Source organism: Thunnus maccoyii, chromosome 20 (genome assembly GCF_910596095.1).
Source record: "Thunnus maccoyii chromosome 20, fThuMac1.1, whole genome shotgun sequence".
Taxonomy (NCBI): domain Eukaryota; kingdom Metazoa; phylum Chordata; class Actinopteri; order Scombriformes; family Scombridae; genus Thunnus; species Thunnus maccoyii.
Window position 1 is genome coordinate 20,610,989 of NC_056552.1, and position 122,053 is coordinate 20,733,041.

Here is a 122,053-nt window from a genome sequence, read left to right on the forward strand (position 1 = left end):
TGTCTGCTCCTGTAATAGCCAAGCAAACACAGACAGAGTCAGACTGATAGTTTCTGCATTTATCTTTAATGATAGGCACACACACACAGTGAGATGCATAAAGTGTGCTGAACTTAATAGATAACAAACTGAAGACACTGGCAACTTCACGGGCAGTAACAGATTCTCCTGTACTGGTAGGAGTTGTAGCTACTGTAGAAGTCAAGCCAGTGTTTTTACAACGTGGCTGCAGGACTACAGCCAGGGTGCTAAATTAACTAATTAATTAATTTTTTTTGTCCACCAGCCAAATATCTAGTGATGTTCAAAACTTTTACCAGCCACTCGTATTACCGTTGTTTTTTTGGCTGGTGAGTGAAGCAAATCTGCCAGCCACTTGCATATTTAACCAGCATTTGGCTGGTGGCTGGTGCTAATTTTGTGCTCTGACTGCAGCTGTGGTCTGCACCCTCCAAAGAAAGAACTGTTTGGAAATATCTAGTTTTATTTCTGTCCAGTTGGAGTAAATCTGTTCAAGAATTGTTCTGGACATGACTGCAGAGCCAACAAATACATTTTTTGTCAGGGTAAAGCAGCCTGCAATCATATGAGTCTCTAAACCCATTCAGAGGGTATGTACAGTGTTTCATAAACTTCTACTTGGTTCTGACCTCCAGGCTGATAACCACCGTTTGAGCTGCGGGACACGTTGGAGAATGACAGGCTGTGATAATGACACCAACAGAAGCTCTGCACTGCCATCTTCTGGCTCGGCTTGAACTATGATAAATGACATTAAGACAAATCTGTATTTACAGGAAACATTTGACTCATGTTTGTATCCACATCTGAATTAGCTTTCCTGGATCATAGCATTAAAATCAACAACTATTCAGAACTGGGAAAAGAAATGAACTAATAACAGGATATAGAACATTTAACTTGCAAATGTCCCTGTATATTTTTACTGGGCAAAATCAGTAGGTTCATTCCAGCCTAATGAAAATCTCTCCTGCTTGATCAAAGCACTGCAACAAATCCAAGTGTACAAAAGTAATAGCTTGTCATACAAAACATAAGCTAAAGAGTAGATGTAAGAGTTTGTATTTAACTAACCACTGTCACCATTGCTACAGTTTCCCAAATGAGTCTAGGATTCAAACCAGCAACCATCACATTAGCTTTTTTTTTTCCTCAAAACTCCAGGAAAATCGTGTCCTCTGGCAGCCTCTAGATACACATTTCCACCAACATACAGTATATTACAGGCATACCACTTCACTGATCTTTCAGCAGGATTTTTTATAGAGCAGATTTCATACTCCTTCTTCCAGATTCCCTTCCAAGGTTGAATTTATAAGGTCAAGACACAAAAATGATTCACAACATGCTGAAAAGATCCTTTCTAGCTTTAAATTTGCCAAAAGGAAAAGCAACAGGAATGCCTATGGAAACAAAATAACAGGTGGAGACAATTTGACCCGTTGGTCAAGATGCATTATGCACACACAGTCTTCTTCTATGCTCGCATGCGTGCATCCATCCCTGATTCGCGCTCCAGTCCACCTTGTAACAATCTGTGCATGCTGTGCATCAAATCATCCATTCCAAGCTGTGATTGAAACAAGATGGACACTGCACTGGGAGGATGATTTGTAAAATACATGGCAACAAATTATTTACAGGGATCCTTGCAACTAAAAAAAAAAAAAAACATTTACAGGGAAAGAAGCTTGAGTTTTTACTGGGAAGAATAAGACTTTTATGAGATGTGATGGACAGATACAGAGCAGAGATTTATGGCTCTGGTTTTACCTGCTCGTCCTCAGGGATGCATTAAGGAAAAGATGGGAGGGAGAGATAGATGAAGAGGAAGAGTAAAGGGTGAAGGGGAGTGTAAAATAGAAATAAACTGGAGGAAACAGAAGGGAGACAAAAGACAGAGAGAATTGTTGTGGGGATACTTAAATTCCTTTCATTCACTGCCATTATCTTCACGTCAAATAAAACAGCAGTGAGGGCATGGTACATTCCTTCTGCAGACTCACTCAGTTTTGTGTCTCAAATGAGACCAGAAATACTATCAACATCTTTGATTTGGCCTTGAACACTTGATACGCTATTAGAACTTGCATTGAAACATATCCCACATATTAGATTTCCACATTCTACAGTTGGGTATTATTGGACCCTTGTTCTTACTCTCTATTACACATCACTGCAGGTTTGAATCACACAAATGCTCACAAGGAATGTGGATGTCCATCCGTTTTAAGAGGAAGTTGGAAGCATTTTGGACTTTTACAGTTTGCAAACATATGTTTTGAGCAAAGCTGCTCTAGTGGCAGAAATGATCTTACTGACTCTGTTAAACCTCAGTGGGCGAACAATTCATGGCTGAAACCATTAAACTGCAGTGCAAGTTAGTCAGCATTTTACTGCTGACTGACAGATGTCCATTATTCTATTATACATTATCAGTGCCACTTCCATTAATGAATAAAACAGGAAGGAGAGAGTGATCTCAACCTCCCTGAACTAATCTTGAGGAGATTTCAAAAGAACAGTTTACACAGAGGTGGTATAGTTAACGCCAAGGTATACTATGAGATACATCCTGTTTATATCCTGTTTAATAAGTAGAGAATAATAAGTAAGAGGATCAAGTATTTTTATTGCATGAAAAGAGAGGGACTAATTATAACTTTAGAGCTATCAACATCAGAGTCACAAAAATAACTGAAAGATATAGAAGAATGGATCAGAAAATGACAATAATGACTGGGAGGCAAGTAGCCTACCATAGACTAATCAAATTTGAGAATGTAAAATAGAAAAAAAGTACCTCCCAAAGTATTGTTTAAACATTCATCTACGTTAAAGCAACATTAATTGATTTTTTGGTTGCTTGGTGGCAGAAAAATAAGCTGTAAACACAACGCTGATATATTAGCGCCTTGTAAAGTTGATATAGCAAACATGTTAGCAAACAGCTCTCTATTAACTCATCCAGCAGGCACAGAGCAATATTAGCATGTTGTTTGTATTGCATACCATCTTAACCATCTTAACATGGTTTTGTGTTATTAAATCTGAATTTGAAGAAAGAGCGACAGTTTTTGTACTCAAGGAGACTCATGCCCTTGACACAGTGTTGTATGTTACTAAATGACTGTGAAAGGACAAATGTGTAGGATTTAGTGACATCTAGTGTTGAGGTTGCAGATTGCAACCAAGTGAATACCCCTCCCCCTCCCCTTCCAAGTGTGTAGGAGAACCTACAGTGGCCGCGAAACTCGCGAAAAACACAAAAGGCCCTCTCTAGAGCCAGTGTTTGTCCATTCTGGGCTACTGTAGAAATATGATGGTGCAACATGGCGGCCTCCGTGGAAGAGGACCCGACCCCTATGTAGAGATAAAGGGCTCATTCTAAGTTAACAAAAACACAAAAAACAACAATTCTTATTTTCAGGTGATTATACACTAATTAAAACATACTTATGGATATTATATTCCATCTCTGCAAAGTCCGTTCTACTACATTATACACACTGCACCTTTAAGGGCGTGTGCTTTAGAAAGAAGCTCTTGTTCTTTAATCATAAAGGCAACTATTATTATGAGTGACAACAAAACCTGATATTTACATTTTGATCTTTAAGATTAAGTACTACATCCTGCTCAAAACCCCTTAAACTGAATGTCATTTCAAGCCAACTGTGTTTTTGACAGAACAAGAGAAGAAAGCATAGACCAAACAGCTAAATAGAGCCAGAAATATAGAGCTTTTTAGCAGCTTAAATATAAATCAGAGGAAGATGACTCTAATTTATGATGTGGTCACCACAAGACCAGAGTTCCTTTCTTGGTTAAGATTTCAAGTTTGCTAACTTAACTGATCTTTGGCTTCCATCCATTGAGATGATTTCTGCCTCTGGGGCAGCTCTGCTGAAGAGAACATTTTCTTTAAGTAAAACTCCAACCTGTGAGAGCTAATGGGACCTATGGGAGTGGTTTGGGAGGGGGAACGGGGCCTTTGGGGGAAAAGGGGCCGGCTGATCGAGGGCAGGACATAGAACAGAGGGCTTGTAAAACTTGTCTGGGGCTGATGCGGTCTCGCTGCATTTCATGGAGGCTGATGTTAACTGCTACAGCAAGGTGGAGGGTCCAAATTCGGTCTGTTTATCCTGGACAGGAAGGTAGCCGGGTGCATAGAGAGAGAAAGAGACGACTCTGGATAATCCAGGCTCTGACTGCAGATGGGTGGGCTTTACAGTACATGTGAGAATTCTACCGCATGGGTTTGACCACATGCGTTTGTGTGGTGGATGCTCCTTCCACCCAAATGACAAGAATGATTATTGCCTTCACAATATACTCACATCTCCATAAGGGACTTCCACATAGGATGTAACTCCACTCCTGGACTATAAAACCCATCATTTACAATGGCTTTTGCATTGTACAAAAAAAAAACATTTTCTTCATCCAGCTCAGCTGCATGCTGAGGTCTGTCTGCAGCTTTTTAAACAGTCTGAACATGTGTACATGGACCCTGGTAGACATTTTCTGTACAGTATGATCTGCCTCCTTTGTATGGATTCTAAACTGTGCAGGATAGGTTCAACAACAAGCAACTTCTCATTTATTTCTCTCGCTCATTTTCTCATGCAAATCTGGGTGGTGTGCTCCATCAGGATTCACACCGTAAAGTTGCAATGGAGCGTGTTTCATTAAACAGCACAGTACATTTGGTCCATTAACACATCCGGTTCCATGTCCTGACAAAGGATCGGCCCACGTTGAGATTCCTGAACTCCTGCAGAGAATCAACTCATAATCTCACGTTTAACTAAAATATTTTACTAAGGGCCATGCTAGATGTTAGAGGCTGAGATGTGTGTGTTTCTGCCTGTGTAGATATCCAGGGAAAAGTTGACTGTAGATTTGTCTTACATCTGCATATACGACTCATATCTTGTGTGGCCATAAGGTATTGAAAAAGATTTTTTTTGGCTTAAAAAAATCAGGTATTGTATTGGCAGTAGTATTGGGGGGGAAAAAGTCAACCAACATCCACCCATAGATGGTTTAAAGCAGCATTTACTGATTTTTTAACCACTTAATGTCAGCGGAACAAGCTGTAAACACAACATTGGAAATTATTCCCCTATAAAGTTGTTGTGGTAAGTGTGTTGGCAAACAATTGCATCCACTATGTTCACCAGCTACTCACTAACTTTTCATTTGGTGATGTTGATCAGCTTTTTTGTTGAAAACAGCTGCCTGCTGCAACTAGAAATAAAAGCTGTGAGAATGAACCAAAACAGTAAAGTTCCCAGCAGTAAAACCAAAACAATAAGCTGAAAGATGCTCCATAGGGCTGAGGGGAACTGTAGGTTCAGGTAATAATTTTCTGTGGGATTGTCACTACGAGTGACACCTTTCACATTACACATAGTCGTGTGATTCATTGTTATTTGTAAAGATATTGATTAGTGCAGCTTCAAGCGAATTGGAGGTTTGTATTAAAATGAGGAGTCATCTCAAGGCATTTACTTCTCAAAAATTCAAAAAAACTACCAAATAAATAGTGTTTTGGAATGAAACCATTCAAATGTTGGTAACATTAAGCTCCTTCCCCTTATGTAAGCCTCATTAAGATTTTTGGAAGAAGGACTTAATTTGTTGCACAATACCTCATCTTTCTGGTCTTATCATCACTGTAAAAGGATTCCTGGAAATTAAAGTCCCATCACTCCTCTGTCCACGTCTGTTACAAGTGCCGTTCCTCCCACGTTGTTAAGTCCATAACCAAAATTCTTGGCCTTGAACTATACAGAACATCAGGCCCTGGTCTAACCTCTGCTGCAGGGTGACTGAGTCTCTTTCCTTTTGGTTGTTTGATCCTTTGCACAGATGGTTTTCTTCAGGAAAAGGTGCTGAGTGAGAGCTGAAAAACCAGGTTTAAGGTATCAAAAGAACTCAAGAATACTGACCATTTGTGCTGTCCTGCCAAGAGCGACTCAAGCTTACAGTGGAATGAGCAAACCAAAAGGGTCTGAGCGAGCGAAGGTAAGGATGATGATTGTCTTTATTGAAAGACCTGAACCATATATGTGTATAAAATGCTTTTTTCTATAAGTCACAAGATGAATCAACAAATATTGAGCTAATTCTTTACATCTTTGTTTTAAAAACATATAGCTAAACTTTACCCATAAGGTTATTGGTTTATCAGTGATTGGGGTCAAATAGCATAGTTTCTTGGACCAAAAATTAGCTTAATGCTTTTCCTTTAGACATTTACCATACTGGCTGGTCAACAAGCAAGCTAACCAGCTTACAACACATTATTTATTGAAATCTTCACATAACTTTACATAATTCTAATGTCCTAACCACTCTCCACTTTTCTTTTCCTCCCTCTGGATCACATCTGGACTGCCGGCATGCCTGGCAGATATTGCCTCTTGACAGAAAGAATGACCATTTGAAGCTCAATTGAGCCAAGAACTGCTCTTTATCCCATTATTCAAAAGACTGTACCCTTTTTCTAAGCTCTCCATCTCAGTGGAGGATGTTATGGTTTCATCCTCCAGGATTTCAAGAAACATTGGTGTGGTCACTGAGGATCCCCTGATAATCTCAGATCAGACTGGCCTTGTTATGCAGGCAGGCCCCCCTCCAACTCATCAAGAAATCAGCAGCCTATGTGGTCTTCAACCCACCCAAACACTCGCCCGCACACTGGCTTCCTGCAGGCAGAATCTTGCATAAGATGCTGATGTTGGCCTATCAGACGTACCTCCAGTCTGTGCTGTAATAAAATAGCTTGAATTTAATCAACTGCTCACTCGGAGCCTCATTATCAAAGATCCACACAAATATGTGTCAAGAATTCTTGAACCCCAGCAGTGGAATAAGTTCCAAGTGGCTGTTTTTTTTCCTTTTGGAATATAGCAAACTTGCTCCCAAACATGTCAATTAGCTCACTAACTAAACAACCATAGCCCATTAGCAACAGAAATCGAGGGAAATAGGCTACCGCAGTGTGGCGAACACATTCAGCTTTTAATGTTTGCAATCAAGATGAGAATTTTGCAGTCTGCCAGAGAGAAGCCTGCCGTGCAACCACGACATGTACTCAATCTTTAGCTTTTATTTGGAGGTTACTCAGCAGCCAGCAACAGAAGAGTATTGCTGTAGTATGTGGCTCCCAGATGTGAATGGGTGTAAGTGTTAAGGGTGTTGCTGAGAAAGAGTATATGCATGAGACGCATTAAAGTCACCTTTCCCTGGATAGGTGGGTCCTGTCAATGTGTCTTAAAATTCCAACGAGTGGAGAGTTGGGGGTTTTTTTTCAAAGAGAGTAGGAAAGCCGTAAATCTCATCTAATGAAGTAATCGCTGAACCTTTGGCATGAATAAGTAACCTTATCCCTCTCCAGCAGACACATTATGGTGATTTTGTGCCATGGAGAAGTAAACACATGCCAAACTAAGCATTTAATAATGTTTAAATACTGATCTCTTTTTCTTTAGTTTTGACACATAAGTATCAGATTCCTGTCGTCAAAATGAGTAAATCTTTCACACTCCTTTCCGCCTCATGGACTGAGACAACCACAGCTCCATGGTCCTCTCGTCAGGTTGTTTTGCTTCCCTAAAGCAGTGGAGATGTATGATGAGGATTTCCGCTGAAAGAGCAGTTGAATTTCTCCCTTGTGTGTTAGGCAAAGTCCCCCTGGGGCGACCTCCCACACTGAACAATGTTGACACATTATGAGCTTGCTGTATAACTCTACTATTTCCTTTGATTCTCTCATTTAAAGTGTATGTGTGTGTGCACATATGAACACACACTCACTTACTCTCTCATCCTCTATTCATCTATTCGACGTATTGAACTTTTATTCTCTTTTAACTGCTTCCTTTTCATTGACGTCTCCTCAATTAACTTTTCAATCTCGGCTGCCTTTTTGACTCTTTCAGAAATGTGGAATTCTTTGGCCGACTGCTCCCTCAAAATGCGCAATTACCATTGTTTTCATTTTTAAATATCGACCCATTTTGGCCAGGATATAATTATAATTAGGATATCCTTTTCCACTCGCCAGTAATAAGTCACATTTGATGATTTCCCCTTCGTGTTTCACACAGAGCTGGAGGCCCTTTTCCAAGCCCAGAGTTGTGTCGCTGGATGCTTGGGGTTGCAGCCATGGTAATGGATTTGAGGCCCTTCTCAAGAACAACACGGCTTACCCTTAATCGTCGCAGTCCACTTTACACATTAGCACAATCAATTTAAGTGGGGGAAATAGCTGAGCGAGAGGTGGCATCAAACGCATGCAATCACCCAGCATCCATTGCTGCCTCTGGACAGGACTGTGCGTCACAGTGGCTACAGTGGAAAATGTGAATCTTTGTGAATGCCTTGTAATGCAGAGAGAGATCTCTGAAGCCTGCCAAACTGCATAACTGTGCCCATTTGTCTGGGTGGTGTTTTTATGTTACTTTGGGGGTCACAGAGCTCCAGCATTTGACTCTGCAACAGAGGTATTTATCCATATCCATATCCATGTTTTGGAGACAGTCTGAAAATATCTGCAACCTTTATGGTTTTAGGAGCCAGATTCTCATATGTCACATTCTCCTTGCTTATATCAAGGTAGAGACAAAGCCAGACCAGGCTGGTTTGAGTTCAAATGACTATATAAATGCTGTTCTTTGTAAATGTGTACAATACACACAACCATGTAACGGTCTGTGGGTTGGAAATTGTTGCACTTTGCATTTTTCAAAAAGCAAAGCTCATCTAGAGTAAGAAATAATTGGTTAGGTTTATCCATAAAGCAGTTTTAAGTATAGATTTTTTGGCCACTTTGGGGCAGCAGAACAAGCTGTAAGCACAACATCACCTTCTAAAGTTGATATGGCCAACATGTTAGCAAACAGCTTCCTATTTAAACATGCAGTAGGAACGGAGCAACATAAGCATTTATTTGGAGTTGTGTTTCTGGCCACGCAATAAATTTCATATTCACTCTCCTTGTAGCTTTTTTTGGTTTCCATCAAGGAAATATCTGTATCTTTAGCTGCTAAACGCTCAGCTACAGTTATGTCCACCAGCTAAGGTACTCGCTAACTTTGTCTGTCTGTTGTTTGCCGCATTGATTTGCATTTCTATTACCAGTTTAAATGTGCCGAATCATGCCGAGTTGCGCCTGAGATGGACCGTCTCCGAAGTCGAGTCAAAGCCTCCAAGCGGGATGCGGTGACGTCAGATGGGCTTCTTCGTCATTCAGGGACGAGATGGCTTACTTCTGGTTTAGCCCTCTGCTAACTTGGATAGGATAAAATAATTCAGTGGTGTGGGGCTTCCAGACTTTCCAAATGTTATCAGACCAAATGGACCAAATTCTGATAGTGAGACAAGTCATTTGCAACAACTCACAATAAAGCTGAAACAATGATCTGAAAGATGCTAAAATGCTTTGCAAAAAACTGATAAGATTACTTTAGAAATCTTTAAGTAGCCATTTGATTGGCTAGCAACACTTGTCTCCAGATACAGTAACTCTTCTAATTACAACGGCCAACGAGCAAGCGGATGAGGAATGATAGCTGGACGTCACTGCTATCCCTTTATTCTTTTCTCCACCTCAGTTGCTTGTTTTTTAAAATCATGCTTTTTGTTGCTCTCCATTGCAGGCTCACACAACACTTGGCACAGTCATCAGTGGCTTGATTCCAGCATATTCATCTATGGTAAAGTACCAGAGAAAAAGTCCACTATAATTCTATTCGCAGTTCATGAAATGTTCCCTGGTGTGTACAGTCACGTTGCAACAACACCATGCAAATGCAAATAATCACATTTGCAGTTGGTATGCTAAATCTACTGTGAGCAAGGTCGTTCACGCCCTTATATTCAAACAATCTACATATATTAAACATGATGCTTGGCTTACAATATGTAAATTGCATTGATCCAAGTATGATGAAGTATTAGCAGATACTATCAGCTCTCACTGCAAACTCCCTATATGGTTGTATAATTTTACATTTTTTTAATTTTTTGCACATTTCACAACTCATCTTGCAACCTCAGCTGCCCTTAAAATCTCATCTGCCACCCTCCCAGGCTGGAAATCACTTGAGAACAGCAGGGACAAAGCGGCGTCAGCAGGGAAGACGGGTGGAGAAAATCCATCTCCACCCCATCTTTCACTCATCAGTCATCACCACGTGCAGTGACCTAAGCAGAGGCTGCAGAGGTCAAGACCACGCTGTCCATCTCTGTTACTCTGTTCGTGAATAAACAGAGGCCAGTGTATGGGTGTGCATGTCCGTCAGGGCGATTACATGCACACGAAAACACACACACACACATGCACTCACACAGCCTCGTGCCGACTCCACTGGCATAATTAGAAACATTTGGGATCATTTGCAAAGGGAACACAAGCTCTGATGGGATCCAGATGCACTACTGGGTTTCACCGAAATACAGGAACCCTTATTTATGAGGGGCCATTACTGGCTCCTCACCCAGGGAGGTGTGTGTGTGTGTGAGTGAGTGTATGTGTACTGTCCAGTTTTTCCAGATACTAAATGAGTGTTTGGGGGTGGATCATCCATATTCAGGTCAGACTCAGTTTAATGACATTTGTTTTGGTGAGATAATGAGGGTTAGTATTCATTGTATTTCTGAACACAATGTAAGCTTAAATGAACTCGTAGAGACTCAGAAACAGAACACTGTTGTTGAAGTTGTAGACACATAGAAAAGTTTTATGCAGGTTAAATTCCTCTTTAATAATGTAGAAATTCACATTTTGTTTTGTCATTTCTAGATACAATAAAAGTTTTGTTTGTTGGCATTCTGAATATCTGTAGTGTTTTGAGTCCTTGCCAAACTTTATAGCAAAAAAAAGAAAAAAATCTTTAACAATTTAGTTCAGTTTTCTTCTTCTGTTGGTATCAACAACATGCTGATTTCCTGTGAAGGAGAGAAAAAATATCACACTATTAGTTTCCTTGTTGTTTCCATATGAAATACTCTTATCTGAGGAGTAAGAATCAGCATTGATGATTACTGTTTGCAGCACAGAGGAAGTTTTATTACTTGTAGTAAACTGCTGCCACCCTGTGGCTAACAGATGAACAGCTAATGCAGTAAAAGTTGTTCAGGGTTCCCTTCCGACCAGTAGGTTATGTGAAATCACGGATCCCATGAGGGTTATGGGCAGAATCTCTGTTGTTGGCCTACCGACCTAGAATGTTATAAGCTTTGAGATGCTCATGTGGAAAAACAATCTGTGTCTGCCCATAAATACAGTAAGACTGTATGATTCATTACCATGAATCAACAAGACATGTCGTTTTTTTTTTTTAAACAAACAGAAAAGCCAATTGCATTGATTTGCATAATTATATCTACAAAAGAATGAAATACTTAGTAAAATCAGCTGCAGTTTTGTTTACTGATAGTAAAATATCTTTATCGAGAACTTTTCAAAACTCAAGTTACAAATCATCTTCATTGCACACAAGGCAGCAAAGTAAAATCAAGAAATTATAAAATCATTAAACTTCATAATAAATCAGATAAAACCAATTTCAGTAAAGTAAGATAAAAGAAAAAAAGAAGAAGGAGTAAATAAGAGAAAAATTCCTGCTGAGTATGAACTCTAAATTCTGTATGTTTAATATTCTTTCATTATCCAGTCATTCACCTTTGCATCCGGTTATTTTCTTCTCAAATCCTGAGGGTTTCACACACTGAAGCCCACATTCAGCCTCCGACCCGTCTGCTGTTACATCTCTTTCTTCAGTATGATACTGTAAGAAAACAGACAAAACATGCTCATAGTAAAAACCTCATATAACATGACTGATATTTTATCTCAAGTCTACAGAATGTAATCATACATATTTCACACTTAATACCTTGCTTAGTATAAAAGATATATTTTTACATTTGGATTTCATGTTAGTTTAACACCATAATCATCCTTCTGCACAATTAATTTTCTCCTAAAATCAATTAAGATATAGAACAACACAGATGGATCAAGTTATCACTCAGTGCAGTGACTAACATTAGTGACAAACATACTGTTTGAGAAAACAGAGCACTTTTTCTATCCCATAATTGTGCTCAAGAGTATATTCAAGATGCTTCTGTGTGTGTGTGTGTCCCTGTTAGCAAAACCACAACTAACATGAGAGAGGATCTGATTCCTTTGGTAATATTTGTTATGTTTCATGCCATGTTGTGTTACATCTTACATTGTTATGTCACACTGAGCTACATTATGTCAAGTCACAGCATGTTGTGTAATATCATATTACAATATGCTACATGATATGAAAGGGTGGTATGTTGTGTCATGATTTGTTATGTAGCATGACTGACTCACCGCAGTGCTTGATGTGATTGCAAAGATCATTTTATCCCTCTGGACTGTTCAACACTATTAAACAGACTCCCTGGTGTCTGTTCCAATGACAAAAGGTGAAAATACAATCAGATATGACAACACACAATGAATATAACTCCCACTGGTTGGTTATCAAGACATGTTGTGTCAAGTCAAGTCACATCATGTCACACTGACAAACATCACTGACCTTTCTGTAGTGTTGGAGTCGGTTGATAAGATCAGCTTAATGCTCCTGTTTGCTGATCGGAGTGCTCATATCGCCCATGCCTCCCTCCATCACCAGCTCCTGATTGATCAGGAAGCACAGTGTTGAGTCTGAATGTCCACTGAATGTCCACTGTTGTTGGCGCTGTATAACTCACTCATGTGCCAGTAAACTGATCAATGGAAGGAAGGATCCCTACAGAAAACACAAACAGGTGAGGAAATGAAATGGGTGCAAATGTGTATATGTGAGCGTATGCAAAAAAAGTATGTGTATACCTGGGGCAGGCCGACAGAGAGTCAGTCGGACCTCAGGGGGCGAAGTCTTAAACAGCTTTAGCACCTTCTACAGAAAGATAAGACAACTATGAACAAGTGTTAACATTATTTTCCTGTCAGGGTGTAAAAATCTATCAAACTAAAGAAAAACAATCCCAAATGTTAAAATGGGAGTACAAATACATATTCATGTGAAATGGTGGTCAGAATATTGAACCAGAACTGATCAGTCCTGCAATACTTACACATACAACTACATCATCTCTATCTATGTGAATAGAGTGAAAAATATTTTGATAACCATTTTGAGACATTTTTTTTTAAAATGCAAAAATTGTCTGGTTCCAGCTCCTTAAATGTGAATATTTTCTGGTTTCTTTAGTCTCCTATGACAGTAAACTGAATATTTTTGGGTTGTGGACTGTTGGCCCAGATAAAACTAGACATTTTAGATTGCATCTTGGCCTTTGGGAAACAGTGATTGACATTTTTCACCATTTTCTGACATTTTATAGACCAAACAAGTAATGGATTAATCAAGAAAATAATCAACAGATGAGTCAATAATGAAAATAATTGTTAGTTGCAACCCTAATCAGATATGACTGAGTGTATAAGTTCAACTCACAGTCACGTACCAAACTAATACATCATGAAATGAAAAGAACAAATTTCCCAGGGTGAATTAAATTCACATGCCCACTAAATTGATTGTGGGACAAATCAAGGATTACCAAGAGATGAATACATATGGATGAGTTAAAAGGTAAACTTTTAAATTTAAAATGTGCACATACTGGATAAGACAGCTCCTTGAGCGACTGGCCATTGATGGCCAAAAGTACGTCTCCCTCCTGGATCCTGCCGCTCTGCTGGGCCGGTTGGCCAGGGAAAAGCTGCTTAATCCGGATGAGACTGCCAAAGTCCCGGGTAGGTGGATCCAGCTCACACATGAGGAAGCTGAAGCCCAGGCCATTGGCACTCTTGGTCAAAGTCACTTCCTGGGTGTTGTCTGAATGTTTTGGAAGTGGGAGGATGGAGGATGGAGTCCGTAACGGGACAATGAAGCAGATGTAGGGAGGTCAGAATTTGAATGGAATGGAGAAGATAAGGTGGATGGGGACAAATGGAGGGAAGAGGAAGTTTGAGATTTGTGAGGAGGCAGAGAGATGGCACACAAGGGTAGAGCACAATATAAAAATAAGGGAAGAGAGGGAAAAAATGAAGGTGAATTAATAAGAAAATTCATTATACAATGTTTATTATAATAAGATTTATTTTTCTAAGCTTCAAACATATGAGACTGAAAAAGTAAAACCTAAAATACATAACTAAAAGTGACAGTCTACAGCTCAGTCAGCCAAATCACATGTAATGTATTACTATGTGAATGCAGACTTTATGCAGATCAAGACCTGATCTTGTCACTCCCCAAAAGGACACAACAAAGTCAACACAGCTGGGATTGGGGAGTGACCACAATAACTATCCCTGACAAAATGAGACTCATAGCCTACAGGTGGATGCTAGGGTGGGGGTGGGGCTTATGAAATGCTATATAAATTGCAGCGGAAGTGCCATCAAGTGAGTGCAAAGGTTACAGGACAGTTTTCAGGTGTGCAATGTGTGCAATGAGGCAACTGGCAAAGCAGTGCCTGTGAGTAGACCATTAATGGGTTTACACGGCCATATAGAAAAGGGTGCGGAGTATGTTACAAAGGAGTAGCAGCAGGCTTGAGTTGTCTGCTGAACTACAGCAGCTTGCTGACTTTGCTTCTTTTAGGTGTACAAGGCCTTTTTGTCACTTTAGTTAAAGCAATATTAAACATGTTGGGGAATATGCTTATTTGCTTTCTTGCGAGAGTAAGATGAAAACTCACTAATTAACACTAATTACACAATGTATCATCAATTCACCACATATCCCCATAAAATCTCACCTTGCCATTTTTTAACTTCATTTGTGTACAGATTATAACATGTTTATTAGTGAGCGTTAGGGATGCTCGTAGATGGATTTTGTTACCTTTGGATGGAGCCAGGCTTGCCGTTTCCCTGTTTCTGGTCTTTATGCTAAATTAAGCTAACCAGCTGTTAGCTCTAGTTTACCATATTTGGTATAATCTTCTAAGCTAACTCATAGCAAGAAAGCAAATTTCACGAAATGTCAAAATATTCCTTATAAGCAGGAAACAGTTGGCCTCATTTTACAGTGTTTTGACTAGAGCACAGTCAGTGTTGACTACTGGTAAGGGATGATTTTAAAAGGGTAAGTAGGCCTACGTAGTTTTTTTGATTACAACATTTGCCAGTTGAAAATATGAGCAAACCAGATTCTTTTGTTCACAAAATCTACATTTTGTCATCACTGGAAAATGTTTTTTTCATGTGAAGATAAAAAATACTCATTTTAAATTCAAAATAAAGAAATCATTACTTGCATGTCCTCCTCAGCCTGTTGTAGACATAATTAAAGGTAAGAGCAAAAATCAATTATTACACCACTTTGAGAAAAACTAACCACTTCTCATGATGTTAACTTCTAATGGATGGATAAAATGGATGAAACTGTCTCTGTATTATGTTAAAATGAGTGATCTACCTGTTTGATCTTCAGAGAGAGGAGAGAGGGAAGATGACAGATATAGAAGGACAGGCCAGAGGATAAGAGAGGCCAGGGGGATAAGAAGAGGAAGGTCAGGGTCAGCAAAGGAAGATCAGGATGAAGAAGAGGAAGTGTGTGAAAGTTCACCTTCATGCAGTCAGACTAGCCTGGCCGCCTGGTCGGCTATTAAAGCACAAAACAGCTTAGACGGCAGGTTCTCTCACGCAGGTTTTTCCTCAGCAGTGTGAGGTTTTGTGACATTATCTTCTGTCTCTCTGAGGGAACTGCAGATCAATCTATTGGCAAAATTTTCATTCATTATGGGAAGATTGCATGAGCACGAATGCTGTCATACTCACACAGCCGCAAATACTTCTGAGAAGTTTCCAAAAGGAGAATCTGAGCTTTGTTTTGTTTTGTTTTTTTTGTTGAGACTATTACATGCATTGTGTGTGCTTGATTCAGTAGGTCTGAACCTGAGCTGAGGTCTCCTACCGTTAGTAGAAAAGCTGTAGTCCGTGGGCCGGTCAGGGGCCGTTTGTGGAGGAGTATTAGTGGACGAGGACTTGTTGAGCCTCACTTGGCTGGTAGGTGGACTGATGCTGCCAGTGTCTGCACTTAGAGAAACTCTGGGCAGGTGTATCAACTCCCTCTCCACCACCATGGTTACCACCTGGAGGAGAGGAAAATGGGGGAGAATGGTAAGAAATTGTAAGAAAGCACAGAGAAGATGTGAGTGATGGTGAGGGAATAACAGGAGAGGACAAGAAAGGAATGAAGAAAAAAACAGAAGAAGAAAAAATAAAAGGGGTAATGGAGGGGTGTGGTTGGCAAGTTAGGAGTTGCAAAGAAGGTCACCACTAGGAGAAATAGGTCATCTTTTGTGTCTAATCATCAGTCAAATGTTGTTCTTTACCTCCCCAGTTTTAGTCAGACACTCCACAGCCTGCTGGTAGGTGAAACCTTGAAAACTAATCCCATCCACCTCCAACAGTCTGTCATCTGTAACAGGACAAACAGACAGATAAATGATATTTTACACTCATATTTTCTCCCTCTACTTTAAGTGTTTTGTCTCATTTCTACTGTTGGCTTTGTGCTTTGGAAGTGTCAGCTAAATTCCAAAATGTCGACAAAATTTCCAGTCTTAATAAGTGTGGAATTGTAGTGATTAAGTGTTAAATGAAGCGTTGTTTGTTGACACTATTGGAACAGTTATGGCTCTGGGGAAGCTGTTGAAAACAATGATATGAATTATTGTTTTGTTTCTGCCAATGCATCCTGACACGCATGAAATGTGTTTATGCTCTTTGGATGGATGCGATAATTAAATTTTTCAACTGTTGTTCTGTGTGTGTACGTGAACTTTAGACCTAGATGATGTGCCTATTAACCAACATAAGGTGTACCCTACATTGTTTTTCTGCTTTTTTAATGTTTTTTTTTCATCTGAATGTAAGGTGTAATATTGTAGTCATGATTCATACTGAAGCTTGTTAGTTAATTTTGTTTCCCTTGGTCCCCTGGGGGAATAACTGAGGCTTTATGTACACTTATAGGGTTTCTTCTTGGCATTATTGGATGTGATATTTCATTGTGATACCTGTATGTAGTCGCCCATCTCTCTCAGCAGCCCCTCCTGGAACGAGGCTCTTGATGTAGATTCCTCCATTTGGAAGGTTTGTGTCGACACCTCCCTGAACAATTCATGACAAAGTCTTTTTAGTTCAACTTTCATTCAGAACGTATCTGTGAAATACTGCCGTTGAGGTGGGAAAAAAGGGCTTTAATATATTTAGATTAAGACAGTCATGTTTAATGCAATAATTGTTCCAGTCAGTGGTGGAAATTTTTGAGTGTTTAGTGTTTCAATTTCCTTCTACTTTACTACTCTGCTACATTTATCTGGCATCTAAAATGACTAGTTACTTTGCAGATTACAAAACATATAATAATCTCATAAAATGTGATGCATTGTTATAGATTAAACTACCCAACAGTATACAAAGTGGTTTAAATTGGTTCTACCACAACTAGCTTCAACATTAAAATGCTTGGAACCATTTTCCAATGAAGCATACCTGATAAAGGGTTTAAAAGTTGTAAGTAATGGATTTATTGATATTAAATAATGTATTAAGGCATTATAGATGAATCATAACCTTTGGGTTTTCAGGTAGTAAAAATTCATTTTGCTGGTGTATTCTTCTTTGTAAGAGGTCATTCTGCATAATTAGTACTTTAACTTTTGACACTAAAGTGCATTTAGCAGATAATATTTATTTACTTTTACTTAGGACAATTTTGAATGTATTTTTACTTTTACTTAAGTAAATGAATACTGATACTGAAACTGAAAAGCAGCTCATGATGCAGTAGTGAGCAGTGTGAGTAAGATAAACTGGACCAACATTTCTCTCAGTCTCTAATCTTGTCAGACCACAGATCAGATCGGGTGAAAGAGACTTTGTGACCTACTGCTGGAGATGACTTGCTGCACTAATTACCCTCCCTGACTGTTCAGTGTAAATGTTTTCAATCAAATTCTTACATGTAGTTGAGGACACATTAGTTAGACGGATACAGGGTTTTGCAGGCTGATGCCAAAACCACTGCTTTTGGATTAAAAGAATATGCTGTGTAATCACCATGTTCAACATTTGTAAAATTGATTATTTTTATGCCAAAAACAGATACATGATTCATCTTTTCCCCAAAAAATGTTATTCTTGTGATGGTGGAAAGCATCTGAAACTGTGTAGACCATCAAAGAACACAGTAGTTTTTAACTCCAACTGAAGATTTTACATGGAAGTCAGATTTATTAGATTGATTTGTGTGGGTTACTCACTGAGATGCTGATGCCCAGACTTCCTGATATCTTCCTGAGCGCCACAGTGATCTCGTCCGGCCTCACATTGTTCATAGAAGGAGACTGTGGGCAATCATCCTGAAACCAACATGGACAGTAACAACATTCAGTTCAACGCTGTCTCTGTCTGTCTGACTGCGTACACACCTACACACTAATCCATCCATGTATCCAGACTATTGGCAGTATTGAAGAGACAACAGATTAGATATTTACTGTCCCGAAGTACAAAATTACCACCGTAGTGACGAGAATTGTAACAGAAAAAGAAAAAGACTTATGTAGGAGGTACAGTACAATATAACTGATATTCATGTGGCCACCTATATGGGGTCTTAAACATCATTAAAATAATTACAAAAACACCTGAGCTGTTAGGATTCTACCTGCGCACTGACGCGTACTTCTGGGGGGACATGTAGCCTGTTGCTGGTCTTCGGTGTCATCATGACCGAGACGATCTCGTCCAGGTTGTTGTCTCCTGATCTGCCGTCTGTCGGTGAGGTATGTGACTCGTGATTCCTCAACACAGGAGACCGCACACTGTTGGGACTGAGGTGGACTGGGGATAAAAATGACAGATTTGAGTCTGTGATTTAGTAAGTGTTATATTACTTCTTTTTTTTTTTTTACATTTTACTGATTTGTAACATGTGCATTAGTTGAGTAGCAGATGTGTAGAGGAGTTCTAGGGTCACAACCACATTATTCTCACACAAATTCAGTAACAACACACACACAGAGCACCTTTTGGCTGTGAGATAATGAGCTGCACCTCCTCAGGGCTGCTCTGCATGACCTCTGCTGCCTCACTGAAGGTGACGCCCTCCAGGCTGATGTGGTTCAGAGAGATCAGACGACCACCTGAAGGCAAAGGTCACAGTGAAATGGTGCTGGTGTCCAGTGACGGTGTAGCGGTGGAGACCTACACCCCCAACTCTTAACCTCACATGTGACCCTAATCTACTAATCTTCAGATAATTAAACATACATGAGGAGTTTGCTTCAAATTTCCAAAAGAAAGTAATAAAAATGACAGATTAACAAAATGAGTTCTAGTATTGATACTGAATCACATACCTCAAATTTACAAGCGTTTCTAAATGCTGAAAAACTGAAAAAATAACCTAAATATGAACCCCCACCCCCACTCAAAGTCATGTCTCTCTCATGTTAACTATAGCTAACTATATTTACTTGATTATTGGCTGATGAGGACAAAGTTTGATTTCTATTTGGCAAAGGAACAAACAAACTTCAGTCATACTACATACTGGATTTTTGAGTCCGATACTGATATTTGAAAGTTTAAAAAATCCAATAAAGATATATCAGCTGATGGTAATTTTTAAAAACATAAATAATCATCATACAGATACTAAACAGGACATTGTATAGTTGAAAAATCAACCTGTCTGTGCTCTCTGGTGGACAAACTATATAATGGAGACACTTTTTCTAAATTGGCCACAATCCTATTTGGGCATTTCTGTACCATAATTTCTTACTTGTCAGCCAACATATACACAGATACCATTATATCTGTAAGTTAATAACAGCCAATAATAAAGTAAAACTGTCAATGTGATTCTTTACCTGTCCGTATTCGTCCATCCTTGTCAGCAGGTCCACCAGGCACAATGGAGGCAACAAAAATCCCCAAGTCATAACGCCCCACTGTATCCTCTCCCACTATCACTATACCTGGATGGACACAAACCACAGAGAAGTAAAAATACTTTTCAAATGGAGAGAGAACCTTCCTTAATGCCTTGGTTTTTCTTTCATATCCCTTCCTGTTTGTTAATCCTGTTTGTCTTTTTGCTCAGAAAGGAAGCCATTAACAATCATTTCCATTCTGTTAAGCTAAAAAAATCCATCTAAAGCATTGATTTTTCCTTAAACATGTCATTAAGTTTTTCCACCAGGAAACACCACTTAAATGCAAACAGTTGTATGAATGTGCACAAAACTGCACTAGCTCATCAAACATAATATCTGCATTAAAACAGCCCTGTCTTAGTGTTTGTAATTAAGTGGCATTAGCTTACCCAGGCCAAGCTTCGGGTCTTTCTTTAAAGAAATGCATATGACTTCTCTCTCAGACGATGATCCCTGTTTAGTTGGGGTTTCTGTGAGACAAAGAGGTACAATATCGCATAAACATTAACTGATATGAAATGTAGTCTTGCCTTTTTTCTTAAACGATGCAGGCACAATGTACTAATAATGAAATCTGATGACCACAAAAATGTTCAGCTGTCACCAGGGTTACAGTCAAGTAGTAGAGCAAAGAACTAAAATGCTTTTGGGAGGCCATTTGTTGACTAGTGGACCTGTAGTTTTACATGCATATGCAGGCCTTCAGTCAGAGAAGGTGAGCAGAATAGTTGGTCGTACCTCTGGCTGCTGGGGAGCTGGAGTGGGCTTCAGATCCGCTCTTCTGAGAGCAGGCTGGGGAACGCATACCAGTGCTGCTGCGCTGACTGCTGGAGCAGGTGCTGCAGAAGATACACATGAACAAAGTCAATAAAAAAACACAATTCTATCTGCTGTCACTTAATGAAAGCATCAACATGTTCTCTTCTAACCAGTGCTTTTGATAGCATGAGCTAGCCTCAGAGGCTTGGCTTTAACTCATGTAAAGTCTGGAATGAGAGTCAGTTGGAGCCAGGGATTTTTTGGAGCCTGCATCTAGTAGCCATCAGTGGCATTACACTTTAATGTACTTCTGAAATGCAAGACTAGATGCTCCTTCACCTTTACTGTAGTTTAATCGTGCCAAAAACGACAGATTTCATGTGAAATGTGGGGAATATGGGGATATATGAGAACTGATGACTAATGTACCTGTGCTCATTGAGGCTCTGGCGCTGCTGTTTGATGCGGGCCTCAATCCTGGCTGTGACATCGTCACACAGCTTGTTCAAGGACTCGTCCTGAGGTGTGGTCAGACCACTGTCATCTTGCGGTGTCTCAGAACATGAGTAAGACTTGAGCTGGCTGCTCTGAGCACGGCAGACCGCTGCATACTGCACAATGTTCTCCTCTGAAGGGAAAAGAAAGTTCTCTTGAGTGATTAAAATTGTTAGCAAAAAACCACCAAACTGTAGGGTAGGTTTTTATTTTGTCTTTTCTTCTCAGAGGCAGAAAGAGACAAGAAGTCCACAGAAAACTGCAACAATTCTTGTGGAGTTGTACATCTCAAAAATAGGTTTTGGCAATTGTAATTGGTGCAATAACTGACCTGAGACCAGGCTGTGGCTGAGCTGGCGAGAGTTCATTTCATTGTTAAACTTGTGCTGGGATGAACAGAGGTTACACAGGTATTTGGCTATCTTCGACCTCTCTGTGATGAAGGTGTGCTTCTTCTTGCTGCCCCGGCTCTCTATTACAAATTTGCGCCTCTGTAGGAACATCAAGGAAAGAGTTTTAGGGGATAAAAAGGAACACAGAGAAATATCCAATGTCATTACAAACCAGTAGTTTCAGATTTTAGTTTTGGCATCAATTTGATTTGAATTTCTTGGTATGTATTTCGTCCAGCACTACCTGTGAACCGACAAAGCCCGTCCCATTATTCCACTTACATTTGAGGAAATGGTCGCTGTCTCCCTCCAGTAGAAAGCCTGACTGGTGGATCGGCAGCCACCTTTAACCTCGTAGACAATGACTCCTTTGGCACAAACCCCGAGGATAATCTCTCCTTCTAAAGGCTTTTTGTCACGCGTCACTTGGTAGAACAACACTCCGTATTCAGGCAACTGCTGACACACCTACAGGGAGAGAAATATCAAGCCTACGGCACATCACTAGATATTGATTTTTATGATCAAAATTGACTATTTTGCTACCTTGAGGAACTCCAGCTCCGATTCATCGGTGAGCATCTGAGCATTGTTGGTGTGAAGCCGTAGCAGCTCCCCTTGAACATAAGGCAAGGCACGTCTCTCCATCACACTCTTGGAGACATACTGGTCAGGGCGGTAGTAGTTCCTACCGTACACCTAAAAACATTAAGTAGATTTAAGTATTTTATTAATAGAATCAAATCAATGTATTCATATAGAATACATCAGCATGTTTTTAAAGGTGTAACCTGTAACATTTTAATGGAGAATCTCAATTCTGCTTTAAGAGAGAAAACAAATGCACATAAGGAGATAGAGAGAAGTGGTAACATCTTTTTTGTGGCAAAAAGCAACAGGATTTATGGGAAATGTAGTCTTAAAGATACAGTAGCATTTCATCATCAGCATCAAATACCAATAATATGAAATCGAGGCTGCCACTAAGTCTCCAACATGGACACATTTGTTTACAGTAATTATACAATTACATTCTACTCAAACAATAGTTGTTTGTGTTGTTGCCTTTAAAGGGGAACTATAATAATAATAATATCTTTTATGGTGGTCATATCTGAGAAAATAATCCTGATGATGTCACAGTGATGTTATCAGGGTTAAGGAAGGTTTGTAGATTAAACATTTATAACAGACAGACTGACTAAAAAACTGTGGGCGTGAAGTTTGAAAGATGTCAGGCAGGGAGGTTCCAGTGAATGATGCTAGTGGGATGCATTATGGGAAATGTAGGATTCAGTGTTTGTAAAAAAAGTCAGGATTTCTCTGCTCCTGCTACATCGATTTTGACCATCCTTTTTGAAAATCTTTCTCTCGTGAGTCACCCAACATTATGGAAGTGCAATGCTAAATTACTTTTTCAACCCATATGGTGACTATTCCTTAAAACTATACATTTAGATAAAATAGCTTCAGGTGCACAACCTCAGGCATGCAGTCTCCATACTCCGCCTGCAGGGCCAGAGCTCCCAGGTACAGAGCAGTCTCCTCATGGCAGGACAGCCTGTCCTCCAAAAGGTCTTTCCTGAGCTGGAGGTAGTACTGGTGGCGGGTCTGTTTGTGCCTGATAGAGAGAGGAACAAACATTTGAAGGATTCTGGATGATTTCCGCACTTATTTTGTAACCGAGGACTAGTTCTTTTGGTAATGAAAGAGGAAAGAAAGATACTTACAAAAGAAGAGAAATGTCATTGACAAAGAATTTGACCCTGAAGAAAAGGACAAAGGTGGATGTAGGCACTTTCTTCCAGCTATCTGGAGCAACTTTGGAAATCTTGGTGTCGTTATCCACAAAGAAAAACTCATTATCTGACCAGAGAAGAGAGAAGATGTGAGTTGACACATACCATGGGATAATATTGTATGAATTATTAACTACACCGCATCCACTGACTCGCTCACTGACACATCATTTTGAAACCTCTCTGCTTCTTTACCATCAATGTAAGCCAGGCCGAAGTAGAAATGTTCCATTAGGTTGGAGTGAGCCACTATCATGTCAAAGACATCTCCTCCTCGGGATTTCACCTCACATTTCACCAGGATGGTTTGACCGTTTGGCATCACCACACTCAGCTCTCTCTGTGTGGTTTGAGATTTGCCTTTCTTTGACTGCAACAGAGAGAACAAACAATGGGAGACAGAGTGACAATACTGTTGTAAATTCATTTTAAAAAATGGGAGGGAAATGTGGGGATTAATAAGCATAATACGGTTGGGAACCTGGTGAGGTGTACTTGCAAAGTACAATTTTTATTCAACACAGTTTTGTGTTTGATTGTGGTGTGGCAAAACTCAACAGATGTTTGTTTAGGACAGGTGTTACTTCAAGTAAGTTGTACTACAGTGCTATCATTCTCTGAAACATCAAGATTAGCAGCGATGATGGATGTGGGCAGAGGGATGTCGCAGTGAACTGACACACCTTTACATCAGTGCAGCAAGGTGAACATTAAACCACTAGAGATGAGCAGATTTTATCGAGGTGTTCAGTTACTGTTTAATTAAGTTTGTGTAATTGGAAAAACTTGGCCACTGTTCTTAAAAAGTTGTCAGATTTCTCCTTAATTATCCATGGAAATTGGTTTGTAAAAACATTTGTTGTCATTGTGTGGACCCTTGAGGTCTAACAAGCATGTTGAATGTAGAGCTGCAATGATTAGTTGATCAACAGAAAATTAATCTGCAACTATAATCGACTAATAGTGTCAGTCATTATTCAAGCAAAAATGCCAAATATGCTCTGATTTCAGCCTCTAAAACGTGATGATTTGCTGGTTTTTTCTTTGCCATATGAATTTAAACTCTTTAGCCTTTGGACAAAACAAGCAAATTGACGACATAACTGTGGGCTCTGAGTAATTTTGAATGCTATTTTTTTCCCATATTTTAAAGACCACAATTAATCAAGAAAATAATCTGCAGATAAATAATTGATGATGAAAATAATTGTTAATTGAATTTCTAGTTTAATGGATTCACTTTTTTTTAACTAACTTTTGTAGCTAACTTTTTTTTTAATGTTTCTTGGTGCAATACTGCTGCCAACTGTCATGTTACGTGTCCGTCCTCGTGCATGTGCATGATACAAACAAATCTGGGAACCATTCATAAATACATTGCTCCATAGCACTACTAGTGGTCAGAAACTCCACAGTGTAACTTTAAGCATCTAAGACAAGACCAGACTGCCCCTTTTAACTACTGTAAAAGTCATAATCACAGGATTTTATTTCTTTTTTCAACAACTCACCAAGATGGATCCAGGCAGCTCCAAGACAACCAGTGGCTCATCTAACATTCTGATAAACTCAGGACCCATGTCCTGCAACAGAAGACAAGGCAAATGAAAAGTGCCTCCATCATAAATTTTTGATGAAAACTGTGATGAGGAATTTGCTTTGTAACTTGCTTTAAAATACATCAATTTGCCACAAGTACAGCATGTTCAAAGAGGAACTGTACAAATGGAAACAATGGCTACCACTGGAGAGTAAAAATCAAATTTCATAAAATTTTGTAAATACCACCAACATGTAATATAAGCCCACATACCACAACAACATACCATGTTTTATAACATAGTAATCTGACTCACCTTGATTTTCTTCTCATTCAGACTCATAGTGGACTCAAACTGTGTGAGGGATCTGGAGTTGGTTTGTCGACTGCCGTCCATGTACGGACTACAGGGGTTGCGGTTCAGCTGCTGCCAGCTGCCATAACTCTCCCTGTGTCGACCTCCCGGGGGAATGCTGGAGAAAAAAATGAGTTTTCGGTTCTCAGTCTGATGGGAAGCGAGATCTGTCACTCATGAGATGTTAGCTTGCCAATCAGACATGAAGCGTTTGATGGCAGTAGTCTGGGATTGCCTCCTGTGGTTTGTCTTCCCTGCACAATTTCTGTCTCTTTTCTTGTTCTGTTTTCTTTCCCCCATTGTTTTAATCATTTAACCAACAATACGTATGATTTGAATTTCATTCATTCTGAAGTAAACACATATAATTTCATACCCGATGGGCTCAGATGGATAGGATGCTCCTGAGAACGTCCTGGAGATCTTCTTCTTCAGTGCCCACGTTGAGTTGCTAAAAGATCCTCCTGAAAAACATATTGTAATACTTTCATATTTGCCTTGATAAAACATCTAAAAACTTTTTCTCTGTCTGTGTTTTGAATCTGACCAAAAGGGATCTTACTGTGTAATCTGTCTCTGATCATCTGACTGCGATCTGTCAGCTGCGATCCATTTTCCGCCATGGACACATGATCAACCTGCAAAAAGATCACTGTCCAGCTCAAGGAAACAAGCAGGAAGTCATCAGTTAAAGCAAAACCAAAAATCATCAAACCTAACCAGCTGAAATCAACCCTCCACACACATCCCATCCAGTGCCCACTCACTGAGTTTCGGTAGACATCCTCCACCAGCTGCCTGACGAGCCGCTCCGCCGGAGGCAGCATCAAGGTCTTGTGGTGCAGTTCACAGGTCTCTAGTACTGTCAGCAGGTCAGTCCGCCTCACCACAACATCCTCGCACATGCTCAGCAGCAAACCCTCCAGCTCTGCGCTCAGCTGGACCGGCTGGGAAGAACAGGAAGACGGCAAAACGGATGAAGAGCAAGCACTGAGAATGCGTTTGAGAGATTCGAATGTGAGGTAGGAGACAGAGAGGGTGCAAAATACCTGGTTTTGAGGTAGCTGATAATCAATGCACCAATAAAGAGTCATCCCCAGGGAGTACACAAGCATCTGATGGACAGTAGAGACAGAAAATGAGTCAGATATTAGCATTCTAGCTAAAGTTCTATTGTCTTTGGGAATGTGATATAAATGTTAAATCACACACAATCACGGGAATAATTACAAATCAGGGCACATATACATATAATCTCCATATTCTACTGAAGATCTACAAATGATTTTTTGTTTTTACAACCTTTTCAGCTGCAGTCCTGGTGGAGGCAGCGTGGCCCTGCTGGACCTCGGGAGCTGTGAAGGAGGCCACATCTTCATATCGGGCACAGCTCTTAAAAGCCAGACTCCCATTGGCTGACAGTAGCACCGAGCCCGGGCTGAGCACACTGCACATGTTACCTGAACCTTAACAGAGAGCAGAACAGAAACCGGTGACATTTACCAACTCGAAGGATTTGATAAGTTTGCCATTTAGGGAGAGCATATTTTGGTGAAAGACATTAGGGTTATCAAGTAGGCAGCATGTTTTCTTGAATTAAGTTCTCTTAAGTGCAATGGGGGGAGGGTCCAGTGGAACAAGAGGTTAAATGCTGCCGAAGAAAAGAGCCATGTAGCCAAATAACAGGTGGAACTGTGAGGAAACGGGTGTCGCTGTGTGGTCGGTTACCTTTTTTAGAAATGTCCAGTAAGGCCTCAGTGGTGGCGAGCAGCAGACACCACACCTCATCCTCATCCAGCGGTGAACCCCGGGCCTCCAGCACCTCTGCCAGGGTCACAAACGTACCCATCCTGCTGGGAAACACACACACGACAGAGACATACATGCAGAGCTGCAGACCTTTCCAGTAAAGGAACACCAGTAACAGGATAAATGTAAGCTAATGCTCTATAATCTGTCCTGTCAGATGTCTGTGTTGATTTGAGTTTTAGATATAATTATAAACTACAAAGGAAAGAAGTTGAAGAAGTTGGCTGCTCCAGAAAAAAGACCTGATTCTTTGATTTTCATAGATTGACTTGACAGGAACTTGTTCAGGGAAATAATATGAGGTCTGGTGGCAACTGAACAGATGCCTTACAGTGTCATTTCTCAACAAAGAGGCTGAATCCCCTCATGGACAAGAACACTAGAAGTAAGACACAGAGAGCGTTTAAAGGTCAGAGGTCGGAGTTTCAGACAGACAAGCTTAGAGTATAGTGGAATTAGATCTAATTGGAAACAAATCCAACACTTCGGTTAATTGCTTCTCATACAAAGTAACTGTTGCACGTATAAACCTGTTGAATGGAGAGCTTCTATGTGATGTAAGGACTTATTAGATTTTCTTTTTCAATTGATTAATCCAGATGAATGACTGAAAGATGCCAACATGACACAGTTTTAGTTTTCAAAGACTGCAAAAAGAGAAACAATGATACACTTGTATATTAAGTCTTTTGTTTGATGAACAGTTTTTTTAAGGTTTCATACAGAATCTCGCACCAGTTTAGAGTCTGGTGGTTAGGCCTGGTGTTGAGCAGTATTAAAGCACTTATGTGCTTACGTTGAGGGATTTCTCAAATGGTAAGTTACCTTGAGAGGCTTCCAGTAATTGAAAATATCCGGTATACTGGTGACAAAACATCATTAGTTCAGGTGAAACCAAGGACTGTAATTCATGTGTGTTGGACATTTTATGTCATCACTATGTATTATCTCACAATTCTACAAATATATTATTAGTATTAGATACTCTTAAATTAGTTAGGGACATTCTTAATAAGTCCTTATTTTTGTCTGCTTTTAAATGGAAAAAGTTGTAAAGAGCATTACAGATATTGCTCAAGTAAGGCTTGTTAAATGAAGAGAATACATAAGGATGTATTACTCAGCTATTTCTTTCAGAACTGAGAAAACTTGTGGGTGAGTTGGGTGGGACTTCCTAGCTTCTGTATGAAACAAAATATATGTTTTAAGTATGGCATGGGTGCACACTTTCTACACTTGTTCTTCAGTCAGTTGCCTCAACCATTACTGTTTCTCACTGATCCTTTTTCTCTGTAATTATCTGACACAGGATAAAAATAGTTGGCATTATAAGCTGTTATGAGGTTAAGAGATGCATGTATGCCAGTAGTCTCAGTAAGCTGCACTGACACCACTACTAGCAAGCATTTAGTGTATTTTTGAATGGTTCATGAAAGAATTAGCATAAATCAGCATACACAAATACCATCACTGAGAAGAAACTGTCAGAGTCCACCTGCATGTACACACACCTACATGTCATCAAACTACATTTTGCAACTGGGTCAAATTTGAAACTGTAGGATTACCTTATGTTACAAAGCAGGAGGAAGGTGCTGATCTTCCAAGAGGGCAAATTGAGGTAAAGCTTTCATAATCTTGGACAAATGATCACTTCCATGTCGTAGAGGAGAAAATCTGACTGAGGATATTTTTGCAACATGAGGCCACTGAGGTTTGCTGCAGCTAGCGACACTGATGGCATTGGCATTAGATGAAAGCTGCTGAGAATAACCAGATTACCATGAGGTGTTTACATTGGTTTTAGTAATCTGAGTTTTCATTATTTGTTTGATGATGAGATTAACGTGCGGATGCTGGTGCTGTAGCCTCCAGGAAGCATCTTATTATAACTGTCTTATCACTTCTCTGAGGATAAGAGAAGGAAAATGGAAGAATGTTGTTGGTGTTTATTGTCCTTTTTTGCACTGATGGTTTTATGTCTTTAATTTACTTTAATAGAATTAACAATTCTCTCTACAACTTTCCGTTCTGATGTTTAGACTCAGTATAGAAATGCTGCTTTGCATCCAGTTAATTCTGACACATGAACACAGTGAAACCCTGACAAGGAGAATCCAGACATGATGCAGTAATTCGATAGATTGCCAAGTAACCCAGCTCTGTTAATCAGGTTATGTGTACTTTGATTTAATTCAAGCGAGATGACCATAGCTGACCTGTTGACATAGTAGCTGCTATAGTCACAAATAATCACATTAGCGAACATATAAATACAAATGATTATACCAAATTGTAACGGCTGATTTGAAATGACTGTGAAATGATAACTGATGTTTAAAGTTCTTGCTTAAACACATTAAATCATAGTAGAAAAATGACCAAAACTGATGAAGAAACATGATTTTTGGTCGGCTTATAAAGTCCTGGTAGAAAAAAAGAAAAAAATCCTTCAACTAAATCATAACATAACTCATTCCACACACAAAGTATCTATGTTTGTATCACGCTCCACTGCCACTCCCTTCACACAAAACATCTGACAATGATTTCAGTTGGGAATTGAGCAACCAAACACATGTTGACTTGATAAATACTTTCATTTATCAAGAGAACGAGAGAAAGAAAGAGTACACACAGCTCTTTTTCATTTGCCTTCTTACTCAGTGTGTGTGCGTGTGTGTGTGTGAGAGAGAGAGAGAGATGGCTTCGAAGCCTTGCACAATGGCACCCTCTAAGTTATCTCAGATCAATCCTTATATTGTTGATCCCAGTCCCCAGTTGATATATATATATATAAATAATAAAGAAGAAAAAGCCATTCTTCTCAATGGTAATAAATATAGTTCTAATAGCTCATTCTGTACCTGAGTGGAGTCGTACAACAGCCAGCACTGTGTCTGTAAGCATCTATCTCAAGGCCTACAGGTGGTTTGATGAGTAATATTCACACCACAAACATTACAACTTGTTTTTTATTTTTACATGTAATGTGACCTACCTTATTTCATCCGGTATCTGAAGAGATTCCTCTTAAGTTCCTTCAGACATCCGCCTCTTTGAATCTAATCCTTCCTCTTATGCATTCCCTGCTGCCATTCTACCCCCCTCTCCCTCGTCCGGGTGTTTCTGTCTGTCATGGCAGCCCGTCACATACTGTCATTTCCTCATGACGGATCAATTGTCTCCACAGAAAAGACACATCAGCTCCATAACATAGTTTCCTCCGGGCCCGCAACTAATGACGTGTTCTTTCTGTGTTTTCCGTCATTTTCAACTATTTTTAGCCTGGAGACATAAGAACATAATTGGATTTGCAGGGCAAGCTAACGGCAGATGGGGCAGCAAAGGACCAATCCATTGCAGGCGGCACTGTGTTAATCTGATGTTTCAACCACAAGTGACACATTAATTGTCCCACTTTCTATTAGTCCCTTACATAGATTACCACACAGGTGATCGACTAATACATGCCGCTCTGAGATTAAATAGATATTATAGAACATGCTACAGGCTTATGCCCCTCTGTCATGAAGATTTTCACTTGTGTAAAAGTAAATAAAAGTGCCATATTGAATGTCAAATGTAATTAAGAATGAATCTGTGGATGGATCATCTGAAGAATTGATATTGATGTGATGTAACATTGATGCATTAACATGTAAACAGTACGTTTTAGGTAAACTAGGCCTTTTATATCCTTTCATGAGCTCCCTTGGTGTTTGTTTCCATTAAAAAACATGCAAAGTAAAAAAAGTACAATGGTGAAGGGAAGTAAAAAGTGACATTTGACCTCTGAAATGTGGTATAAAGAACATAAAATCTCCAAAGTCACAGTATCTTGGATGTTGTTTCTGCTTTCTTTCTGTTATGTGCATAAAAAGGTTAAAAAATTGTGTTCCAATTATCTGCAATTTAATAGGTTTTCTTGTCCGCATTCTCACCTGGCAGGGTCAGCCACATCATCTAGATATGTCCTGTAGCTTAATTAACTTAATTTAGTCCAGATTTACGCCTCTGTCCCGTTCAGCCCAATATTAAGGATCCGACCTGTAGAACATTTAAAGGCCTGCTTGTCACCTTCTTCTCAAATGGGCTCAAACTTTCTTCATTGTCAAATTTGACACCTATCATCATGCATAAACACATTCAACTCTAGTATGCTTATCTGAATCCTCACAAACTGGTGCACAGATATCATCTGTATGAGTGACGTGACCCTAAATGAAACATTAGTGGTGGAAGAAATACTCAGTTTCTTTACTTAACTAAAAGTACAAATAAAATCATATAGAAATTCTATATTAGAAGTAAGATTCCCTCATTTAAAATCCTAAGTAAAAGTACAGAAGTATTACCAGCAAAATGTGCTATCAAAAGTAAAAGTGCTTGTTCAGGTAAAAATTTGGCCCCTGTGACTGATATATTATATTATATTGTTTTTATAGAGTTATAAAATGTTCTCAACCTAAGGGTCATGACCCCTCTAAAGGGTCATAAGATAAATCTGGTGGTTCATGAGACAATTAATGGAGTAGGAAACACACATAAAAACAAAGTTCTGGTTCAGCTGCAGTCATTTACACTCATTTTTGAGAATTTTCTTTAATCCTAATAATGCTTTTTTGGGGGGTGAAATAACATCATTGTACCTATTTGAGCCTTGAACAGATGTTTAAATCAAACCATCTGAGAAGTTTAGGGGGGGAAATGTTTTGATTAAAAAAAAAGTATAAAGGCAAGTAAAAAACTCTTTTTTTGTAAGGGGTCACAAGCCAAAAACATTGGGAACCACTGGTTTAATCTTTAACAATGAGTAGTATTTTACAAGTTTATGGTATGTTTCTGTTTAAAATATTAATCAGTAACTAGTCCAGCTGCCAAATGCAGTGCCTGTGCTGATCATTGTATTTGGAATATGGTAACTCAGCTTTATAAATGTGGCTGACACTGCAGTGAGACAATATATCAAACCAGCCTATGTGGGCATTCAAAATCTGATATACTACATTAATTTGAATGATTTACTGGCTACATGCGTTTCAAAAACGTTCATATAACGTTTGTATCCATTCATGTATACGCTGTGAATGTATTTTAAAACATTTGTGAAAACACACTTGCAATAAACATAAAATATGCCGTATCCTCCCCTTATAAACAGCGTCATTGCAAAACGTTGCGAAACCGTCGCTTCCGCTTTCCCGGAGCGACTTCCGGGAACGCGCAGGCGGTCTTGAACGCCCCCCTGGTCCTCATTGTGCAGCCGAGGAAACATCGCAAGGTTGGTTTCGACGACGTCGGTATGAAATGGCAGAAACTGCGTGTGTCACGGAAGCACAAAGATTAGGTTACGAAGGAGCTACACATGTATTTTGCGGTGATCCCGGCCTGCTAGTGTGAGGGGAACGGGAGTGTATCCGGAGGAAAAAAAGGGATTAAAGTGCTGTTTTTCTCCAAAAAAAATCCCCCCAACGTCCAGGTTGTGTTGTGTGTCCGGGCAGCGAGCGGCGACTGCGGGTCGACACTGCTGGAATTAACCGGAGAGGGGTGAGCTCCACATACGGATTTTCTTTCCTCTCTTTAAGACGTGTTATTGTCAGCCGTTGGGGGATGGTAACAGCCAAATATGTGTCACACACGTTACTGTAAATAGGTGTTACTATAATGTACATGGTGGCAGGACAGGTCTGGCCTAACTGGTAGAAGGCAACCAGACTGAGTGACTACACTACTGTAACCTACACAGTCAGTGCTACACACACATTAGCGCTGCTTACACTGTAAACTGTGAACCGGTTGGTGTTGCCGGTTTTAAAACTAGTGAATGGTTCAACAAAAATACCGTGACCTCCAGCGTGTGGTCACCCAAGAACAATAACATCCTCCGTGTGAACAGAAATCACATATTGATGCCTTTGAATACACCCTGTTTCCATGCGGCTCACATCAGCTCGCTGATATTTACTGCCGTGAAATGATCTCATTAATATTTCATTTTTTAAAGGTGTTCCTATGGCTTTACCCTGATATATCCAGTTAGTATACTGTAGCAACATAATCTCTGGATTCAGTAACAATATTTGGCTGTAGGCAAGGCTGCACTTTCTCTGTTTCTGTCTTTTTATGTGATTATTCTGATGTTATTGGCCTCACTGACCTGCAAATTGAAAGGTGAACGTGAATATCCAGTCTTTGACAATTGCATAATGTTGCAGTTCGGTTTATCTTCGTTGCAGCAATTAAATGGTGTACAACGCTTATAATAATCTAAGATAGCTTATCAAACCAGGGGATCAAATGTTAAGTTTCATAATCCATCAAATGATCTATGATATTATTAACTTAAATGAGAATCGTCTGATCAAAGGTGGGTTTTCACAGGTTGCAGCTAATGTGTGTGTGCATATTTTATCTATAGTCATATTTGGGTGATGCAGCTCCCACACTGCACTGCACATTGATGGCGAGGTTTTTGAAACAACCTGCCAAGAGAACAGTGACGGTCAGCCAAAAAGCACCAAGAAATCTGATTCCTGCACCAAAAGCCAAAGGTAGCCTGCAGAGATGGGATTATGAGTCCTGGCTAACAGATGATGAGCCCACTGTCATACCTGGGGGTCCTATTGGTTGATGCTGATAGGTTTTTAGGCCTTTTGACTTGTGAATATTAGATCATTTTCATTTTTCTAAATGGCTGAAACACAGTGCCAACAGTGTCACCACTGTCTGTCTTTCTCAGTCCTAAAATGCTAATATTGATTGGACTGTGTGACTCACAGGTATATACAAAAATTTGCCTTTTATAGGTGAAGTCAATACTAGCTATAAAAACAGGTGACACAGTGACGTGCTGCTCTAACCTGGCAGCCAAGAACATCCCTGACACAAATAAAGCAAACCAAACAGCATGCCACAGTTCAAACAGTCATGGGTGAAGGTGAAGACAGTTTCTTTGAGAAAGAAACACCACTCTCTCGTGTCTGTCCACACCTCTGGGACAAGCTCAAATTCCTTCCAGTAAGATGTGATGTTGCTTTTGTTGCAAACCTGTTTGTGCTTACACCTTGTGTAGCTGTTCAAATGAGGGTTGTTGTACAAATTTACAAGCACAATGGAATATTTGTGGTCATTATCAATGTTGTGTAGGGCTGGACAATACGGCAAAACATTTTACTAGAATTTTTTTCATATCAGTAGATATCTCTAAATCTTAAATTCAGTCACTATTAAATTGAAGTTTTTTTTGAGCTTGTAATTGCCTAATTGTAAATTCAGAACCTGAAAAATGACAAAGTTGGCTGAGGGACACAAAAAAATTCAGTCTCTTCAGGAAATTACGATTTTGTAATTGCAATTATTGACATAAAATTCAAGAAATCTCTGCAATATTTGCGAGGTTTTGTAGTTTTGCTAATTTCTGCAATTTTTCTGCATGAAATGGACAAATCAACAGACCGCTTGTGATTTGGACCAATTGTCGCATTTCGAGTTGTCATAACGAACCTCATCGCGGTGTGCAACTGATTTTACTTGCTAATGTTGAGGTGAAAGTTTATTTAATAAAGGTTTATAAATGGAACTCATCAAAATATTTTCTTTTTTATATAACTTTGAGTCCATGGTTCTCAGCAATGAAATACAGTTGTTTCAGTGATATGCAGTATGCTTTTTTTAATTGAAGAAAGTGATTACATTGGTAGTAGTTTCTTTTAAAATCACAGTATTTTCCTTCGCTTGCAATTTTTCCCAATTCCCACAATTTTACTTCAAACAGATCACATGAAACATCGCAAATTATATCCATTTTTTTAGAAAAGCTGCTGCAAAATCAAGTATTTTTGTCTGCAATAATCACAAAAAAAACTCCTGGAGGGACTGTTAATTATTGAATTACACGGAAATAAACAAAAAACTTCTTATCAGTATAAATCTGTGTATATGTGTGAACACATATCACATAGTAATGCTACGGTTTGTTACTGCAGCGTTTCTCTGAGAGCCTTACTGCATGATCCAAGGGATACGTCCATTTGCTGGTATTTCAGATTGTGCGACTGCACTCTGCGTACCAACGACGCCCTACAACGCCCTTTTTTACGTTAAAGATTGTTACGACTGTTGAGGTGTCACTTCCTGAAAAAGTTTCTCATTGGGAGTGCTTGGTTCTACCATGATTAGCACAACTAGCACACTTGCTAAGGTTGCGTTCAGATTACACACTGTTTGGGCCAAAATACCGCAGATTTGTTCCTCCATACAATCAGGCGAGAAATCAGGTTTGAGGCCTCAGCTGGTACCAACATTTGGCACAGAATGCACCTCATATTGGCTCTTATCAGCAGCCGAATGTGAGTGGTTCTCTGATAAAAATCTAACCCCTCACAAATTGCTGGCTGGCTCAATCAAGGGCGCTCAGATAATACAAACCTGTTTGATATTTGCAAGAATGTGTCTGGTGAATTCACTGCGTTCTGAGTGGACTGGACCAGACTTGTAGCCGGTGAAAGACGGATCAGCTCCGGGGTGAAATGGCGTGATGGACAGCTGTCAGAGAGAGGCTAGTGTAGATATGGACAGGACCGCCAGGGCTAATGTACACCCACCTGTGCAAAAGCCATATTTGACGCTTTTTTGACACAGTTATCTGTTCTTTTCTGTCTGCTTGTCAGAGGAATTATTTGCTCACAGGCGCTTTCTCTGTGGATTTTTAGTGACGCTGGCAGCTGTGTTTGCTGAAAAAGCTGATGCAGCTGCAACTTTGATGCCTTAATATTCAGATGTAGGTGCTCTTCTGAAGAATTATCAATAGATGTGACCGGCCTTTGTGGTCAGATAAATGTTAGATGTAAGCTTTTGTCTTTCTCACACCCACGAACACACAGACCGCACGATCAGTGAGCCTACAGCTCTCATTCACTAATTCGCTTTATTGCGTGCAACCCTGGCTGTATGATACGTGATGTAGGGCCACACAAACAGTTGAATCGGGTCGACAGCCCGACACACTCTGTCATATCACTCAGTTCCATTTTCACATGCAGCCACAGATCCTCCAGTCTCACAGTAACCCTGATATGTGCTGCTCTGTCTTCAAACGGGGGAGAGAATCATGTCACACTGCACGCTGAAGCCTAACATCAGCTCAGACATATTCTGCAGTGTTTGCTTAAGCTTACTTAGTGAATAGTAAATACTCTCTAATGACGTTTCCTTAAAAACATCTTACAATTGGATTATATGATGTTCATGTGAGCTAGATAGCGCTGATAGTATGGAGTGTTTCTCTTTGCTGTTTTCTTCTGCCTAAAAAAAAAGTCCTCTAGAGCTGCAGAAATTAGTCGATCAATCGACTAGTCAGTCAGCAGAAAATTAACCGCCAACTAACTTGATGATCGATTAATCATTTTGAGTCAATTTTTAAATGAAAAATGCCAAAATTCTCTGTTTCCTTTTTCTTAAATGTGAGTATTTTCTGGTTTCTTCAGTCTTTGGGTAGAGAAGAAAACAAGATATCTTAGGTTGCATAATGGAAATGGAAAACATTGATTATCTTCTTTCTTTATTTTTAACATTTTATAGACCAAACAATTAATTGATCAATTGAGAAAATAATCAGCAGATTAATCGATAATTAAAATATTCGTTGGTTGCATTAAAGTCCTTATGCGTCAGTCAGTTTAGAGCTGAAACACTTGATTAAACGAGGAGTCGATTGACAGAAAATTAATCAATAGCAATTTTGATAATCTATTAATTGCTTAAGTAATGTTTGAAGCAAAGATGCAAATTTGTTGATGATGATGAGCACCTAAAATTTTATGATGTGTTGTTTTTCTTTCTCTTTTCTAATTGTACACTTAGTACTTTCAGGTTTTGGACTGTTGGTTGGCCAAAACAAAACCTTGGAAGGCAACACCCTGGGTTTTTGTGATGGGCGTTCTTCACTCATTTCTGACATGTTATTGACCAATTGATAACAACAATTATTAACACATTAATTGCTAAAAGCAGCATATTCTCACATTTGAGAAGCTAGAACCAGCACATGTTCAGCCTCGTTGCTTGACAGGTGACTGTTGACTGTCAGAAGTGGTGATTAATTTTTTGTGATTGACAAATTTTTCCTTCTGATGTTTCAGAAGATCTACTCAGGACATCACTAATGAGAGTCACCTTGGATTTATCTTGAACTTAATAGAGACTAAAGAGGAAAACAAATTCTGAATAGTTTTAGTGAGATTCTTTACAAATATCACATATTTTGTACATATGATAGACTGGAATATATGTCCTAAAGTAACATTTTCAAATGACTTATTTTGTCTTCCCAACAATCCAATATACATCCATCAGCCACAACATAAAAACCACTGACAGGTGAAGTGAATAACAATGATTAACTTGTTACAATGGCAGCTGTCAAGAGGTGGGATAGATTAGGCAGCAGATGAATAGTCCGTTCTTGAAGTCGATGTGTTGGAAGCAGGATAAATGAACAAGGTTAAGGATCTGAGCGACTTTGACAAGGGCCAAATTGTGATGGCTAGACAACAGGGTCAGAGCATCTCCAAAACAGCAGGTCTCGTGGGGTCTTCCTAGTAAGCAGTCAGTACCTACCAAAGGTGCTCCAAGGAACAGCAACCGATGAACCAGTGACAGGGTCATGGGCACCCGAAGCTCATGTTTTGCAATGTTAGAAGGATCTAATTTGAATTTTTATTGAAAAACATATGAAAATGATTATGGTGTGATTTTTGCAGGGATCTGTACCAAACAAAGATGTCTTAAGTCATCTCTGCAGCACAATATTTGATTTAAAATGGTATTTTGACTCACATTTCACCTTATATTGCTCCTCCTGTGATCTGAAAATTGCAAAATAAAATCTCTATTAATTGCTCAGCCCTACTGTCCACTGCTGAAAGCGCCGGCAGTGGACACGTGAGCATCACAACTGGACCATGGAGCAATTGAAGAAGGTGGCCTGGTCTGATGAATCACGTTTGCTTTTACATCATGGATGGGTGCATGTGCGTCGTTTACCTGGGGGAGAGATGGCACCAGGATGCATTATGGGAAGAAGGCAAGTCAGCGGAGGCAGTGTGATGCTCTGGGCAATGTTCTGCTGGGAAACCTTGGGTCCTGACATTCATGTGGATGTTACTTTGACATGTACTACCTACCTTAACATTGTGTCAGACCAAGTACACCCCTTCATGGCAACAGCACTTCCTGATGGCAGTGGCCTCTTTCAGCAGGATAATACGCCCTGCCACACTGCAAAAATTGTTCAGATGGTTTTAGGAACATGACAAACAGTTCAAGGTGTTGTCTTGGCCTCTAAATTCCCCAGACATTGTTCGTGCCAAACATTTTGTCAGCACACATCCTTCTCAGATAAAAAGAGTTCAGGCTCCTTTTGTGCACCGTTCATTCATCCTTGTACCTCTGCACCGTGTGGCTCAGCTGCAGACTGTTGACAAGGTTCTCCAGCAGGAGAGAGAGGATGATGATGTTCTGATCAGAGTCAAAGAGAAGAAAGCAGGAGAGAGGAGAGGAGACAAAGATGAGAAGAAGCAGGAAGGATGAAACACGAGTATAAGAGCTAAGGTTTGAAGAACGGCTGCACCCAAGAATAAAAATGCAGTGGGAAGGAGAGCAAGGAGAAGAAAAGGCTTGAAGGCTAAATGATACTGAAAGGAAGGGGGGGGTGGACTCAGCAGTAGTCAGAGAAATCCAGAGGTCAGGTCATGGTCCGCGGAACGTACAGCTATCATCGCAACGCCGACCTCCTCAGCGCAATGTTCCAAATTCCACTAATGATTCGTTGTCTTCAGACCGGGCATGAAACCCAGCTTCCTGCTTCCTCTCTGCCTCTCTCTGCCTGGCTCATCGCTCCATCACCCCGACCTTTGAGGTTTATATGTATTGTATGCACAGCTCCTCTGGGTTATACGATGTATTTCAGGGGCTTAGTAATCATTGCCTGGCCAGTTTGAGTTTCTGACACCCTTGAATCAAGGTTTTAATTGGGTTAAAGGGGCAGATTTATACTGTATCCCTGCAGTGTAGGACAGAGTAATCGCCATCAGTGATTTGACAATTATTTTTAAGGAAAGAACCACAAAAACAAACAAAATACAACTTGTTTCATTGGATGTGGATCCACACACTTGCATTTATGCAGGTTTATATACGTTAATCAACCACTACTGTAGTTTTAAGACGTTTGTTCCAAAATTCTATTATGATCATTCAGAAAAAGTCATTTATTTAGTACATGATAACAAAACAAAGACATTATCCTACATTGACAAAAAGTTGTAGTTCACCTAAAATTGACAAAGTTGCATCGCTGTTTTGACGTGTGTGAAAATTTCTATACGTTATTTCTATATGATTGTTTTGGTCCCTGGAAGTATAGAATTAAAGATGAAATCTCTCTTTCTCTTGACTCTCTGCAGGTCTTGAGAGGAAAGCTCCACTTGGATGCCCAGTCACAGTGTTTGTCCAAGGCTTCACCATGAACCGAAACAAGAGGGAAAAAGAGTACTACAGTATAGATGTGGGCGATTCAACTTTTATGGTTTTAAAGCGCTACCAGAACCTCAGACCCATCGGATCCGGAGCACAGGGAATTGTCTGGTGAGTCAAAGGGAAAAAATCTGAAAGGCCAAATTGTTGGGAATGGTAGTTCAACAAAATAATCTTAACTCAAGGTCCATCTTCTAGCTTTTTATCTGGAGCTTTCAACTGCATATCATGGTTTCCATCAGCAGATGGATTGGCTCAGTTGTCTCAAAGTGACATAAGTAAGTGACCTAAGCCATCTCCATGACAACTATGCAAACTCCATCCGCTAATAGGACGATTTGGTTGAAATCTCTGCAACAGGCCAGTAAGTGGACCTTGAGTTAAAATGATTTTTTTTAAACTATTTTGATATTATTTCTTTTTGCTATTCTTTTCTATTCATTTAGAAAACTTGTGAATAGAACAAACTTTAACATACTGGTTTTATGATAGACCAAAGTCCTAATATTTAGCAGATGTTATAATATCATAAATACAACTCAAAAATGTTCATCTTAAATCAATTTGTTGCCCCTTGCACAGCTAGTATAACAGTAACATTTTTCAGTACCAACTCATTCTATTGATTGTGAAAGCTAGAAACTTGTCAGCTGTTGGCTCTGAAAGTTGATGAGATCAGATATTGGGAAAAAAAAAACCCAGCATACAGAACAGAAACTGATGCATAATGCAGTATTTGTTGACAGTGCAGTGTGCTAATGTGTGTTTTCCCTGTGGAGTTTTGTAGATGTGAGGGGATTTGGGGAAGGGCGGGTGTTGAAATGATTTTGAATCTGAAATCCAGGATCACTTTGGTCCATGTCAGGGTGGTTCCTGTGTATGATGATATTCTATCATATCAACAGTTGTACCGCCGTTGCACTGTTTGCATAATCGTCATTTCAGTGGTAGATGGATTGGACATAACATTTTTATTTAATGGCCAAAGGGGGCAGTCAGAGGTGATCCAGTTCCTGACTTTGTAACATAAGCTAAGCGTGATGAACTCATCAGAGTTCTCTGCTGTCATTAATCTTCTCTGGTCTTCATACCAGGTAGGAACATGAGGTAAACGGATGCACATGAGCATCAGTCAAGACTTCATGCTGTTATGTGAGGAAAAGCTGGCTATTAAATGTCAACATCTGCTATGATTCTCTTACTCTGGCTTTCATGCAGGATACCCAATATAATTGTTGTAAAATCTTTCTTCTCCAATAATTGTGTGCTTGTCTTTTGTAACAGTGTTTTAAACAGGGACATACAACAACCCTACAATGAATGCTTCAGCTCTTTATAAGGCATCATTCTACACAATTTTTAAGTTTGAATTGCGTTATATAGTAAGTGATATTACAATATTTTTTTCCTCCTTGCAGGACTGAATGATATGGGTGAAATTTTATCATTCTATGTGTATTTTCTTTTTTAATAAATGTTCTGAAAACTCAATTTATAGATATAATAACCTGGCAAGAATGTCTTTTTTTTTTTGGCTTATCCAGTAAATTGAATATTATTGATGCAGAAGTCCTGTAAAGGTCAGTTTATAGTCAATTCGAACTGGTTTGTATCATGTGTTGTCTGACCACATCAAAAATCAAAAGTTGTTCCGACTGAAATGAACTTCCGTAATAATTGTTCTTGACGGATACACTAGAAGACTGAGTGAAAAGCCGACCGTTTTTAGAAAGTTACAGTAATGACTCTACACGGCCCCTCCTAATCAGACGTTTGAAAGGTGTGGGGCGGGGTTCCAAAGCTATTTGACCATCCAACAAGTACGTCTAATGGAGTATACTGGCCCCCTAAATCCAATATTGCCATAAAGTCGTCCTGCTTATTGATTTGCCCACGCTGGTCTAATATGACCAAACATATTAAACGGACAGATGCCTTCGTATCTGAAACGTCTATGGACTTATTATATTTATTGTCATATCGCTGAGTGCTAGTTCCTCTATACAGGCATATGAGGTGGACAAAGTATTAAAAACACCCTTAATTACAGTGCAGTCCAATACACTAACACCATGAAGTACAGCCTCAAAGTATCCCATAGAAATGAGTCAACACACAAGCATCTTTAAGCTATAATCAATCAATATTTCGGATACAATGGATCAAACACTTACCTGTATGTGAAAGTTGTCGTGACGAACCCACAGATGGTTAACACCAGCTCTACGGAACTTTTAAGTGTCTTTTAAACTCTTTGTTTTGGTTTTCCAGCTGCAACATTACTGCTTGATTCACTCTTTCCACTCTCATCACTGTCATGTCGAGATGCATCTGGCAGTGAAATGGCAGACACACAAATGTATTTGTTTCAATAATAAAAACTCACTTTCACATGATTTTGACCACAACAAGAGGCGACAAATTGCGATTTCAGTTGGATGTTATGTGGTATCTTCTATAAATTTCAACATCCTCCTATGCGAAGGAGTTGGAAAAACTCTTGGTGGACAAATTAAAATAGACACTGCGGTGCCACTTGTTCTCTTCTGGTCAAAATAACCAAACCGAGGGAGGGAATTTTGACTAAATATTTCCAAAATATACTTGGAGAGAGTACACCATGTGATTTTATTGTCTTCAACATTGAGAACAACCACTGGAAAAGAGAGCGAACGGTTAAAAGTTCAGCGTTCCAACAGAATGTGTGAAAAATATTTTTGTGGTCCTCAGAGAAGTGCTACAAAAACAATACATTTGTTTTTTGTTTTTACTCAGAAACCTACTGACATGAATTATTGTTGACTGACTCTATGCTTTCCTTCCCACCCCCCCCTTTAGTTCAGCGTATGACCACAACTTGGAGAGGAACGTCGCCATCAAGAAGCTGAGCCGGCCCTTTCAGAATCAAACTCACGCAAAACGGGCCTACAGGGAACTGGTGCTCATGAAATGTGTCAACCACAAGAACGTAAGCTACGAGCTTCCTGTCATCTTCTGTTTGATTTTCATACTTCTGTGTACTTTAGACACTAACATATCGGCTCGTTTCTCCTGGATACAGGCTTACATTTGGCCTTGAAATACACCAGGTTGTTTCAGAGTTTTAATCAGTCAAGAAGTAATGTGATGAACAAGCGTGCAGGAGCAGTGAATTCCCAATAGAAATAACTTGGACGGAGCAAAGCTTGGCCTGAGGGAAGGCTCTGGAAAACATTGGCTGTGTTTAGTCTCTAAATCAAATTGGAGATAATTTTTGTCCCTGTGCGTCCATTTTGATTGTGCTGCATCAGGCTTGCATTGCAAATAGTCAAATACTGAAGTGCGGTCACACCTTATCCAACCAAATATCATGCAATTATCTGTGACATTTCCATAAAAAATGATTTCTCTATCTCAACTCTCTACTGCTGAGTCAGTAGTGATCCAGAAAAGTGCCCATCATGTTTGACTGACAGCTCAACTCTGAGTGCAGTAAGTACTGAGCATCAGAGATGGATAACGGGAATCTTTTAGATAACCGCGACGCTTCTCTGTGCTGCCTCAACGTGTTTTTAACTTAGTGTTCGAATTAGGCAATGTCCTGTTGTTATTCATTATTGATGCTCACGCTGGCGCAGTGTGAGCCTTTCAGTCTGAACAGTCGGGCCTGCTGGTTGAGAGATGTAGATGCGGTGATGTTGACATTCATTACAACTCTTCATCTCCCCTCCGGACCCTCAGAGTAATAACTGCGCTTCTTATTTCGACAGATAATCGGCCTATTAAATGTATTCACACCACAGAAGACACTGGAAGAGTTCCAAGATGTGTGAGTATAACCGAGCAAAATAACATCTGCTGCACTGCATGTTTGTCAAATCAGTACAGGATGTGGCATGCTGGGGGCTCAGATTATCTTCTCTGAATTTTAGGGGCTTGTGCAGCTTAGCAGGATCTTTGGTTAGTGTGTTGTTCTGCCTTACGACAAATACTTTATACAGGGAGATGCATTTCAAGGAATAATTAAAATACCTGTAATCACAGTGAGTGGGCATGTTTAATCTCTGCCATGAACTTTGATTAGAGTCACAATAAAATGAGAATGACCGTATTTTCTACCAAGGTCAGGTAAAAAAAAATAATTGCAAATGTGTCCACATACATATTCATATTTCTGTTTACACCCTGACTTTTATAAATACTACATTTTAGTGGACTCTGCTTTTAATAAGAGCAGCACCGGGGTATATTTAGCAGTGTCCTGGATGTGTTTCGAAGTCGACAAGATGCTCGTGCGAGTGGAAACTGGCTGTGGTATCACAGAGAGGGGAATACTAGTCTGAGATGTGGGGGGGAAGTGATGGTTTGGTACATCGCAGAGTATGACGGGAACAAACATGATTAATGCCATCCTCTGGAAGCTCAGTGTGTGTGTGTGTGTGTGTGTGTATGTGTGTGTGTGTGTGGTACTGTGTCTGCCTGATTGGAGCTAAAAAGGAAACTGGACAAATCATAGCCAGAGGGCTGTGGGGCAAACACACAGCTACAGGATGAAGGAAAACACTCTATTTTTTTGTGCGTGTGTGTGTGTGTGTGTGTGTATGTGTGTATGCACTTGTCTGTCTGTTTGGACACACTCATGCATACTCGTATTAACAATGTGCATGACAGTGCACTATATGTTAACAGAATTTCTAAGAATATAGATTTCATCATGAACTTGCTTAAAAACATGAATTGAAAGTGTAATTTATCCATTTTCAGTCCGTCACATCTTATAATAAAATATAGTGTACACAAATAAGGATGCAGAAGTCCCTCTGTTTCCAGTGTAAAGCTGAAAGCAAGATGTTGCTTTCGTTTAAATACAAATCTGTTACAAGTTCCTTACTCCATGTAGGAGGGGCTGATGATGTAACTGCTGCCAGATAATGTCACGTCATCACTTTGTGAAAGGAAGAATCATTACTGTCAGTTCCTAAATGCCATGAGAAACAAGTGCTGTGTGGTTGAGGAAAAAACAGACCTAAATGTTAACTATATATATAATTTATGCTCTTTTTTTCTTATTATTTATTCTTTAGATTTTTAATCAAAAATACCAAAAAATATGTGGTTCATGTGACTAATAAGTCATCTAATTGTACAGATGACACACCAAGAACCATGAACAGGTTACATGATATCAGTCAGTGTTAGTAATTTTACACTGACTGATAATACACTTAAATATGCTACACCACATATATGACATTATTACTTTTAATGTAATAATTTGATAATTACACTTGATTCTATTTACATTAAACCAGCCAATATTACATGACCAGTTACTCTCTCTGAGCCAAAGTATGAAACCTGTGTTTCATACAAAAGTGTGTGTGTTTGTGTATGTGTGCTCTTCTCCTTCCATGTCCGTATATCTACTTACTTGTGTGTGCCTGTGTGTGTGTGTGTGTGTTTGTTTTAACCTCTGGGTCTTCCTTGCAGGTATCTTGTGATGGAGCTGATGGATGCCAACCTCTGCCAGGTGATTCAGATGGAGCTGGACCACGAGAGGCTGTCCTACCTGCTCTACCAGATGCTGTGTGGAATCAAACACCTGCACGCTGCCGGCATCATACACAGGGTCAGTCACACACACACACACACACACAATAACTAAAGGTTATACTGTAAACACACAGTCTATTCACAACTGCAGAAACTGAGAGGAATCAGGAGGAGACAAGGCTGCCAGCATAGATATGTGAATAAGATTTATCAAAATTTCCTCATTCAAAAACATGAAATAAAGTCAAATGGGAATCTTAGTTTTCATTTCATTTTCATTTACTGACACTTGTAGAAATATATTAAATCACCAGAAAACACAGCTAAACAGGTTGTTATGCATCATGAATAGGTTGAGGTAACACACACACACACAGGTGCTCATGTTCACCTTGAAACAACAGACACAGGATGACACACACACACACCCCCCGAAGCACCAACAGCAATATACAGAAGATCTTTTTTTTTTTTTTTTTAAAGTACACACAAAGTCACTAAAACACACACACTCACACACACATATACGGCACTTGTCAATCACCCGCAGTGGAGGAAGCAGCAGTAGATTAGCAGAGCTCCTCTTGTTCTGCCAGCCAGAACTAATTGAGCCACAGGCGGCGCTAACCAGCCTCGCTCACGTCGACAGGGCTCGCACGCAAAGCTTTCATAAGGTGAACAGATGCAGTATGAGTCATGTATCGCCAAACATTCAGTTCCGTGCACTTTTTGGGACGCATTGTCTCTGTGATGAAAGCTTCCCAGTCCCCTCTAGATTCTAGACCCTCCCTCTAGAACATGTTTCCTACCGATCAAGCCAACAGTCACATTTAGAGTTATTTACCCAAGCGTGTGTCCAGTTTTCCAAGTAATTTTTTCAATACACGTCATATGTGTTCAACTATTTTCTAGCTGTTTTCTTCCTGTAGGTGTCAGGTGATTAACATGAAACAAAGAGGGGCATGATGCATTTTAGGCAACAGTTAAATAAGCTCTCATCTCTGTTGGTATTTATTTGTTTTTCATACTGTATGAGAGTGAATGATTTTCTTTTGGAGGAAAACAAGCTGTGATATTCAATCCCCACTACATCAACAGCAGTGTTTCCCATATATAGAATTTATTTGGACATTTATTCCCACCCAAAAAATGTTTTTGTGCAACGTATTTGTTATTTCTTCCTCTCTAAAGTCTGTGGTGCATTCGGGAGACTTGGAAAAATGAGCTCCCTAATTGAAAGCGAGCTCTTGAATATGATGCCGCTTTCCAGTTTTGGATGTCGGAGATTTTAACACTCAATGCAACACAACACCCCCCCCACAAATACATTTTGAACATGTGACTTTGGAGCCATTTTCCTCCGTGTGAAACGTATTTACTTCCTTCTACCATAACTGCATCATCTCAGTCTAAACCAGGTTGATATTTATCTCAGTGTCGTGTTTTACCCGACAGGACCTGAAGCCCAGTAATATCGTGGTGAAGTCTGACTGCACACTGAAGATCCTGGACTTTGGCCTGGCCAGGACAGCCGCCACCGGCCTCCTCATGACGCCCTACGTAGTTACCCGCTATTACCGTGCCCCTGAGGTCATCCTGGGCATGGGCTACCAGGCCAACGGTGAGTGGAGGAAGCCGCTTCTTAACAGCGACTGGCCAATGTGGAGCTCCTAAGCTGCTGCCTGGCCTGCTGCATGGCCCCCCTCCCCCACCCCGGGATGTTTCGACAGCACCTCCCAAACACACACACGCGCACACTCCCACACACACACTCTCCCTGTTCCTCTAAAGGTCACACTCAGGGGGGAAGTTGGGATGTCGGGCATCGATGCTTTGTGGGAAACTTCCTGTCTGGGGACCCCAGTGCCCAGCAGGGCTTTAGCATGCGTTTGATGTTTTATTAAGAGGTTGCCTGTCCTGAGCCTAATACAGCCCGGTTCAAAAACAAACAAAAAAACACCAGTGTGAATACAGGCACTTCTGCATGCTTCAGCAGTTTCACTTGGCGCAAGATAGTCTCAAAGGAATAGATCTACATTTAGGGAAATACACTTATTTTGAGAGTTTGTTGAGGAGATTGACACCATTGTCATGCCAGTCCACTTAGATATGAAGCTACAGCCAGCAACAGGTTAGCTTAGCTTAGCTTAAAGGCTTGAAATAAGGGGAAACAGCTAGCCTGGCTCTGTCCAAAGGTTAAAAATCTGCCTATCAGACCCTTCAAAGCTGGCAGAGTTTTCTACCTTTAGACACAGTCAAACAAGCGGTTTCCCTCTACCTCTTCTCTTTATGCTAAGCTAAGCTAACAGCCTCCTGGCTCTAGTTTTATATTTAGCATAGACATGTATCAATCTTCCCATATAACTCTCAGTGAGAAAGTGAATAAGCGTATTTCCCGTAATGTTGAACTATTCCTTTGACAGACACGAGTTGAGCTCCATTAACCTAGCGGGTACTTTCAGGTATAAAGTCGGATGCATAATAGCCAGTTGACCTAATCGTTTTGGATTTTAAACTCCCCCTTTAGCACAGGCATCATGAGGTAAACGCATAGAAATGATGCTCCTATTCCAGCAAAACTCTCAAATGCTCTCTCACTCAAAATCATTGACCCGAATTTTTCCTGCTGACTTTTTGCATTTTATTTTTGCTTATTCTCTTCTCCCTCCTTTTATGCTGCGCATATGTAGTGGATATTTGGGCTGTGGGCTGCATTATGGCAGAAATGGTTCGCCACAAAATCCTTTTTCCAGGAAGGGATTGTATCCTTGAGCTGCTTGCAGCAGTCTGGCATTTCTTGTGAAACAAACATAGCACAAAAGAACTTTTTCGTCTCTTCAACCCATTATTTTTCATCAGACGGATCGCACTTCAACCCATTATTTTTCATCAAACGGACTGCACAGAGACCATAAGTTGAGCAACTATAGAAATTCTATTTCTCGGATTTGCCTGACACCTCGACTTGCAACCACCCGCCTCCTACAGATACACAAGCACTCACACTACTCCCTCCTCACTCACCTAAGCAGCAGCACTGTTGCTTCAGGCACCATGACAGTCACATGAAAAACCTGAAATAGAATTTAATAGCTTGCTCTTCCGTAGCTGAGAACTGAATTGCAAAAAATACCCTCATCTATCCTCCAACTGCTCTCCATATGTCTTTGTAGACTCCATAGCAGCAGTCACGGAAAAAGATGAATAGCTAGGGGTTTTCTCCAGAATATACTGAATAAATTGGTGCTCGGTTACAGAAATATTTGCAAGACTTCTAATCTGCAATGTCCCAAATGTGGCTGTGACAAAACAACTCAAAACAGCTAATTTTTGGCCTTATAGACCAGAATATTCCAGTTTTGCACATATAAAAGTGAGGATCCTGAGGGTGTTAAAATGCATTTCTGCTCCTTAAAACATTTCAGAGGACCTTGAAAGTCAGTGTCTCACTTCTCAAAGCTTGAAATTCATTACTCACTGTACCTGAAGCAGAAATAATCTGAAACATCTCTCCTTTGGATAGTAATATTGCGGTTCCTACAGAAGTATGCACTTTATTTGTTTTACGCAAGCCAAAAAGCACAATCATTTTCCCTAGCCCTGTGGGACGCTGACCCAGGTTTGAGAGTGCACTCGACTGCATGCAATTCATTTTTTTGTCATGTATCACACACGTCACCTGGCACGCACATCCTGTTATTTTATGTTACCCTTTTGTTCTTTTGAGTTTCGTTTGTTTTTTCAGTCCTGCATGCTAATTCGGTGGTTGTCATTTCATTTTTCAGTTGATGTCTGGTCTGTTGGCTGCATCATGGCTGAAATGGTCCGGGGTAGTGTGTTGTTTCCAGGCACTGATCGTATCCTTAAGTTGAACCTCCATCCAAACCCCAAAGTGCAGTCTTATCTCATCCTTTGACTGACGCCTTGTTCATATCTTTGCACACAATGGGAGGCCAGAAGTCATTAATTCCAATGGAAGTATAGTGGTTTCGCTGCCACTTTGCTGTCTTTGACTAAAGACATTAAACATTATAATAATTATTAGTGTAGTTTTTCTTATTACTGCTGCTCTATTCTCATAATTTGAGAGAATACTTGCCAAGTTACTGAATGCGTTAAATTACGTTGTCATCTTCAGTGTCTGCAATCATTTCTCTCAGTGGCTGAGCAGAGGATGAACAGACCTTTTTCATAGCAGACTTTTTGAATTCTCATAGCAGGTGTAATTAATAACACCAATGATGGCTCAACAACATTTAAGTATCCCAAAAAGCAGTCAGTGACCCTGCATTCATGGATGTGGTAAACCTGACTGTAGTGCAACCATCTTTAACGCAATTAGTTACATCTGTGGTTTTCCTATGATGACACATGAAAATGTTTGCTGTAGAAAAGGTCTGTCTACCCTTTTTCCCTCTACGCCTTCTTTCTTTCTGTTTTTGTCCCTGAATGAACACACTGTAAGTTGTGTTTTATTATTATCTGGTTAATTTATTCAGCATGTACAGTTGGTTTGCATGTTTTCCTAAAACTAAAGGGTTTATTACCTGTTTTTTGTATTACTTGGTTTTCATTGATGGGCTAATTAGCATAGAGTACATTGCACAGAGGCAACATTTGTGTATCTTAACATGGTCAGTGTGTTGTAACTGTTGGCTTTATAACCTTCTGGTATGTAATGATATTTGCTTAGCACTGTAATATGCTAATGATTGGCTTTGGTTAGCTAAGGTCAATGTAGCATTAGCTTGTTATTTAAAGCTTTTTGTTGATTTTTACACTTTGTTGAAAGTGACAGTGCTATTTCCACACAATTTCATTAAATTTATAATATGACAGACCATAACACCGTCATGTTTTAGATTTTTAGAAAGCTTAATGAAACTTTGTCCGACCAAAGCTAATGAAACCGAGGTTAGCATGTAATGGTGGAACAATTTTACCCGTTCAGCCTTGCAGCCAATTTTTCCCAGTGGCCACTGGTGGTATTGCAGTGAAAAATCCCCCTCGTGGCCCAAAAAGCATTTTTTCCGTAGACCACTATTGTAAAAGAGACGTCTGTAAAACTGTTGACAGGATACCTTGAACTGCAAACAATGTCAATTATGACTTTTTCTATTATGAATTTTTGATCCATGGAGGTTTTATATTTGATTTAACAATCTGTGACATCACCCCAATGTAAAGTCTATGGGCTGAGCGGGAACTTGCGAGCAGGGCCAGTGGGAGAAGCACTGCTGTGCATATTCAGTTTGCCACATAACGTAGAAGCAAACCCAGAAGCTAGAAACTTTTTTGGCGTATGCGCCAGGCAAGCAATTCTTACTGGACTGCATGGGCGCCATTTTCGGCCTGTTATCCAGCTCTTAAAATACGTCCATGGCACTGATCCACTGATTTGGCTAATGGACATTGCTGTAGTCTAAATTGACAATGACAGACGACTGGTAATAATATTTAGCATATTCTTTTTAGAATATAATCAGACTGAATTTCCATTTTGTTTCACTTAACTTTTCATTCTGACATCATGTTCATGTTAGCTGTTCTTTGGGGGTGAAAGGGTTATTTTATCTTAACCAAGATAGTGATTGCTACTTGCTACTAAGACAGTAGCAAGCGATGTATCCATCCCTGTAATTGTAAGTTCACATGGAAACTGCGGTTGCAGCTGCTAGGAGCAGTTCACTTGTTTTCGTGTGGCTATTTTTGCCATATTCTGTTGCTATTTTTCTGTACATGAAAATAATCCCGTTTAGAAAGCTCTAATTAGCGCGGTTGCATTTCCTACACCATACCTATTTGATTTGCTGAGTAAAATCAGAGACATAGCCGATTCTGAGGTCTGAAACCAGACAAGGCTTCTCCTCCTCATTGTTCATTCATTAAGGATGAATAAAGGTGTGAACAAGGCATTTCATGTGTCCTCCAGATAGATCTGTACATGTTACGTCTGTATGTATGTGTTTGTTTTTGTCCTTGAAGAAAAAAAGTTGCATTCATATTTCTAGCATCTGGACAACTGAAGGTGAGCATCACTTGCGTCACCTAACATGCAGTTTATGCGAACTTCCAGATGTTTGAAATAATTTTTGCAACTTACTTCATAGTGTATGTATCCCACCCAGTTTATCCTAACTGACTTCCACAGGTTTGATGTATGAAAGGGATATGGCCATTGTGGCATACGTAAACTGCCAATATTTATCAGCATATCTCTCTCTTGACAACTTTTCACCAAACTTTCTGGAAACTTTCATTCATATGTCTTATTTATAAATCTTACAGTTTGCCCAATAATTGTTTCTTTACCAAAATAGAGGTGGATATATCGTGTTATATCTGAGTCTATAATCCTTAGCCATCACTTTCCACTGCAGATAACATTCTGTTGTGTCTTTTTCTGCACTCCCTTGTCCAGTAACTGCATTTGACATTTTCTTTTTCAGCAAAGTTGCAGTTAAAAAAGTATTTTAGGAACATGTCCAAGCCAGAACAATGCTGTGTAAGACATAACCACTCCGGATGGCTCCCTTTTACTATTCATCAATTTGAAATGACCCACCACAACTCTGGAATGCCCGTTCCTTTTGTCCATATCCAGCCCAGTGCTTTTCTTAATACTATAACCTTAAGATATCGACCAGTGGAATAAGGTGATCGAGCAGTTGGGGACACCGTCTCAGGAGTTCCTGATGAAGCTCAACCAGTCAGTGAGGACCTACGTGGAGAACCGACCACGGTACGCTGGCTACAGCTTCGAGAAGCTTTTCCCCGATGTTCTGTTTCCTGCAGACTCTGAACACAACAAACTAAAAGGTAAATATGCTCTCGTCTGTCTTAATGCCATAAAAGTCTTCTTGTAAAGGCTTATTGTAGTGCAAGAAAATATGCGTGGAGGGGCAAATTTAGAGATAAAAACATCCCCCGTATAGCATACACTTTGGGTTTGCAACCTTACACACATCTGCTGACAGCAAAGCCCCAGTGACAAATCAGTTTTTCAGTGGCTGCCTTAGATTAAGCACTTATTACAGAAGCTGACACTTCAACACTGGGTTGTTTACTGTGAAGAGGAATTTACCTCGAGCGTGTCTTCGTGTGTAAATGGAGAGAAGATGACAGGAACACTCACAGCAAGCGTGGCAGAGCTGTTGTAAGATGTCGCAGGAAAAAAGTAGCTCATCCTTTTCTGTCCTCATTAATTTACAGAGGCAGGAATACGTGACAAGAATGTATCTCCCTGAAATACTCCCGTTAAATGTCTGAGAGCCCATGCTGGCAAGACTTCAGACTGCACGTGATTAAGAAAGTGGATGTCCTTGACAAACCTGAATGCAGACACAAAAACATCTGACTTTACTGCTTAAAGGGCAAGAATTAAAGGTTAGCAGTGATATGGAGCAATGTTTTTTGGAGTCAGTGCCCTTTTTTTATGTATCACGTGCACAAGCTTACGCATTCCTGCTGTCCGTTACTTGCTGTTCCACTGTGAGTTAAAGCTAGTGGTGCTAACGTGCTAACAAACTTAGCAATGCGCCAGCAAAGTCAAGGAAAAAGACTGCAAGCTGGCAATGAATGTAAACATAGAAGGATTAATTGCATGGATGCATTCAACAAGTTTTGCTGGATATATGTAATGATAAAATCAATGAACGTAAACATAACTTTGTTTACAAGAAAATCTCACAAGTAAGTTGGCATTACTTTTTGGAAAAGTGCATTCTTGTTAATGACATCATCTCGCACCAGCACCAATGAAACAACTGCCACTCCTCCCTTGTCCCATCTAATGAAACCGTCTTTTCCTCCCTCACCGATACTACACTCATTTACACTTCTGAATGGTCCCTCCCAGTATCGTGTCCTGCTCCAACATCCTGTTTCAACAGGAAATACATCACATCAAGGAAGCAAGATGCTCTCAGATGGAAGAAATTACAGAATGGAATTCTGGATGGAAGGGTGTAACAGTAATGGGTTGAAGCTAATCATTCACCATTTATTTCTCTTTTTCTTCTGCAATACTTCAGCGAGCCAGGCCAGAGACCTGCTATCCAAGATGCTGGTAATAGATGCGTCAAAACGGATCTCAGTGGACGATGCTCTCCAGCACCCTTATATCAACGTGTGGTACGACCCGACTGAAGTGGAGGCGGTAAGTATTTATTAATAATGCTTAATTCATTTTTTTTCTTTGTTTTTCATTAAAAGCCTCTGAAAACTTAGTTTCAAAGTGTTTCTCTATAACATTAAATATTCATGAATAAACAACAGGTTATTTAATCATGAATATCTAATTGGTAATAGAGCTTTCTAGTGAAATTTGGGTAAATTAGGTTAAAAAAAAGCTCTAATATTGACATGTTGATCACGTATTTTATAATGATTAAACACTTGCACACAAGTAAAATAACTAGAGAGGTAATGTACCCATGTCTCTTCTTGGCATCAGGACCACAAACTGAAATTCTATTGCCTCTTCTCTCTTAAGTGTTTGTGAACTGCATGCACAATGCATCTGTTTGCTCTTGGATGTCCACAGTCCTCAGAAAGTCTGGAAAAGTACAATTTTCTGAAGTTGAGACACTTTGTTTGGTGACAATCCCCTGTGCTCTCCCTGGAAACACAATGACTCAGCCAGTGCAAATTGATTCTGCCTGTGATCAGGAGAATTGAGAGATGAGACGAATCGTTGCTTTTCTTCCCTCTCCTCTCCTTTCTGGCAAGAAAGGACTCCTCGGAACCGACGGTTCAGCCTTGAAAGGGACAGATTTGTACACAGATTTTGCTCTGACACTGCACAAATGCATCAAATCTCCATCTGACACTCAGGCAGACGGATCACTCTATCTCACGGCTGGCTTTGAGGTAGTTTATTCCAGCCCAGTCTCTGCTATAAATTTGAATTTAGTAGTTTGTGGTATTTTCCTGGAAAGGATTGTGCACACCAAAGCAGAAAAATTCAGCAATAAGTGGGCTTACTGCGAGGAAGTTTTCATGCAGCAGATTTCTATCTCGTGCCATCATTAGCTGAGTCTGTAAGTTTTCAATCCAAGCTGCAGCAGCTGAATTTACTTCTTCTCTAGTTTGAGGTACCTCATCACTGAATTCACCTGCTATAATGTTCGATCGGAATAAAAACATGCAGATTTAACTCAAAATGGCAGATGATTGATGACAAAACCTCAGGTATGATAGGTAGAGAGACTGTCAAACTGTCTTTGTAACTTAAAGGTTACAAGTTCTGTAAACTCCGGTATCAGCATTCACGTTTCCCACTGCAAGATATAAAACTGATATCTAGTCAGTGATTGAAAAGAGCATCAGATAACAGCCTGGTGGGTTGACAGTCCAACGCCATTATAACCAGCGTGATGCCGGTGTCGCTGTGATGCGTGCGGACTTGTTGCTCTATGTTTAGAATGACCATCTGTTAAGAAGACAGAAATATAGAAAACATGTGTCTGTCCGTCTTTTTTTTCCAGCCACCACCCGTGATCACAGACAAGCAGCTGGATGAGAGAGAGCACACAGTGGAGGAGTGGAAAGGTAGGAAAGATCCTCTGTTTCTGCTATTCTCTCCTCTCTTTGATAAGCTGTCATAAGGAATTAGCTTCTCGCAGTGTGTTGCATAAGGCTAGTCTATCTTCGTGCTTTTCAGCCTGTGGGGCATTTAATCTTCATTCTCAAACTGAGGGGCATGCTTTTCCTCGCATAGTCTGTCTGAATTCATAAATACACCGACGTCTGATGTATAATCCCTTAATGTTACTCTGGCACTGGAAACAACAGACGTACACGTCGCATACATGTCCAGGTTTTTTATTTTCACCGCCTGAAATGTGACCATTAAGATGATCCGTATCCAAGTTTGTCAGTTTTGCTCTGCTGGACGAGTGTGATTTTTTTTTTTTAAAAAGCTGTCTGAGTTTCACAGCTGCTCACTCGTTTACCAACCTGGTCAGTCTGTGAAGCTTCATACCAAAAGAAAGACAAGGTAGGAAAAGGAGCTGTGAGTCCAGCTTTCTCTGGACAAACTCCTGTTCAGGAGACTTGACATTTGGATATGTCTTTTACTGTGTGACCACACACACACACACACACACACACACACACACACCAGTATTTCCATCCTCTCTCTTGCAGCTGGATGTTGTGATTAAGGCTGAACAGAAGAAGTACGTGTCTGCTTTTTTTCCTCACCATCTTGACTAAACCAAATTATTGTATCTTGTTTGTTGCAGAGTTGATATACAAAGAAGTGTTGGACTGGGAGGAAAGGACAAAGAATGGAGTCATCAGGGGACAGCCGGCATCCATAGGTTAGTGGAGTTTCGTGTGTGTGTGCGTGTGTGCGTGTGTCTGTCATAGGCTACTTTCAGGGAAATTTCAGACTAAAGACCAGTATACTGGGGACAGATTGTCCAAATGGGGACAAAAGCCATGTCCCCAATTGGTAAAACACTGATTTTTGGGTCAGTGGTTAAGGTAATGGTCAAGGTAAGTCTCCAGGAAATGAATGTAGGTCTATGTAATGTCCCCAAAGGTGACAGATGAGCTTTTACCTCTTAGAAAAGGTGAAATGATCAAGACTGTTTTGTCCAGCACACCTGTAACTGTTTACTAACAGCCTGCACTGTTAAAGTGCAACACTGCAGTTGTAATTGTGCCAGTAATTTCTCTGTCGAGGGAAAATGACTGAATTAGCACACTAGCTTATGTAGTTAGACACTCACTGGACACTTCATTAGGCACATGTACTTGTGTAATGCAATCTAATACAACAGCTCTGCCGTGAATTCTACTTTGAAGAAGCTTATATAAATAATCTGTTTTTGTTGACACTGTCAGAAAGGTGATATTTCTACTTTGTTTATTGTTGAGGTCATGGTGGGTGGTGTAGTGGTGTTCTACTTAAGTGTATTATATTGAAGATGTTTATAATAGAACTAATGATTATTTCCAATTGCTTTCTTAATTAATCAATGGTTTATTCTATAAAATATCACATAATAGTGAAAAATACCTGTTATAATAGTTGCCAATTAATTAAATGAATCTGTCTATCGACTAATTGTTGCAGCTCTAGTTTATAATATTTTGTCCACACCATTTACATACATGAGGGTGTATCGCTGAGGCCTCAATAAACATTTGTAAAGTCATTTTATTAAAATAAATGTAAACCTGCATTATTTATATCCATGTTTGCTGGCTGCCTGAATTTTGCTTGGGCATTGGCAGGATTGTTTGCAAGATACAAACAAAGCAGGAACCTGCTCATCAAAACATTGCTCCGTAGAGCTCCTACTGGTTGAAAACTCTTGTACCTTGAAGCTCAGAGTACGAGGTAATAAGTGATCACGTTTGATGGCTGAGCACAGGCCTTCTCCTGTTTCTCATAGCACAGGTGCAACAGTGAGCAGCAACCCCCAGCAGCACCACCCCTCCACGTCCTCCTCCGCCTCCGCCAGCGACGTCTCCTCCATGTCAACTGACCTGACCCTGACTGACACCGACAGCAGCCTGGAGACAGCCAGCGCTGCCGCCGCTGCTGCTGTCGCCGCCGCCGCCGCCGCCGCTGCCGCTGCTACAGCAACCGGCCCCCTGGGCTGCTGCAGATGACTATCATCTACACCTCCTCCTGGTCCTGGTCCTGATCCTGGACTGGGCCTCACCCCCAAGGTCACATCCAAGACCACAAGCCCAACACTGGCTCCTGGCCCCGCCCCCTGCATTTGCCTCCTCCCACCTCCTGTCTGTGCTTGTCTTCAGTAGTGTAGCGTTTGGCCAGCTAGCTGTTTGAGAAATATTTTGATTTCTGAAAGGACAGATCTTTTTTTATTACAGTTCTAGTCTTTTTTTAAAATTAGGATTTCTTTTTTTGTTTGAGTCCTAGCTGTAATTTATTGTGGCATTTCTTAATTTTTCAGAAACCTAAGATGATGATAAGAGAATTTTTATGATTTCACTATGTTCCGGTTTGTATTAACCGACAGTGAGAATTTAAAGAAATATCTGTAAAATGTTTTAATGTGATCTATTTTTCTGTTGAAAGTCATTTGTTTCACTTGTAAGCTACTGCTTTTACAACTTGCCATATAAATGTAGATTGAGTTTGTACAGATTTTATGGTAGATGTAGTTTTATCTTCAATACAAGTTTGCAGTGAGCCATTGAAGCATAATTTAATTGACAAATGTATGGTCTTAGTACTCCCCTATCTATTTTATCTCACATGATATGGATAATGTTTTAAATGCATATGACATATCCATTTATATGAACGGAGATCATCTAGATTTTATTTGTAAAAAGATTTTTTTTTTTGAGTCACTACTACTTCCTGCATTGTAAAATTTCAGTTTAATGAAAGCTTTATAATTTTCTCATTCTTTACTTCCTCTTCAGTCATGATATAATTTCAAAATTCTGAGATTCTCACTCACCAAATGATTCAATTTACCTTCTACATTTAAGCTATGGGATTGATAATGGCAGAGTTAGGTCCCATGAGATAACTTTGAGCATCTTGATGACTGTCTTCTGTATTTTTAAGTGCTTTAAAGTACCTCTTCCTCTTGTCTGCATCAGGCTGTGTGACTTTATGGAACTGGGCTGGTGGAATTGCGTTGGTAAAGCCAGAGGACTTGCGCGTTCTCTGCTGTGACAGTGAGGTATTGTTAACAGTTCAGGATTTAGAAATGTCTTTTTGTCGTGCTTTGGGAGGTTTTTTTTTTGAGACGTAGAGCTGTGTGAGGTTGTAAAATGGGTGACGGTGTAAGTAGAATGTGCTCCAGTCAAGTAGGGAATTGTGATATTGAGAACGCATGTGAACGTGTTGATATTTGGTGTCTTTGAGGAGGGATAGAGGTTCTGAAGCCTGATGGAACAGTGTGCAAAGATGTCTACTTCCTACTACCAGATCCTGTTATTAGTAATGTAACTAATGTACTTCTGTGAATTTGGAAATTTGAAAGTGATTTTCTAAAAGTTGGCCAAACACTTTGCATACCAGACTTGCCTGCAATTGTGAATAAAACTAAAAGAACCTAAAACTTGGCATGTTAAACAGCAGCACAAATGGACAAAAATAGAGTCAAAGAAAACAAATTCTTACTGTATGCAATAATGGTGCCCTTTTTGAGTGTTTTTGATTTTGTTTTAAAAGGAAAAGTGCCTGTTGTTTGCCATTCATTCCTGAGTATGTGGGAGGAAGTGTATTCATTCTGTGTAGGTTTTTATGGCGTCTGGGTAACAACAGTAGTTTCCATATCAAACCGATACTCGATGATGGGGTTGTAGTTCTCACAAATGTATTGTATATTTTTCTACTTGTTTTGATTTTGACCCTTGAGGGAGCCTGTAGTGTCTTGCAGGGTATGAAGGTGATGATGTATACGCTGGGATGCTTCAGCACGTGTTTGAGTCATTTCAGAAGAAAAGGCAGTTTTATCAAGGTCTTTCATCAAAGTAAAAAGAAGTGTTTCTTTGCAGTGACAGCAACCGAAATATAGGTTAATAACAGTTTTTTGGCTTTTCTTTGAGTACTAATTTAATGTGATTATTGTAAGAGAAGAATGAACCTTACAGTTCAACTACTGGATCAAACTAACAAATGAAATCTGCTACTGCATTTTAGTCAGTATTTAGTGGATGGTTTCGGAGAATGTTTACTATGGGAAAAGGCAGATCGATGTTTTAGTTATGAATACATTTCTAAGAGGCAGAGCCAAACAGCCACAGTGTTCCTGGTTAATTAATGTTGAGCTGGTCCAGCAACTGAGGACATGGCTAATATTATGTGACACTTAATATGTATAATGTATAATGATACAACCATAAGTTTTTCCAGTTTGAAATAGCCATGCTAGCTTATAGTTATCTTGGCAAGATGATTGAGATGGTCTGAATTTTGGCACCCAAATCACAAATAACACATGGTCTTACAGAATAAGTCACAGGAGTTGATGCCATTTATATTTTCTGTTGTATTTTTTGTGGTTAGGGAAGATTATTTCTGCCTGCTAGAAATGTTTGCATAACTAAAGCTCCTATCTGCAAAAGCAGAGTCTGGATATATTGTACTCGTCATGGATCATAAGCAGGTATTGTGGATGTTGACAGCAAAGGCATAAACATCACTGTGCTAGGATTGTCTAAATGTATAATACAGCACTGTCTAGAACCTGCCCTGGTCTTTGATGTGGATGTTTTTCTGGGAAGCTCAAAGCAAAGTTGTTAGGAAAGGTTGTCTTCAGACTGTAGCCTACGTTGTAGCTCTTTGCTGTGCTCTGTTTAGCCAATTTGATATTGTCTACCAATAATATGTCAAGGTTCTGGATTGGGTTGCACCAGCTATTTGTACATCCTATACTAAGTTTGTGTGTAAAGTAACTACAGGCTATTTTCAAACAAGTGAAATCAGGTTGCACCATAAAAAACTAAGGGATGTCTAAGCTAGTGCTGTCCAATCAAAAGCTACTGTAGCCAGATAGTCATTGTAGCATTTGTGCAGTCATTTTTGGAGTCCAAATGATATATCAAACTTAACTATATTTACAGAAAAACTTAGTCATTTTGTTTTATTCACCTATGCACATAAATATGAGTTTAAATATGAGTTAGTAGCCATACAGTTTACTATAAGTAAGAAATATCTCATTATGCTAACCTAATCAATGTCATTTGGTTATATCGTCAGGCTAACGTTATTGGCATATATTTTGTAATTTGTAGATTACGCTATTTTTGAGGAATGTAATTTAAAATCTTCTGAGTTTACATCATTATTGCAGCATTTTATCAAGTGTCTAGTCAGAACATCGACCATATCACCTTACCTCTTTTACCTTTCACTCTTAACTGGTAATATATTAACTAGCTCATGTTAGCTTTGTCAATTAGCAACCCAGTTAATATATTAGCAAGCTCATGTTACCTTTGTGAGTTAGCTACGCAGTTAACAGTTGTTATATTAGCAAGCTAACGTTAGCTTCGCAAAACAGTTAACCTGGCAATTAATGAGTGTAAATATTCAGTAACAACTAATCTATTACAACTAGTTTGTGTGGTGCAACCCTTTTTGATTAAGTGATACACAAATCTAAGTTTGAATTCACGAACAGCTGGTGCCACTGGCTCCTGCTGTCTTTTCAGCCGCCAGAATTTAAAAGGAATGGTTTGGTAATTGTTGAGCATCAAGAGTGTGCTTGTAAGGTACAGTGGTAGCAACTACAGAGCCAGTTTAGTACAGCACAAAGCAAAATTAAACCTGCAGCCAGTCATAGTAGATTCCAACAACAAAAAATTAAGATTATCCAGTAGTAAATGTGTATTAGTATTTTGACAAAGGGTAAAAACTAAGACTTCAGCAGTGCCACATCTGTAAGAAGGCAGCAATAGCAGGGAGAAAATCCGTGACATGTATCCATTTGTACTATTAGCCCATTTATCATATTAGCAGAAAAAAAATCAATCAGAAAAAACACTTTGTTGTTTAAAGTGCTCTTAATTTTCTTAGCCTAACAATCGGGGCTTTAATTGGAGTATTTTGTGTTTTTTCTTCTTAGGTTGTTGTTGCTTTTTTTTATTATTACTGCATCTCTCAAAACAATGTCATTCAATGTCATGTCATGATTTAAGTCGGCTTTGATGAACTACCTCACGCTGAATTTCTGCCAGTTCTTGCATATACTTGGTCGCCTGCAGAATTAGCTATCGAAGACGTGTGAATAACAGATTCCATTATTTATTTATTTGAAAGTGTACTATTTGTCGGTTTCAACAGACTTCTAGTTTTGTACATTATGTATACTTCACCTAGAAGTAAGAGAATTGTTATATGTATTTTTGTTCTTTTTTTTTTTTTTTTTTTTTTTTTTTTTTTGGTTTTGTTTTTGTTTTGTTTTTAAACTAAATGTGCAATACCTTCAGCAAACTGTGCTAGTAGTATGTGATGGGCCTAGCCTTTGTTAGCTGTCTCCTGAAGGTAAAGAAAATGTTTGGTACTGTCAATCCATGTTTTCCTTTTTTTATGAATAAGATCAATTTTTATTTCTGTGACTTGTTTATAGTCATAATGTTGCGTAATCAGTCTTACCCACCAAACAAATCTGTCAGCCGGGGTTTGATGCAGGGGCAGGAGGTTCTTTCAGTCACACATGGTTGACAGATTTTGCTTTGGGACGTGGTAAGTACAATAATGTTAAATAAACACAAAAAAGATGAGTAAATACCTACAAGAAATCATTATATGTATGGTGCTGGTTTGTAATGTTTGCTAGTGAATCCAGCCATGCAAGTAGTTTTAAGAATTCCTGGATCTGCGCGTCCCAAAAACCGCAACCAACGAAGAAGTGCACTACTAGAATACATGCACTGGGATCTGAGGATGCCACCTCTTAAAAAATACAAAAACAAAAAAACATGTACTGCAAATAAAAGAAATACACTTTGAGTTATGGTTGTATGCCTTTTCCTTTCCTGAGTTGCCTTTTTTAACAATCATATTTCATTGATATCTACTAAAAAAAATTACTTGAAAGGAAAAGATCAGATTCAGATCAGATACTCCAAGAACTCAGGTTCACTAATGTCTTAGAGATGATCTTTGTCACCTTTATTCCCATACATGTCCATTCATTACAATAGTGTAAATCCATAATAAATAAGCACCATAGATGATCAGCAGAGCAGTAAGAAACATTTAGCCTGTCATGAGACATACACACAAGGAAACTAAATGTCTCTATTGAAGTCAAAGAACCTGCAATAAATTTAGACCATCGTACTGTGGACTGTCTAGAGTGGTAGTCAGAAAGCCTTGAAGGACAATTACCTTGTAAACCTGTGCAATTAAAGAAGGTAATATAACATTGGCTTTATATTTGTTTATAAAATGTAAAAAAGAAAAATACAGTCACATTGAATAACCAAAAGCACATTTTCACTTGTAATTATACTGTTTGTTGGGCCCATTAAGAAATAAGTGTTGCTTAATACACCTCTGGACATTCTTCTGATTGATGACATTTTCAAACAACATGCAACACTCACAGAACAGATATCTGCAAGTCTTCACCTTGGAAACAATTTAAGTGTTAAGATCAATTTTCAGAGTAAAAGACATCTGGTAGGAAGTACTGAACACTATCAGTGATTATATATTTTTTTCCCCTCTGGTAACCGTTAGCATTTTTTTTATAGGTCTGGTTTCGTCAACAACACGTTACATTCACTACAAGGATACATTCTTAATTCAAAACTTCCATTCATATCACTATTCACTTTCACAAGAATTGGCACCTTCTAGGGAGATCAAGTTATTCTTAAGCAGTTTGTTGCCATAATAAAAATGAGAAAACAATGCAGCCACTGTGTGTACTATGGGCGAATATACTGTATGCACTACATCTCTGGACAAGCAAGCAACACTACATTTTTCCTATTTAAAAACACTTCCCTGAAGGCACAACCAGGAAATTCCATTGTTTCTTTGAGGGCAGTGTTCAGCTTCATGTGCCAAAATCAACATGGCTTCCAGGCAGGCCATTCAGATCTTTAGTGAGCGAACAGCTTGAGGCGGTCCAGCTTTGGTATTAACTGTGTACTGTAAATGGCCTTCACCCACTGGGCCACATGTGCCGTGTACTTGGCAGCACGTGCTTAGTTGAAAATGCTTGAATAATTATTGACATAGTCCCTGTTATATTATCTGTACATTAAAGGTACATTGACATCTGTGAGGATCAGAGTGACCCGAAGACTGAGGTTTGCCATCAAATGGACATGGAAACCATGTAGATGGTGACGAGAGAGGCACTGGAAGGGCCTGAGGACAAAGATTCAGAAGCAGCTATGGCAGAAGTCCCACCTCTTACTGCTTCAGTTTTGCTCCATTACCACAAGAAATTGTTTGGAAAATCTGTTCAAATCTTTTTTGTGTTACAATATATACATCTGATTCTACAGCAAAAAACGTCTGCAGTACGAATACACAACAGGAGGATAAATGCAAGTGGAGGAACCTCTGCTAAAGCTACCACTGTAGTTTAAGAGTCAGCTCAGCTTAATTACAAAAACATTATTTTCTCACCTACAACTAGTGGTATGTAGTCATGCAAATAGCTTTGGTTTTAAGGTTATGAGATATCCATCGATGAGATTTCTGCCACCAGCCCCCAAAAACTGGAGGTTATTTGAGTTTAGTTTATCGCGCTCACAGCATTAAAAACTACATTTAATAAAATCCAATTCAGCAATATCTCTTTCCAGAAACAGTAAACCTGTTACTATCTAGATAATTCACGCAATTCTTTCGTAACCTCATAACCTGGCCAAAAAACTTTATATAGGTCTATTGTACAGGTAAGTTAGAAAATTTGTTTTTTGTAATTTTGGTGAAGTGACTCAACAGTTGCAGGAATAGTTCGACATTTTGGGAAACACATCGGTTTGCTTTCCTGCCGAGAGTTAAATGTGACGGTCAATACCATGCTTTCCTGTATACTAAATATCAAGCTAACTAGAGCAAGCAGGAGGTTAACTTATAGCCTAGCCTTGCATTAGGGCAGGAAACAGGGGGAAACAGCTAGCCATGCTCTGCCCAAAGAAAATCCAACTACAAGCACCTCTAAAGCCCACTAAATTGGTGTATTGTATGTCATTAGGGGCTGAGCCCAAAAGTCTACTATACTGTAAAACAGTAGTCCTCGTTTGCTTTTACATTTCAAATTTTATAAGGAGTAAACAAAGAAATAATGTGTGAATTAGCTTTAGAAATACTGTTACACTGTTTAAAACTTTGGACAGAACCAGCTAGCTGTTTCCCCTTGCATCCAGTCTTTTGGCTAAGCTAAGCTAACTATATCCTTGCTCTAGTTTTGTATTTTGCATATGGATATGAGAGTGGCATCCAAAATGTCTAAAATGTCAAACTATTCCTTTATTTTAAGTATAGATAAAGATAAATCAGTCAGCTGTCGTTATTCCACATTGAACTCCAAAGAGTCTTACAGTTTCTGCACGAAATCCATTCACGTAATGTCCTTGTAACATAGTGGTTGTAGAAGTCAGTGCTCTCCAGTAAAGAGAATGTCAAAGAAATTACACTATGTCCCACCATTTACGCACAGGTACCTGAACTGTTAAAATACTGCCTCCACAAGACTCATCACATGGGTGTAAATCAATGTCCATTTCAAGCATGCGTATGAGTATCACTGCACATCAAGGAAAGTCAAAACCACTCGGTGCTCAGTGGAGATGATTTCATATTTACTTCATGTGAATTTCTTCTGTCATCTAGTACAGTTCCTTCGAGTTTGTCCTGAATGAACACAAAAATGGCCTGTTTTTAAATTTTTTTTATTTTGTTCTTTTCTTGAAGGAACATCCTGCTGCACTGAGGAGGACACAAGCCCTTAAGGAACACCAAACCCCGTAAATTTAAACCCTGATGTCAGCCACTGTTTTGGCCCCAGACAGAGGAGTGGCCGTGCTGTATCAAATGTCGCTAGTCCTCGCACCTAAGGCCAGATCTCCAAGAGTGGAAAAGAAATCCTCCATCTCCTTCTCCAGAAGCCGGTTGCGGTTCTCTGCGTCCTCCCGTGCCCGCTCAGAGTTTCGTAGTTTGATCTCCAGCATGCGTTGCTTCTTCCTTTCCTGCTCCATTTCCTGTTCCAAACGCTCCATCTGTGCACACAGGGCAGCACTGGAATCCTCCAATCTGAGAGATGCAGCACATCACAGACAGAAAACAAAGGTCAGTGACATTCGCCTTGACTCTTAGCCTGTGCACATTTTTACATACTTGCACATACATTCTATCAAAGGAACAGTTGCTCACACTAAGGTCTTTGGAGGTAGATCTCTAAAACCCAGGCAAATAGAATCAAAACTATTGGCATGGTAAGATACCACTAGAGGTAACTTGGGTGAACCAACCCTTTACGAAAAGTGGGGAAAAAAAAGAATACTTAAAAAATACAAGTCTACTGGCAGGTATGCTAACTAGCCCTCACTCCATCCAGAGAACACTTGACTTAAGAACTAATAAAGACAAAACTGCTGACTGCTGACTCCTGTCTCTGCTACACCAAACAAAAGATTTACACAATTTCTGTCTAAAGGTTTTTTTTTTTTAAGTTTGTTGGTATTTTCAACTTTATTTGATGTTTAGCCGTTGACAGGCAGATAGACAGGAAACATGGGTAAAGAGAAAGGAGGATGACATGTGACATAGGTCTCCAGTCCAAATCAAACAGGGGACATTGCATTTACATGGTACAGCTCTTAGACCACCACAAGTGCCCAAGTTTTGCAGCTTTAAAATATTTCTTTACTTTTTAAAACCCTCTGTGTAGGATTTTAAAACATTTTGAATGGTGCTTCCTAGCTGCAGCATTACAAAAAGTCACTGGTGATTGGTTTATTTGCCATACAGAGTACTACTTAGTCTGTGAAAACAGTTGTATCATGGCTTGGAGGAGTTTTGTTTTGTAAAGTCTGAGAAAATTACCCCTGATGATGTCATCTGATTTATCTCATCTTTGCCTTAGAGATTTCAATTTCTTGACAGAAAACCTGTGTTAAAAACTGGATGTGTGGAGTTTGAAAGACGTAGACATTTAACAGGCAAGGAGATTCTAACAAAAAGAGTTGCATGATCCAGAGTTGTTGGAGGTTGGCACATCTAGCTACTGAAAGTCAAGATATCTCAGCCCACGCAAGATAGACTTTACTCTTTATTTTTTAATCTGTCTCTCACAAGTCCCCCAATCGTATGGAAGTGCAATACTAACTCACTCAAGTACCCCTTTAAAAGACTATTATCATAGTAGCTAACTTAACCAATACAGCAAAGTTGCTGGTATACAGCAGTGCTGCTAATAACAGTAAATGAGAGCATGACAGCGTTAAGTGAGAAAATTCACTCCATTGTGTATGTTTTCACAATTTTCTGTGTTTGTTAAGATATTTTTTATTATACAACAGTTAGTTCTGATAAAGAAATATGATTGGATAGAAGGCATTCTATGAGTGCTGATATAGAGTATAACAGCACTGAGACTTTTAATTATACATGTATCACTCCACTTTACAGGTGTTCTAATAACCGTTAATTACATTAAAGGTTGTTATCTATCTTAGATTGTAACAAACTTTGCATCTCAAAGATGAACATATTTCCACAAATAATATTTGAGTTAAATTATGAATGGTCGTCAGAAGAGGACGACAGGAAGGAAAGAAGCCCGGGTACTTAAGTGCAAACCTCAAGGTGTGTTCATATGACATCAGCCGACCTAGACAAATGAAGCTAACACTGTAAGACAAACAACATAGGCTTTGAACTGCTTTCAGACTTGGCTATGTCTCAAAAATATAAACAATGACATTCAGTCTGTTAAGAAGACCGAGCTGAATACATTCTTGAGGCAGTTTTATAGATCCTTCCGGACAACTAAAGGGGAGCCCTACAGCATCAGCAGCTACTTTGGGCTTTGGGCTGGTTTAAATTGGTATATCAACAAGCCTCCGGTTAGCCGTTCATGGAATTTAATGCGGGACCCAGAATTCAGATCAGCTAATATTGTTTCCAAACGTGCTGTAAAAGAGATAAGAAAGGCAGGAAATGACAAAACAACACATCATCCCCCGATTTTACCTGAAGACCAGCGCATCTTAAAATATTCTGCAACACTAAGTCAAGACAGAGGAGAATCGAGATCTCAAATCTGACTCATTCACCCTAAAACATGATGAGAATGGCGCAAAGTATTTTACCAAGACACTGAATGAAGAAACAAAAAATCATAAAAACCCACTGGAGAGAGACAGAGAAATCGGAGGGGAGCTACGTTTGAGGGGGGTAGGAAATCCCCTCTGCCTGGTAGCATCTCTCGAGAAACTGCAGCCCAAGAAGGTAACAGCTGCGACAGACAGCTTCTGATATACCGCCGTTCCCCTGGGAGTAAACCAGCTGTCGCAGATGTTACCCAGGATGTGCAAAGAGGCAGGGACACGCACGTCTTACAGCAACCACAGCCTGAGAGCCACTGCCATACAGAAACTGTCTGATTCGGGACTCAAGGCTCACGGCTACCTACGACCGAATCACAGCTGTGCTGATATTCAGTATAACAGCACAAGTCAAAATGTTTAATAAAATGAACCATGTGAACCCAGCTGGTTGCTGTTGTAGAGCAGAGTGGTTCCAAAGTGGGGACCCTTGATGGGGAGCAAATTGAACTCAGTGCCCACAAGATAATCAACACAAATATGACAAATTTTAGGAAACCCTAGACCTTAGACTTACTTTTGGATCCTGGCCTCGTACACAGTCTTCTGTTTCCTCAACTCATCTTTCAGCCCCTCTACCAGATTGCTCAGTGTTATATTTGTCCCATCTCCATCCTCAGACATGATAATGGACGGCACCCCGGCTGCCATGGCCATGTGTCCGTTCTCACTGCATGCTGCACTGCTGCTGCACAGCTCCATGGCCTCACAGCTGTCCTGCTCAGAGCTCGGGTCTGTCGTCATACCTCCATCCCTTCCTCTGTCAATCTCCCTCTGACTCTCCATCCACTCCCCTTTTTCCCCACTTTCACCCCCTGCTCCACAGATCTGGTTAGCTGAAGGCTCGCTGCTGCCAGATTCAGGAACGGAGATCTCGCAGGAGGATGTGGACCAAGGTGTGCTGGCTACACTTGGAACACTCCCCATGCTGGAAGAGGAGGTGACGTTGTCGTAGGTGGACAGTCTCTGCGAGGAGCCGGTGGAGTCGCGGTCCCGGGCAGACCGCTCACCTGAAGAGGTGCGGCGGTGTCCCCTCAAGGAGGACAAACCGTTCATGAGCCAGTTACCTCCACCCCCACCTCCACCTCCACCAGAAGATACACTGGTAGTGTCTGCCACAGAGCCGCCGCTGCTTTGCTTAGCTTGTGGCTGGGAACGAGGCGCTGAGGAGCTTTTGAAGGAGTATTTCCAGGAAGGCATGGTCTTGGCTTGTTTACTCGGGCTGACCACGGTGTCTCCCTTCCCTGATGGAGATCCCAGTTTTGGTCCAGGGTTTGGGTTAGGGGTCTGAGTGGGTGTGATGGCTGCACACAGTTTGGCATCTAGAGATGAGGCACTGCTGTGCAGTTCTTGGTCAGGGTTGGAGACTGGGCAGCTGTGGAGATCTTCCTCGGAGATCCAGGCTCCCAGGCTGCGATGTTGGAGCTGATGTCCCTGGACAGGGAGCTCTGTTTGGGGCACGGTGGATCCTTCCTGGTCCCTCCCTGAGTACAAACGGTTGTGTTCCCTAATGAGGATTGTCATCAGGTGCTGGACCAGAGAGGTACCTAGAAAATATGGACCAATTTGTACTTTGTCAATACTACCAAATGTAATGAGATGTTAATCAAAGTAGCATTGCTATATGGACTTTTAAGAGTGTCATGGTAGTTTGCAGTGGCTGTCGCCATGAACTCAGTGAACATCGTCCGTACCTTCCATGATGGTGACTGGGTCCTCCATCTTGGGTCGAAGGATATTTGGTCCAAATACTGTGGCGAGATTCTGGACACTCATCTTGTTCTCATAACAGTGGGACTGGACCTCATCAAGGAATCTAAGAAAAGATGCAGTGTTAAATACTAGAGCAGAAGCAGCTATCTTTGTTGAAAATATAAAACCGATAACATTTCTGATCACTTTCAACAGTCGAAAGTAATTACCTGTCCACATCAATTAAATATCAGGAGAGGGAAAAGGTCATGTACTCACTTGCATATGTACTTGAGGAGATTGTAGTTAGGTAGAGGTAGAGTGCTAACTTGCTTTCCAAGCTCCTGGACCCCCTGATAAAAGACAGATTGTACCCACTGTTAGACACACATACAGTGCATAACACACATATACACACACCAGGTAAACTGCACACACCTCCTCCTCATCTTTGACCAAAAGCTGTGCACAGGTTAGAAAGTCTTCATATTTGGAGAAAGGAATGACAGGTTCAGGCAGCTCTCGCAGGTACAACTTCAGCAAGGATGCCACTGTGTGGACTTCTGTATTACTGTAGGAGAGTAGAGAAAAAAATGAATTAGGAAAGTTAAGGTCAGCCCCAGTTTTAACGAAACTGGAGTTGACTACTGGATTTCCTGTCATTCGAGCCTTACGGGCCCCTCCTATCTACCTGTCAAACAGAGGTTTGTCACCACAGTCGAAGGCCTCCTGCAGCTCTTTGACCAGGTTGGCCTGTCCTGGCATCCGAAAGAGACCCTCCTCATCCAAGCCTCTCTCCCTGATGAAGTCCACACACTGCTCCACCAGCAGGGGTGCCAGCCGGGGGCCGAACTTCTTCTCATACTGCACCGTGTCCTCCAAACGCTGGCCAAATATCCCTGGGGACAGATGAGGGAAGCAAATAAATCAAATATCTGTATATACATATCCACTGAAGGTAGTAGGTTATACATATCAGTTTTTTGTTGTTCCATAGTAACATGATGCAACAGTAGGCCTTTAATCTTACAACAGATAGAAAAATATTCAGTCAAACTGTCTCAATGAGCCAATCTGTAAAATGTTGTTGAGACATGCAAGTTGCCAAATGTAACTTACAGTGTGTCTGAAAGCGGTTTCATACCTTGTAACTTCAGAGCAGTTGTAAAAAGAGTACAGTACATTGCTGCATGTTACTTCCCAGTTTTTCACAATGGGGGCCCCCAATCACAGCATCACCAGCAAAACTGTTAGACTTTGTCCCACAGACACCTGATGTGTGATGATCTTTGCGAGCAGATGTATGTCTTGGTGTAGAACTTAAAGTATCTCTAGCATTTAATGGTTGAAAAGCAAATAATTCAGTGGGGAAAAGCACACTGAGAACCTGCCAATCAGCATATTGTTTCAAAGTGTCCTCAAGTGGTGGTCCAAAAAACTTTATTTTGCAGAGACCATAAACAGAAAGATATGGAAGTACCAGAATTCCTTTTTAAATCAGTAAAAAGACACAGTTTACTTGGATAATTAATTAGTGGTAATTGTTACCTGTTGACAGGCTGCAGCATTCGCAGCTGGCTGACAGCTCACAGTAATCGTAGTAATTCACAGAACAGGGGCTGCACAGCAGCAGCAAGTGTTTCTCATACATCCCAAACCCACATTTCACCAAATTAATCCATTCCGGTTCAGGCATTGGACTCCACTGGTAGAAACAAACACAAAGTGTTGCACCACAGAAACGAGTGACAGTTGAGGGAACTGACGGAGGAGCAGCTGAGCTGACGGCGCAGATACATGTATGTGAACAGCAGACAGAGGTCAGTGTGCTGTGACTGCAGTGCTGCTGTTAATGACGGGCGACATATCTATTCTGGACCGAGAACTGAGACACAGACACCCCTACTCTGTGAATCTGAGAGGGAAGATTGAAATATGACCAAGCCAGCATGAGGTAACCCAGCAGATACTGTATTACCACGACAGCTTATATGAATGTTGCTGATTGATATGCTTCTCTCCAGCTCTGACAGACTTTTGAAAGATATTACATCTGTGAGCAGTGGTGTAGCGAGCATGTAGAGGCCCCCACCCTACCCCCTCCATCTCTGCCACAGCTGGAACACAAATGATAAAACATTTTTAAGAAAACCCTGTTTAAATAGCAGAATAGTGTGACACTACACAGTGTTTAGAAATTTAGAGCCTCATTAATAATTTTTGGCCACTGCGGGTAAAACTCAAAAAGAAGCTAACAGACACACATCCCTGACAAATGATTGCCCTTTAAAGTTGACATGTGGCTAACCTAGGCTCACCGAGCTAAGCATCCATTTTCCTAAATACCCGACAATCAGAAAAATCCAGAGAATCATCACATACTTTTAGAACAGTATTGTTCTTAAATGACTTGGGTTTTTCAATGATTACTAGGTGTTAAATTTTCAGAAAGATTACACTTAGGGTGACTGTAATGATATGTGATATGCACAAACTGGGGCCATGGCTAACCATACAGTAAATATGCCATAATACCAAAACAGTGAGTTAAAAGAGGCTAAAAAGCTCAGTAGAGCAACAGTGTTGAATGATAATTCTCTGCGGGTTCCCTGGTAGGAGCAACCACTTTTCACTCATTTCACTCATTTGATTCAGTGTTAATACAGAAATGTAGAGTAGGTGTTAAAAAGGAGGACCAGAAATGGCATATTATCCCTTCACTAAAAGGATTGGCTCTTGGAGTTCTGGGTTGTTGACAGTGCTGACACTAGAATCTATCAACTAGTTGACTGTCAATTTTAATGTAATTGCTTAACAATTTAAGTCAAATAAATACCAAATATTCGCAGGTTACAGCTTCTCAAATATGATAATTTGCTGCCTTTTTTTGTTTTGTTTTGTGTTGTAATGGTCAGACAAAATAAGCAATATGAAGATATCACTTCTTCCAAATGAAACAGAATTTATGACATTGACTAAATCAAAAATTTGCTGCTGCTCTAGTAGTACCCCTGTCCTCCCTTTGCCAACAGAGCTTAACCTTGGCTGATTAAAAATGAAGACTAAAATGAGACTAGTGATGACATACACTATATCATTGGTGTGTTATTCTACATTTATCTCCCTATTAATAAACCACTCTTTTGTAATCTAACACTTTGCTGTTCAGCTGCTCCAAATGTCCCAGTTCACACCCAGGCAGGCCTGGTAATATTTCTGGACTCCTGTCAAGTACACTAACAGCCAGACCGGAGCAGACAGGATGAGAATTAACCAGAGGTTCACTGCTGCTTAGAAAAAAGACTTGAAGGAGCAGAAGAAACTCTTCTTGACTGGATCGCTACACTGCATTCACTACATTTATGCTCGTAGTTTACTACTCAATAAGCTCTAGCCAAAGAGCACCTCAACAGGTGTCACCACAGGCAGACACCCCATAGAAGCACTCTGTCCTCTATTTTTGAATTTAAACCAACAGTGTACTGGAATAGATTGACAGCAAACTCTTATCACATGTCTCCAGTCAGGTACCATAGCTGGACACCAGGAATAGAGACAGCAGGGTGAGAATTAACTGCAGGCTAAAGAAATGAGACACAGTAGGGGCAGGTGATACTTTGCATGACAGGGCTCAAGTTGTAACTAATACAGTATAATATAGACACACCAAAGAGGTGGGCTGTAATCTTTTCCAATTTCAGCAGCAATATCTGGTTTCAAGAAGTGTTTGGAGATGTGTGGAGCCTACAGGGCAGAGAGGAAATGGAGACTTCCTGGCTCGCTTGGAAGGAACTGCTTTGGTCCAAGTTAAAAAGTTGCTTACAATAATTAGTGGCAAAGAAACTTGAATAAATATCGTCAGAACTATTGTTTGTTCTTTTTAAACACCCTGAACAAAATCTTAAGTTTCTCTAAACCTTTTTGTAGTTGGCTTTCTTTAATCTGTCTTGAATGTTTTGTTATGTTATTACTTAACAGACTGTGTCGCTTCCTGCAAACTAAATTTCCCATCAGAATATCTTAATTGTTCTCCATTCTCATGTGGTCAAACGTGTTCAGGGATGAGATAGTGGGCCTCATGAAAAACCAGTTGTACAAGTTAGTTCTTAAATGGTATGTATGAGGGATGTTAGAGAACCTGTGGCATTCACCAATTTCGTTGTTGTCCAGGCATGTTATAATAGTCATGCACAGACAGTCTGCCTGATGCCACACTTACAAATCATAATACCATGATCTGAATTTTAAATATGTTACAGAAATTGACAAAAATAAGTAAACTGAAGGCAAATATTTTTTATATTATACATTTTTTTCTGTTCACCATATAATTATCATGTCAACTTACTTTTTTTTTTTTAGGTTTTATGATTTCACTAGCATATTTTGTACAGTCCAGTAGTTGCCAGGGAAATTCTCTCAGTCCGACAGCTGTCTCAGGGTCTTGATGCATGTCTCTGTTCAGGATCATCCTCCGATATACAGTAATGACAGACAGTGTGACATCACCTGCTGTATAGTACTCTTCCGCCCATTTACATGACTGTCGCGTCCCCTCGATCACTTCCCATTTTAACTCATGGACTGCTTTAACTTTAGAAAGGCATTTTTTTAGCAACTAACTTCATATGAAGCCATTCCCAATTTATTTCTGTCACAGTACAGCGCTGCTTTGATGACACATTACTGGCAGCCTTTTTAGGTCCCCCTCACTTTACTAGTAATGACACTGCTGAGTTACGACAGCAGGACTTGAAGCTCAGTAGTGTGAAATTCTTCTTTTTACTCTTGGGTGACATTTTTGTGAATGAAACAAATAGAGCAGAACACGTATAGCAATTTAGAGGCATTGATTATGCAAATGATTAAATCTCATGAGCGCACACCTACTCATGAACAGGAAGCATTGATCAGGTTCAAATGAACTATTTACAACAAGTTTGTGCAGTTCACAGAAGTTGCTGAATCTGACTTGGTAAATGTTGAGGCTCACTGTCTGTGTTTTTGAAAGTGATCATGTTTCTCATATTTGAGCTTGCAGTTAAAGGTTGGATTTTACCTCCTCCAAATGGCGCCCAGATGACTCGCCGTATTGCCTTGACCCAGTCATCCATGTCTGTCTGGGAGTTTGCCATGAGCAGGAAGGATTCATGGCTGATTGGTGCCCGGTCCTTGTCTCCTGTTCCACCTGTAAGAAAAAATGACGAGGAAGAAGGAGATAAAATGTAGGGGTGAGTGCACCAGAGAATTCCTGACAATTCTTGTAGGGACCTCATTGTAAGGGCAGAGTATTTGTGGCCTTTATCAGATTGCTAATGTTGCAGTTAGTTTGGGTTTGTGCGTGCACTGAGTTTGTGCCAGCTGTCTGTGTGAGCCAAAGTTAGTAACCTGTGTTGACTGGGCTGGCACCCACTGACCTTTGGCTAGCAGGCCTCTAGGTATTTTTCATAGAAAGACAGAAGAAAAACAGGTAGAGCACAGTATAAGCAGGCAGTGCTGCAGGGAGAATGAATCAGCACGCATAGCTGGATAGATTTGAGCACATTTAATTTTTCTAGTCCAGCAAGTTTTAAAATATGCTACTAATTAGTCACTCAGTTTGAGAAAGAACACTCATTTTTCATGTTTGGACATGTGAAAAAACCAACTGGATTTTAGTAATACTTTTGTGCAAAGAAAAAAAGACAAAAAGACATAGTTTAAGGTAAGACAGCTCAGTATATATGCTGATGTTTATTGTATGTGTGCTTTACAGTAAGTGTGTAACAGAAAGGTCCAACAATGCTGTTAGAATTAAGTCAAAATATAGCTTTTAATAGATGTATAATAATCCAGAAGAAAAAAAAAATCAAATGCCAGCCAAATTAGTTTCATCTGGTGCTAGAGCCTGCATAGGGTTCCCACCAGGTTAAAACCACTGTGCTATAAAGGTTTCCCACCACTAGATGGCACAATGGTTCTGTTAAGCATTCTCTGTATTTGTACTCTATTTGTAACTTTCCTGTCCTCTAAATATGACACCAGTGAGTCCAAATCACATTTCCAAATGGAATTTAGCTGACGCTGTGATCTAGAACAACTTTTAGTGAGCACAGAGGTAGAATGAGACCAATTTTCTATGTTCCTTAAGCGCAACACTCATAGAATGATAATGAATAATGAGTGATGTTAGGCTGAGATAGAGTGCTAGACATGTTTTTTTCCTTTCACAACAGCAAAACTATATGAAATATGAACTACCTTCAATAATCATATGATAGATTGCTACATAAAGGAACCACATTGACACCGTAGGCAGCAAATGTATCCTATTTATTATCCTGCCCCTATCATCTTTTTGTATATATTGTTGGACATTTAAATGATGTGGAGAATATGTGATGTGTTTCCCATTTGGCTGAGCCATTAGTGTTGGATGATGTTGTTGCCACAGTCACAGTCATTGTTGTCACAGTCATTTAGCTGTGAGAAGGGAATCCAAATATAAACAGCGGTGCCATAAAGCTAAGTGCCATTGTCACCCAGCTTTGCAAACTCACACTGTCATGATGAACAACACACTGTGGTCCGTCTTCACATGTGCACCAGTACCTTGAAATGGAGATATACTGTTTTTGTCTGAAATATAGCTCCTTTCTGGTCATATTTTTAAGAGAAGACACCATCATGAGATTTAAGGTTCAAATCATGCGACAAACAATGTGGTTTTGTAATGTTGGCCTCATTAATGCATACATGCAGAGTGTGTATGGATATGGACAACTGAAACTAAATGGGCCCTTCAATTTGCCCTCAGGAAAGGAGGCAAATTAAAAGGGTGATAGTCAATATAAACTCAGACATTAAGGAGCCGGGACACATCCAATACTTCCTTTTCAAGAAACCAAGCCCTGATAACACACACATACACACACACTCAGATCCATTTAAAATCAATCCTAACATAGCCGACAGACACCAAAAACCATTGGAACATTCAAGCCTGGAGTGGATGGATGCATGAAAAGTACAAAGATCCCCTTTGGAGCCAATTAAGATAACACTGACTGCAGGGTTAACGGAAACACAATTTAAGTGAGCTTTCCTCTCAGTACAAAGTCTGAGTGATGAAGCAGATTTTTGTCCTTTTACACGGAATCAGTCTGAGCTTGACATTTGAGCCTGGGAAGAGGTTGAATGTTTACAGCATGTGTGCGTAAAGCTGCAGTGTGTTGAGTGTCTGTGTTTATTGAAGATATATTCACAATTATAGCTTCAGTTCCTAAATGTCAGACAGCTCACAGGTGGTGCTGACTGGGAAACAAAGAGAGGAAAGGGATGGAGGGAGGAGGACCTGTAGTTTTTATGGTGCAGCAGAAGAGCCTCTTTCTTGCTGATGTCATTGTGTGAAATTATAAACTCGTCCGTATGGGATGAGATACCACAACAAGGCAGTCAGGTGATGGTGATTCACTAAGTATTTATAGTCAAGGCCAGTCTGGGGAATTTTCTTCTCCACTTTTTCCTCTTTCCAGTGAGCTTATTCCACCAGTAACTTATTGATTGGTTGTTGATATTGTTATTTGAACAAATATGAAACAATGACTTTGTTAGATTTCAAAGGCTATGAGGTTTTGCTCTTGTGTCTATGTTTATGGCCAGTGTGGGACAAGTTACTTGAAAAATGTAATTAATTACTCATAATAAATTACTTTACTTTACTAATAACTCAACACCGAAGTAATTAGTTAACATTACTTGTTACATTACTTTTGTTAGCAGCCAGCCTATGTTTTGGAGGTGTTTACTCACCATCAGCATTAGCTATTAACTGCACGTAGCTTTCAAGAAGTCCCACAGTTCACTCACCCTCCAACTTTGAACAAAACCAGGTGATTCCTGAGGTTTACCAGTAGTGTTAGCAAGGTTAGCAAGCCAGCGAAGAACACACAACACGTACAGTAAATTGTTTAGAGTAACCAGGAGGCTCATTTTGAAAGGTTGAGAACGTGGATTGGTATCTCTGGGACTGTCCTGAAGTGGTTTACCTCATACTTTTCTAACAGAAATTTCACTGTGTCTGTTGATGGCTTTACCTCCTTTCAAGCATTGTCTATGTATGGGGTGCCTCAGGGCTCCATTCTAGGACCAGTTTTATTTTCTCTTTATTTACTCCCTTTGGGCCACATTATTAACCCTCCTGTTGTCCTCGGGTCAATTTTGACCCAGGAAGACAACAGGAGTCATTATGTATGTCATTGTAGGTCATTATGTCATCAAAAAATTAAAATGGTTTCAAAACAGTATCCTGACTAAGAAATTATGAATTATTTTAACTATAGTTGAGATCAGAGGAAAATATGTTGATGGATTATGGCAGATTGGTATATGTAAAAGTTTAGTCAGGATACTGTTTTAAAACCATTTAAATTTTTTTGATGACAGCACATAATGATACCTGTTGTCCTCCCGGGTCAAAATTGATCCGAGGACAACAGGAGGGTTAAAAAGCATGATATTTCATTTCATTGCCACGCAGATGATACTCAGTTGTATTTGTCCTGCAAACCATCTGAATCAGCTAAGTTATCTTCCCTGCATAACTATCTAGCTGCGATTAAGGATTGGATGGCAGAAAATTTTCTTCAGCTTAATTCCTCCAAAACGGAAATCCTTATTATAGGCCCTGAGCACACACATGGCCAAGTTCTGCCTGCTCTTGGCTCTCTAGCTCAGCATGTGGTACCCACTGTTAAAAACCTTGGAGTTATTTTAGATCAGAACCTCTCTCTCGAGTCCCATGTTAAAAGGCTAGCTCAGTTGTGTTTTTTCCACATGAGAAATATCTCTAGAATTAGATCTTTTATTTCTTTTAATGATCTTCAAAGAGTGATTCATGCTTTTATCACTTCTCATCTGGTTTATTGTAATGCTGTGTTTGCATGCCTTGGCCAAAACATGATTGCACGGCCTCAGGGTGTCCAAAATGCAGCTGCCAGACTTTTAACCAAATCACGAAAGCATGATCATATCTCCCCTATTTTAGCTTCCTTTCACTGGCTGCCTGTCTGTTTTAGAATTGATTTTAAAATTTTACTCTTGACCTTTAAGGCCCTGAACAGTATGGCACTGAGCTACCTGGCTGAGTTTCTAAATCATTACTCACCAGCACGTAGCTTGAGATCCTCTGATAAGGCCCCGTTAGCTATTCCCCAGTCAAAGATGAAAACCAAGGGTGACAGGGCTTTTGCTGTCAGGGCTTCAACCCTATGGAATAGCTTACCAGAGGAAATTAGACTAGAAAATTCACTGCCTTCTTTTAAATCATCTCTCAAAACTTATTTCTGCCGTATGGCTTTTGCTTAATTATTTTTCTGTAACTTTGTTTATCTGTTAATCTCATGTGTTACTTTTATCCATTACTTTTGTCATTACTTTGAACTGTTTTATGTGTTATTTTGTTTGTTGACTGTGATTGGATGTATTTGGATGTGATTGTTTTCCTGCTTTCTTTTATTTGTTCTTGTTTGTGAAGCACTTTGTAACGGTTGTTTTGAAAAGCACTGTGTAAATAAAGTTTTTTTATTATTATTATTATCATTATTATTACTATTATTATTATTATTATTATTATTGTTGTTGTTGTTGTTGTTATAATTATTTCTTGTTACAGAAAGGCACAGTCCTCCTCTTTGGTAGAAGTTAACAGTCTCCCCATGCTGGTGCCATGCCATTGGTTTAATGGCCTATTATTCTGAAACCCCAATAGCTTGAAAAACTTCCCATTGGTCCGAAAGCCCATTAGTCCGATGGCCTGTTATCCCGAGAACAAAAGCCCAGCGCCGAAGGCCCGTTGCTCTGAAAAAAAACTCTCCCTGGAATTTTTTGCCATTAATATCTTAGTGTATTTTGACATGCAAACGCAAAGATACCGTTTATAAAATGCTTGCTTTTTAGTGCATTTAGTGCATACTATTTCTAATCCTAACCCTAACCCAAAAGACGACACAGGTAGCCTAATCGGAATGCCTAACCATACATTATGGCAGTGCGTCACCTTTCATCTGGCTTTTGGGACATGTTTCGAACTATTTGGGTGTTGAAATAATGAGCCTTCAGACCAATGGGCCGTTCCCCCCTGTGCTAGCCCCTGCGCCAAGCTAACACATCCCAGAGCAGTCTGAACACACAGAGTTGATATCAACCCTCCTTAAAAACAGCAAACACGACCCCGTAAAAATATCAAGTGTTACTAAAATAAGTAACTGCAATTCTAAATTTCAAACTGTAATCTTGTAATCTCTTACTGCAGTTACTGAAAAAAGTCACATAAATGTAACGTGTAATGCATTACTGCCCAACACTGGACAACATAAAAGATGAATAAATAAAATCATCATTGGCTAGGGGCTATACACCAATTTACCCAAAGGCTGCAAAGCAAAATAATAAGAAAATAAGAAAATACAGACAGAGGGCAGAGTTTCTGTAGATACATACACTGCCACACACCTCTAGTGGGTCATAAGTGATGACTGAGAGGGATTACTTTTGTATGAGTCTATACATTGTTTCCTGTATAGTATACATTTAAACAAACATGATATAACATGTTAATTAGTGAGCTTTAGAGGTGCTGGTAGGCATTTTTTTTGGACAGAGCTAGAGTAGCTGTATCCCCGCTGCGTCCAATCTTTATGCTAAAGCTAATTGTCTCTTAACTTTAGCTTCATATTGGGTATTATTTCATCTAACTCTCTGCAAGAAAGCAAATATTAAAGCACAGACAGACAGGCCTTCCACAGATCCACTTTCTAGGCCAGTGTGAGGATCAAACCTGTGACCTCACATTTACTGTGTCTCCAACTACTCGGCTCCTCAGTAGTCTAGCAAACAGTCATGCAGTTAATAAACTGTTTGGTGTCTTGGTGTGCTTTGTCCCTCAGGCCAAGTCCTCTATTAATAATGAGACTGATGATTGGACTCAGTGAATTGGTTGGGGATTAACTTTATATGACCTCTGTGCTGCTGTTTTTTATTGGTATTATGTATGAGAGAGAGAGACAGGAAGAGAAAGACAGACAGAGAGTAAATAACTGAATGAGTAGACAAACATTGAGGACCAATCAGTGCGGACAGTGGAATTATAGCTTACAGTACAGGGTTTACTACCTGATACTTAGCAACTACAGTACGCAGTTACTTAAAACCATATGTTAATGTACTACAGTAGAAATTTTATATTTCAGGATTTCCACTCAGGATATTAAAAACTCCACTTATCTGATGATCAGTTTACAAGAATGAGTTATTTTTTAAAGCTTTTTAACACTTAATAACTTAAGCTCACTGGTCACAATTATATTTTTCTTAACAAAATGTAATTATAGCATTGCCCAGAAGGGATTAGTATTGCAGGACAGTGATGGTAATACAGTGTATTAAAAGCTGTCAATATATATACTATAATATATGCATAATACATAGTAAAAGAACGAATCACAACAAAATAACTTACTGATTGACCTTGTCCCACCTTAAAGATCTAACCTTGTGTTTTTCATCCAGCATGTCTTGCTGTGGACACAACAAGCTCCCACCACAATATTGCTACTGTGAGTGTAATGCACAGTAGACACTGAACCACAGTTATACTGTATCAGTAACTGTATTGCAACTGTACTATATCAGTGTGTAACTGACCTGTCTATCATGCAACCAACTGCAAAGAAAAGTAGCTACTAGCTACTTAAGAAAAAGATTCTGGAAGTCACCAGATAATATTTATTTGCATGACAGGATATTTCCTGATTTGCTAATTAGACACCAAGATCAAAGCAAAAGGGGTAAGGTAGAAGTTTTTAAGAAGCAATACAACTTTTGAAAAAAGAAATAAATAAAACAAACAATAATAATCCTTATCTACATTGTGCAACAATTAATCTATGCACTCTCATTTATTTAAACATTTTGCAAAAGTGACAAGCAGAACCTCTTTCCTGATAAAACTTTGTACACAAAGTCATTGCATTGTTTATCCCTGTCTTGCTTTTCCATTTGAAAATACATTGAGCTAAAATTTCTATTACATTTGAAGAATAGATTTTTTTCAAAGATGTGACAATCTCAATACATGATGTATCCTGCAAACAGGCATCAGCCGATAGGGCCAGAACAGGAGACAATGCCTTAAAACTATGCAACAAAGCCACAAGTAAGAGGTTATTTTACACATACTGCATATCTGCACCTCCATCAGTCTCAAAGCTACTCAGGCACTTCACTTCAGCCTATACTACACTAGTTAAAAATCTCCAGTAACTGTTTCCCGTTACCTTGGAGATGTTGTTTCTTCAGTCTGTCCGGCTTGCAGCAGACCGGCCCCATGTCTGTGTGAGCGGCGCAGGCTGGAGCTGGGACTGGCTCTGGCCTAATGCTTCTGCTGCATGAAGCGGCTTCTCCGCTTGGAAGTCCGTTTGGAAGCAGATCAGTAAGCAGGTAGCACTGACGGCCAGAACCTGCCAGTGAGGCATGCTCGATGCCAGCGCAAACAAAACCCGTTAAACGAGTCCCACTTCTTGCTCTTCACTCATTTATACTGTCCATTCATTCACTCCTTTCTTCCCGTCGCGTTCATTCAGCAGTGTGGGCAGCAGGTTCTTTCCCTCAGCCCCCCCTGGGGAGAAGTAAATCCCTGAGGAGGAGTGTAACAAGGCTCTCTCTCTCTCTTACTTTCTGTCTGTGTGTGTGCAGTAAGTGGGAGATGGGCTGTCCTCCAATCTTTGCCAAACAAACTTGTACACACACACACAGAGGGAAAGCAGACAATGCCAATCAATCTCTGTGAGATACAGACAGTACAGACTTTGGATTCCTTTAAGTCACTCCTGATCTAGGCTCATACGGAACTGTATGGATATAATTATCTGTGACTTTTTGTGTTGAACAAAATCACTTTTACCACTTTTTTTTTTAAATCTCTGGCTGCTATAACCCAAAAGTGCTGAAAACCTGCAATCACACTATAAAAACCTCTCCATTTACTGCTACACTTAGATACAAAAGGCATGTAATGATGGCCAACACTGCTGAGAAAAGAAAGAGAAAAATAAATTTAATCTATATCTTGTCTTGCCCACTTTTGCTTGACTGACAGGTGATCAGTTCACAGTTGAAGTTCAGAAACACCCCAGCAAGGGTCACAGATGAAGAGAAAATGAACAACAGAAAAACAGAGATGTGATTTCTGTGTTCTTATCAAGGCCCATATTGTCTTACTGCTATTGGATTTAACACCGTCAATAACATCCCAAATGTTTACAGTGTACATGACATTCTTGGAATTTGTTGTATTTACAGTAGTGCATGTTTTTTAACCCACTATCCCATATTTACAGTGTAATGATGTTACCTACAGGGAGGTGAAAGCATGACTGTCAGTGTTTGTGTATACACTGCAATAAATCTTAATCATTTAACCAGTTTCTTCACCCACAGTAACAGAACATAGAACTAAATGTAGTGCAGCTAAAGAAAAACTGTGTTTTGGGTAAAAGTGGATGTATCTTGAGCAATAAACCACTCTATTTCTACTACGCTGACAGGCTGTCACTCCTCCCACGGACACTTAATATCCCTCAGGTGCGAGTAACATGTTTGGTCCATCTAGAAAGGCCTTTTGGTAAATGCAAGGAAAAAAAAATCACTAACCGAAGAAACTGGGTGCACAAAGATATTATATAAAGGAATAGTCAGACATTTTGGAAAATACATTAATTTACTTACTTGGCAAAAGTTAGACAAGAAAGTTGATACTGCGCATGTTAATATGCTACATATAAAGGAAATTAGCTTAGTTTAGCATAAAGACTGGATTTACGTGGGACTGCTAGCTTAGCTGTACAATTGTAAAAACAACAACAATAACAACAAAAACAAGACTATGACTGTGTCCAACATTGTTCTGTTGTTTACTTATTTACTACTAGACACTCAATACTTACAGTGCTAATTTTGCATCTATAAAATATGGTGCATTTCATTGTGGAATTGTTAGCAGAAAGTAGCGCACAGTACATGCCATGGACACAACTTTTTTGTTTCATGGTAGAATTTTTGGGGGTAGTGGATAAATTTACACTCTCAGAATTCTGACACTCAATTAAAATGGCAGACAGTAAGGGATTTTGGAGTCTACAGCCATGCTAGCGGCTCTGTGAGACTGGTGCTTTGAGCTAACTGCAACCATTAGCATGCTATTATGCTCACAATGATGATGCTAACATGGTGATGTATGTTGACCATGTTCATCATCTTAACTTGGCGTGTTAGTACACTGTAGCTACTAATGCATACTACAAAGTACAGCTGAGGCTGATGGGAATCGTTTTGCCGGTATTTGGTGGTAAATCTTATTACATATACATTATTATAGTATTGGATAAATTGAAATTTTGACCCGATGATGTTGCTAGATGAAAGTCAGGGATCACCAAAGAGATTGCAATTCATCCAGAGCAGGACATGAATGTATGCACCACATTTCATGGCAATCCAATAGTTGTTGAGACATTTCACTCACCGAAAGTAAATGAGCATTTCCCTAAAAGGCAAAACATTTCTTAACTTATGACATCCAGCAGCATAAGAGAATCATATTTGTCTCTATATGTATCTTGTTATGCTGTTTGAAGGCTCAAAACTGTCAGACCAGATGAGTGTATTATCATAGTGGCCAATATATACACTTTGTGTTAATGTTACAGAGGTGAAAGGGCAAAGGCCTCTAGTGTAACCGTGTGTTTTGGTGATGCTGGCTGCAGGACAGGCAACAGGACTCTGAACTCTGATGTGGGCTTGTTGGTGCATTTCTGAGACACAGAAAAAGCCAAGTGTGTGTTTGTGCATGCATGGATGGAGTGTGAGTGTGTGGGCTGCCTAAACGGCTGGTCCACAATAATTAATTAGCAGAGGCTGTCACGTTTGCATAGGCACAAGTATGTGTTGTATGTGTGTGTGTGTGCTGTTTTCCAGATGACTTAATTGCCTCACACCGCCACAACAGAGGGCTTATTGCCTTGAGTCAGCCGTTAAATACAAAGAATATTTTAAAATATCCAATTATTTGCCCATTTCCTTCGTGCCTACAGGCTTTGAGACAAGCTCAATTCAAACTCAGGCACATGACTGTGGAATCGGCTTTGTTTGGGTGCACTGCTTGCTCTGTCTGCAGTACATACAGATTTAAAAAAAACAAAAAAAACACTGTAGGAGTCCAATTCTTAATAACATGCGTGCTGAACTACTGCTGTTATTTTACTCAGATGCCAAGAGGAAATTACAAGGAGTTTTGTGCTCTGTTTGCTTCCACCCAGCAGATGTCTGCAGTGTTGATGTGAGATAAATGTACACAAAGAGACTTTTATAGTGACAGTGACCTTGAGAATGTTCCCATAAGACATCTGTACTGAATGATTTTATAATTCTCAACCCTTTTCAATTCATTGTTTACTTTTGAGCAGTTTTTAACATGAACATCGGAGAGCTCATTTATGAGAAAGTGTTCTCAATCTGCTTTTATAAACACAGATAAAGAAGTACACTGTGTTTTGGACACATTTAACACATAGCATTAGTATAGCGTGTGTGTGGTTGTTTTAGAAGTTCAGCGTCTTGCAGCTGCTATCTGTCTTGTATCTACTTTTTGCAACAGGGCTGGATACTCCACATCTCCACAATAAACATGACCAATGGAGTTACCCTGTGGCTGGACACACATACATACACACACACACACACACACACACACACACACACACACACACACACACACACACACAGAGTCTTGCAAAAAACAAAGTCCATCAGTCAATGACATGACCCAGATGAACAGCCAAGGTCCCTGGGCTCCTTTGAAGGACAAGGCTACTATTACAGTGGACAAAGGAGTGCTGAAAGTGAGGGAAAGTCAGCAGCTGATTTATCAGCACTCATCCACCCTCATTCCTGCTCTGGTTTCACCTCATGTTGAGGGTTTATCAGTCTGGGAATCCTAATCAGTTATTAGTCTTGCCTCTCAGATGTGTGGTTTTTCTACCATTTTTATGGTAGCAAATACAATGCTACTGTTAGTGATGCCTCCCTGTTACAGGATTATACAGTATACTACACACAAAATGGTGCACTTTTACACCTTTCTAGAAAATGAGTTTCTTTCTAAGATCATCTGAAATGACAGTGCTGTTCAAATTATCTGTAGCTTACTGGATGAATGCCCAAATAAACATTTTTTCATTTATACCAGTTAAGTCAGCAGAAACTCCTTAAAAACCAGTGCGTAAGAACTCAAATCAAATCAAAGAACCCTTAAAAAACGCTCTCCTCTTATCAATTGATTGCTGAGACGTCCTTGAGAGGCAGTAAAGAATGTAGTGGCATGGTGCTCCTTTAAGGAGTGTATAGTAGCATAAAAGAGTGGAAGATATTTGTGTAAAAGAGCATCAGTGCTCATTGAGCTTGTTGCTGATTAGTGTTTTGCCAGAGCGAGCTGAGAGTTGGCAGGTTTCTCCTCCAAACAGTTGCTATGGTACACTAAAGCTATACTGATCAATGAAATCAGCTGCTGTTGTGTTTGGTACAGGATGCTGATTGTGGGAGGAGGCAATATCCTCTATAAAGAATTACTTTAACACAATATGAAATCTTAAATCTCTGAGTCTATTTATTTCATACAATAGGAGTGAATGAAGCCTTCATCACTCTAAGCCGATTATAGACCAGAGAAAGAAACTCTCCCCAAGCAGCCAACAAATCTAATATCTTGTAAACAGAAGATGTAGTCGGCTTTAAGGTGATAAGCAGGGGGACCCAAAGAGAGAATTAATTCTGATCATGCTGAAAGATTCCTGCTGCTATCGAGTACAGCAAGAGAAGCTTTGGAGAGCAGCTCCTCTGTTGTAGTTGATGCTACATTTTCAACCCTGTACATTTCATTCAGACCTGAATATACATCTGATCTTCTCTCGCTTCTCTCCCATCTCTTCTCCCAGGGTGCTTGCCTGCAGGCCTGTCCACAAGTTAGAGGCTCATTGGGGTTCACACCCGTCTGCTATGTTGACTGGCCGTAAACAAAACACACAGAGACTCACAGGCCTGTCAGCCATTCTAAACACAAGGAGAGACCTCCAAGCAAACACTCCCTGAATGACAGAGTGATATGGGGAGCCAGCAAGATGTACTATACACAACTGGGGTCAGCTTTTTTTTTTTTTTTTTTTAGCCTTGAATTTCATCCAACAAGACCTGGAAAGTTACAGACTGGACCGTGAATCTACAAAATCACTTCCACATGCACACTGACAAATGTACACTTCAATACACTTGTAAAAATAAATGTTACATTGATCTAAGTAAAGCCATGAAAGGCTATGTGAGGTCAATCTAACCAGACTTTTCAGCCGCAGGCAAAGCTTCTGTATGTTGGTTGCGGGTGGAACATGTGAAGCATGACGGCTCGAGATGACGGAGAGGCTGTTTTCTATTTATTTGACGTTACTTCTTGCAGGAATCAACTTTCACACTTCACAAGCTAGAAATGTAATACTGGCGCACAATGTCACAATCTGACCGGCTCTGAGGTCATGAGATGTGAGGTTAGGAGGTTTACCGCCACACTGACTAACCCTTGGCTAATAGTGCTCCCTGCTGTTTGAATACCAAATAGCAACCAGAGGAAAAAGGTAGTCATGTAGAGGGTTTCCCCCTTTCTGTTCATATATCTGGGGCCAGATGTAGAAGTAGATGTAGTGTACGCACAAAAAACACTTTTTTACCACTACTTCCATATGGATAATTCAGGTCAGATTAGAAATTTGTCAGGTTTACATTAATGATAATCTAAGATGCTGTACAGTGGAAAGTGGGAACACAAGCTACAATATGTTGAGAGATGAAGGGCGGGAAAACTGTCACACGTACTATGGCAACCAGAGGAACACAAAAGTCTAACCTTAACCCCACAAAATAGATTTCTAGAGGTGGATAACCACAGTCAAACTGCATGAAATTACTCAAATGTATGCTGTAGCCATCGACACAAATGAGGCCATGAATTAAATCATTGTCACATTTCAGGGTGTGTTGGCAGAGATGTGTATTGAGTCAGGGACGATGAGTACAGATGGTGGAGGAGGAGAAAGGGGATAGTGGATCTCACCTGGTACAATCTCAAAGAGGTGTCTCCCTGGTTCGTCCGGGTTCGCTGTGAGCTCGTTCACCTGGCATCCCTGCAGAGTTATACAGCCCTGAAACACACACACAGAGGCATTCAAACACTGAGCTTGGACAAATTAAAATATGTTTTCCCCGACTCCCCCCTTTCTATCTTTTGTCCATTTTTCTTCTTCTTCTCACGCTTGTGTGTTCCTTACTCTTTTGACTGTCTTTCTTTGTGTCCTTTCATTTCTCCTTGCCCCCCTGTTGTCCTCTGTCTCCTTTTTCTAGTCTTTTTAATTTTTCATTGAATTCTCTGAGGGCTGAACAATATTTTTGTATAGAAACGGCAGTTTGAAAGAGTGCAATTCTCACATTTTTAATTGTAAGTTACTGTCTTACTGTGTCTTTACAAGCTGTAACCAGTAAAAGTTCAAGCTGGTGGCTGTTAATGAGGACTCACTATGCAGCGACCAGAATAAATTATGTTTTTCTTACTTTACAGTTGCCTCATTATTTTCCAGTTTATAGGTCACTGAGGACATTTCTTATCATCTGCAGAGTATGGATGCTCAACACTTTATCTGTAACTAATTTTATGAGTGGATCTGTGACTGAAATGCTGGAGTTCCAGGAAATATCCTTGCAGGGCCGTGATATATGATATACAGTTGTAGATCAGGGCTAAACACGCTTGCAGATAATCTTGTTTAATACCATGTAAACCACAAATGGAGACTCGGAGTTTAATTAACACGATTTAAATTGCAATTGCAACATCAGAAAAATCCAAATGAGATATTTTCCTCTAATCTTTCAGCCCTAAATTAATCTATCCTTCCTGTCTGCCCTCCTTCCTCCTTTCCTCCTTCCATTCTTCCTCTCATCCTTGCTCCTTCCCTCTTCCCACTCTTAACCCTTCCACCATTTTAAGCAGCTACTTCTGTGATTGAACAGGGACCCACACAGATTATCAGAATACATTATCCAGATCAATATCCATTTGCACCAAGAACTAAGGCCAAGTGAGCTGTGAAGAGATGCCAGTGTCTGTGGGTCGGCCCCGTTAATCTGCACACTGGCATCCTCCATCAAACAGGCAGAGGAGTCTGCCAAATCGCCTCAACCGGAGGGCCAGGCTGTCGCCAACATTAGTTGCCATGGCAACAAATGGAAGAGGTGGGAGCTGGGGATGGATGGAGCACAGGGGCAGGGCAGGAACCAGTGGGGGGTGGGGGGGACTCCCAAGGGTGCTATGTGCTCAGAATAACACGAGACACGAGTAGCTGGCCGGCGATGAATGAATAAAAAAAGGCAACACGTAACCCAAGAAAGCAAATCATACAGTTAGAGACTGAAAATGTAGAATAGACAGCATATTTTTCTAGGTCTTAGTTTGTTGACAGTGACTTTGCAGTACAGCCAGATGACATGGCAGAAATATATATCTAGATAATTTTTAAAGTCAAACTAAATCCATATTTTGTTTGAAATTGATCAGTATTATCTTATTTAAATGAAAGCTTTATGCAGTTGTAGATGCTCGTATGGTACATTTGCTGTTCTTTACATCCATCTTTTACATCCAGATGTGTCATAAATCTGTGTATGCACAAACTGGAAAAATACTTACCCACATTTCCTCTCTCAGCTTTTTAAAACCCTGCTTACATACTGTTCACGTCTTATTTCAGTTGCTGTGAAACTGCACACAGGCCCTCAACTAGCCCTAAACAGATGTGGACACACCCAGCTTAACCTGGTTTGCACATAAATGTCAATCATCATCCTGGACCAGAAAACCAGCCCAGGCCCCAGAAGACTCGTTCTCACTTTCATCTCACTTTGGCACCTTCCTAAACCAGTGCCAAAGCAGCCAGTGTACAGTTACACACAGACATTACACACTGCTATTGATTTAAAACGTGTGTGTAGGCCCTAAATTGAGCCTCATAAACACCCCAACCTCCTATTGTTTTATACATGCCATGAAGCTCCGACCAAGTCTCTCAACAGCTGTCTCCTTACATCTAAATCTGTGCTGACGGGATCCCTTTCAAACCAGCAGCAGTGAACCAGTGACAGAACCTGAGCTGATCATATTCAATGCTAAAGCTCAAGCTAACAGTAAAGCTAACACTTAAATCAGTTAATCACTCAATCCCACAGAATTTTGTTTTATGTTCTCACTCAAATGTGCTTTCCCTTGGATTCAATGTGTCTTGTGGATCCAAAAAAAAAAAAAAGGTAAAATTTCCACTGGATGTAATGATGCAGCCATAAGCAACCCAAGATACCAAGTCTCAGGTTTAAACATTTCGCTCAAAATAAACAACATACATATATAGAGAAAATTTGACGTGATGTGAAGGAGGTCACCAATAGAATTATCACCCAACTCTAGTTCCTCTCAGCTCATCAAAATATTTTAGCATCTTTCAGCTCATTGTTTTGGTTTTAAGGTCCACACTTTATTGTTTTGGTTTAGTCTCACCACTCTCATCTGCATCGTTTCCAGCTGCAGCAGGCAATCGTCTTCCGTGACAAAGCTCTGATAAACCCCACTGTACGCCGCCTTCCCAGACAACGTTAGCAACTAGCTGGTGAACATAGTAGAGAATTTAGCAGCTTAACAATCAGATACTGTGTCAGTATATGTTGGAATATGTTGTGTTTACAGTCTGTGCCCCCATGTGGCACAAAAATCAATTAACATGGCTTTTAAAGGAAAACAGTTTTTTTTAAAGCTCAAACTTGATTATTTCTTTAAGTGTCATTTTACCTTATGATAACTAGGCTATTGTTTGCTGCATTTACCGTTCAAAATGATGTGAGCTGACGATCAGTAAAACAATTAATTAACGCTTTAACAGTCAACCATGAAAAGACCTATACAAAATAAATATTGTACATTAAATTCTCTTAATTTGACATGTGCATTGTTGATGTCTGGCTGCTGGAGTTGCCAAGGTCTTTTTTTACGGGGAACAATTCATCTGATATACAGGAAGTTAGTTACCAATTGATTTGATTGACAGGTGGTCTCTGCACCTAAATATCACATTAAGGGGAATTAAGCAATACAGAACAAGCTCTCTAGACTCACAGCTTTATTAAATTTGATTAATTGCAGCTGAAGATTGATTATGTATTCAGAGCACTAATGATCCCCACCCCCACCTCCACCACCCATGTGTTTGTCTTGGAGAAACAGAAATCTATCGTTCGATAACTGAAGTCCATTTGTTCTGTAGTGGATTTATCCCCACATGATGAAAAGGAAAAGAAAACCTGTATAGATCATTTGTCAGTATTGCCTTTCCTTCCGCTAATTATCACATCCTTTTATCTTGGTAGGGGGGGGGTGGTTTCTTTCTCTGTTGCAGCAATTTGCCTACACCCCCACCCCAAAAAACCCCTCACCCTTCCCAGCCTCGAATTTCCTATCGATTAGAAGATGAGAGGGAGAATGAAGGCCGGAATGACACTTTCTCACACATCCTGCTCTCAGAGAGGAGGGGGGGGGGTGGGATTTGTGCGTATGCATAAGTGTGCATTTCCCTGAGTGTATGTGTGTGTATGCCCATTCAACTGTGTGTGTGACTTGAATCCATTGGGGGTTGCAAATCAATACAAGCTGGATGAGTATTGGCAAGCTCTGATTAAAGACAGTCTGTCAAATCCTTCAGTCATTTGTTCCCCACAGAATGGAGACTGCGAGGAGGAGCACATGTCATCTTGTGTGGATATGGTGCGTGTGTGTGTGTGTGTGTGTGTGTAAGCTGACTGAAAGACAGTGATGGCAGACGGCTGCTACCCACATTATATGAACAGCAGTTATGCAGAGTGAAGAGTGAGGAAATCAATAAAAGTGTTGACATTTCAACCAGGAACGTACAGAGATGATTATTATGCTATAAAAGCGTGTGTGTGTGTTTGTGTGTGTGTGTGTGTGTGTGTGTGTGTGTGGTTGTGAGGAAGCTGCCCCTGCTGTCTTTTGTTGTCAGATTACATCATTGCCTCTTGTTAGGACTATGTAAGCCTGTCAGCTATGTTGACTTGTCCATCTTAATATGTCTGAGGTCAGTCCAGGTCAGCTACTGTATCACTTATGAGCTCTTCAATGGCAAATATCAACGAGTCAGCAACCGACAACAATAAAAGAAGCAGTAGGATCTATTAAGCATTTATATTTTTAGGATGGTTTATTGACACTAATAGTTTGTACTAATGCACTAAAATGTACTCTGTGCTGTGAGTGTGATGAGTCATCATTTACCACCGTGTATTTTTTTCATCTATTGTCAAAAATAAAGCTGTTTCCTGCTCATTATGCAATTGATGCTGTACTTAATTAGATCTTCATCATGTTTTTCATACTTGACAAGAATGAATAAAGAAAGAAAACATCTCCAACTACAAGTGTTGCCTTCAACCAATGTAGATTATGGATGTGGAATCTGTTTACTGCTCTGTATTTGGAGTCGTTTTTGACTCTTGAGAATAAATCCTGATGTTAAAATTGTCTTTTATGTTTAAAATGTCACAAATACGACTTTTTCAAGTTTTCAATATTTGTGTTAAGTGGGGACTTTCAGCTGAGTGTGTCGTAGTTGCTCGTAGTGACGGCAGCTGTTGAGAACACCGAGAGAACACGTAGATGTAAATTCTTTGTTAATTTTACTTTAATTACAAGTTTAATAGATATGCATCAGGTTGTAATTATTTATAAAGGTGTTAAAGATCCCCTCCTGACATGTCATAATATACGTACAAAATACTCAAATGCAAATACAAATGAATAATGTTTTCAGTCTGATGTGCATATTCCAAAAAAAAAAAAGACATCTATCCTTTCTCCCTCATTTCAAAAGTGCACTGGAGGCTTCAAGTCTCCACATCATACTTGTGTATGTTGCATACTGGACCACGACTGGCTCCAAACTAGTTGTGATGTCACAAATTGTAGGTATGCGCCTACAATTTGCTCACTCAGATTTAAAGTGAGCATAGAGAAACTTTCCCCCCTCAGCAGAAGAATGTGAAAACAGCCTTCTAGTGTCAAATCCCACAAATTCTGCATAGCGAAGCTCAAACATCCAGGTAAAGTAACAATAAGCAAAACACATTTTTGAGTGGAGGGGTTACATTGTGTAGATATAATCCCAGTGACTTGGTTTAGTTTGAGTTTGTGTCCATGCAGCATCAGTATTACCTGTGGTTTGGTTTCTTCCTCGTCTTTGTAGAAGAAGAGCTGGTCTGAGCGCAGCACGAACCACCGCAGCTGCCAGTTTTTCATGATGCTGCGCTGCTTCTTCAGCCAACCAGCCTTCAGCGCTCCCTCCTGAAGGCTGGGGGAGGCCGGCCGGCATGGGCCCCGCGACACCTCGCCCATCACCATGCTCTTGGACCTGGCTGCAAACACACACAAACACAAGGCATTTTTATTCTGTGTATACACAAGCTAGCCGAAAGCAAGCGGTTGTAGAGAGCCACAGGGGATTTGACGGTGGAGCTGCTTAATTTCTTCTATTTCTGTAGGCTGTGTCTTTCCATTTTCTTCCTAATAGATGCTTGTGTTATCCCTCATTCTGTATGCTGCCTGTGCACGGCCAGACTCTTCAGTCATGAACACACACAACCTTCTGCCCCAGGCTGCAATGCCTCCAGATGAACAGGGAGTGGAATTACAAAGAGGCAGCAGGCACAAATAATAATAGCAAAGAGATAAAATAGAGACCGTGAAGGGGAGGAATACACAGACACACACACACACACACAAACATGCACATAGCCTGAGGTGACAGGGATCCCCCCCCTCCATTTCAGAGGTCCTTGGAAGAGACTTATTGTGTGTTGCCACAACCTAGTAGAGTAGCAGAGGCTTTTGAGCTGGGATAATAGGACCACATGGGACTGAGAGACTGGCTGAGTGACTGAAGCATTTTCAACAAACGTGTGTAACCCGAGCTCAGCCAAGGACAGGTTTAAAAGGGGATAGCAGCTTTATAGCTGTCACCATATGACATCATGTTTGAGCCCACTGAGCTACTCAGATTGTCCTTGTATGACATCAGCTTTGAAAGTAATAGATAGATGCATGTATCAGTTTGATATTATTAAATAATGACTACATCAGCTGACATTTGAGCATGTGTAAACATACAAAGCCAATGCCAAGGACACTGTTAGCCTCTGATGTATTTTCTATTATGATGCACCAGATCTAGGTTTGCACAGATGAGAAAATGACACAGAGAGCTGGCAACCCAGGCCATGCTATTTGATGTTCATGTATAATTTATAGAAATCAATTGTGGAGACATCCTCCCTGCTGGTGTGCGTTTTGTGCCACACACACACACACATACACACACAGATAGAGAGAGAGAGAGAGAAATGATCAATGTTCAGATGGCGCAGAGGGAAGAAGGGGATGGATAAATGGGAAGGGGGAAGAAAATCAATGTTTATTCTCTTTTATTGTCTCATGTCTCTTTCCAGCATACATATAGCATAAAGGACAGTCATTTTTATTCGCATGTCACAGCCTTTCTTGGCAGTCTAAAAAGCCTGTTGATCCTCACAGATATGTTGAATGGACTGGTCTTTGTTAAAGGTAAAGATTTTTTGACCTTGTTTCCAGGCTGACAGGTTTTCATGTGCATTACAAGACATTCAAACCTACAGAATCTTAAAATCTGTTTGGCCAATGAAACTCTTTCATCACACATGAAAAACATTAAAAATGAAGTGAGAACTCACGTGTTAATTTAAATCCTTTTATTGTGAATGATTTTCATGGGGAATTGTTCTTTTGTATATGAAAATAGGTTTTCACAAGTGAAACAAATGTAATCTATGGAGTGAAAACTGTCATGTTAAGAGAATTTATGATGAAATATGAAAAACAACATATTATTGAATGAGTCTTTTTCCACTTGGTCCCGGACTGACATGTGTAGTTTATCACCTGGCAGTATTGATGATGTTGAGAATTGTTAACTTCTCACATCAGATATATATCAAAAGTATCCAAGATTATTAAATAAACCAGCTTGTAGTTTCAACAGATAAGTTAGCTAGTTTGACAATTTGTTAGCCAATGGCTAATTATTTATTGGACCTAATATATCACTTTAAGCAGTATTAATAGATTTTTTTGTGCACTTGTGGGAAGCAGACCACTCAACATTAACATAACCATATAAAGTTACAGCGAACAAGTTAGCAAACAATTTCACATCCTGTGTACATGAAGCAACACTAGAATTCATTTTGAGTTGTGTTTCTGCCACTTAACACATTTAAGACAAATATTCACTCTCCTTGTGGTTCTGGTAGGGGCATGTGGTCCATTAAGGGTGCTAGAAGGAAGCCCCTCCTGCAATTCTGACTGTGAAATTCATATTTTAATGAAAAATCATTTTTGTTATTGTTGTGTTGTGTGTTTATATACATTTCAGTTGTTACTCTCACAGAAATCATACATAATTACAGAAATGTGTGATGACTAATGAAATAGGCTTTTCCTGGTCGCCCCTGACTGGTTGACACTGCACACCAAAAATAACTGGATCTGGGGCGGAAATATTTACACCCAAGAAATGTTGCCAGATTGGGTGATTTTCCGCCAAATTTAGCAGCTTTTGCTGCTTCCTTATTAGATAATGTTTACCCCCTGAAGAACATTTCTTGCTTTTAAGCTGCTAAATGCTCCACTAAATTCACAAACTAGTTGCTAATGTAGTGAGACTGAACCAAAATAGTAAACTTCTGGGCCAGAAAACCAAAACAGTCAGATGAAATATGCTAAAAATCTCTGCAGAGTTGAGGGTAACTGCAGAGTCGGGTGATAATTCTCTGAGGCTTAATCGCTATGAACGACACCTTTCATATTACACATTGTCATTTAATCCATGACTGATTTAAAATTATTGATGAGTGCAACTTTAAAATGTCACCATGAATTTTCAAATGAGATACAATCTCTAATATGAGCTGTATGCTCACATCTACAATCTACACATTATTATCAAATTCCCTAAATGTATTATTTGCTTAACTGTAATATCAATTTCGATACCATGAGAACATTGCTTTACTATTTCCTATTGCTCTACATTTGAATCATATTGTATAGGTGTCTGGCCAGTATGCAAGTCTCTCTCAGGTTCCCTAAACTAAGCAGTGTCACACAGCATTACCCCATCAGGTGATTTAATCCACGTTTTCATTGTTTGTTAGACTAACTGGGCTTAATCCCTTAAAACCATGCTGAGTGTGTGCTTTGACAGCATAAAAACAGTGAGAGTAGTGTCTGTGAAACCCTCCATTGGTTTCAGTTAGAACTTTTTGATGTCTGGTGTTTGGGTTTGTACTACCTCTAAGTGGCAACTTGTCAAGTGTTTGAAGCCAGAAAAAACAGATCTGTGCAGCTGGTAGAACTTGGATTAGTGTTGAGATGGTATAACCAAATGGAAAATTATTTCCCTTTTTAAACTCTTCTTCTTATACTGAAACTTTTCCAAATCCTTTAGTCCTTCGTGTCAATCCATAATGTTCTGTAACATACGGGTTGGATATGTGATGGTTGGATCACTTTTAATGAGAAGAAACAGCAGGATGGAGATGGATAACTTTCTTAAGCAGCACATGACTGCTCTCCATACTTCATCAGCTTCATAACAACAACACTTCCTTGTTTCTAACTCACATGTGGCTGAACTAACCAATCAGAAACTAGAAGGACTTGGACTGAGGTAAATGTGAGGAAAACCACAGAGCTAAATTCCAGGAGATTATTATAACTATTTTAAAGATGCTGATGTAAACATACATATGTAAATAGCTAACTGTGTAAACATTGTAAATATATTTTTAGTAAATTAACTCAAATATATGAATTAACTTAACTTCTAAACCTTACAGTTCTAATAGTCGAGTCTCATCTGAAGATCAAAGGCAATATTTCACATTAACAGAACATTCTTAACATTCTTCCCAGTTATTTTCTTTCCTTCCACCCTCCTCTGTTCTCTTTTAGTATTTATCATTGTCATCTCTACCTCGGCTTTTCTCATTTATCCATCTCGTGTTAATTCCAGTCTTTTCCAGCTCTGTGTTTTCACTCTCCTGCCCTCCTCCCTCCATTTCTCTTATTTTGACTCGCTCTAATTCTTCTCTCCCTCCTCACGTTCAGCACTGCTGGTCCTATTGAATCAGAGCTCTGTTATTACTGAAAGCACACAGGGCACATGCATGCCCGTAACACAAAGACACACACACACACACACACACACACAAAGATGCTAATTATCACCACTGGCACCTCATTTAAGCAGGTTTTGTCTAATAAATTCGTTTTGGGATTAGAGGCACATTTTCATTGGCAATGTTCTAACATAATTGTTGATGCTGTTTTTTGAGAGCAATATTCATTTTTTAACCACTGCAATATGCTATTTGCTATTGGGTAATGCTATACAATAGTTATTGTTTATATTTTAATATATTTATATTTGTGCCTTGCAGTCTATGTTCTAAAAAAAGCATCAGACGTACAAAAAAAATCTCTGCATTTTAAATGTTTACTAATTCTTAATAAAGCTATTTTACACAATCTTGTAGGAGGGTGAATTGGTTGTTTGTGCTCCAAAATGTTCACTGACACTGCTTTATCATGGTGACATCAGCAGTCAGTGGTCAATGAGAGATGACTGTTGGTGAGGCATGGCGAGCCCAGAATGTTTATTTGGAGATCAAAAGTTCTTCTAAGACTGTGACATCATGATGTCAATGGGCTTTCAAACCAAAAAGGTGTTGATGGCAGCATGTTGCTTCAAGTATCAGATAGACATTGATATACGATTGAGTAAGACCGGATTGAGAAATAGATCCATGAATTCAAAGGTTTATCAAACCCCAGCGGTTTATATTATGAGACCGGATTTTACAACTCTGCAAAGTAATCACAGCAACAAACATTTTATCTTCAATCTTGTTAATTGCAAAGTGAGTTTTCGAATGACCCTGGTCATGTTACAAAGTAATCTACTGAGAAAGCGCTGTGGTCTCATTGCAATTAATGAGGGGGCTGCATTATACTGTATTATATAATATTGTTGAAGAGACCATGTTATGTTAACTGATTAGTATCAATGACTGAACCAATTACAGCACTAACTGTCAATATTTCTGCCTTTCACAGCTCATTTTCTGAAGACCTTTTTAATTGTAAGACATTTTAAGCCTTACTTGTTTATATAACAAAAAGTCAAGCTGTATTTTTTTGGTCTTTTTACTGCTGCAGCTCTCTTGTCTGACATTTCTTGGCAGTAACTGGGTTCTCTTACTGGTTTCCCCACCCAAACCTGCATCTTTCAATCTGCTACTTCATACCACTAGAAATTTTAAGCTGGTACATGTGTGATCACCATCAAGATCTTCTCATTTTCCATTGAGGGCACTGACCCAGTACAGATTATTAGTAAGTTTAACCATCATGAAAGCAAAGTGGCTCATGTCTGCTCCACCACAGTCCAAATTCAACCATGAATTCTTGATAGGGACAGTGTCTTGTTTTTTCCATATTCCTTGTCCTCCTTCAATCCTCTGTTTCTACTCACCACATCATGTCTTTCCATCCCTCCTTGCCCTGCCAGTGTTAGCATAAAAGAGCACCACTGTTTAACACATCAGCTGCCTGGATCATGGACTGAGTGGAACATACACTGGCTGATGATTCACGCCTGAGTCACAACAACTGATTTTTGAGTGCGTGCGTTTGTGTGTGTGTGTGTGTGTGCACGTGCCAAACACTACCACCCACTGCGCCAATTTGGACATCGTGTTCAGGGTGATTCAGACCTTCCTTGGCTTGGGTGGAGCTGCTGTGTGGTGACTTCTACAACTATCGACTGCAATGTTGAACAGAGGCTGTTTTAACGTTAAAACGCACTTTTATGCATAATCACTGCAATTCACTGAAATAAACAGCATAATTGTGTTTCATTATTTTACAGAAGATAGTAGTTAGGGAAGGGCTGAGTCAAATAGTAAGAACTCAACATTATGACTTTGATTTGGGGGCTTCACTGTGTGTGCAGACTGTGTACAGTATGCACACATTTGCATGTGATGACGTAAACTGATGATAATGTAAATAAGCTTGTGCGTCATATTATTTTCAGGTCGTGGATGAATAATTCTGAGCATGCAGGTGAATATCCAGGAATACCAGAAGGTCTGGCGACTCATTCAGTACCAGAAGTGTGTGCCAAGTAGACCATATAGACCGCTTAATACATTTTTAACTTCAGCCTATGAGACTTAAACTGAACTGAGCTGAATGACTTAGTAACATAGCAAAAAACCCAGAGAGAGATATTGCTGATAAACAAGTTGATGCCATTGACCAATAGCAAGCAGTATTTACAGCGCTGATCTTTGAGGGAACGGAGATTTGGAGCATCCAAAATGGAGGAAGCTAATATAGCTTAGAAGAGGCATTAAGCAAGGTTTCTACAAATCCACACTATCTGAGATGCTGTAGATTCAGCCAATTTTCCCAAATGCAATTTGGTTAGTGAAGTGTATGCTTGTTCTGTCACAGGAAAGGACAAATCAAATGAGAAATGCACATAGATTCTCCTGGAGGACATAGAATGAGCGCTATGTTCATAAAAAGCTGGAGTGTAACGACTGAGCATGGAACTGATGTTACAATGTGAACAAATGGTTGTCTGCAGACTGAAAATCAAAACACAAGTGGTATGACACATGGAGGCACACTTGATGCTACATTCTTACACACACACACACATACACATGCCTGAACACACACACACACACACACTCAACACAGTCTAGGTCCCTATGATGTCACTTAATGCAGTTTGGAGCCGCATATTTGCTATCAGCAGGAAATGGATCTATGGCTCTTATGCACATCACAGAGGAGCCCATCCATTAGCATGGCAGGGTGGGTACTCCACAATAGCAAGACAATACTACACTGATGGCTAAATCACATACACACACACACTCACACACACACACACACACACACAGAGGCATGTTGGAGGAATTCAATTTCATTAATCTGGTTGTTGTGTAGTGATTTATGGCTGGTGGAAAATAGCAGAGAGAGTTACAGGTGCATCGGTGCGTAACTTCCAGTTATCCTATCACTGTTGATTAATGTGTTAACCATTGAGTGTGTATGTGTGTGTGTGTGTGTGTGTGTGTGTGGCAGCCTTCACTGACAGGCTGGGGGTGTGGCAAGTAATATACAGCCAGTATGTGAGAGCTGCAGTGGAGTGGAACTGATGTGCAGCAGCGGGTGTGTGCATATCTATCCGTGCATTTCTGTGCATGTTATCTCCACATCGTGCATTAATGCACATGATATGAGTGTGTCGGTGTGTGCATTTTTTATCCACGCCTAACGCTCTTGCTCGCTGTATCAGGCTGTGGAGATGTTCATTCATAAGCCTTGGAAAGGCAGAATGTCAGTGTGTTACTACAATGCAGGACTTTGATCATAAAACCATGGTAACACAGATCAAAAAGATGCGGCAAGAGAGTGAAGCAGCTGATATGTGGGCATTTAAAGCTGCTGCTAGATTTTCTCATGCCAGCCAAAGAAAAATGTACCCAGAATTCATTCTATTACAGTGTTAATATGTCGCTGTTTGTAGCAGTTAATGAAGCAAAAGAGTCAGATTTTTCTTTATGGAGCAGATATTGATGATGAATTGACTCCTTATTAGCAACATTTGTTCACTGCCTCCTAGTGTAGATTGGTAGCTTATTGGTCAACTCATACAAGCATTTATAATTAAGAGGAAGGATAATTGCTCAGGTTGGGTTTAGTTGGCTAAATAATGCAATAATTCCACATTTTGGAAATTTGCTTATTCACTTTCTTGGCCAAAGTTAGATAGGAAGATTGTTACCATTACTCATGTTTGTATGCTAAATATGACATTAGAGCCAGCAGAGGATTAGCTTGGCTTAGCATAAAGATTGGAGACAGCAGGAAAACAGCAAGGTTGGCTCTTTGTAAAGGTGGAAAAACATCTAACAGCACCTCTAAAACTCACTTACGAACAAATTGTAACTCATTCGCTGATGCTGTAAACAACACAACTTTTTGTTTTACTGGCTATTAGTGCAAACAATTTGGAAATTTCCCCCTGCTTCCAGTGTTTATGCTAAGCTAATTGTCTGCTCTAGCTTTATTTTTAGTGTACAGACATGGGAATGGTATCGATCCTCTCATCTAACTCTCGCCAAGAAAGCGAATGAGCATGTTTCCCAAAATGTCAAAATGTTCTTTTAAGTGGAGCTCAGTTAGGCAAGAGAGGAGGATGAAAAGACTGTGAGATATAGTTAGTAGTTTCCAAACAAAAATAATTCAATTTAGCTGTTTTAGGTAGAAGACAAACTGCCCTTCCAAATTCAAACAAGACATAGCCTATACACTGTATATTTAAGCTAGCAATCCTGTCAACTGAGCTTCTGGCAACATGAATTTCACAGCCATGAATGATCGATAAAAACCCCATAATAATTTACATTATTCATTTCTTTTTTGAGTGTCAGTCAGAAAGGGTTCAGATGCTGAATGCTAAAACATTGCTGTGTAAGTGTTGTGACCCTTTCATGACCCGTTTTGACCTTAGCTGAGTATGTACTACACGACTACATCTGTCACATACCCATTTATTCATGGGCTTCACACAACAAATGTGATGCGGTCAGTAGTGAAGCACTAATTTACAGAAAGTATGCAGAGAATGCTTCACATGCAGAATGACATAGTCTGCTTTAATCTCTTCAATTTTCACCGTCTTAACGGAAGTGCAGCGAGGATAAATGGTACTCTCACCTCCTTAGATTTGCAACAGCTGCATTTACATTTTTATATTGATTTGGATATTTGAGCCTTCTGTAAATGTACAGTATATTAAACCTCTTTACATGCTTGATTGTAATGCAACTAATGGTAAACCATCATGTTAGTTAAAACTATTTGATGTTGCCTAAGCATGATGTAATCAATTATGTGCTGATTTACAAAATGTCTACAGTGAATTACTCTTACTCATCAAGCCAGTTGAATCTGCTCTGCAGCCTTATTAATATATGCAAATACAGATTTAATCCACTTTGCTACCAATTTCATGCTGCTCCAGCGGAGGATTTACACATCACTCACCCATTCTTGGGAACTATTCATTTCATCTTAATCAGATCCAGCTGTATAATTGCAGTCATGGAGATTAGTGCCAAGGAAGAAAGGACACACACACTCGCACGCATGGACATATTGACACATCCATCCAGAAAGACAAACACACACATATACTGGGCTACATGCTCGAGTGTGCACACGCATACATGCAGCAGCAGCTGACAGCAGCTTGATAGTGCTGAGCGTTGCAGTGATGAAACTAGAGATGCTGCTCTAATAGAATTCACACCGGCAGCATCGGCCAGCTGTAGTAGAATGCTAATGTGTGCGAGAGGTTTCCTGCGTGGGTAGTGCCACTGCTTCATTCAGAAATACGTGACTGCAGCATAGTAGTGGAGGGAAGATAGATGAAGGGGAGGAAAGCTGTTTCTGCACATAAATTCTTATCTTAAATTAGAATTTTGAGGAAAAAATGCACTTTTGCAAATGCTTTACATTTGTAAAAGTGTATGGCAAAGTCCAGGTAGAGCTATTGCATCATCAAGTCCCATCACAGTCCCTGTCAGAGATGACATGATGTGTCACTACATAGTTGTAGGTGAAGGATGAATAAGCAGTTAATGGCAGGTAGTGTTGATGTGAATCAAACAAACCGTGTCCGTACCTCTCCTGGTCTGTCTGATCTTTGGGCTCAGCATGGTTGTCATCGCTCGTCCGCGCGCTCTCCTCTCGGCATGTTCATGTACATCCAAAGCACCCCACCCCTTGTCTCTCCCTCTGCCTCTCTGAGTCTTTGCCTCTCTCCTCTTCTTCTCTCTCTGACCTTCTGCAGTGCGGCCGGCAGCTAGGGGGTTGGGAGAACAGGGGAGGGGAGGAGAATGGAAAGAGAAGGGGGTGGTGAAGGAGGAGGAGAAGGAGGAGGAACTACCCCTTTTTTTTTTCTCTGCGCACACGCCCAGTGGCCTCCACGCCTCCCTGTTTTATTATTCATAGCTGTGCTTCCGCCTGGGGTGGATGGCAGAGGAGGAGGAGGTTTTTGAGGAGGGTCATATACCGGCAGAGCATGGGCCTGACCGGCTAACAGATGCCTGATTTTAAGTGTTATTTTCTGCAGTGAGTGCTTTCTCTTCATAATCTGCATGTTTGAAAGGGGAGAGAAGGAGAAGGGGAGGGGGTGTTCATCTGGCAGGTGTGTCCTCCTTCTGCACCTAATTAAGCTGTAGAGGTCCTCAGCATGTATCCACCTCTTTCCCTTAATCACTCATTTTTCCCTCATCCTCCCTCTTCTTTTTCCTCTTACCTCTTTCTATTTCTCTCTGTCTTGTTCTGAGTCAATGTTTGGAGTCCTTTTTTTTTAAATATTTTGTTTTCCCTCTCCTTCCACCTTGTTTCAATTCCCTTCCCATTCTTCTGTACATCTGTCAGTCTCTCCTCTTTTTTCCTTTCTTCTTAATCACTTTTCTTAACCATTTTCACTCATGCCTCTCTTGGCTTTCTAAGAATGATGCTGACTTTCAATTCAAAGTCAGACGTGGGAAATTCCCAGCTTGTACAGTAGAGCGTAATTACATGCTCCAGGCATTCCAGTGGCACAACTCAGGAAAACCAGGGGAGATAAAAAATACTGGTCCCCCTCTGACAGACAATGTCCTGTCCCCTTGAGCTACGGTGGCCTGTAATTGACACAAAAAGTGTGTAGGAGTGTGGCACTAGAAGCAAGATGAATTTATAGCCAAGAAGGAAAATGTCACCGATGTCAATTTTAGAGCTGGGTTTAGATCTAGTCTTGGCTGTATAGCAAGAAATGCATATGAGTTACAGTTGCATTTCAGCCATTTGATTCTTCTCTTAGGGCATTTTCACAGCTAGATATAGTTTTTTTTGCTGTGGTCTGAATTAGTTGATGAGTTGGTGAACTTGGTGCATTTTCCTCTTGGTTCGGTTTCTTTTCACACAGAGAAAAATCCAAGTAAGCCAAAATGCAGCACCACAAGCCATGTGAGAATGTTCACTTAACTCATTGGTCAGATGTGTCTGTGGCAGGAGGAAGAATGTAAACACAGGAAGAAGGTCCTGAGGGAGGTCCACTGGCCATATACCATGAACAACGTTGCGCTAGTCCAGCTCTGACCTTGATTCATTCTCTGGTTAGTTGTTAGCAACTGCTAAATTCACTCATCCGCATCCAATTATGCAAAGCTCACCTGGCTATGGAAGCTGTTTCACTCAAACTTGCAAGTACACCTAGTAGTTGGGTTGGATTAGGTCACGTTCCCACCACAAATCAAGTGCTCCAGAGATCGTTTGCGAACGGACTGCAACCACTTCCTCTGAAGAGTCTTGGTGCAGTTGTCTTGGTCGATTACTGCGATTACTGTGTTCACACCTGTCCAAATGAATCATACCAAGGGGGAAAATGAAGTTCGATTTAACTGGACTAAAAACTGCAGGTAATAAAACAACCTTAGTCAACAAAAAATAAAGACATTTTAGTCCTGTTTACATCTGTGAATTTTTAGTCTAATTTTTGTCACGCATTTTCAATTTTTATATTTTCATAACTTGCAAGTAAAACACAAAGTTCTTGCAGAGAAACTCTTGTGGGCAGTTGTGTCAGATCATAAACTGTGATTCTGAAAAGGTCAAAAAATTCTGAACCCACACCTCGATCTAGGGTCTCTTAATAACTATCAACCAGTCACTAATCTTCCATTTTTTATCTAAAGCACTAGAGAGAGTTGTGTCTCAGATTCCACCTCTGTGCCTCTACTGGATCTCAGTGAAGGCTTTGACACCATTCATCATTGTATACTATTAGAATTCACTAAATTCAAATTCACTGATATTAGATATGGAGTACGGAGTAACTCAGGGCTCAGCTCTTGGCCATCTGCTTTTCTCTCTTTAAATATCGCCTCTTGGCAAAATTATATGTAGTTTTGGAATAAATTTCCATTGCTACGTGGATGATACTCAGCTCTATGTGCCTACAAATGCTGATGATCATACTCAAATTACTCAATTAGAGGACTGCTTGGCTGCTGTGTGTCACAAAATTTCCTGCTTCTAAATTCAGATAAAACTGAGATGCTGGTTGTTGGCCCTGCTAGACATAAGTTTGATCAAGTAACAGCTCAACAACTGTGTGATTTCACAAAGTGTGGCAGCCAAAAATCTTACATTTGATCCTAGCCTCTCCTTTGATAAGCACATTAAAGAAATCACCAGGACTGCGGTTTTCCACTTACATAACAGCTAAAATTCAGTCTAATACATGCATTTGTTTCATCCAGACTTGATTACTGTAATGTTCTGTTTTCAGGTCTGCCACATGCTAGTACTAAAAGCCTTAAGATGATTCAAACTTCTACAGCTACAATCTTAACCAAAACAAGAAAATTTGACTGTATTACACCAATTCTAGCCTCCCTTCACTGGCTTCCTATCCATGTTAGATCAGATTTTAAGGTGTGTCTGCTGACTTATAAAATCTGATATAGGCACACTCCATTAAACCTGTCTGATCTCCTTAAACATTATATTCCATCTCAAGCTCTCCGCTCTCAAAATACAGGGCTTCTGTGTGTATTCAAAGTTAAAAGGAAGTCAGACAATCCGAGTCTTTTGAGTCCTTTAAATCTAAACTTAAAACTCATATTTTTACCTTAACCTACAATTAGCTGCTTTGATGTCTTTTCTTGTCTCTTCTCCCGTGTATGTGAATGAGTCTCCCCTGTGTGTATGTGTAGTCTGTCGTCCTGCTGGTCTCCATGTTGATGGAGGTCACGTGGCTCAGGTCCTATTCTGTTCTGGTGGCACGTGGAAGCTGCTTGGCATTCTATTTATCACTTATTTATTCATATATGTCTTGTTATCCTGTTGAATGCTGCATTCTGCAATTTGTGTTCTATCCTGTACACACAACATCTATTGCATGTCTGTCCGTCCTGGGAGAGGGATCCCTCCTCTGTTGCTCTTCCTGAGGTTTCTTCTATTTTTTCCCCTGTTAAAGGAGTTTTTAATGGAGTTTTTCCTTATTCTAATCGAGGGTCAAAGGACAGGGTATGCATTATTGCTGTGTAGACTGTAAAGCCCCCTGAGGCAAATTTGTGATTTGTGATATTGGGCTATACAAATAAAATTGACCTGACTTGAAGCTGGCTAATTCTTTAATCGTTTCCCATTTTCTTAATGACACTGTCAGTGGTCCAGTGTAATTCCCAGTAATTTGATCTGATCGACTTGTTCTAGTTTTGAGCCCTGTATAGAGAGATGCACAGATTTATGAGGCTACAGCTGTCGCCACCTTGATGAGTATAGCTACAAGGGTTACAGGTGTCATTCTCATCTATAACCAGGTTAGCGTAAAAGGCTTAGTTTCCCTGTCTGTAATATCTAATGGTTCACACACACAGGGCTTATAATACTCTCCTCAGTCAATCCAGTTGTCATTTCGAAACTCGAGCCGCTCACTTGTCATTCTTACTCCACTAGCATAAGTGCAGCTTCGTGCTCATCATTTGCTAAAATACTGTTCAGCACCTGGGTTTAGCTTGAGACAAGCCGCTAAAACGTAGGATAACATTGACACAGTAATATTTCTTCAGCGAACATCTAGAGGAAAATCTAGAGGGTTGACACAAATGATAACCAACTGAAAGTAACATTAACATTGCATCCACAGCCATCAATAATGTAATGTAATTATGTAAACATTAGCATTAGCTTACCTTTTGACAAATGTTGGTATGGTTAGCTGCATGTTTTCGTGGTTTGTCCAAGCCTTTTGTTGCTGCTCCTTGTCTAATTTTCAGCAGGACTGCAGATGAATTTAGTCCATAAATCTGTTTCTTTCTTTCTTCCAAAAACCAGTAACGTTAGCTAACAACACTGGCAGAGACATAACATTTCTGAAAAATGAGATGCAGCTAATATAGTGCAACAAGTCAAGAGATACTTTTGGTGGACATATTTGTTGAAGAAAAATGCAATACATCTTTTCATAGTTCTCGTTTTTCAAAGATTACATTTTAAATTATAGTATGAGTCTTGTTTTTTCACCAAAAAAAGGTACTCAACAAATATTTTTTTGACAAATATTTCATTGAGCTAACGCTGAATGTCACAATGCTAAATCCTGGAATAATCATAATGTTTTGTATCAAAAATTAACACATGTAGCAAATTTTAGAAAACAGTTATCTGAAAGACAGAAATTTCAAAAACTCGATAAAAAACTATTATCACACCACTATAGGTTTAAATTTTTAACTGTCTTCATTCCAATAACCAAAGACGATCAGCTTTTAGGACTTAGTAATATTTTGTATGGAGGTAGAAAAGAGCACAAGAAGCTTTTGCTCAGTTTTGAAATCTTACATGTTTTATGTAACATTTTGCTTGTAAGTGCTGTTTCTTTACATTTTCCCTATCTGATGTCTGAATTTCCTACTTTCAGTCGTCTCTGGAAGGCACCATCAGACCTGTCGTTGCTGTAGCAGCTGTGCTACAGCAGCCGGGCTTCCCTCCTCCTCCAGTCTTCAGAGGATAATAGTCTTAAGTCCTGCGCTGCAATTGAATCAGTCAAGGCCCCACGTCAACCACAGCTGCTCTTATTACAGAGCAAAGAGGGAGAGAGAGACACAGAGAGGGTGGAGGGGTGTGTGTGCCCTCACATACACATACATGCACATGTACACACCAGCCAACAAACGCGAAGATAGATCTATGGCGCACATGCATGTGGATCAAGACAAAATGGAGCCAAAATGAGGCTGACACAAACAGAGATAGGGGTCACACAAGCTGAAATGAAACAGGGAAAGAGGAGGGACACACCAACAAGAAACCACACGCACACACACACTCATACACACCAAGAAGCCAAAATGAGACAGCAATAAAAAGCCTTCAGTGCCAGTGTTTGGTTTAAGACTGAGGTTGGGTGAAAGCGATGTGGCCACACCATACTGGGTGTGGCACCAAGTGTTGTTTCCCTCTGAATTTATCACCCAGATCATCCTCATTTTGTTCTTTTATCACAGGGTGGCATGTTGGATGAAAATGGAAAAGACAGGAAGGTGAGAGGAGTAATGAACAGACTCTCAGATCTGATAATTGAGGCCACACAATGAGACAAACAGCAGAGTCTCAAACCACCAGACCAGTCCTCAACCATGGTTGTCCTGTTTTTGTTTAGACATAACCACCGGGCTGTTCTCTGTATACAATTCACTGGCACCACAACCCTGGTATGTATGAATTTCCATGTCTATTTCAGCTCTCTTGAATGTTAGGCTGTTCTTTCCAGCTTAATGTTAAGGAGACTTTTTGTATTAAAGGTGCCCTGTAGAGTTTTCTTCTAAACAAACAAAAGTTACATTTACATTTATTTTTATGCATTGTTTGTATCCTTGAGGTCTAATAAACATGTTGAAAGCATTTTCGTTCTCATAAAACAGCTGCAAAGCAGATTATTTTGAATATTTAAAAATCTGCATTGTTTACATCCATGTTTACTAGTGAACAGCCTTCTTCTTCTCTGCCTTTGTGGGTACATTGCTGCATTTCTTGGTGCATTACTGCCACCTGTCCAATGGCACCTTAATGCACAGGCTTACCGGGGCTTAAGCCCTGGGCCCCAAGCCCCAGGCCCCAGGCCTCTTACCGAGGACCAGAGTCACAAGATATGAGCTTAAAAAAACAAGACAAAAACAAACAAACAAACAAAAAAACCCACAGTAAACATGATGTGTAAGCTATGAAGTAAGCTATCTGTGATGCGGGGGCGGATGTGATGAGGAGTGAACTGTCTCGCTGTGCTTCAACACTCTTTGAAAAAACATGATTTCTGTCATTATTTTTGCTTGTGATGTTTAAGGGTTTTTAATTGAAAGACTGATCTTCTCGTGTTGCCGCTGTGCACACACACAGGCCTACTTGGCTGATAACCTAGCTTTGTCTTGACTTACTGTTGATTTGTCTTATATTGATGACTTTCCGATTCTGTTTACTGATTAGGAGGGCACTTCATTTGCTATTTGTCGCTGTCCGTTGATGCAGGGTGTTGAATGTTGCAGATTAAATTGAGAAGACTGATTTTCTCGTGTTCCTGCCATGCACACACACAGGCCTACTTGGCTGGCGTAACCTAGGTTTGTCTTGACTTATTGTTGATTTTTTTTCTTATATCGATGAGTTTGTATACTGTTTACTGATTAGCAGGGCACTTGATTTATTATTTGTCGCCGTCCATTAATGCAGGGTGTTGACTAATTGTATGTTCATCATTTATCAAACAAAGGTGGAAAAAAATTGCTGGTTACGGCTCCTCAAATTTGAAGATTCGCTGCTTTTTTCTGTTTTACGTCAAACAGAAACTGGACTGCTTGTTGAACAGATCAAACAATTTGAAGACATAACCTTGGGCTCTGAAAAATTGTGATTCACCATTCTATATTCTAAATCATAAATCATGCAATCAAAATAAAAAACAGACTAATCAATACTGAAAATAATTGTCAGCTGCAGCCTCAGTAAATTGTTCTTCATTATGTACTGCTATATTAATTACTGCAGGTTTAAAAAGACTGAAGGTGAAAAGAAGAACAAGGACTTTATCTCTTCTATTACTAAATATAACTTGTTGCATGGCTTGTCATAGTGATAACTCCCAGCTGTATTGTTTATCTCATTGTTCCAGGTAGCACTTCAAACTGCTACTGTATCACATGGGAGTATGACTGGCTCACAAGGCAGAAGTCATCAACATCAAGAAAAACAATCCTGCAATGACAATATAGTGAAGGCTGACCAGCAGCCACTAAGAGTTAAACTCATTGACTTTAGCCTGGCATGTTATGTGTTTGCTGCTGAGCATGCCGTTCACCTTTCCAGAACATGTTGTACAGGTAACTACAGTAAAATGATCCTCATCACAGCTGAAGACTTTTCTGTTTCCCACTGCTTTTAATTAAACCAAATTTGATGGTTGATATCTTACACTGCACTGTAACTTTTATTCTCCTGTTTTACCTGTCTTATTCTAATTTAGCTTCTTCTTATTTCCAACTTAACGCTTTTTAATTGTATTTAAATGTCTGTTTATATTGCCTTGTGTTGCTTTTATATTCTGTCTTGATGTCTTTTATGTTCTATGTAAAGCACTTTGAATGGCCTTGTTGTTGAAATGTGCTATAAAAATGAACTTGCCTTGCCTCACTGCTGTTTCTGTTAAAAACAGCATAAAAGAGGTGAGATTTTAGTTTTTGTACCTGATGTGTTATGTCTTGCTGTATTTCTTCTCATGGAGCTCCTGCAATCATCAACAATACTTGTCTGTCCATCTATCCATCCATCTTGTACTTGGCCCTGAAGAGTTCACCAATGAGACTTAAGACAATGAGAAATTACTTACTTGACACAAGGTGGTTCAGGTTGAATCTCTTGATGACTTTGATAACATAGTTACTCTGTTTTGATCAATTATTAGGACTTTAATGTGAGAAGATTTTAAAGAGATATCTTCAAGATATCTTGAAGATTTGATGATTTGACATATTATTTGACTTTTCTTGTCTGTGTGTCAGCTGATGAAAATGAATATTAAAGTGATCAGCATCTGTTTCTGGACCTGGTAAAGTAGATACTGTAGCTGGATGCTGACCAGAGTATTAAACCCATGGAGCGTCCCTCACTGCTCCCAGTAAGTATCAAATAATGTCTCAAGTGCTCAAAGGCTCTTTGTGTTTATAGGTTTAACAAATGCCACATTTCTTTGCATTTTTTTTTTGCAGAGATTGTTACAAGGACCAACATTAAGAAGGAGGTGTGGTTGAAGAGATTTTTCCAGAGGATTACAAATTCTGTTTACCTATACTTCTCCAGTGATGGATGAGCAGACAACAACACCATGATCAATTGAATCCATCATCATTTACCATTCATTGTTTATCATTTATTATTCATCATGTATTGATAAATCTAGACAGACAGAAAAGGTCTGCAGTGTATCCTCACTCACCACTGTAAGAAACCTAAATATCAATTGTCAAGTGTCCAGCACTATGACTAATGAACCAGTCGATTTTTGTAAATAATGCATGTAGTCACATCTCAGAGTATGTGCTGTTTTATGAAAAATGAGATAATGATTGCTGTGTTCTACATATCACACCACATGCAGTATGTGGATTTTTAACACACTGTTGATGCTAATCTTAAGTTAGTTTTTGTATCTGAAACAAACTCCTTTTGTTGTGTGTTTAACAAACTCTCTAATTAGCCTTCAGTCCTGAATGTGCACTGGAGTACACACATCTAAACAATTACCTCCTTATTGCAGAATCTGTAACCTATTGATTACAATTCAAGTTCTTTCAAACAAGGGGCTTTAGTTGTAGTTTAGTATCATCAAAGCATATCACAATCTATAACAACAATAACATTGCTGTTTAAATGCCATAAATAGAACGCAGAAGATTGCTAGGCATATGTTTGGCCTCTTTAATGAGAGATTTTGTAGTATTATTTATATTAGCTACACAGGATCATGAAAGAGATGCTAATAGCACTCAGAGCTGAAAGGGAGGTTTTCTCTTTGGGATACTGAACATTTCCCACCCATTACTTTTGCGATTCATACAGTTTATGGCACAGAAACAAGTTATTTTAGTGGAAGCATCGAGATCAGCTGATTCGCTCACAGAGGCAAATATTTTACATCAAGTTCAAATGGACTTCTATCAGTTTTGGAAGTCATACTGTCTGAAAAAGCAATGGATCCAACTGAGGTAAGCTTGGTAAATATGCCAGTAAAACCTGCCCAACTTAGTGTACTTTTAACATTAGACACTGGAATAGCTCATGTCATGCCCAACCAAGTAACTCATAACCCATAACCATAATGTTGTGAGTGCATTTAAGTAATACGGTAAAATTTTTAATAAAGTGAATTGGCTACTTTTACACAAGACATAAACACTGGAATAATGTCATGCCCATTGTTGTTTTGTAGGTTATGTGAATTGGCTGCTAACACTGCAAATTTCCTTTGGGATTAATAAAGTAACCTCTGTCTATATACAGAATGTCTGTCTACAGTATCCACCGACTGACTGAACCTGCCCACTCACCACTTCCTCCTTGCAACCTAGCCCACTGACTGTTGTTGCTTCTCAACGTGGACTATTGACTGGTTCGGCATCTTCGTGTGGTCCTTTGAGGTACTCTGCATGTACTTTGAGTGATAGAGTGATGACGATGGAAGCTGGCTTTCAAGCCAAAGGTGATGTTCAGTCAACTAAGGTTGTTTTATCAAGACAATAACTACTACTACAAGTGGAAGATGACAAGCCTATAAGTGGAGGACCAGGTCCTCATGACGCTAATGAAGTTCTGCCAAGACTACCCAATTTTGCACTTAAGCCTGCTCTGTAGCACAAAGACAGTAAGGAGTGTATAATACATTTTCACTACACTTTTTAGAGAGATGAATCAGACCAGCATGCTGATCTCATTCCAGATTTTTTCCAATGGCAGAGGAAGTTTGACTGAGGTTTGTCAACGCACCCTGCTAGTATTCACTACATTACCAATTTTAGCGCCACCTCTTTTGCTAGGTTGTGTGGATGAACTTTGCTGTGTGATAGCTGAAATATTTCTGTTCTGTCAAACTGCTAGAAATAACCTTACTCCATCACATAGTCATTGTTTGGTGATACCTGCAGAACAATATATCCTTTTAGGTAGAAATGGAACTTAATACGTTGAAAATGCAACCAATGCGGTTTGTCTTGTTAATAATTGTGTCTACCCCTCCTCTGTCCCCGCTGAGATCAAATAATGTCACTGAGGATGAACCATGCTCGGAATGCTAACATGTCCTCACAATCCACAGTGTTTAGAAAACCTTTTAAAATATTGATACCAAGGATGATTAAAATTTCATTTTGGCAGGGATGGGCTGTGCTAACAGACCCGTGGGTGGCTGCTGAAGGTGTGACTGTTGACTTAGCATTACTTATTGATTGCTACTGACTGACTGATTTGCCTCAGCAGTTAGTCACTGGCAATGTCAAATGGACTTTATTGACTTAAACTCTTCCTCTCTAAATTATTATATTGAAACCATATTTTTGATATATTTGTTAACAGTTTATAAACATACAATTTATACTGATATATGATGATCATTATATGACTTTTGCATTAATGTGATGAAGTACCTGGATTTATGTGGTCCTATCTATCTTATTTTATTTATACACATTTTCTCAATAAATTTTTCAGAAAATATGTTACATATTGATATGATTGTAGGATTGTAAAAGGCAGAAGTACATTTTAAAATGTTTTTATGACATATGAAAAAGTATAATTCAAAAGAAATGATTGATTACTTTTTATTTGTACATGACAAAGCTTGCATATGTAATAAATTGAAAAATCCTAAAAAGCATAATGAAAGATTTTATGATGGAGAATGTCTTAAAAGTTGAAAAATCCCAGCCTATTCAGCAGCTGTTCCATGTGCTTACAATAATTCTGATATTCTGTCAATTATTTAATGTAATAACCTGTCCCATTTGCAGTAATGAAATAACACTTTTTTCACTCTTACATTGCAATGTTAAAGCCTTTGGGAAAATGTAATTATACCTTGGCTAATATGCAAAGCAAAACACTACAGAAAGAATATTGATAAACGTGATTTGCAAATGTTGCTCATTAAAACCCTCTCTGTCTAATAAGTTAACAGTCCAGTGACTGAAGCCTCATCTCACATCTTTAATTAGCAGAAAGACAATTAAATTGGTGCTCACTAAAAGACTAGTGTGACTGACTGAGGAGACACACAGCAGACAGGTGTTTTCCCATGAGGTCTGTCTGTCTGTCTGTCTGCCTGCCTCCTTTTTTCTTTCTCTAACCCCTTTTGCCCCCATTACCCTCCTTCACTACTCTGTCACTGACAATTAGCACCGGGACATGACTTCATCCACTAATGGATATGAAGAGAGCTGACAGGACTGCAGACTAAGGTGTATGCAATATGGATGGCAGCCTTCTGCCTGTCTGACTGTGTTTCTGTCTGTCTGTGTGTCTGAATTTTCTTATTCTTACTTACTTAGTTTTTTTTTGCCAGATTAGAGTTGTTGCACACAAACATTATCCAAAAGAAGAGTTCTTATGAAGTTATAATAAAATGTCATTAGTTGACTACAGTATAACATCAATGTAAACTATTACTGCATTGTTCTACTGTAGAGAGCCAAAGTCCTGACAGGGCTCACAAATTTAAATGAATTAATGATCCTTGTCAAGAAGAATCGAATGAATGACATGACACTGATGTACAAACATGTAGTAATTTGTATCCAACCAGGGAATTCTCACTCATCTCTGCCTGTCAATGCAAGTGTTTTAGTGTCTTTCAGCTCATATTGTTTCAGTTTTATGGCCTGCAACTTTACAGTTTTTGTTCAGTCTCTCTGCTTTCAGCAACTTTGGTTTCAGGTAGCTGTTTATTGTAAAATAAAAAAGTAAAAAAATGAAAAGCCAGATATTTTTCTCAGGAGTTGGTGGAGATCAAAACAGAGCTAAAAGAAGAGTGAGTATTGGCTGCAATCTTGTAATCACGGTGGCCCGACTCCAAATTAATGTTAATGTTGCTTCATGTGTAAATAAGTTAAACATAAAATAAAAAGCTAAACTATTTGGTTACAGGTTCACAATATTATATTATCATCTTAATAAGATACAAATGGCACCTTTGATACATAAAAATGTAAATGGTAGAGGAACCTTTACCTTATTGAAAGCCCCACAATGAGTTTTTCAGTTCCCTGTTTCATTTCCTGTAATGTAACCAAGTCCAAGTGCCCTCTATCTCAGCCAATAAAGGAGTCACAGCCATGCAATCAAAATTAATTGGATTCTATTTGTGGCCACATTGCTTTGCCTCCACAGCAATTCTGTTCCATTTATTCTGCCTGCCTGTGTGTGTTTAGGTGATTGACATAGAGAGAAAGAGTGGGTAGAGAGACTGATGGAATGGTTGAGAAAAAAAAGCAAGGAGAAACAGAAAGACAGAGCATCTATATGCGTGTGAATTGATTTTCAATAGCACTGCCAGTGTCCGTGTGTCCTGGAGCGTTGTGCAAAGTGCATTAGACTGTTCAGCTGTAACGGACCCCCGGCTAGCTGCAGGAGCTATTTAAATAAAGATCACACTATTAAACCAAGCACACAGCTGGTATTTCTGGCTGGTTGAGGATGAACACACCAATAACATGATGTATTCAGATAGGAGATCACATCAGTCATTAATGATCACATCTGCCTCAAATATCATATTTTTCTCTGTTTTAAATGGTTGAGTTGTCACATATATGCTGAAGGGAATTCACCTCTTACTGCTTACTGCTGGTTGCTGTAGATTTCTGCTCTCTTTCCGTCACCTTTTACTGTAACATTGGTCAGTCTCACAATATGGCTGAGTCAATACCAGGCAGCTCACCTCTTAATGAGTCTATCTGCTGGGATCTTAATCCAGTCTAGTCAGCACTCTTCCACTCAGCGATGGTGAAAACTGGATGACAGGGGCCTCCAAACCGTATTGACCGTTTGTGTGGACATAGTGAGGCAGATGAAAATGGGGTGAGAAGGAGAAGAATTGATCCTAATCTGGTAAAAAGAATGTGGGGAATAAACAGAAGTGTGTTTTAGCAAGAAGACAGAAGCTATGAATGACCTTCATCCTCTTGGCAAACAGTGTTTTCCAAGACAGCAGTTGCCACTTGGGGGCATCAGAAACATGTTGTAAACACAATATTAATATACTGTATTATCATTTTAGCTGATATGGCAAATTTATTAGCAAAAAGTTGCTTCCTTAGGCATCCAGCAGTTACAGAGGAACATTAGAATTTGTTAGGAGTTGTGTTTCTGTCCACATGAAGAATGCCTTTTTTAGCTCAGTTTTGGTCCTTGCCAACTCCGAAAGAGAAATATTTGGCTCTTTAGTGTCCAAATGCACAACTATGTTGCTGAAAAGGTAGTGTACAGTGCGAGTTTAGAGGTTTTTTGCTGAAAACAGCTACCAGTGACATCTGGAAATAATGCTGATGAGAACAGTGAGAGTGAACCAAAACAGTAGATTGTGGCCAATACAACCAAAACAATGAGCTGAAAGATACTAAAACACTGAGCTGAGAGAAACTGCAGAATTGGGTGATAATTCTCTGTGGGTATGTCACTATGAGCGACTCCTTTCACATACACATAGTTATTTGATACATTCTTAATATAAAAAATTGGATTATAGCAACTTTAACTAAAAGCTGAAAGCATCACATTGTTGGGTGAAACCCTCATATCTCATACAAGTCAGCTTTGCTGGAACAGCAGCCTTGTTTTCACTTCAACTGCGGCACAGAAAAACATCACCAAAATAGGATTTGTGCTTATTAACAGGCTAGGAAGTTCATGAATGAACCATACTTAATCTTTAAACTTATATCAAGCTGCCACAATTAGCTTAATATACCTCATTTCCTACAGTGAAGATTCTACTTAAAGCTAATTTCAAGCATTTATTGCAAGTTAAAATGTTGAGAAAATAGGAACAGGAAGGTGCTGTTGCAAAAGTATTGGCACTCAATGAGTAATGGTGGCCTCTGGTGCTCTTTGCTGCCCTCTAGGCCAAAGAGATCGTCAAGACATGCAGTGCAGTAGATACTATTTACATTTTGTTTTGTTCATTTTTATTAAAATACACTATTCTGATCAGAGTGCTCAGAATTATTTATATGATGCTTGAGGATAAGCTAGTGTCCAACTATAAACCATAAGTGAGGAAATGACAAAAGTGAAATCAGATAATATAATCCAATATCTAACCACATTAAATTTCTGTCATCAAAGAGGCCCTTTGGATACTAAGCTAATTTATCTGACGAGAAACTTTATTTTGAAAAACATGAGAAAGTTGAGGTGGCCTATTGGTAAAAAAAAACATTAACAAGAGGACATGAAGACAGTTCATGATACAGTACAGTGCATAAAGTGCTTATGGATGTTTGATGAGGCTCCTGATTGTACTGTGGGTGTTGAAACAGTAGGTGGTGCTGTAGTCTAAGTTTAAGTCCCTCTACAGTCAAGGATACAGTACTGTGTGAAGCCATCTCACATGCTTGAGTTTAGAGTGAGGTAAAATAAAAGTAATAAATGATGATATTTCATGTATGCATTCTTCAAATTAAATTCAACCTCTACATCTCTCTGTCTTCCTGGGTCACTGAGTGAGGTAGACCCAGTAATTTGGGCTCCTTCCTTGTCACCACATCTTCCAGCTTCTTCCTCTCCATCTGACACTTAATCAGACAATCATCACACAGGATGCTCTCTTTGACAATATAAAACCTGTCTGTCATCATGTCTGATTGCTGGTTGAGGGGATGCTCAGTAAGGAGGGGGTTCCTGTCCAGGTTGACCTTTTCCAGTTTATTGAGCCTTGACAGGCAGACAGGGACGCGGGTGAATTGGTTGTCAGAGAGGCCAATATGGCGGAGCTCCTTCAAGGCAGCAACAGAGGAGGGAAGAGCTTCCAGCCGGTTGAGGCCCAGGTTGAGTGTGTGGAGTTTTCTCAGGAGGCCGAGCTCGTTGGGGAGGGTTTTCAGACGGTTGTTACACAAGTTCAAAACCAGCAGGTTCTGGAGGCGGCCGATGGTCTCAGGGAGCTGCTCCAGCTGCAGTAAAAATAGTGACACATTCTGTAATACACACTATGATGAAATACAACAAAAACTGGTGGCATCCAACTAGACTCAGTTATAAAAATATATTTTGGCACTTAACACGTAACATAAAAATATAGGCATCATAATATAAAGATGACCAACAAAAGTCCCCAGAAGCCAGTTCCAGTTAATTATAGAGTTAATTATTATGTTAGTATATGTATGATTTTTAATGAAGTACTTAGTATATTTATATTGTCATATACATTATAAACTTATCATTTATAATTATATTATTGTATACTCATGACTCAGCAAAAATCTGCTGATGAAGGCCACAGGAGGGGCTGAAAACTTCAGAAAAAACCTAGTAAAGATACCTTGAGTTAAGTTTTTTTTTTACTGTTTTCAAGGTCAAGAATGAACCTTCAAGCTCAACTTATCTTCACGTTTTTTTTTTTAAACACATTTACAAACAGCATTAAACTAATTCACTGTATTGACAATAATTCATTAACTCTTTATACACCAGTTAGAAATGCTTCTTTTTTTTTTTTTTTGATTTGCTTGACCAATGAAGCCCCTAAACCATCCTACATTTCCCATTCTGACTATGTTTAGCACATTTTACTGACCTTACCCCACACAAATGGTATCCTCTTATTCATTACAAACTCAGCTATGATTCTACCTCATCATTTTCTCAATTTAACAAAGTTTAAAGCTAAATTACAAGAAAAATGACATATGGGGCTATAGGAATTTACAAATCTTTAGTGATAATCACTCAAAATATAATCAGAACAGTTCAAAGTTTTAAAAAATACAAATACAGCAGAAAAACATTAGAAATACAACTATAATACAGTCCATTCTTATGTATGTATGTTGTAAACTAATTGTATCACAACTTGTTTTTTTGTGCTGTTTTCATTGACAGTATACCTATCTATGCTGTATGCATTGTAAATTGCTGAAAATACAGTTTTCACAATTTAAAAAATCTTACTTGTCATACTTAATTGAAAATTAAACATAAAAATGTCTTCCAAAAAGGTACTGTGTGAAAGCCCCACATCAGCACTTTCAACTGGTGTTCTCAGCTTACATCTAGATGATATATAAATAAAGTTATGTGACTATATGCTCAGTGTGTTTACCATTAAATAGACAGACTCTGGACAAATAGTATGTACAAAAATATACTTACAAAATAAGAATGTATATATCCAAAACAAAACTCAGAAGCTTTTCAAAGCATCTTTTCCTCAACTTTCCATCATACTCACATAGTTGCTGTGCAGATCCAAAACACGGATGCTGACGAACTGGTCAATAAAGTCTGGGACTTTACTCATCAGGTTCCTGCTCAAGTCCAGTTCATCCACATCACACAGTTTCTGGACGCACTTTGGCACTAAGGAGATCTCCTTGAAACTGAGATCCAGTCGCCGTTTGCCATCCAGTGTCAACTCCACACAGTTCTGAGCCATTTTCAAGGTGATTGTCTTACTTTTAGCCTGTCTGGTTTTCTTTCCCTTGGCCATGCTGCTGCAGGGAGACACAGGAAGGACGAGGAAGTCTGTAGTTAACAGTGTTCAGTAATGTGCTGTGACAAAGGAGTTGACAGTGGTACCGGTCTGCAAGATTATGTTACCCAACAGAGCCCAGCCAGTTGTAACAGTAGACAACACTGAGTTTCAACATGTAACATAATCACCAATTGTTCCATGACAAAGCACACTAACAAACATTTGCACGTGCTTTACTCTCACTTTGTAATTACCTCTAGAAAAGTGTACAATATTGTTTAAGAACAATACACTGTGGTACTTAAAGGCTAGATGATCATTTTCAAGTGCATAATTGGGTGTTTTAAACATTTTTGAGTTTTTCCTGCAAAGAAATTTACAATCAAGGCAGTCTTTGATCCCTTACCAGCATTAATGAGTCCACTTCCTTAGATCCAGTACATTAGATACCAGGAAAGAGACAAATGGAAAGACTCAAGACACTCCAGCTCAACTATCTTCTTTCTCAAGCCTGTGAATAACACATCAAGATGCCACCGCAGAGTGTTGTTTGTAAGGACATAGAGAGAGACATGAGACTGGACATGTTGTGTCGTGCTGTGGCTGTCTATCAGGCAGCTTGCAGTTCTGGCCTGGACTCACTTGGCTGGACATTGGATTTGTTTTCTTTTTGTTTCCAGGCAACTGCTGCTTGGTTTCAGGGTGGGTTATGGCTGTGACCCGCTAGCTAAAGCAGGGCAGTCTTTTAGTGTGTGTGTGTTTGGAAGAAATTTTGAAAAATTACAGCAACTGTTCCTAAGATTACTCTCTTTGAATAAAAATCAGATAAGAGGGTGTTAGTGTTGATTGTAGAATTTTCTTCAACAGCCTAATGGCTGGCAGGTCTCTAAAAAGCACTGAGAATGATCTTGATATCCCATATAGGATTATGATGAGTCTGGGTTTCAGTGGAAAGTTTCAATGGAAAGTTCCAAGATAGTTAGAAAGAAGAACAGTATTACGATTGGGAAATGTTAAAGGGGCACTTCACCAATTTTACAGTAGAGTTTACTTGCCAGAGAGAGTATTATCCAGCATGTGAAAACAGTTGTATAATATATTCTGCAGCTCTGGAGGGAGAATGAAAAAAACAGCCCAGGTGTCATCAGGGTTATTCAGTTTGAGTTTAAAGACTACAAACATATAACAGAAAGAACTGCAATACAAACTGTGGATGTGGAGTTTGAAAGATATGAGTGTTTACTAGACAGGAAGAGTCTAATGAAACACACAACTGAATTGCACTATGGGCAATGTAGGATCTAGTGCTGCTTCGTTTTTCTTGTTTTTTCTGTCTCTCACAAGTCAGTCAATGTTATTTATAGAAGTGCTGGAATGAAAAACTATTACAGTTTCAGTCCAAGAATACTGCAGACTAAACAATAGGCTGCATCATCAGTGCTACTGTGCCAAATGTCCTTAAAATGTCTTTACAAATAAGACAATAATTATGCAGTAATATTTAATGTATACCTGTATGGTGTAAATCAGTCAAGACGTTTCCCTTCATAAAATGACCCTGCATATTCTGTTTATTAGAAATGTATATTGTGTAAACTCCAAAACAGGCCATTCTTTTCTGTATGAATTAAGATAAAGCAAAACTGGATTTTTTAAAATTTTCATAATTAGTCCAAAAATGTTGTTGGTAGTTGGAGCACAGATGCCTCTTGTGCTCAGTCTTTCAATGCAATTACAATATTATTTTCTGAGTGCTTGTTTATGGTAATTAAAACTCTTAAATTAATCATCTGGAAACACATATCCAGTCTCAAGGAGTACAAATTATTCTTTTTAATTGAAAAAAATGTCTGTTGAAGAAAATTGGTTCACACACACAGTTGAAATGCACACATGGTGGCACACGGAGGGCAGAGATTTAACTCCAGACTGCTGTGTTTGTAAATAGTTTCCAGTCTGACCCATTTCCCAAGCTTGATATGATACAGCAGTCACACGGCTGCATTGATATCCCTCTCTCTCACACATACTTACACACACACACACAAACACACACACACAGACCTCTGTCAGCAGTACGTATAATGTATCACATACTGTAGTCGCATCTCAGACATTACTAAGCTGTGACTTGTCTAAATTTAGCCTTATGCATTTCATATGGTGCTATTTCACTTGATGTGAAGAACATGCAGTAACTCCTACCTGCCAGTAGGGGGTGCTGTGTGTGTACAAATCAGTTTAAATACAGCATCACGTCATGGTACCTTGAAGTCTGAACAGTTCCAAGTCACTCGTCCCTAAAGAGTAGAAAATCTCTCTAGTTACATTTCTTACTGTTGTTTAGGAAAATTAGAAATCATTTTAGTCAAATAGTAGATATGAATAGATGAATTGTAGTGTTTGTGATGTAAAAGTCATCCAACCTGGCCCCCGTCATATGTCTGATAAGACTTTATTCAGATTACGCTGCTCATGTGAACCCTTGACACTGACTGACTGAGACTTTCCAGGCTTACCGGGAACCGGTATCAGGTGCATGATGTCAAGATAAAGAGACGCAGACTCTCCTGACAAAGAACTAAAAGAGACTCACAATAGAGTTAGTTTATTTACATATAGTATAGAAAAGGTGACATAAAGTAAAATAAAGTTAAAAATTGAGATCACTATCAGCACAAACTTTGTAACTTTTTAAAAAATATCAGAAGTAGCCAATCAGTGAGATGACAATGAGGCAGAAGGACTCCATGAACTCATCAGCTAGTTTGTTGTGGTTTAAAGCACTAAAGTCTGAAGTCTTGTTCACAGAAGATATTTTGACATTTCACAAAATGTCTAAATTCCATTTAGCTGCTTTGCTTTCCTGGTATCGAGCTATCTTTAACAAGTCAGAATGTCTGTTAAGGCTTTTCTTTTCATGAAAAGTATTTAATGAGAAAGTTGCAACCTGTTTGATCTTCACAACGCTTCTTATAAATGATCTGATCTTGCATGCAGTTATTATTAATATAATATATAGAGAGAGAGAGGAGAAAGGGGAAAAAATTAAATGCCACACTCACAGCTCACACACCAAGTGCTCTGTAAGTTAAGTTTGTTAATGATGTAAAACTTTCATATGTTAACTCCATCCACGTGCTTTTATGTGCATTTTTAATTTGTGCATTTACAAAATGGTGTGGAAACACCAGCAAAAGAAAACAAAAGTTGAAATATGCAAAAACATATATTACATTTGGCTGAGGTGGAAAAGTACAATGGAAACAGACTTAGCAAATAAATCATGTCATACATGAAGCATGGAACAAACTTCTGCTCCACTAAAAAGATGAAAAATGGTGGCAGATGAAAAAATCAGATCTGTGTGGACCACTGTGGAGACTGTAAGCTTCCTCAAAACAATACATTAAACGTAAATGTCATTTCCATCAGGTATCTACGTGGTTTTCCATTGTTTGGAGTTTGACTGGCGCTCTTAATGATGTCATCTCATTAGGCTCTCTTCTTCTGCAATGGTCCCTTTTCATGGCAGACATTTTGACTTGTCAAAGCAGGAAAAGCAAAGGTGTAGATAATAACAGTAATGATGGCTCCACTCCATTGATTGTCCCAGTAAACCATAT

At 39.6% G+C, this 122,053-nt stretch overlaps 4 protein-coding genes and 2 long non-coding RNA genes across 16 annotated transcripts; 3 read left to right on the plus strand and 3 right to left on the minus strand.

The window, feature by feature from the left end:
- Nucleotides 1-5,907: 5,907 nt before the first annotated feature.
- On the plus strand, nucleotides 5,908-10,202 carry LOC121886396. Its single transcript, XR_006092723.1, has 3 exons — nucleotides 5,908-6,054; nucleotides 9,693-9,749; nucleotides 10,126-10,202. It is a non-coding gene; the product is annotated as an uncharacterized LOC121886396 (long non-coding RNA).
- On the minus strand, nucleotides 10,147-31,429 carry frmpd2 (FERM and PDZ domain containing 2). 5 transcript variants are annotated; one of them, XM_042396322.1, is made up of 30 exons: nucleotides 27,121-29,043; nucleotides 26,695-26,858; nucleotides 26,442-26,507; nucleotides 26,160-26,339; nucleotides 25,955-26,030; nucleotides 25,769-25,856; nucleotides 25,354-25,510; nucleotides 25,009-25,080; nucleotides 23,693-23,867; nucleotides 23,429-23,564; nucleotides 23,181-23,319; nucleotides 22,245-22,397; nucleotides 21,981-22,166; nucleotides 21,638-21,797; nucleotides 21,241-21,439; nucleotides 20,791-20,891; nucleotides 20,442-20,522; nucleotides 19,987-20,094; nucleotides 19,138-19,254; nucleotides 18,777-18,952; nucleotides 18,370-18,468; nucleotides 17,122-17,215; nucleotides 16,435-16,520; nucleotides 16,014-16,191; nucleotides 13,711-13,925; nucleotides 12,914-12,980; nucleotides 12,618-12,830; nucleotides 12,407-12,483; nucleotides 11,720-11,825; nucleotides 10,147-10,983 (listed from the first exon to the last, which is right to left on the minus strand). In XM_042396322.1, exons 1-27 carry the CDS (start codon nucleotides 27,275-27,277, stop codon nucleotides 12,793-12,795), a joined length of 3,468 nt encoding a protein of 1,155 aa, XP_042252256.1. In that variant the 5' UTR covers nucleotides 27,278-29,043; the 3' UTR covers nucleotides 10,147-10,983; nucleotides 11,720-11,825; nucleotides 12,407-12,483; nucleotides 12,618-12,792. The 5 variants fall into 5 exon arrangements, with proteins under 5 accessions (XP_042252256.1, XP_042252254.1, XP_042252255.1 ...); XM_042396320.1 differs by lacking the exons at nucleotides 10,147-10,983; nucleotides 11,720-11,825; nucleotides 12,407-12,483; nucleotides 12,618-12,830; nucleotides 12,914-12,980 and adding an exon at nucleotides 15,666-15,814 and having other exon boundaries at nucleotides 13,840-13,925; XM_042396321.1 differs by lacking the exons at nucleotides 10,147-10,983; nucleotides 11,720-11,825; nucleotides 12,407-12,483; ... (1 more) ...; nucleotides 12,914-12,980; nucleotides 13,711-13,925 and adding an exon at nucleotides 15,181-15,814.
- Nucleotides 31,430-32,402: 973 nt separating this feature from the next.
- Nucleotides 32,403-61,732, plus strand: mapk8b (mitogen-activated protein kinase 8b). Of its 3 annotated transcripts, none has more exons than XM_042396593.1 (12): nucleotides 32,403-32,751; nucleotides 39,669-39,849; nucleotides 42,577-42,706; nucleotides 43,488-43,546; nucleotides 45,208-45,346; nucleotides 46,726-46,891; nucleotides 49,056-49,127; nucleotides 51,907-52,089; nucleotides 53,304-53,428; nucleotides 54,759-54,822; nucleotides 55,518-55,595; nucleotides 56,684-61,732. In XM_042396593.1, the coding sequence occupies exons 2-12, from the start codon at nucleotides 39,728-39,730 to the stop codon at nucleotides 56,896-56,898; spliced, it is 1,353 nt and encodes a 450-aa protein (XP_042252527.1). In that variant the 5' UTR covers nucleotides 32,403-32,751; nucleotides 39,669-39,727; the 3' UTR covers nucleotides 56,899-61,732. The 3 variants fall into 3 exon arrangements, with proteins under 3 accessions (XP_042252527.1, XP_042252525.1, XP_042252526.1); XM_042396591.1 differs by having other exon boundaries at nucleotides 32,406-32,751; nucleotides 56,679-61,732; XM_042396592.1 differs by having other exon boundaries at nucleotides 32,407-32,485; nucleotides 56,679-61,732.
- A 133-nt stretch (nucleotides 61,733-61,865) lies between these two features.
- On the minus strand, nucleotides 61,866-106,587 carry si:dkey-191m6.4 (rho GTPase-activating protein 22). Of its 4 annotated transcripts, XM_042396819.1 has the most exons (12): nucleotides 105,889-106,587; nucleotides 103,363-103,544; nucleotides 101,823-102,002; nucleotides 92,174-92,373; nucleotides 86,963-87,050; nucleotides 73,829-73,957; nucleotides 69,461-69,668; nucleotides 69,208-69,340; nucleotides 69,049-69,122; nucleotides 68,772-68,893; nucleotides 67,595-68,624; nucleotides 61,866-65,002 (listed from the first exon to the last, which is right to left on the minus strand). In XM_042396819.1, exons 3-12 carry the CDS (start codon nucleotides 101,863-101,865, stop codon nucleotides 64,780-64,782), a joined length of 2,250 nt encoding a protein of 749 aa, XP_042252753.1. In that variant the 5' UTR covers nucleotides 101,866-102,002; nucleotides 103,363-103,544; nucleotides 105,889-106,587; the 3' UTR covers nucleotides 61,866-64,779. The 4 variants fall into 4 exon arrangements, with proteins under 4 accessions (XP_042252753.1, XP_042252754.1, XP_042252755.1 ...); XM_042396820.1 differs by lacking the exon at nucleotides 103,363-103,544; XM_042396821.1 differs by lacking the exons at nucleotides 92,174-92,373; nucleotides 101,823-102,002; nucleotides 103,363-103,544; nucleotides 105,889-106,587 and adding an exon at nucleotides 89,453-89,621.
- A 327-nt stretch (nucleotides 106,588-106,914) lies between these two features.
- LOC121886653 lies at nucleotides 106,915-109,266 on the plus strand. The gene is made up of 3 exons (XR_006092805.1): nucleotides 106,915-107,238; nucleotides 107,358-107,409; nucleotides 108,861-109,266. It is a non-coding gene; the product is annotated as an uncharacterized LOC121886653 (long non-coding RNA).
- Nucleotides 109,267-115,778: 6,512 nt separating this feature from the next.
- lrrc18b (leucine rich repeat containing 18b) lies at nucleotides 115,779-119,146 on the minus strand. 2 transcript variants are annotated; one of them, XM_042397896.1, is made up of 3 exons: nucleotides 118,834-119,146; nucleotides 118,185-118,443; nucleotides 115,779-116,904 (listed from the first exon to the last, which is right to left on the minus strand). In XM_042397896.1, exons 2-3 carry the CDS (start codon nucleotides 118,440-118,442, stop codon nucleotides 116,428-116,430), a joined length of 735 nt encoding a protein of 244 aa, XP_042253830.1. In that variant the 5' UTR covers nucleotide 118,443; nucleotides 118,834-119,146; the 3' UTR covers nucleotides 115,779-116,427. The 2 variants fall into 2 exon arrangements, with proteins under 2 accessions (XP_042253830.1, XP_042253829.1); XM_042397895.1 differs by having other exon boundaries at nucleotides 115,781-116,904; nucleotides 118,185-118,446; nucleotides 118,834-119,145.
- Nucleotides 119,147-122,053: the final 2,907 nt, after the last annotated feature.

Coding starts and splice junctions, on each gene's coding strand:
- frmpd2 (XM_042396322.1), bottom strand. CDS start 27,277: ATGTATGTCTCTGTCGTGTGTGTGTTTCCCAGCAGGATGGGTACGTTT. Junction 18,953..19,137: donor CATTATCTCACAGCCAAAAG/GTGCTCTGTGTG, acceptor TTTTATCCCCAG/TCCACCTCAGTCCCAACAGT. Junction 12,981..13,710: donor TCAAGGAGCTGTCTTATCCA/GTATGTGCACAT, acceptor ATCTTTCTGTAG/AAGGTGCTAAAGCTGTTTAA.
- mapk8b (XM_042396593.1), top strand. CDS start 39,728: ATGAACCGAAACAAGAGGGAAAAAGAGTACTACAGTATAGATGTGGGC. Junction 45,347..46,725: donor CTGCCGGCATCATACACAGG/GTCAGTCACACA, acceptor TTTACCCGACAG/GACCTGAAGCCCAGTAATAT. Junction 53,429..54,758: donor ACCCGACTGAAGTGGAGGCG/GTAAGTATTTAT, acceptor TTTTTTTTCCAG/CCACCACCCGTGATCACAGA.
- si:dkey-191m6.4 (XM_042396820.1), bottom strand. CDS start 101,865: ATGACAACCATGCTGAGCCCAAAGATCAGACAGACCAGGAGAG. Junction 92,374..101,822: donor GATCAGACAGACCAGGAGAG/GTACGGACACGG, acceptor GTGTGTTTGCAG/CCAGGTCCAAGAGCATGGTG. Junction 68,625..68,771: donor CCCAGTCACCATCATGGAAG/GTACGGACGATG, acceptor CATATTTTCTAG/GTACCTCTCTGGTCCAGCAC.
- lrrc18b (XM_042397896.1), bottom strand. CDS start 118,442: ATGGCCAAGGGAAAGAAAACCAGACAGGCTAAAAGTAAGACAATCACC. Junction 116,905..118,184: donor TGGATCTGCACAGCAACTAT/GTGAGTATGATG, acceptor TTTTTACTGCAG/CTGGAGCAGCTCCCTGAGAC.